Source organism: Sciurus vulgaris (assembly GCF_902686455.1).
Source record: "Sciurus vulgaris genome assembly, chromosome: 6".
In the NCBI taxonomy this organism is placed as follows: Eukaryota; Metazoa; Chordata; class Mammalia; order Rodentia; family Sciuridae; genus Sciurus; species Sciurus vulgaris.
In genome coordinates, this window is record NC_136466.1 from 63,877,664 (window position 1) to 64,021,842 (window position 144,179).

The 144,179-nt window shown below is 36.5% G+C and overlaps 1 protein-coding gene across 4 annotated transcripts; it reads right to left on the reverse strand.

The window, feature by feature from the left end:
- Positions 1-11,267: 11,267 nt before the first annotated feature.
- Positions 11,268-81,499, reverse strand: SPINK5 (serine peptidase inhibitor Kazal type 5). 4 transcript variants are annotated; one of them, XM_079145929.1, is made up of 34 exons: positions 81,355-81,499; positions 80,127-80,152; positions 75,271-75,398; positions 73,225-73,297; positions 59,564-59,691; positions 57,705-57,768; positions 56,718-56,845; positions 55,210-55,276; positions 52,353-52,480; positions 50,994-51,078; positions 49,238-49,365; positions 47,932-48,013; positions 46,719-46,846; positions 45,887-45,968; positions 45,430-45,557; positions 42,618-42,666; positions 40,360-40,487; positions 38,557-38,647; positions 37,092-37,216; positions 36,419-36,482; positions 35,052-35,179; positions 33,296-33,389; positions 31,810-31,937; positions 28,259-28,331; positions 25,960-26,087; positions 25,723-25,801; positions 23,284-23,411; positions 22,154-22,223; positions 21,452-21,541; positions 21,211-21,338; positions 20,028-20,124; positions 17,399-17,529; positions 14,742-14,829; positions 11,268-11,687 (listed from the first exon to the last, which is right to left on the reverse strand). In XM_079145929.1, the coding sequence occupies exons 1-34, from the start codon at positions 81,407-81,409 to the stop codon at positions 11,679-11,681; spliced, it is 3,258 nt and encodes a 1,085-aa protein (XP_079002055.1). In that variant the 5' UTR covers positions 81,410-81,499; the 3' UTR covers positions 11,268-11,678. The 4 variants fall into 4 exon arrangements, with proteins under 4 accessions (XP_079002055.1, XP_079002056.1, XP_079002054.1 ...); XM_079145930.1 differs by having other exon boundaries at positions 14,750-14,829; positions 37,092-37,219; positions 38,560-38,647; positions 81,355-81,498; XM_079145928.1 differs by having other exon boundaries at positions 37,092-37,219; positions 38,560-38,647; positions 81,355-81,498.
- Between the last annotated feature and the right edge of the window lie 62,680 nt (positions 81,500-144,179).

Below are 144,179 nucleotides of genomic sequence, written 5' to 3' on the forward strand. Positions count from 1 at the left end.
CAGACAGCTGGGAGCATTGGAGAGGTGGCTGTTCACCACAGCGCTTGGACTCGGCGCAACCCACCCGCGCTCTGGGAGGCTGCCCAAAGGAGAAGGTGCTTGGTGAGCTGTTTGGACTGAACGTGACCACCCCTGAACACAGGGGGCTGCCCAGAGGAGAAGGAGAAATACCGGCTCGGCACGTCGCTTGGAATTGGAGCAGCTGCGCCAGGGCTCTGGGCGGCTATCCGGTGGAACAGCGTGGTGAGTGGTTTGGTCCCAGAGCATCCGCTCCTGAACATAGGGGGGTTGTCTGGAGAAGGAGGAGGAGCGCGGCGGGGTGCTTGGGCTCGAAGTGACTGCACCAGGGCTACGGGAGGCAGTCGGGACAAGAAGGTGCACAGTGAGTTCTTGGGACGCACCAGATCTCTGGGTAACTGCCTGGTGGAGAAAGTGGTGCGTGGTGGGTCACTTGGTCTTAGAGCGACCGCACGGAACAACAGGTGGCTGCCGGAGGAAAAGGCGTGTGGCGGGTCACTGGGACTCGGAGCAATTGTAAGGGGCTCCAGGTGGCTGCTCAGAGGAGGGGCCGCATAGCCAGGCGAAAAGTGCAGAGCAGGGTCCTAGACGGCTTCTTGGTGGAAGGGCCCCACAGACAAACTGAGGGGCGGAGCGAAGGCTCCAGGACTGCAGGCAGCTTCTCTGAGGAGAGGCAGCTGAAGGAGATTCGTTTGTGAAGGGTGAGGCTTCCAGGCCCAGGAGGTAGGTCCGGGTCCCTGGGATCATTGCAGAAGAAGGCTGCCCAGCCCAGGCGGTAGTTGTGAATTGAACGGAACCTCTGGGAGGAAAACCGACCAGCGAGACCTCCCCACCGGGTGACTCCTCCCTGTTGGGTGAGGTTCTCCCAAAAGGACCGTAAAATCAGAGACACAGGCCCAAACTGGTCTTGCATCAGCCCACAACCTACTTCCCTTCTGGATGACCATTCATCAGCAAGTGAAGGTACCTCTGCTCACTAGCAGGGAATATACCCCACCAGAAGGCCACCACCCCTAGGGAATCAGCTCCCTTGTGGAGCACTGCATTATCAACTTCCTCCAAGATTTCAGGCTACTGAAGACTAAGAGGGGATATAATAGAAATCTTCAGGGATATTATAAGACAATAGAGGAAATCTGCAATATCACAGCGGTCAACTGATACCTGAACAATATGAGAAAACAAGGAAAGAAAATGCTGCAAACAAATCTAGATATTACATCAATGAAACCCAACGACAGCATGGCAGAAGAAATGACAGAAAGGGAGTTCAGAATGTACATAATTAAAATGCTCAGGGAAGCAAATGACGAGATGCAAGAGCAAATGCAGGCACTGAATGATCGCACCAATCGACAGTTAAAAGAGCAAATACAGGAAGCAAAAGATCACTTCAATAAAGAGTTAGAGATATTGAAAAAAAACCAAACAGAAATCCTTGAAATGAAGGAAACAATAAACCAAATTAAGAACTCCATAGAAAGCATAACCAATAGAATAGAACACCTGGAAGACAGAACATCAGACATTGAAGATAAAATATTTAACCTTGAAAACAAAGTTGAACAAACAGAGAAGATGGTAAGAAATCATGAACAGAATCTACAAGAACTATGGGATATCATGAAGAGGCCAAATTTGAGAATAATTGGAATTGAGGAAGGCTTAGAGAAACAGACCAAAGGAATGAACAATCTATTCAATGAAATACTATCAGAAAATTTCCCAAATCTGAAGAATGAAATGGAAGATCAAGTACAAGAGGCTTATAGGACTCCAAATATACAAAATTACAACAGACCCACAACAAGGCACATTATGATGAAAATGCCCAACATACAAAATAAAGACAGAATTTTAAAGGCCGCAAGAGAGAGGAATCAAATTACATTCAGGGGGAAACCAATACGGATATCAGCAGATTTTTCAATCCAGACCCTAAAAGCTAGAAGGGCCTGGAACAACATTTTTCAAGCCCTGAAAGAAAATGGATGCCAACCAAGAATCTTATACCCAGCAAAACTTACCTTCAAATTTGATGATGAAATAAAATCCTTCCATGATAAACAAAAGCTAAAAGAATTTACAAAAAGAAAGCCAGCATTACAGAACATTCTCAGCAAAATATTCCATGAGGAAGAGATGAAAAACAAAGAAACAAATCAGCAATGGGAGGAAACATCCTAAAGGAATTGTCAAATAAAGGAAGAACCAAGTCGTCTCAAAATAAATAAATAAATAAATAAATAAATAAATAAATAAATAAAATGAACCAAATGACCGGGAATACTAATCATATCTCAATAATAACCCTGAATATTAATGGCCTGAACTCATCAATCAAAAGACATAGACTGGCAGATTGGATCAAAAAGAAAGATCCAACAATATGTTGCCTGCGAGAGACTCACCTCGTAGAAAGAGATACACATAGACTAAAGGTGAAAGGATGGGGGAAAACATATCATGCACATGGACTCAGCAAAAAAGCTGGGGTATCCATCCTCATTTCAGATAAGGTGGACTTCAAGTCAAAACTAGTCAAAAGGGATAAAGAAGGACATTACATACTGCTTAAGGGAACCATAAATCAGCAAGACATAACAATCATAAACATCTATGCCCCAAACAGTGGCTCATCCATGTATGTCAAACAAATCCTTCTCAATTTCAGAAACCAAATAGACCATAACACAATAATACTAGGTGATTTTAACACGCCTCTCTCACCACTGGACAGATCTTCCAAACAAAAATTGAACAAAGAAACCATACATCTCAATAACACAATCAATAATTTAGACTTAACGTACATTTATAGAATATACCATCCAACCAAGAGCGAATACACTTTCTTCTCAGCAGCACATGGATCCTTCTCTAAAATAGACCATATATTATGCCACAAAGCTAATGTAAGCAAATACAAGAAGATAGAGACACTACCTTGTATTCTATCAGATCATAATGGTTTGAAGTTAGAAATAAATGAAAGAGTAAAAAACAGAAGCTACTCCAACACCTGGAGATTAAACAATATGCTATTACATGATGAATGGATAACAGAAGATATTAGGAAGGAAATTAAAAAATTCCTAGAGGTAAATGAGAACAAAGAAACATCATATCAAAATCTTTGGGACACTATGAAAGCAGTACTTAGAGGAAAATTTATTTCATGGAGCGCATTCAATAAAAAAAGTAAAAATCAACAAATAAACAACCTAACACTTCAGCTCAAAGCCCTAGAAAAAGAAGAACAGACCAACACCAAAAGTAGTAGAAGACAGGAAATAGTTAAACTCAGAGCTGAAATCAACGAAATTGAAACAAAAGAAACTATACAAAAAATTGACAAAATAAATAGTTGGTTCTTTGAAAAAATAAACAAAATTGATAAACCCTTAGCCACTCTAACAAAGAGAAGACGAGAGAAAACCCAAATCACCAAAATTCGGAATGAACAAGGAAATATCACAATAGACACGATTGAAATACAAAACATAATTAGAAGCTATTTTGAAAATCTATATTCTAACCAAATAGAAAATTTCGAAGACATCAACAGGTTTCTAGAGACATATGAATTGCCTAAATTGAACGAGGAGGACATACAAAATTTAAATAGATCAATTTCAAGTAATGAAGTAGAAGAGGTCATCAAAATCCTACCAACAAAGAAAAGTCCAGGACCAGATGGGTTCTCAGCCGAGTTCTACAAAATCTTTAAAGAAGAGCTCATTCCAATACTTCTCAAAGTATTCCATGAAATAGAAGAGGAGGGTACCCTCCCAAACTCATTCTATGAAACCAATATTACCCTGATACCCAAGCCAAACAGAGATAAATCGAGGAAAGAAAATTTCAGACCGATATCATTAATGAACATTGACGCAAAAATTCTCAATAAAATTTTAGCAAATCGCATACAAAAATATATTAAAAAGATAGTGTACCACGATCAAGTGGGTTTTATCCCAGGGATGCAAGGTTGGTTCAACATCCGGAAATCAATAAATGTAATTCACCATATCAATAGACTTAAAGTCAAGAACCACATGATTATTTCAATAGATGCAGAAAAAGCATTTGATAAAATACAACACCCCTTCATGCTCAAAACACTAGAAAAATAGGGATAGTGGGAACATTCCTTAACATTGTAAAGGCCATCTATGCTAAGCCCATGGCTAATATCATTCTAAACGGCGAAAAACTGAAAGCATTCCCCCTAAAAACTGGAACAAGACAGGGATGCCCTCTTTCACCACTCCTATTCAATATCGTTCTTGAGACTCTAGCCAGAGCAATTAGACAGACCAAGGAAATTAAAGGAATACGAATAGGAAAAGAAGAACTCAAACTATCCCTATTTGCGGATGATATGATTATATACTTAGAGGAACCAGGAAATTCCACCAGAAAACTGTTAGAACTCATAAGTGAATTCAGTAAAGTGGCAGGTTACAAGATCAATGCTCATAAATCCAATGCATTTTTATACATAAAGTGAGGAATCCTCAGAAAGAGAAATTATGAAAACTACCCCATTCACCATAGCATCGAAAAAAATAAAATACTTGGGAATCAATCTCACAAAAGAGGTAAAAGACCTCTACAATGAGAACTACAGAACACTAAAGAAAGAAATCGAAGAAAACCTTAGAAGATGGAAAGATCTCCCATGTTCTTGGATAGGCCGAATTAATATTGTCAAAATGGCCATACTACCAAAAGTGCTATACAGATTCAATGCAATCCCAATTAAAATCCCAATGACGTACCTTACAGAAAAAGAGCAAGCAATCATGAAATTCATCTGGAAGAATAAGAAACCCAGAATAGCTAAAGCAATCCTTCGCAGGAAAAATGAAGCAGGGGGTATCGCAATACCCGAACTTCAACTTTATTACAAAGCAATAGTAACAAAGACGGCATGGTACTGGTACCAAAATAGACAGGTAGATCAATGGTACAGAATAGAGGACACGGACACAAACCCAAATAAATACAACTTTCTAATACTAGACAAAGGCGCCAAAAATATGCAATGGAGAAAAGATAGCCTCTTCAACAAATGGTACTGGGAGAATTGGAAATCCATATGCAACAGAATGAAACTAAACCCATATCTCTCACCCTGCACAAAACTCAACTCAAAATGGATTAAGGACCTTGGAATCAGACCAGAGACTCTGCAGATTATAGAAGAAAAAGTAGGTCCCGATCTTCAACATGTCGGCCTAGGACCAGACTTCCTCAACAGAACTCCCATAGCACAAGAAATAAAAGCAAGAATCAATAACTGGGATAGATTCAAACTAAAAAGCTTTCTCTCAGCAAAGGAAACTATCAGTAATGTGAAGAAAGAGCCTACAGAGTGGGAGAATATCTTTGCCAATCATACTTCAGATAGAGCACTAATCTCCAGAATCTATAAAGAACTCAAAAAACTCTACACCAAGAATACAAATAATCCAATCGACAAATGGGCTAAGGAAATGAACAGACACTTCACAGAAGAAGATGTACAAGCAATCAATAAACATATGAAAAAATGTTCAACATCTCTAGTAAAAAGAGAAATGCAAATCAAAACCACCCTAAGATTCCATCTCACCCCAATTAGAATGGCGATTATCAAAAATACAAGCAACAGGTGTTGGCGAGGATGTGGGGAGAAAGGTACACTCATACATTGCTGGTGGGGCTGCAAATTAGTGCAACCACTCTGGAAAGCAGTGTGGAGATTCCTTAGAAAACTTGGAATGGACCCTCCATTTGACCCAGCTATCCCACTCCTTGGCCTATACCCAAAGAATCTAAAATCAGCATACTACAGAGATACAGCCACATCAATGTTCATAGCTGCTCAATTCACAATAGCCAGACTGTGGAACCAACCTAGATGCCCTTCAATTGATGAGTGGATAAAGAAACTGTGGTATATATACACAATGGAATATTACTCAGCCATAAAGAATGACAAAATTATGGCATTTGCAGGCAAATGGATGAAATTGGAGAATATCATGCTAAGTGAGATAAGCCAATCTCAAAAAGACAAGGGACGAATGATATCGCTAATAAGTGGAGGATGACACATAATGGGGGGGAGGGAAAGGTTAGTGTTAGGGTTAGAGTTAGGGTTAGGGAGGGGGGCAAGTATGGAGGAAGAAAGTACTGTATAGAGGGTAAAGAGGGGTGGGAGGGGTGGGGGGAAGGGGAAAAAATAACAGAATGAATCAAACAACATTACTGTATGTGGATTTATGATTACACAAATGGTATGCCTTTGCGCCATGTACAAACAGAGAGGCAACATGTATCCCATTTGTTTACAATAAAATAAAAAAAAAAAAAAGAAAAATTAGTCTAGAGTTTGGAGGGGTGGAACTTGCAGGGTGGAAGGAATAATGGAAGGAAGAGGACCAGGGTGAATAAAGAAGGTGGTGTTGGTCACACACACACACACACACACACACACACACACACACACAAATGGGTAGGAGATGTTGTGTGGGAACAAGTTCAAGAAATTATTACACTGCAGAAGGGAAGGAGGACAACACAGAGTTGAAGCTTGAGGTGAACAGAGGCCTTGCTTGTCAGGAAGAGTTTGAAGTCCATCTTGGGAATTGCAGAAGCTACTTAAAGCTTTTAAGAACAATACCTGGCACTTATCTGTATCTGAATCTTTCTCTGATCATCTTTCATGCTTGAAAAATTATTTATAGTCATGTTGTTTAGATAGCACTTTAATTTCAATAGGAATCCCTCAAAACGGGTCTGTGTGCCAGGAAGGTGTCAGGGAAGGAATAAGGCATTCTGTTTTGCTTCTTTTCTACAAGTTTAGGATATTATGCTCACTGGTAAAGTCCGTAGGGAATGTTATTTGAGGGCACATTTAGAATCTAACTGGGTAAGATATGAGAGCTTCCTTGGACAGAGTCAACCAATAATATCACAAAGCACAGCAGAAAGTGGATAATGTATTATTTGGCTTGGGCTGCAATAACAAAACACCTCATTTGGGTGGCTTAAACCACAGTTACTTTCCTATACGTCTGGACACAAGAAGTCCAAGATCATGGAGAAAGCAAATTCAGATTTTGGCAAGAGCATTTCCTGACTGGTAGATAGTTTTTGGGTACTCTGTGCACAAGCACACAAAGATTCCTGGTGCCTCTCATACTTTCTTTGAAGAACACCAATGCTGTCACAGCAGGGTCTCAGTCTTTAAACTCATTTAGCCTGAATTACTTCTCTAATTGCCTCTTCTAATTACAATCACATTGGGGGTTCCAGTTTCAATCTATAAACTTTGCAGGAACATAATTCAGTCCGTAGCATAACACATCAGATTGGGGAACACATGCAAGCCTTGCCCTGTGCTTCTCTCAGTTTTGACCATACATATAAATGTCAACTTTTATTATTTTCTACTAAAACTATCCTAGAATAAGAAGAGTTCTTAGTGTTTAAGGGACTGGAGAGGGGCAAAGAGAAAATGATTTACCAAAACAAAGGACAAAAGACAGACGTTTGTTCATTACTGACTTGGTCTATACCCCAGAAACTAGAGTCCCACAAACCAAATCTAACCCATCACTTTCTTCTGTAAATATAGCCATATATCCCTTTTCTAACATGATCAGGACCAGGAGGATTTTTAGATTTTGGATGTTTTTGGATTTGAGAATATTTTCATATATAGGTGTGTATATATATATATATACACACACACACACACATATGTATGTGCATATATACACAAATATTCCCAAACACATAAATTTGAGATTTTTGTGTATATTATACAAAGCAATATATAAATGTCTATATATATAAGTATATGCAAATATTCTCTATATATCATGTGTATATACATGATATACACATACATATATATGCAGCTGAGCACATATATAAATATATATACATGTGTGTGTGTGTGTGTGTATTTTAGTGAGAGAGAAAGAGTCTTAGGGATAAGACTTAAGCCTTAACACTAAATTCATTTTTGTTTCATTTATAGCTTGTACACATAAACCAAAGGCAATTTTTTTTATTGTAAACAAATGGGATGCATGTTGTTTCTCTGTTTGTACATGGCGTAAAGGCATACCATTTGTGTAATCATAAATTTACATAGGGTAATGTTGTTTGATTCATTCTGTTATTTTTTCCCTTCCCCCCACCCCTCCCACCCATCTTTTCCCTCTATACAGACCTTCCTTCCTCCATTCTTGCCCCCTCCCTAACCCTAACTCTAACCCTAACACTAACCCCTCCCTCCCCCCATTATGTGTCATCATCCACTTATTACCGATATCATTCGTCCTTAACCAAAGGCAATTTAATGCAATGTTTTAAATGATTTTGTGCATGAAAAAAGTTTCATAGTGTGGACTTTTCCACTTATTGCATCATGTCAGTGCTCCAAGATTTTGGGATTTTGCAGCATTTAGGATTTCAGATTTTTGCACTAGTGATGCTCAATTTTTATAGTTTTATTAAAACAGTTGGATTTATTTACATAACAAAAATCCATTTATTTGCATTTATGTATACAATACCAGCATTTGTTGCTGCATCTTCTCTGGAGGGGAGGAATCTTCTATTCTCATGTGGTGAAAGAGAGACAGGTAAGCAAGTTAAATACTATGTGAAGCCTCTTTCACAAGGGCTTTAATCCCATTCACAAATGGAGGAGCCCTTGGGAACTAATAGTTATGATTGCTATGGTTTAGATATGGTGTTCCCCAAAAGCTGATATGTAAGATAACCCAAGAAAGGTTAGTGATGAAATGATTGGGTTATGAGAACTTTAACCTAATCAGTGCATTAATCCACTGATATGGATTAACTGGGTGGTAACTATAGGCAGATAGGGAAGTGGGTCACTAGAAGCATGCTTTGGGGGCTTATATTTTGTCCTTGGTGAGCAGAGCTCTCTTTGTTTCCTGATTGCTATATCCTGAGCTGCTTTACTCCACCGTACCCTTCTGCCCTGCTATTCTGCCTCACCTTGAGCCCAGAGGAATGGAGTTGGCTATCTATGGACTGAGACCTCCTCTGAAACTGTGAGCACCAAATAAACTTTTCCTCCCCTTAAAAAAAAAAGCATTGAATAGTCATGACAAAGACTATCTATATCTTCCATAAAGAATCAAAATATTTTCTGACTCCTTACAGAAAAATTTGTCAATCTATAGTCTACATAGGTGCTCTCCTTGGGTATTTCTGAAGCTTTGAGAGAGAAAGGAAGACTCCAAGAGAGTTCATAATATGAGAAAATAGATTGAAAGGACTAGGTCTCTGAAAATACATATTCTGAAACAGAGTCTAAAATATCAACTATGGACAGATGCCGAAGTCTGTGCGAACAGACAGGAGGAGTGAGTAGAAAGTTTTGTTTTCTTTGGTTCCATCTCAGGATCCTTTGTCATATCTCAGAATTAGAATTTTGAATCTAGTTTGTGAAGCTTTATGGAGATGAGTCTGCTTTCCATTTGCCTCCGAATCAGGATGTAACTCAAGAGGTAACTCCAAGAGTTGTTTTATTGACATTTAATGCAGCTAATTTTTGTTGTGACCATTTTGACATAGATGGCATTTTCATGCACCTCTAGCTAGTGTACTCAAAAAGAAATCAACTTGAGACATTTTTTAAATCCCAAATTATGTGTTCAGCGCCTTTACACTATTAACCCTGATCCTAAGCCTCACTCTGCACTCAACTTTATCTTTCTTTGTTCCTGCCCTATTCCTCACCTATTCATCTCCATCTTGCTCCTGTCACCCTGAGGTCCCTGGGCCTCCCTGTCTCTCATTCTATTCCAGACCCCATTACCTCCAACCCACTCTGTCTCTAAGCCATACCCTTTCCCTGGGACCCAGGATGATTGCCAGGGGTTGGTTAATTCTTGAGGGTGGAATAAAAAAGTTTTGTACATATTACTTAAGAAAAATGAAAGAAATGTAAAGGGTTTCTTGTTTAGCTATCAGTAACATATTCAAAGTGACATAACAAAATATCCAGTTCTTAAAAAACTTTCTTAGTCATGAAAAGAGTTTCTAGATTGCCTATATATGAACAGAAAGGGGCTGCAGCTTCATGTGCCATAGAATCTTTAAAACAAATCCTGGAATTGCCAAAGAAAACACTTTCAATATTGTTTTCTCATTTTTTTCTGAAATAAAACCATATTTTTCATACCTGAAAAATGATTAATAGTCCTTTCTTTTTTCTTAATAACAACATAGAACAAAACAACATAGGTATTGATGAATTTTCATTCTGTTACAAAGGATAAAGATCATAAAATCCTATTATAATTGACCTACTGGAGACTTAACTTAGAAAACAAAAAAGAGGAAAATATATAAAATGAACTCTTCAAATCCAATTAGGTCTGCAACTCCAGGCAGAGTTTGGTGACTAAGAATGCTTTCATCCATGAAGGGTTGTCCAAGTTTCCTTCCTCTGGAATATGTTCACCACCAGCCCAGAATCTTCAGGTGAACCAGGCTACTAGGTAGACCATTAACCAGATTCGTAGAATGAGAGAGTTTCAGCATGGAGGCAGGAGTCCACAAGTCATTTCATTCCACCAATAGCTAATGCTTGGTTCCTCCTTTCCTCATTTCCTATGCGTGTTAGCTCACAGTAGAGTAGAATTATGTAATGTGGTGACCTCTATCCATATGTAGCTATGGAGCCCTTGGACTGTGGTTGGTCCAAAGAGAGATGTACTTAAAGTATCAAATACACACTGATACCAAAGACAGTAAATTGAAGAATTTATATTAGTTACATTAATAGCTTTGATATGTGGGACTACATAAAATACATTATTAAAATTAAATATACCCATTTCTTTGGTGGCTATTAGAAAATTTTAAATCATGACTGTAGCTTTTATTGTTTTATTGGAGAGTGCTACTCTGGAGATTTGCACATATTGGTAATCATTTCCCTAGTCTTTCCCAGATTATGGGTACAAAGCCCCCATGTATGGAATTTTCAAGAGGTAACATAACTGGGTATAAGAAATTGTTAGTCTGTTCATTGGATAGGCTTACATAACTGAGAGACAGTTATGTTATCCATGAAAATACAGGAGGGCTGGTATTGTAATAGGTAGCTTTATATACTGCTGGATGTCTGGATGTCCACACTGCCTTATCTCCTACCTAGGCACTCCTGACCAACTATGATAGCAACTTGAACATAAAGAAAATGAGTATTCTGTCCACCAATGAGTTTATTTGCAAGATAAAAGAATAGAATTTATCCAGTTTCTATAAAAAAAAAAAAAAGGTCCTTTTATCTAGGCAGTGATAAAGAAATCCCAAAAGGGGTGTTCTGCTGAGTCTACTTTTATTAAACAGGCAGTTGGACAGACAACATTGTGATCCGGGCATTTTCAGAGCACGGAATGAGTGGGGATTTCTGTGTGCTCTAAGACCACAGTGTCTAGGAGGAAAGAGATGGAAAAGACTGAAAATCAGTGAGTCCAATCCCAACAGCTCTGTATTGTTTTCCACAGTAAATAAGAAGAACTCTGAAGCATTCTTTGTATATACAGATGACGAAGGTAGGAGGTTCAGAATTAGGGCATCCTTTTCCCTTGTTGCATTCATCAATCCTTAAATCATTTGTCCTGAAAGAGACGATGGGAGGTCAGATGATAGAACTCAGGGACACTGCAGAGAACTGGGATGTATACTCAGCTGTACTTTCATAAAAGATTCATACACTCTGCTAAGAATTAGCAATTGAAAGTTACTTTCACATTTTACTCAGTGTTTTTCTATGAGCATTGTTTGAGCACCTAGCATGTGTGAGCGCCTGTTGAGGTAGACACAGAAATGAACATGGCTTGCCTCTGCTCTTTATTACATATGACCTTCATCATAATAAAAAAGGTAGAAGTCATTAATACTATTTCATAGATGAGGAAATTGGGCTTCAGATCCTAGTGACTTACTAAATTCTCAAATTCGGTAATGATGAATCCATTGCCTGTGACATTAATGCTTTTCTGTTATAGTTTGTTTTAAACCTTTAGAGTATAATCAGCTGTACTATTTTCCTGGCTTACCTATGTTTTCAAACATTGCTCAAGTCAATATTTAAAACATTAATCAAAATTTAAAAATCTTTTAAAAGGGGATGAAGGCCTGAAAATTTCCTTCCAGGTAACTGCACATCATCAGTTACTACCATCATGGCAAGAGCAGTTGAGTCATTCCGAACTCAACCATAAGTTTCAGTGCCTACATCTACTCAACAAGCTTTCCTTTGGTTTGAAAGGGACAAGCTATGGTCGTGTCAAAGCCTTGACAATATGTCACAAGGCTGAGAATAGTTATTTATTCATCTCACAAAATTATATTTGTATTTTCCTTAATGCGGTTACCAGTTGGGTCTAGGTGCCATAGATGGGTCAAGGTCCAACACTGCTCTGATGACTATCATGGCTGTACATCCCCTGGAGGTTGGAACCTATTGCCTGATATAGAAAATCTGAAATAATATCTTTTCTAGACCCACTATATTTTAGAATCTCCTGCTGACTAAGCATCATGGCAGGGAGCAAATTATGAGGTTAGAAGACATACACTGAATTCCAGATTTGCACTGAGTAACTTGGATAAATGATTGAATTTCTCCCAGGCTGGTTTTCTATAAGATGGGGAAGGTGACAATCCCTGCCCCAATCACAAGACCAGTATGAAAATGCAAAAAGAAAATGTACATATAACTCTAAAGATCTACATAAATCTTAGTAGTCACTGTATAATAGAAAATACTACTTAGATAGTAAGCAACTGTACGGGTTTCAGGATCCTCAACCTACTTTTTGAGAAGTTGTCACTGCCTGCCATCATTCCATTGTGGGATGCCTGACTCTCTTAAAGGATCTTCCACCCAGCAATAAAACTCAGGCAATAGGTTCTAACCTCCAGGATATACCACTATAATAATCATAGGTGCAATACTGAACCAAGCCCATCCGTACCACCTGTACCCAAGATCACACTCAATCACACAGAGGGAAATGACACTGCATCCGTGTCCAGGACACCTTCTGGTATAACCATTTGTTTCACCAACTAACCCCATAAAATGTTTTTTCCTGTCATTAATAATGCTTGCTGTAGAATTCTAGTGGAAAGGAAAAACCCAGAAACGAGAGGAAGCAACTCCCTTCCAAGGCCCTGTGTGCCGACCCCTGGCAAGATTCTTCATTATTTGAAGAACTATATTTTACCAGTGTGACCTTAAGGCAAGTTCCTCCTGAAGTAGTTTTTGTCAAATCACCTACAGAGTTTGCCTGTTACAAAGAGGTGTGGTCTATTTGACTGGAATAAAGATTATTTCTACCTCTTCATTTTGAGATATATGCAAGGAGATATGTTTGTGTGGAAGGAGAACAGTATATTCTGTCAATAAAGTAGAATTCAAACCACCAAGAATTTATATATGGAATATACTAGCAAATAACATAGGAACTAGAGCAAAAGTTTAAGTCTTCTCTTTTATAGGTATCTAAAGATCCGACATAGGTAAGTAATTTCCTGTCAAGTTACATGAGAAATAGATGTCCTGGTCTACTCTATTCTGCCTTCCCACTGCTATTGTGAGACCAGAAAGTCTTATATTATACCCCAAGTATTCCCAGTTTCCCACATCAGGGCAATAGGGTTTCATTTAGTGTTGCTTTCAAATCTAGCAGAATATTTTCAATTCCATTATTGCTAAAGTTTTTTGTGGCAGTGGCATGAAGTAAAACCCATTAGAAATAATAAGTAAATTTGTGAGATTTTTAAAAATTTTGTTTGATACAAATATTAAGCATAATCCTATTAAAATTTAATTAGTTAAAATAATTTATTTACATTAAATAATCACTATGCCAGGATCTTTTTCCAAATTCGTACTCCAGACTCTAAGTTCATACTCTGGTCTTAGGTATAAATAGTGATCATAATAATAAAAGTTGCCATTAGTTTTTTAGATGCTGTGCCAAGAGTTTTAAAGTCAGTGCTTAGTGACTGTTTTCAACAGTTCATTGAGATCTTTGGCTTAGAGTATTTATATGAGTCAACAAAGGTCTCATGCATGAAAAATATTAAAAACTGTCATTTGAACCCATATTTATCTTATAAGAAAATATTTTCTCTTATTTGAAAATTTATTTTTCCAGGTTACAAATCATTTTGCTTGGGGGAGAAACTTCTCAAAGTTACCAGGGAGATTAACAAAGACAACCGTGTGTTAAAATATCATTGTAGAAATTTAAATGAAATAGGTCAACTCTCAATGTTTGGAAGTAATATGTGAGGATATGAGTATTACATAGGAATGGTTTTAATCCATTTCTGACTCTACACCTGGCCTCTGCTTCATCTTTTTATTGTGGATTACAGAGAATAAAAACTATCCCGCAAAACGTAATGTTAGAATGGGGACATTGCTCACAAAAATCTATTAAGGAGTCAAGTAATGAGTCTAAAATGTAAACTGCTTTTGTTTTCCCCACATATTTCAGTAATTACTTAATTATCTTTACAGTAAAAATGTGACCAATTCTGGGGTCACCTGACCTAGTGCTGCTTCTCAGGCCTGAGAAATTTCCATCAGCCAGAGCAAGAGGACAAAGGCAGACCAGCTGCTTCAAACACCATGAGCAGGAAGGCTTGGTACTTACAGATTTACCTGTCTTCACAGGTGTTTCTGGGTCGCTGCTTTCCTTACACCTCCCTTTACTGCGTATGTGTGTGTTAGTCTGATGCATCCTAAAACAGAACAGAGGAAGATTGAAGAATGTTACAATGACCTATAAATAAGGATCAATGTGGGTAAAACTGAATATCACAAGCTGAAATTAGGAGGAAGGCCTGGGGTCAAAATGCTGCCATCCTCCAGGGTTCTCCATCCAGGTTCAGTCTCTCATGCTCCAGATTTATCCTCTAGCCCTGAACACAACCTGTCACATTTCAGCCCCTAATACTCATAGAATTTCAGAATGTTGGACGTCATGTACTCCACAAATCATCATTTTGTCGATGGGAAAATCAGATCCCAGAGAGAAGGCTGACTATATTAAATTTATGTAATATGACTTGGGGTACAGAAAATCTAACAAGACACAATCAAACGGTCTGTATCTCATCATTTGAAATGATCTTAAAAGAGTAGGAATTTTAATGCCTTTCCCTCAAGAAATATTATGAATATGATGGACTGGTTTGCCTCTGGTGTCGAAAACTGGTTGTCTGACAAGGCAGTACAATTTGTCTTAGGATATTGTTCATGTTGAAATTTCTCCCCTACAACTTCTCTAACACCACTGAAACAAAAATTGGCCCCTCTTGCCTAGGATAACCTGAGTCTTCTTTTCTCTACAATATATATTCCCAGCTTGCTTTGCCAAATAATACATACTGAGGCATGCTTTATTAATATTTTCATTATATAAGTTTCCAACTCTAAGTCTCCCTTTAGTAGAGAATCACTTTTTATGGGCCTATACAGGTAATGCAAAGCTTGATGAAATTATACTGATAATTCAAGTTCTGACACTTGTAATAAAAAAGGAATTGAAGGACTTCTGGGTTGGATGTGCCATATATACAACAATGGAATTCCTAGATGATTGGAATTCCTTAAACACTCCTTAAACAAGACTTTAATTCCTTCACATTCTGTAAGGTTCATGGATGGATTCTAAGTCACTCATAAGCCCATAGATGTTATGCATACAAATTTCTCATGTCATAACAATATTTCTGTATTCTTAAAAGCAGTCACTTTTTTTATATTATCAAAGTAATCCTTGCTTCTACAAAGTTTTATTGAGCTACTGCTTTGGATACAACAGTAGTACAGTGGTTAAATTATTTAAAAAACCATTTAGACACAAATCAACAAGGCTAAGATGTTGTCTAACGTACATCCTAGCCTTTTGATCTTTAATAAATTACCTGAACTCTCAGAACCTTTCTGTACAAAGATGGCAATGCCATTTCATAGCAGGTTACAGGGACTCATTGACTGAATGTGAAGGTATCTTATCTTTCCATGCCTTATATAGTTCCAAGAACACATAAGTACTTACATTCATGATTTGTAATTTTGCGTATATGACCTGAGGAATGACTTTTTATGAGTTATTTCATTCAAAAGAAAATAAATGAAAATTCAAGTATTTTCTAGGATTGAAAATGAGGATATCAAGGAGTTTCTTCCTCATATCCTGGACCTTGTTTACAGTGTTCAAAGAAGGCCAGAGTAGTACTTGGACTGCAGTGTAAGCTCAGGGTGGCATGGGATGGAAAAACCAAAGTCTGTCACCATGCTTTCACTGAAAACTGATCAAATGGAACAAAGCTGAAACCAATAATGAAAGCAATAAAATAGATCCCTTGTATTCAGCCTAAAATAAAAATATTTTCATATCTGATAGTTACTCTCAATAACCTGTGAAGTCAGTTGCTCAGACAACTGTCTCCACTTTTTCAATGAAGAAATCAAGGGAACAATGAGGTAATTTGGACACGTGAACAGTGATAAATTAGAATAGACATAGACATCAGTGTGCCATTGTTCTGTTTTTGTTTGGTTTTGTTTTGTTTTGGGTTCTGGGGATTGAACCCAGGGGCATTTAACCACATCCCAGCCCTTATATCTATCTATCTATCTATCTATCTATCTATCTATCTATCTATCTATCTATCTATCTATTTATATTTTGAGACAGGGTCTCACTAAGTTTCTTTGGGCCTCACTAGGTTGTTGAGGCTGGTTTTGAACTTGAGATCCTCCTGCCTCATCCTCCTGAGTTGCTGGGATTACAGGTTAGCACCCTGACACCTGGCAGGTTTGCACTTCCTTTTGCATGGTAGCACTTCCTTCAAGAAAAAGGTTCAAGGAAGATGGGAAGTCAGTGACTGTCTTGCAGTCATAGGACTGTTTAGACATCATAGGTGAGGCTGAATCTGTACAGCAGTGATCTCCACTGCTTTTCTTAGACATGTGCAGGATGGATGATGTTCGTGCTCCCGTGAGCATACATGGGCTTATAGAGAGGCTCCATAATGGCTCTAGCCAAACCCCTTTTTCTTTTTTTTCTCTTCTACTCAGTAAAGTATGTAACAATATAGAGAAGCACTTATACTAAAGAAATAACAGTGGAATCCTTTCTATTTTACATATAAGAAAGATGTGAAATTCTGAATTTTTAACTGCTGTGATTTATAAATGACTACAATAAACCCCAACATGACTTCAGTACCCTAGTGTAGGTCAACAATACAGTTAGGCTCTTCTACCCTGGGAGCTTTGAGGCGCACCCTGCATACTTACAGGTTTTCATGACAGAGCATACAAGGATTGCTGTATGTTTGGCCATCATCACCACAGACAGGCTGCAAATCCTGTGGGCAAATATAACCCATCCTTGGCAGCACTCGGTAGTGTTTGCACATCTCGGAATTCTGAACAAGCAAAGCATAAAGCAGACTTGCTTAACAGCATTCAGAAAGAAAGGATGGGTTTGGGGCACCTCCTGGTTTCCTTAATCACATCTGTGTAAGTGATTAGGAACAGAAAAGTGATAAAGTTTATACAGCCTACGTGTTTATTTCACACCAAATTAGATGGACTTAACCTCCTGGATTGAGCTTCTTTTAACTATAGAAGATAACTTTCTAAACAAAGACACCAAAGAGAACAAAACAGTAAGAGCAGAAATCCTACAAAGTACCAGGCACGATAAGTTGCACACGCCCATAGGGAGAAAATTAAGATTTTAATTACACTACAAATAACATTCATTTTTTAAAGGAAGGTACTGGTCATGTACAACCTAGAAGGGAAAGACTCATAGCTAAGTACTAGTTAACTGCATGGGTTTTTGAGTCCTAGCTCTGCCACTAAGTAGAGAAGCAATTTATCTAGATCTTTTGAGCCTTAATTTTCTCACCTAAAAAAGAGTAAGAGTAGTTCTTACATTATGGTTTTTGGAAATTAAATCAAATAATGAATGAAATGCATGCATAATATAGAGTATATTGCATACCAAAAGCTCAGTAAATGTTAGTTGTCAGCATGTTTTCCATGGTGATCAATATATTTTCAATATAAAAAAAACATGTTTTCATAGTCTTTTGGAAGTATGAATTGAACCGTACTTAATACTGAGAAAAAAAGCAAAACAATTAAGACCAAAAGAGAAAGAATTCGAGAGAGAGAATAGATTTGAAAACAAGTAGGATGGCGGCAGGCTTGAATACAATGTAATTATAATAAATATTAATAAATGGATACTCTAGTTAACTGAAGACAGAAATGTCAAACTTGAAGAATATAAAGATCTTACTATCATTTATAAGAAATGTACTTTAAATATGAGGAAGTTGGCAGGTTGAAAGTAGAAGAATGAATCTTTTATCACTGGTGATACAATGTAATCATGATACAATTTAGAAATGGTAGAGTAAAAGACATAAAAAATGAAAACTATCAAATATCAGCAATTCAAGCAGTGATTTGAGAGAAAGTTATATTTTTTTTTTTTTTTTTTTTTTTTTTTTTTTTTTTTTTTTGCGGTGCTGGGGATTGAACCCAGGGCCTTTTGTGCTTGTGAGGCAAGCACTCTACCAACTGAGCTATCTCCCAGCCCCTAGAAAGTTATTATTTTATACGGATTGGAAAAGAAGGAAGTTCTAAAATCAATGATGCAAACTATTAACTCAAGAAGCTAGTACATGATGAGTAAATTAAGTCAAAGAAACCAAAAAAAAAAAAAAAGAGGAGAAACTGATAAAAGTAAAGAGAACAAAACCAAAAGTTAGCTTCTAGAAAAGATTAATAGAGTGATAATCTATTTGTGAAATTAACTAAAAGTGTAGAAAAATACATATCACCATTATTAAAACTAAAGATATTAACTATTGATATTAAAAGGATAATGTGGAAATATTGTGAATATACCAATGAAATTGACAACTTAGAAGAAATTAGTAAATTCATTGAAAACTACATTCTGAAACAAACAAAGAAGAAATAAAAAATGTAATAGTATTGTATCATTATATACTTAAGAAGATCTGGGCAGTAATTGTTCTTGTTTTGAGAAATAATTCAAACATCTAAATAAACTTTGTTAGATTGTGTTGAGTTCCATATTGATATAACTATTCAGGGAGAATTTAGACAGGAACTTCTATGAATCTTGGCAAATTGGGACTGAACTAGTTAAGTCCAACATATTTTCGGGTTACTGCTACTGCAACATTCAGTATTAGGATAAAGCCCCACAAAGAAGCAGAAGACAGAGGCAACAAAGACAGGATGCTTCTTTTCTTCTTATGCAGTACCTCAACTCTGAACAAAGTCTCTTGACTTCACTTTCAAAGTGGAGCCATTATCTAGCCACCTCTCATGAGCTCTGCCTTCCATGGTGGTAAAAGCCAGAACCACCTCTTTGATGAACCACTGCAATTGCTCATGGGCTGTCTGGCTTCTGCCCTTGCCGCCCACTAATGTATTCCCAGAATGTCTCATCACCCAGCTTCTACTCTGCTGTGTTTTCTTGGCTATTAGGAAGAAACTGGGCTGGAAGAGACACATGAGTAGCTTTGTGATGGACCTTCTGATCTGCAGAAACATGAGAAAATAAAGACTTCTGACTACATATTTAACCACACATTGGATTAGTCACATCCATGACACACCCACTTCTTAAAATTTCAGAATGTTCCCAATGGAATCAGGGCTACCAATCTCAGAGCAGAATGTTGTACCAATGGTAATCCTAGAACTCTAGCCAAGAATAAACTCCATCTAGTCCTCAAAGCAAAGCTCTCAGGGTTGTACTCAATCAGTCTCCCCAGATCCCACTAGCAACTGGGAATTATGCAAAAGGAGCAGCTGTCCTGAAAACACAAGTGAATTAAATTCATGAATAGATTTACAAACTAGTCATTCTTACCAGAGAATTGAGCGAAGCTGGGTTGTTTTCCTCTTCAGAAGCTCTAATGTGGGATGGCTTTTTTTGAAGTTTTGCTCTTTCCAAAGCTTCTTTTTGACTGAACAAGGAAACAAAATATTGTACATAATAATAATAATTTAAAGTAATATTTACAAGGGGAATGTGAATGGGATGTCCAATGGGAAGTTAGATAATCTTGTTAAGAACCCCAGAACATTAAAGCAGAGAGCAATCTGGAAAAATGTCTAGTAAAGTATGCAACAGGGGGCTGGTATAGGACTCTTATCACTTGATAGATGTGTGACCTTAAATGAGTGGCTTAGAGTTCCTAAGTTTCAATTTCCTAGAATATAGAGTGCAGTGTTGGTAGCTCCTACCTCAAAGAACATACAATGTGAACACTGAAAAGTTAAATAAATATTACTATTGTTGTATTAGCAGTGTTTTTCACGACTGTCATCACCATCATCAACTTGTACATTGGTCCTGAAGTTTGGTTGCTCATTAAAACAACATAAAACCCTTTCTAAAACACAAATTCTTCCCAGGTGAGGTAGCACAAGCCTGTAATCCCAGCAGCTGGGGGCGGGGCTGAGACAGGAGGATCTTGAGTTCAAAGCCAGTCTCAGCAAAGGGGAGACCCTGAGCAATGCAGTGAAACCCTGTCTCTAAATAAAAATACAAAATAGAGTGGGGATGTGGCTCATTGCTCATGAGTACCTCTGAGTTTAATCCCTGGTATGCCAAAATAAAAACAATAAACAAAAACAAAACAAAAATCCCACAAATTCTTTAGCTCTATAAATTTTGATTTAAAATATTCTGAAGTATAAAAATCTGCATTAAAAAAAAAAAGATTTCTCTGCTGAGTCTGATAGAGTTGTAGAACAAAGATTTGGAAGGATTCCTTTTTCCTATGATGTTAAAAGCTGGAAAAAAATAATGTAAGCGACACATTGAGTGTCATGGCAAGAACTTACACCTGGATTTCCCGTCTCCAAGTCCAAGCACTCTTTCTACTCTTTCTACCAGGCCGGGTGTTCTCAACTTAAGGGCCATAATTCTAAAGACTTATTTTGACAACTCCGTGGCTTCACCGGCACTCATATTTATTCAATGGATTGTTTCTAAAAATGCAGCCCCCCTCCCCCGCTTAGAGTCAGAGCAGAATCTTCTTACTCACAAGACAGCTCTGCACTTGTGGCACTTGTTCCTGTAGAACTTTCCGTCATCGCCACGCACAGGGTCGAGCTCTCGGGTACAGATGAGCTCTCCATTCCTCAAATGCTTTCGAAAGTCACTGCACTCATCCTGGAAGATGAGAGAGGGGAAGTGAACATGGCCTTCTCCTTTTTCTGCTGGGCGGCTTTAGGAAGTAAATGTGGCTCTATGAAGTCCTCCATTGGCTCTCGGCTCAGACTCACTGCTCTGATCCTGGCAATGGAGGCCAAGGTACTCCCAGACTGTCTAAACTTTGCATCCTCTGCTTCATTCTGAACCTCTCTGCACTGGTCCTGAAATATAGGGAAACATAAAATAACACTTGACACACCCTCCTTGTCACCCTTTCCCTTTCATCCATTGTTCCCCCATTTCCACATTGTGTGTGCTGTTAGCTCCGGGAGAATCCCATGGGAATGTAACTCTATAAATGTGATTATTATCACTGTTAAAGGACTGAAGGGAGGTTCTTCTTTGCAGTCTTGAAAAGCAAATAGAAAAAGCAGCATGAAGTATGCACACTATTGATTCGTTGATGCTGTGAAAATCATCTGGAGAAAACAGAAAAAAAGACATCAAGGAGAGAAGCTAAACAGAAGGCTCAAGATTATTTCAACTTGCCTGCATCTTTAAAATCAATGACTATAAACTACTGGAAGCCTCATTTCTCCTAAAGCAGAAAGACTAAAGCAATAATTGGCACATGCTCTAAGAGAATTATCCACAAAAATCAAGAAAAGCATCAGACCCCCAAAGCCTTATTATGACCCAAAGTGACAACACTGGCAAAATCAATTTTCTTAAAAGTAAAACATTAGTATCTTTATTATCCCAAGACTGGAGAAGAAGGCAAGATTCTGAAGGTGGAAAGTGAAACATTATTTGAGCATCTTTTAAGAAACAACCTTTGCATTGTTTGAAGGCTTGGAAATGAACTTTTCTTCGTCATTATTTCTTTCACTGGCTTCTCGTTCACTGCAGAAGGAAACAAAAAAGGGGTTTTTTTTGTTTGTTTGTTTGTTTGTTTTTGTTTTTAGGTTTGTTAATGAATTTTCTTTAGGCAAGTAATCTTGACAATTCCTTTTTTTTTTTTTTTTTGGTTTTAGATTTGAACCCAAAGGCGCTCAATGACTGAGCCAAGTCTCCCACCCTTTTTCATTTTGAGACAGGGTCTCATTAAGTTGCTTAGTGCCTCACTGAGTTGCTGAGGCTAACCTTGAACTTGCAATCATCCTTCCTCAACCTTCCGAGTCATTGGGATTATAAGAGTGTGCCACCAGGTTGGCTAATCTTGCCAATTCTAAACATTAGCAACTCTAACACTATTTTCTCATACATATAAAATACTTTTTTTTTTTTTTTTTTTTTTTTACTAGTCTGTTCTTGGGATTGAAGTTTCCATATCATATCTGGGCAATCCATGCTCTCAAGTTTCATTGTATCTCTTATGATACTGTCATCTAGAACGACAGGATCCTAAAAGGCCATTACTTTATTTTTTTCCTTAATAGAATACATTTACTATCTCACCTAGAAAGGTGCTTCCTTTCTCACTTTTACTTTTCCAGGAATATTATGACTAAACTCTCAATTTTGATTGTTCATTTTATAGTGATAGTGATTTGAAGTTTAGAAACATTTTTAAAAGGTTCTCACTTTGAATTCCTACAACTGTGTTGGGTATTTGTTGTACTTCATTCACAGATAGGAGAGACTGAGGCTCTGCAAAATGAATTGTTCTGTCCCAGGTTAATTTCTAAGCTCTCTCTTGAAAAGGTCATTGATTTTGTCACTAGGCAGTAGCTGTTTTCCCACCCCAGAGACTCCACATATGATTATGCTCCTCATCATTGAAATAAAAAAAAAAATTCTTTTTAAAGTGTTTTAGAAAGTGACCGTCCTCTTCAAAATTGAAGAGCTGTTTATCTTTAATGTGTGAAGCCAAGAGCTCTCAGGTTTTAAAGGAACAGGAACTATTTTCTGGCAAACAGGCACAATATAACAAATGCACGGATAAATAAGCCTCTTCACATACAAGATGCTCAGACACATGGCACACTTGTTGACATGCATCTTGCCATCTGGGCCTCGAACAGGGTTATTTTCTCTGGTGCAGACAAGTTTTCCATCTCTCTGCTTGCTCCGGAACTCACGACACACATCCTGTCAACAGGAGGTGGTGGAGGAAGAAAGATGTTACTATAATAGTTTAATCTTTAAAGCCTGAAAACATGATTGGTTGGTTAGATATGAATTCATAACACTTGAGGGGAAAAAAAAAGAGAAAATGAGATTTCTGAGATGAAATGTATTTTAAAGGCATTTTATCCAATCTCTGCCTAAATAGTTTGAATCCTGTCCGTAGACTCCCAATAACTATCTTGCCCTGTGGAATTTCACTACTGCCTAGAGAACACTTTCCACTTTTATATAGTCTTCTAAGAGACCAGCCCCAAATCTGTCTCTGCAACTGTAGTCATTACTATACACATTAAAAAGTCTAATTCAAGAGCCCTGGAATGAACTGAAAATACTCTTCTGGCAAGACACACAAACATGTAAATGTTCAGGTTTGTTCCTCAATACATTTATTTAAAAAAAAAAAAAAAAAAAAAACAACATTATATCAAATGTGGACTACATTCCAGGCATTTGTTGCATGTTCTAATAGGTTTACTATAGTGGTCATACAAATCCAGAAGATAAATGCTCATTTTCACTATTTTACAAATGAGAAAAATATGACTCAGAAATATTAAGTAATTAAAATTAGTTTTGACCAGAAACCTGATAACAACCAGGGTATTCTTTTTATTGCTTAATTTTACATGGTAGAAAATAAAGATCCTGTCTATTTGTTTAAAAAAAATGCTAAGCATTGTTTAGATTTGTTTTTTTTTTTTTTTTTTTTTTTTCAGTTTTTGGAACCTAGGACTTCATTCATGCATACTAGGAAAGTGCTCTATCACTGAACCACATTCAAGCTAACTATTTTTTCATTAGTTGGGAAAAAAAAAGACCTCAAAAAGAAACCAATAGAACTGAGTCCACAGGACCTGGCATCTTTTGAAAGCTTTGGTGAGGTATAGAAGTCTCTTGAATTTCCTTTAACTTCAAAGAGGCAAAGTAGATAAGTGAAAACATTATAAGAAAAAATACTGCTAGAAGCCTAGATTGTAGTTACCCTTCTTTCTTTAAATTGTGATACTCATAAAAAATTCCAGACCACCTTTTTAAAATTATTGTTATAGTTGTTATTTTAAGGTGTGGGATCAAACCCAAGGCCTCACACATGTCAGGTAAGCACTCTACCACTGAGCCATATCCCCTACCCTGAAGGCCTGCTTTTATTAACTGCATTAAAATAATGAGGGGGGGGGGTTGGGGGGAGAGATCTGGAATTTTTAGTTGAATATGCGATGAATACATTAAATGTCTCACACCCATCATTTTTAGAGATAACTAAAATCATTTTCTTTTCTAGGTGCCCACAATACCACAAACATACATGTTTATGTTAGCACCCTACTGCCTGTATTACAACTCTTGCTTTAAGGGTTTAGTCCCATCTGTTTATTTTTTGTATGTAGGCATGGTCTCTTAAATTTTTCTAAGTTGTCAAATTTGAACAATCCACATCATACATATTAGGCATGTCTAAATATGGTAATTTCTATCTATAGATAAAGCCACAGGTCTCATCACATACACAAAATCTCAATATTTTAAATATACACACAAACACACATAGTTGTTTTTCAGTGTGAAATTTTTAAAATATCACAAACTTGAACACTGACCAAAACTTTAAATGAACATCCAGTAGAGATCATCTGGAGTTGTACCATAAATTATATTCTCAAAGTCATTCAACTACTGAAATGCACAACAGATATTGCCAAACTATTTTAGAATGATTATGACTACTAGTAATGTTTCATTTTGCTTAGTCAGCATAGAGGACTGATGAAATGTTGTCTCACTAGTGGGAAAATCTTCCAAGGAAAATTTTACTATTTTGCTTTTCTACTTGGAAACCCTGGATGGAAAGGATGGCACCCTGTAATACTCTATGGGGTGAACACTATTTATAGAGCCAAAATCGAACACTAGGTGGCGCTGAAATGCCAGCTGAAGAATTTATTATGTGGAACTCTGAATTTTTGATACTTGGTTTCTTATTTGTAATTTTTGGCATCTGTTTATTTGTTTGTTTTACAACTTCAGAACTGAAGTTCACTGAATGTATGATCACAGTAATTTGACAAGTGTCGCTTGCCCTCCAAATGTATGGTAACTGCATCAGAGCTGCTGCTGGGGCTCTCCATAGCAGGCTGTTTCTTTGTAAGGAGCCTTGACTTTCCTGTTTACCACCCTTGACCGGGACAGTCTGTCTTCCACAAACGCTCTTCTGATGAATTCATCAACAGCAAAGCAGCCAAGTGTAGGTGTTACAATGTTTAACATGCATTACCTCCTTGTCATTGCTCTTTTCTCCTGTATTTTTCTTTTCTTCATCTTCTTTCTTTTTGTGTTCAGCTGCTTCCCTTTCCCTGAAGGACAGGATGGAAACAAACATTTTCAACCAAGGTGAATAAACACCTCCTCAATGACAAGGTCTGCTTCTAAAATAATTCCCACTTTCTCACACTGATGAGTAATTGTACCTTCGTGACTCACGGTCTAATCCCCATTTTTGGTTTGTACTCACAGCCTCTCCTTACACATGGCACATTTGTTGCCATGTGTCTTGCCATCAGGACCCCGGACAGGGTCACTCTCTCGAGTGCAGATGAGTTTTCCATTTTTCATTTGGCTTCTAAACTCATCACATACATCCTGAGAAGAAGGAAATATTAGATCAGAAGTGCTGTTTTCACATAGCATTTAACTGCTTGAAAATCAGATTTCATCCAAGAGTAAGACAGCTTCTTTTTTTTTTAATTGTAAACAAATGGGATACATGTTGTTTCTCTGTTTGTACATGGCGTAAAGGCATACCATTTGTGTAATCATAAATTTACATACAGTAATGTTGTTTGATTCATTCTGTTATTTTTTCCCCTTCCCCCCACCCCTCCCACCCCTCTTTACCCTCTATACAGTACTTTCTTCCTCCATACTTGCCCCCCTCCCTAACCCTAACTCTAACCCTAACACTAACCCTTCCCTCCCCCCCATTATGTGTCATCCTCCACTTATTAGCGATATCATTCGTCCTTTGGCTTTTTGAGATTGGCTTATCTCACTTAGCATGATATTCTCCAATTTCATCCATTTGCCTGCAAATGCCATAATTTTGTCATTCTTTATGGCTGAGTAATATTCCATTGTATATATATATATACCACAGCTTCTTTATCCACTCATCAATTGAAGGGCATCTAGGTTGGTTCCATAGTCTGGCTATTGTGAATTGAGCAGCTATGAACATTGATGTGGCTGTATCTCTGTAGTATGCTGATTTTAAGTCCTTTGGGTATAGGCCAAGGAGTGGGATAGCTGGGTCAAATGGAGGGTCCATTCCAATTTTTCTAAGGAATCTCCACACTGCTTTCCAGAGTGGCTGCACTAATTTGCAGCCCCACCAGCAATGTATGAGTGTACCTTTCTCCCCACATCCTCGCCAACACCTGTTGCTTGTATTTTTGATAATCGCCATTCTAATTGGGGTGAGATGGAATCTTAGGGTGGTTTTGATTTGCATTTCTCTTATTAATACAACGTTCTAATACTAGACAAAGGCGCCAAAAATATGCAATGGAGAAAAGATAGCCTCTTCAACAAATGGTGCTGGGAGAATTGGAAATCCATATGCAACAGAATGAAACTAAACCCATATCTCTCACCCTGCACAAAACTCAACTCAAAATGGATTAAGGACCTTGGAATCAGTCCAGAGACTCTGCAGATTATAGAAGAAAAAGTAGGTCCCGATCTTCAACATGTAGGGCTAGGACCAGACTTCCTCAACAGGACTCCCATAGCACAAGAAATAAAAGCAAGAATCAATAACTGGGATAGATTCAAACTAAAAAGCTTTCTCTCAGCAAAGGAAACTATCAGTAATGTGAAGAAAGAGCCTACAGAGTGGGAGAATATCTTTGCCAATCATACTTCAGATAGAGCACTAATCTCCAGAATCTATAAAGAACTCAAAAAACTCTACACCAACAAGACAGCCTCTTAATTTTGCTTTGGTGGATACAAGTATGGCCATATAAATATCCGTGTCCAAATTTCTGAAGTCTGCAAATATGTTGCTTTACATTTAGAGGGGGGATTACATTGCATATAGAATTAGATTTGGCAATTAGCTGTATTTGAAATGGGAAAGTTATCCAGAGTTATCTGCCAGGATTCAATGTAATTTCATGGATAAGTTTCTTATCCATGAGACAGGGAAGCAATGAAGTCGGTGTCACAGTGAGAGAGCATAAGAAAGACTTGACAGGCCCTGGCTCACTTTGAAGACAAGCAGGTCACCTCCAAAGTTAAAGAAGGCGAAGAAACAGACTATCCTCTGGAGCTTCCACAAAGGAACAAAATTTTACTGTCACTTTGGTTTTAGTAAGACAATTTAGAATTTCTGAACCCCAGAAATGTAAGATAATAACACTGTGTTGTTGTAAGCTACTGTTTCTAGTAATTTGTCATAATAGCAATTCTAAAAAAAACAAACTATACTTTGTTGAACCTCATTTTCTCTAAAATAAAGTTTAAAAGTTTTATAAGCTGCTGAGAGAATTAAATAAACTATGATTTATTAATCATAATGAAGCTATGATTATGATTAACATAATCCTTACAATTAATAAATCATTGGACTGGAAGATTTCCACTTGGCATTAAAGTTATACACCAAACAAATTGCCAATGACATTCTCATTTTAAAATTGGTTCCTGACCTTCAAAGGACAAGATCTTAGTTGACCATATCCACAACCTCTTTCCATGTCTATGAGGACTTAGAGAAAGACAGTTCTGTCAAAACCTAGTTAATGACTCACCTTTCCTGACTCTGATCCAGTCTCATTTGATCTAAAGCCAGAATTCTTATCTTTTTCCTCAATTTCTCTTTGTCTGGAAGAAAAAATACATCAATAGCCACCTTAGCAGCACGTACACAAGGGTGACGGTTTATATATCCTGAACCTCCTCCAGAGCAACACCCTCTGCCCCTCCTTGAGGAGGACAATCCACTGCATTACTGACCCGAGTGCAGTTGACCTTCATCACAAGGCACATCAGTTCCCATAATTACAAAGTCTTTTTTGTTTGTGTCCAGATTTATCTCCCTATAATGTCCATTTTGATGTTCATATTCTCAGAAAAACACAGAGCACACCACTCAATCTATTGCTTCTTCACGTTAGTCTTCAGATTTAAAGGCAAGCTTCAAGTCTCATGTCCAGTCTCCTCAGATCCTTGGCTTTTCATCATGAGCTATGGTTTCTAAGGTTCCATCAACTCCCTGTCCTGCTTCCTTGATTTTGAGGTCAAGGAATAATTAAAACATAATTTCTTAAAGTGTAGAACCCAAAATAGAAAGAAGAGTAATATGGAAAGCATCTGAGGAACACATTCTTTTTTTTATATCTTACCTGTCTCACAGTTATGGTTTGGATATGAGGTGACCCTAATAGCTCATGTGTGAGGCAATACAAGAAGGCTTAGAGGTGAAATGCTTAGGTTATGACTGCCTTAACCCAATCAGTGAGTTAATCCCCTGATAGGAATTCACTGGATGGTAACTAAAGGCAGACAGGGTGTAGCTGGAAAAGGTGGGTCATTGGGGGCATTCCTTTGGGGTATATATTTTGTACCTGGTAAGTAGAGGCTCTTTCTCTCTGCTTCATGGTGGCCATGTCTGAAGCTGCTTTCCTCTGCCCTACTGTTCCACCATGATGTTCAACCTCGCCTCCAGCCCAGAGGAATGGAGTTAGCCATCTATGGACTGAGACCTCTGTAACCACCATGAGCTGCCCCTGCCCGCAAGCTCCCACTTTTCCTCCTCTAATTGCTCTTGTCGGTCTTCTGGTCAAAGCAGCAAAAAAGCTGACTAAAACGCTCACGTGATTTATGCCAGTGGTCTCTTAAGTTTTCACATACATTTAGAGATTGTTCAAAATTTGGATTCACTGAACATTCCAACAGTTTTATTCATCTGAATTTAGGTTCAGTAATCTGATTTTAAAAAAGCAAGTCTGGTGATTCTGGTGCAGTTAGTCCAAGATCCAAATAATGTAAAACTTTAATTCGTGTTATTTCTCTTTCAGAATTTCACTCGGGTTTTCACAGAAAACAAAGGATTGGTATGAATATAATTATATACCTAGATATACATATATCATTTCAATAAAAAATATTTATTTTAGGGAGTTCCCTTTGAGTGTACAGGGAATAGAGATCTGGCCATAAAATACATATGTAAGATTCAAATTTAAAGTCATGAAATTTTAACCAAGTAAATTATTGGAAAAAAGAGGATTCCTATAATTATTCAGCTTGTTAGAATTCTAATTCTAATCATAGCTCTGCTCAAAAACCTCTAGTATCATCTGATCACATATAAAATAAAATTCAACATCTTTCTCTATTTAGGGTCCTAAACAGCCCTTATAATCTTTTCAAATTCATTTCCTGTATTTGTCCCTCTTCCTCAATGATCTTTGAGACTAGAGGCCTCCTTTTGGTCACATGGGTTTGCTAATTCTCATACATATCTTTAGACTTGCGTTGTCTCTTGCTCTGCCAGAAACTTTCTTCTTCCAGATTTCCAAATGTCTTACTTAGTCCACATTTTACAGGTCTCCCTAAACTGTCAGGTCTCTCTGAATACCATAAAGAAAACAGGAGCTACATTTTCTTTCTGTTGCTTTATTATCCTTACTGTCTTGTCTTAAATAGTTATTTGCTTGTCTATTATCTATACTATTTTATAGTTCCATCAGTGCAGGAACTTTGTCTAGTTCACTTGAAGAATACCTGTCCATGAAGAGTGCCTGTTAAATAGCAAGCATTTAATGCCTTTAAAAGATTGTCAAAAATGATCAATTTATGTTTTTTTCCCTGTTAACTATTCCAGGTAAAGATCTTATAATAACAGATTTTTATCTTAAAAATCTTACCCATTTGAAAATCTGTGGTTGTTCTTTTACAAAATGTTTTGCTCTTAAAGAATGATTCAGCAAGTCATAAATGAAGAGCTATCTCATTTAAATTCATCATATCTATGAAGTATTAGTTGTGGAAAAAGAGAATATGAGATCATGTAAGAAACCATAATGTTAGTGATTATTTATTACTGTAAATAGTGATACCAGATATTTACTGAACATTAGGGCAACACTACCACTACTGTGATTATTGCTGCCTTGTCTGAATTAAAAATATGAGAATATTGAAGCCTATGGAAGTGATGCGACCTGTTCAAGAACATGGAATTAAAATACCTATCCAATGGTAACCCCTCACACTACCCTGTTCTGTTCTCCTGCTCCTACTGAAAGTGTAGAATAGATAATAGGCTGTTATTCAGAAGAACTGGATTCCGGCTTGAGCCCTGAAGTTCACTCCTAAGGAAACTGAACAAATCAATCTGTTTTCATAATGGTAAATTGTACCATTTATTTGTTTTTTAATTATTATTTTTTTTTATTTTTACAGACTGTATTTTGATTCATTGTACACATGGGGTACATCTTTTAATTTCTATGGTTGTGCATGATGTAGATTGATACCATTCATGTAATCATACATGTACATAGGGTAATGATGTCTGTCTCACTCCACCATCTTTCATACCCCCCTCTTCCCTCTCATTTCCCTCTACATATAACATTTAGATAAGATTTTCTCACATGGCCTATATGACCACTTTTTTTTCAAGTAGGAAGGTGAATAACATATGTGTGTGTGTGTGTGTGTGTGTGTGTGTGTATGTTTTAAGGGGGCATTAAATAAATTGTTAAACACTATCAATTAAATGCCATAATTAAAAACATTGTGTTAAGTTTCAAAACTTAAAACGTTCTTCAAAAAGTCACCTACTTCTATTTACAGATGGGACTAAAAAAATTACATTATTTGCCCTAAAAGCACAAAAACTGTGACTGAACTGGGTCATAAGGCATGCTAATTCAGTTTCAGTACCATGCACCAAGGGAAAATAAACAAAAGAAACAGCAATAAGTGTGTCCATGTATATGACAAGAAACAAACTCTGGTGAACTGCATCAATCAGATATTCCAAATGACCATCACAAAGTCCTCCTAGGGTTCAGGCACAACTGAAGAACAATTCTCTATCGTAAGAGCACTTGGAGGTCACATGGAATTATAAAAGAAACAGGGTGGGCACCAGCCACTTGATTAGCTGCCTTCTTGGATTCATATTTATTAGGAAATGCAAGAGAAAGAGATAATATTTAGGAAATGTCAAAAAATGATGACTTTCATGAAGGAAGCCAAAGAACATTTGAACATTTGAACAAAGAACATTATTTCAGGAGGAATACGTGGCTATCATTTAGAAACGACTATTGCAATAAGCACTCACAGTAGCTCTTTACACATGGCACATTTGTTGTTGTACGATTTCCCATCAGCACCTCGTACAGGATCACTCTCCCGAGTACAGCTGAGTTTTCCATTTTTCATATGTTCCCGATACTCAGCACATGGGTCCTAATAAGAGAAATGAAAGCAGGCCTCCTGAATTACTTAGACTATTGCATTAACATTACATTTGTTAAACAACCTGAGAAAAGTTCTTGTCTATCTCCCCTCATAAGAATTACAACAGCTAGCATTGCTGTAAACACAGAGAGGCTAGAATCACCTGTTCTTCTAAGTATAAAGTGTCAGTTGTCATAGCTTCTAATGTTGCTTTTAAGGAACTACATAGGGAAATTATAAAATTGATTGGGATTTAAATGCACAGATTAAAGGTGGGCAGACTATAGTCCCCAGACAAAATAGGTCCTGCTGCCTGCTCTGACATGTAAGGTTTCATCAAAACACATCCTTGATCATTTTTTTAGGTTTCATTTGTGGTTCCTTTCCCACAATAATGACAGAGTTGCAGAATTGCAATAGACACAATATGACCCACAATCCTAAAGTATTTACTAACTGGTCTTTTCCAGAAAACATGTGCTAACTTCTGGTGTGAGCACAAGGGAGAGAAAAATGCTGGGGATAAGCACAAAGTTACACAAATTGTCAAAAAAGATAGCTTGACTGAATTACAGAGAATAAAACATCTGAACAGGCTTACCTGAGAGAAAATTCAGCCTCCTAAAGCAGATGAGATAGAAAAAGCAGAAAGGACAGATTTCATCAAAGGTAAAAATATGAACATGTGTTGGATTTAGAAGCGAAGAAATGATCTCAACATTCTAAGGTCATAGAGAAGATAAATAAGGTGTCCGTAGTCTTAGGAAGTTGTGCTCACAGGCCCAAGGGGTTGCCTTATACACACTATTGACACGCTGACACTTAAAAATGTTACAGAAAATGTGCTAAATGCTTGCCTAAATCATTTTACTCGATAAGAGTACTGCTAGACAAGGGAGACAAGTGATTCACTCAGTGCTTCACAGGTGCAAGTGGAAGGGAGAAGGTCTGTACCCCAAACTCTCAGACTCCAAGGCCTGTACTCTTTCACCTATAATGCTGCCTTGGGCCAATAGAAAAGATGCCTCAGGAATTGGATCCACCCAGTGTAAGAAAAAATAATGAAAGAAGGTGCAGAGCATGTGGTGCTGGCGAGAAGAAAAACTGGCAGGAGCACTGGGTCACTAGCACAACAGGCAGGAGACCAGGATAAGGCCTTCAAGGGGCTGTTTACTTCTAGGTTTAGAGAAGTCAAAAGGAGCGCTAGAGAAGCTTTGATTGCTGACATCTTATGCTGTGTCCTTCAGGAGACCTGCTCTGTTCCTCCAAGCACCCGCCCAGACTCATTACTCCCTACATTCTCCTTTGCTTCAGGCCCCACTGCCCATAGTCCATCCCCTGGCTATGACATTAGAGGTGGCTCTCACCTGAGCTTTCCCTCCTTCACCATTAGAACCCTGTCCTGCAGAATTTCTCTGATTGTCCTCTTCTTTCTTTTTTCTCTCTTCATTTTCCTTCTGGCTGGAAATTAGAAAATGGAAGATACCGAGGAACAGTTTCCAAAAAGCAGAGCATATTTTTATGAGTTTCTCATCACATGACCAAGTTAGATTTGTACAGCATCTACCTGCATTTGCTGAACAGCTACTACATTACAGGGCCTCTTGCCCCAAAATAAAACAGATGAATTGGGTGGAGTCCTTTGCCTGAAAAGTTTTCATGACAGTAAAAGAAAACCAACATATGCATAATCACAAAGCAAGGTGATTCATTAATTAACATTTCCTAAGTGTTAACTAGGAATCTCCAGCTGTATTTCTCATAAATACCTCATGTTCAAGAGGCCTTCCTTCCCCCACACAAAATAATTAGCTTCTCTACCAAGCATTATCATCCTCTTGGATTCTCTGTTTTCATGGAAGAACAAAGTATTGGAATCACCTCTGAGGGCTCCTCTATCAGCTGGCATAGCTGTGGCACATAACCTTGAATTCACCTTCATAGGTCTCCACCTTGATCCATCACCTTCTATCCTGCTTCCTTGACTATTATCTCTCCCTGAATTACTGCAACCTTACACCACCAGTAGCATTCTGAATTTTGGTGCCTTCCTTCTCTTTCTGCATTTTACTCTGGCATATGGATCTTCCTAAAGGAACCACATTTCGGCCACCTCCTCTCCTACCTGAAACCATTTCAGCAGCTTCCTATATGTAGAATTGACCTCAGAATCCTTAGTTTGACATTCAAATGTGGCAAAGTTGGTAAATTCTAATTAAACTAAAAGGCTTGCTCTTGACATGCTATAAGTTTCTTAAACTTAGGTCCTCACCTCTGTTATTTCCCTCTTTTCTCATTCCTTCCTATCATGTCTTTACCTGATCCAAATTGCAAGATCCAGTTCTAATCCAACTTAAAACTTTCTATTAGTTGTCCCTTCCCTGAAGTACCATACCATATTACATACAACATTTTTCATTTAACAATTCCTTTCATATTATATTAGTTTATGTCTATGTCTATCACCAAGTGGACTATATGATTTCTGAGAAGAGAATTTGTTCCATTCATCTTCATATAATCATTAGATATGCCATATATTGCACATGCTCAGCAAGTTGTTATGGAATAAATTGAATATTTTAGATGTACTTCTAAACTTTTTATTTCCTGAAATGTGATATTTCCAAAATTGCAAATAAAGGACTCAAATTGACAGCAAAATCTGCATGTTTTCTCCCTAGTGGGAATTCCAGTATAATCGAGAAAAGAAATCTATTTGTTAAAAGCTTTAAAATATTATCAAGAAAGATGTTCTGATCTAGTGGTGATCTAGGGTCTACCCCAGAACTAGAGAATGACCTAATAATATATTATCTATTCATAGAACTATGAATCTTGGTCATTATAAAAAAGTCACCTTAAAATGCTTTACGGATAATCAAGATAATCATTTCTTTCTTGTATATGTAAGGAAGGAAAAAACCCAACACACATACACACACACACACACACACACACACACACAAACACACACATACACACACACACACACACACAGACACACACACACACACACACACACATATATATATATGTCTTCCATATACATATAAATGGAAGTACTTAGTACTCCTTCTAAGCAGTACTCCTACTAAGCAGGAGCTCTATCTGTGCACTCACAAGACTGCCTTGCACATGGCACACTTATTGCCATGGGTCTTGCCATCTGGGCCACGCACGGGATCATTTTCTCTTGTGCAGAAAAGATTTCCATTTTGCAAAAGACCCCGAAATTCACTGCAGTTATCCTAAGAGGAGGAGAAAAGACAAGATCTTGGTTATTTTCTTGAAAAAAAATTTTTTGGGTTCCTACTAAGTACTTCCGAAAAGGGGTCTGGATGGGAGGAAAGAAATGACTTAAGGATTTTTTTTTTTTCTGACAATTCTATCACTGAATTCCTACTAAGCACATAGAACTCGTAAAGAGATTTGTGTTTCTTTTTCCTTGCAAGGTAGCCCCTAAATCCAGACTGAACCAGCAATCACACACAAGTAAGACTCTCTTAATAAACTGGGTTCTCTGAGGACTGGTATCAGTCATTCAAGGGTTTGCTGTCCACCTCTATTACATTGTAATGCAAAAAAAAATTTAAAAAACACTGCACATGTCATAGAATAAAAAAAATAGAGCTGGATAAAATCTCAAATTTCTTGTGGTCTGATCCATACTGACCCTCAATCCCTTTTAGCTCATTACTGCCATTTTCTGTTTGAAGACATGCAGTGATAAGGACTCCATTACCTACCAGAGAGTTTATTCCAAAACTTCTACTGGATAATTCCCACAAGATAGCCACAGTACTATTTTGGGGAGAGCTTGGAAAACAGGTTTTTTTTCCTAAGTTAATAAAATAGGATGAGTATGTTCCTTCAGACCAGTAAGCAAAGATGAAACATTTTACATCCTTCAGAAAAATCAAAGGTAGTTTTCCTCTTCCACAGGAGTTCTTCAGATATTTGGAGAGAGTTTTCTTGATCTTCTCTCCTGCTTCTCAATATTTTCTTCCAAGAGCTAAACGTATCCAAATGCTTCAGTTGTTCTGTTTATGACGTGGTTTCAGCACCATTTCCTATTCTGAATTCTTCCCCTTTCCTAACAAATTCAGCAGAATATCCTAAGGATGGCCTGGTAAGTACTACCATGCTGACAACTGAATTGCTAGTTAGAATTCCACCTTGGGCGAAGGGTATTGCCTCTCTGTACTTTAGTTATCTCATCTACAAAAGGAAATATTAGCATCTGTTCTACATGGTTAAAATAATAAGGGCCAATATGTTTCAAGTACTCAATAAATATCCCATATTATTATGAGAATATGTGGCATACGTACAAATATGTACAGTTACTAACATTTAGGCACTACTCAATGAATGTTAACCTCAGAGATATCTGAGAAATTGACAGAACAAACGAATCACTTAAGATCCTAGAGCTAACTACTGGCAATAATCAGGACTGATTTTGTGTTTTTTTCCAAGACAACTACCTTTTCAGATTCTCTTCTAACTTTTGTTCTGGCTGCAGCTTCTTTTTCTTTTGCTTCTTGCAGGCTGTAAGAGAGGGGTAGAAAAGAATCATTCATAGCATTCAACATATAGCATATTAAAGGGAAAATCCCTCTAGGTAAGAATATTCCATTACTTCTATACCTCTGCTTACTTAGTTCAGGACTAGAAAAGTACATGCATCCTCCTCCATATCATTGTTCTTGGTTTTTAATATTGCTTAAGAAATAAGACACACATGCCATAACAAACCAGTAAACGATTTTTCACTATGACATTTCTTTTATAAAATATAGATATTGTCCTCTCAAAAAGAAATTAGGATATTGATGATATGTTAACACATTTTTTAACTTGTTAGTACCCAGTGATTACACCTTTGGATTATATGAGAGTTACCTGTACACAGAGAAGACCCAACCCTTTTATGGCATTAACTCCAGGGGAATTTGCCCTTAGCACATGGGCCTCCCTTGATGGGGATTCAAGTACCTTTCAGAGCACTAGAATTAAGTGTGCTCAGTGTGTGGCCTCGTAATTGTCAGTCTCCAAACACAATGCCTACGCAGGCTCAGGAGAGACCGGCAGCATCAGTCTCACCCACTGAGCCTTTCCTTCTAGAGTAGGTGCAGCAGTGACTGTAGCCGTACTCACAAGAAGGCCTCGCACATGGAGCAGGTGTTGCCGTGAACCTTCCCATCCAGACCCTCAATTGGGTCATTCTCTCTGGTGCAGGGGAGCCTCCCGTCCTTCACATACTGACGGTACTCATGACACAGCTCCTGCCAGAAGGAGGATTTGAGAATCAGGTTATTAAGCACTGGAAAACTTCTTCCACATTACCCATTTGAAAACTACAACGCAATGCCCTAAAGTATAATGAATGCATAGAAAATGTGATACAGAAGGGGATGTCAGCCAAGATTCTTCTCAATGGCCTAAATCATATACTGATTGGAATTTAAGGTGGTTGTATTCATCTCTTTAGAGTATCTCTAATTCGAACATGATCCTGAGGCAAGCACTGTGATACTTTGTTGGAATAAACATAGAAAACTAATACAAAGTGTTTACTTTTTTAGAAAAAAACACATAAAAGAAATTATAAAAATTAAGCAAATTATGTAACAAAAATAAAGAAACTTTCTGGCATAATAAATGAAAGAGTTATGGACTATATTGTTCAAGTGGGGAAAACCTTTAGGGAGAAGCTAATGCATATTCTAAGCCTGAATTTTGATTTAGTGAAGGAAACTTCCTAAGAGCAAAGTCATGTAGAAGGCAAAGTTGTTGAATAATTATTGAATTGTGTAATGTGACATGTCCCATTGAATCGATGAGATTAGATAGATAAATACAATAAATACAGCAGCAACAGATACTATGTATTGAGTACGTAAGATATGGGAGACACTGTGCTGTTATACATAAATAAGTTTCTTATAGGTGATAATAATATCCTCATTTTATAAATGAGGAAATTATGACAGAAATCTGGACTGTCTGATCTTACTAGTAAGAAGATGGAGCAAGGATGTGAAACCTGAGGGCACAAGATTTGATTCAGATTTTCAACCACGATATCATTAAGACAGAAAGCCCTGAATTGATTCTTGGACATCCAAAAAGCAACAAAATGGTCAGTATAAGCTGGTACAATAGCAGTATGTAGAACAATAGGAAAGTGAGGTGACAGGGATCAGACCAAGCCTGGCCCTGGAAGCTACTCGTGGGACCTCGGTTCTTACTCTGAGTTGAGATAGAGGCCTCTGAGTGACAGGGCCTGCCTTATGTCTTTAAATGATTTTCACTCAGAATTAAACATAGACACTAGGGAGAAAAGATAAGAGGTAAGAGAACAGTAGAGATGAGATCTTGCACATTAAAAAAGGATAAAAGGAAGAAAGGAAGAAAACCTAGGCACAGTCCTGCAGGCATATTAGCCCTCTTGGGCTTAATGTAAAAGAAGAAGGAGTCTGCTTATACACTGGATCCAATATATTTCCCCAACTTGCAGACACTAAGATGCTGGGACAAGTTGGGTAGGAGACAGGTCAGGCAGGAGATGGGTTGAGGGAGGACATTAAATAAGTATGTGGCTGTGATGATCTGAAATAACTACCTCCACTGCTTCTCTCTTAACTTTTTCAGCCTCCACTTTCTCCTTTTCTTCTTCATTAGAATTTTTCTTCTCTTCTTCTTCAAGTCGACTGCAATGGAAGATCACAGGCTGAGTACAATTCTCCACTGACTTTGGTAGCATGTTTCAGGAAGAAATGAGGAGCTTTCAGACTGAGAGTCAGCAGTGTTCAAGATGCTGGTACCCATCCCATGGAGTGCTATTGTTTTAGCCAATATGCAGATAAATTCAGTAATCTACATCCCCCCTCTAAAAAATAGCAATAATGGAATAAGCATGAATTTTATCAGCATTTGGCCCTCAATTGATCTTATATTCTATAGATCTGTGACTTTAATTAGTGAAACCTTTCCTATCCAAATAACTACCACATCAAGGATGAGAGCAAAGGGTAATGCCAAGTAAGATGATGGACCCATCATCATACAAACCATGTTGTATTATAAAATAAAAATTTTAAATATTATTTTAGAAAACCTAATGTTCACAGAGAAATTCTGCTTTGGGATTGTAACAGTGATTCAAGTCCAGTAAGATTAAGAAGCTCCTTTTTTGTTTTATACCAGAGATTGAACACTGGAGAGCTTAACAATGAAGCCACATCTCCAGCCTTTTCATTTTTTATGTTGAGACAGGGTCTCACTAAGTTGCTTAAGGTCTCACTAAGTTGCTGAGGCTGGCTTTGAATTTGTGATCTTCCTACCTCAGCCTCCCCAGCCACTGGGATTATAGGTATGCACCACAGTGCCCAGTAGCAGCTCCTTTATTGAGGTCAATCACAAGCTCCTCTGACATGTACCATGTCACAGCTGGACATTGTGAGCATTTACCACATCTGGTTATTACTACAGCACCAGCAAATGGAACAGATCAGAGAGAAATCTTGATTTCTTTATTCCGGGTCACTATTTAATCTAATGTCCTACTCTGTCAATATCTCCTTTTAAGAAATTACCTGCATACCCTTAAGGTAAGACCTGTGTAAGTTGAGACAATTATATTTTTTTAGTTCTTTAAACAGATATTTAAATATTTTTTTCAACACATATTTTAGAAGGTTCAGGAGGGCATTGGAAGCCTATGTAACAAGGAAGGAATTAGAAGTGATAAAACTCAACTTCTATATCGTCCTACACAGTGGAGCTGTAGTCCCCGGTTTATCCATAGCACTAAGCAAAAGAAAGGTCTAGTAATCCCTGACCTGGCTTAACATTTCAGTACAAATCTGGCACATGAACTTGCCTCTCAGGGGTTTCCCTCCACACTAAAGCCACTTATCAAAGTACGCATTTCACCTGCTGGCACTGTCCCTGAAAGGGTAGACACAATCCTATTCCACTTCTTCTTCTTCAGGTTATTATAGCAATCTTTATATCTCAGCCCCACAGACTTCCATTCAACTGGATTACCTTTAACCCACATCTGAATGTACTCACAGAATCCAGAATCATAAAATACCAGAGGAAGAGAGACCAAAGGGAGCAAGCACTCCAGATCATGAAACTTCTGTCCCCTTTTTGTCATAAATAAAGTGTCTAGTGTTAAAAACACATGAACACTAAAGTGAATCTTTCTCTTTGACTTAATTAGAAGATAGAAGGAAACTTGGTTAGAGAATAACACTGTCACTGTGTGGTTCAATAGTAATTAATGTCTTTTCCATGTGTTTGTAAGATTTCTATTTGACAACCCATAGTACATAGACTATACGTGGAGGAGTAATACAAAACTCAGAATTAACAGTGATGAGAAAACTCAGGGAGAGCTGGAGTGGACACCTACAACACACTAGCACACATGGAACACTTGTTTCCATGCATTTTGCCATCAGGGCCAAGAACAGGGTCATGCTCCCTGGTGCATATGAGTATTCCATCCTTCACTTGGTCCCGGAATTCGCTGCAGTCTTCCTGGAAAATGAAGAAAACATTTTCTCAGATCAGTTTTCTCACCTTTCTACCCATGAATAACAAATCATGCATAGTAGTGTAGGAAAAGTAAAAAGAAAAGAGAATGATAACATGTAGCAATAAATCAGTAAAGAAGTACAAAACTCCAATCATACTCAGAATTGCCTTGATGTTACAGCAGATCTGTAACCATCACTACCATTCTCCTGAGGATGCTTATAATTATAATTATGGAGCAGAATAAGGCTGATGAGATGGGCAGAGTCCAACAGAAAACATGCATGTCTGCATCATGTTGCATACTGCAATCTCTCTGTAAGAGCTAGGAAAAAACATGGTGAGGAGATTCAATAGGCCTACAGGGAAAGCCTTCCTGGAGGGGCAGAGAGAACTGCTGAGCTAAGGTTTGACTTTAGGAAGCCAAGAAAGAAGAGGAAAAACAAGCATGCCAATCTTTGTAGAAGTGAGCAAAGTATGATCCCTGAAGAAACTGACATCTTTCCTAGAGCAAATCCCTGTGCAGGGATGGGGATGAGGAGTTAAACCAGGAGAGTACAATAGGAGAGGAGAGAAGGAGAAAATGGGTGAGCACCATTGGGAATATCAAAAAGGACTTGGCAAATGGTCAAATATAATAGATGAAAGAGATTTTTAGTTCTGAATTACTGATAAGTTCTGAATAACTGGTAGTTATTGAAAAAGAGTTGATATCAACCTTTCCCAACTAATGGTTAGGTTCAGACTTTTACAGTTATTGTTAAAAAAATACAATTAAAGGTAATCTTGTATAAGACTACTGTGAAACTAACAAGCTTGTTTATTTTGAGTTCTAAGTGCTTCCCATGTCTAAATGTCCACCTCATTCCCAAGATTCAGAAAAGTTTTCTGCTATTATTTCACTGGAAAGGTTATTAATGCCATTAGTCTAAATTTCCACTCCTTCCTGAATGTCAAATTATTCTTAAGTTCAGGTTTCTTAATGTTGTCCCAGAGTTTTTGTGTATTTAATCATAGTTTCTTAAATGTTGCTTTAATTCTATCTGGTATATTCAAAGTCAGCCATCTTGACTTCAGACTGAGATTCTGTGTTCTATTTGGTCTAATCTGTTGAAGAGACTTTCCTAAACCTGAATTTTCTATTTGATTTATTGTGCATTTCATTTGCAAGATTTGTTTGGTTCTTTTTCACTATTTCTATCTCTTAAGTGAATTTCTCATTTATATCCTATACTGGTTTCCTTAATTTTTTTCACATTTTGCTGTGTTCTTCTGTGCATTGATCATTTTTACAATCATTCTTTTGAATTTTTTACCGTCTGTTTTATCCACTCAATCTTTGGAATCAGTTGCTAGTGAATTATGAGCTTTTTGATGACATGTTCCTTTGTTTTTTTTTTTTTCTTCCATATTTCTTATATTCCCAGGTTGATATCTGTGCATCTGTAGGAATGAATTTATCCTCCACTATTATGTGAAGGCCCTTTTAGGCTCTTTTAGCTTTCTCTTGATGAAATGTTCCAGAGCATAGATTCCCTGTTGTTTCTTTGGTGATGCTTAGCGTATTGTGACACTATATTGTGTTAGTGCTTGAGGATTCCACTTTCTCTGTAGGTCTCACAAGACTGGGGTCCATCCAGGGGGTCAGACAGCTGTGTTGTATATAGCAGTGTACATGGGGTACACCCTCTGTAAGTGCTCTTCCAGAACTTCACCATTCTAAGTTGTAAAAGGGTACGGGTATGATCTATCCTTTGGTCCTGTATAGGCATGGTGTCTACAGTCTCTGTGTTACTTCTCTCTGCTGCTGCTACAGGAGTAGATGTCCATGAGTGGTTCTGAGGCCCCTTCACCATCATTAGTTGGGACATAGTTGTCAGTTTGGGGTTTAGGTCTCCCCTATGCTTTGAATACTCTACTAAAAAAATGAACCTCAAAATTTGAATAATCATGAAGTAAAATTGGCATTCTAGAAAATTCTCATCAAGACTTCCCCTTCTTTTATAGGATAAGAGTTTTCTTTATTTCAGGCATAAAACAAATAGAAAAAAATTTATGATAATGAGATAACTAGAATACCATTGTAAAGAAAAAAATGCCAGGGCACAGAATCAGTATTTCTGAGAAAATTACCTTTGCTGCTTCCCTTTTAGCTTTTGCTCTTGCTCTTTCTTCTTGTTTACTGTAAGGAACAGGAAAAGAGAGAGAGAGAAAGAGAAGAAATGGATCTTAATCCAGGACAGCAAATCTTGCACATTCGGAGATTGATCATCCATTGCTTTGACTTTTCTCAGGATCTACTGTAGTACTTTGTCACTTTATTTATAATAAACTAGAAAGGTCCACCTCACCTCAACACCATGGTATGCGAGAGGAAGTCCCTTCATCACTGAGACACCCTGTTTAACTTCCCAGCATGTGTACTACAATAACACAGAGATTTGCTTCTGTGGTCCCTTTTATAAAGTGGGAATATTTGGTTTGGGAGGCAATAGAGGAAACACTTTGGAGTGGCATCATCTAAGGAAAATAAGGCACAACTTAGCCTCTCTGGATTTTAAATGAAGAAGTGGTAGAGGTATAGGATAGGTAGTAGGAATACCTTTCTCATAGGAATTTTGGAGTATTAAATGAGTCGCTACATATAAAGTCATTAGAATATATCTCTTGCATCATAAAGTGATTAGCATAAGTGATATAAGGGACTGATACCATCATCATTGTCATCATTGTAAGTAAACCTTCCAAAAATAGGCATATGATAGAAATTAAGCAAGAGCAATAGCTCTAATCATTTTAGACAAAATATTACAAACTGAATTTAGTGTTGGAACTATATGATAGCTGGTATATGACACAAACAAATCATGTTGTATAGATAAAAAATTGAATAATTTGTTAAAATATTTTAATGTAGTCTAATAAATACAAGACTTGATCATCCATTAATTAAGATATTTTTGAAAGTTGAAAAGATTATGTTCACATGATATGGAAATGTGCAAAAAATGACAATGGAGGAAGAAAGATTATCAAGAGACTCAATAACCTTTGTTAGCATATCCACAAAATATGAGGTAATAAAAGTATTTTGATAAGAGATTTTTGTATTTATTTAAAAAGCTTATTAAAATAGGTTGAAATGTGAGTTTTTCATACTTCTTTATGTGAAAACTGATCTAAAATCCAAGTTGACTATTTTAATGAGGAATGATCAGAAAAGGCAGCAGAACTGACAACTAGGTGGAAGAATTATTTCCTTGTCTTTGAAAGATGACTGTAGAAGAGAAGCAAAATAGATTGAAAGAAGTCTGCATATAGGTAAATATATTACCAGAAGTTGATAGCCCTTGATAAGAGATTACATCCTATCTACACCACAGTGAGAAGCATATTATAATTTTCTTCACTGACATGACACATAACCTTAGCTGACTTTCTGCCATTCTCAATTTTGCTGGGTCTTAGGTTTTTCATCTATTAACTTGTGACAATATAGAACCTATTTCATATGATTGTGATGAATATTAAATGAGATTAAGTGGAAAATATTATCACATACCAGTCAACTATATCTACTCAATAAATGTTCCTTATGATATGTAAGTCATCATCATTTTGACTTTCTAAATTGAAAAGATTTTTAGTGCTCAATGACTCAAACATTATGGGAGAAATCTGATGGATTCCCCAACAGAGAAGACTGAATAACCAAATATCTTTCGAGATCATTAGGACATAGAAAATAAATTGGGGAATACTTTTGCTCAAAAATTGAGTTCAGAAAAATTGTAGATTCTTGTTTAAGGGTTCATGTCATTTCACTAACTCCAAAGTCAAACATCAGGTTCCCTGAAATAGGCAACTCACTCCTACACATTGAAATCATCATCCTTAAGTCTTTATCTTCATGTTATTCTTCACATTAAATGAAAGTCTGCCTCTTGATTGCTCTTATCCAATTTAGTTCAATTCCCTAAATTCACACAGAATGGGTGGGAAGAAAAGTAGTAAGCAAAACAAAATATCTCATAAAATTTTTATGTACTACAATGATAATTTACCTGTAATCTCCTATATTTTCTTATTTTGACTAATAATATTTCAGAGAGCTGAAAGCAATTAGTATGATTACCAGAGAGTATTCTCTAATTGGGGCTGGGTTGTAGCTCAGTGGTAGAGAACTTGCTAGCATGTGTGAGGCACTGGGTTTGATTCTCAGCACCACATATAAATAAGTGAATAAAATAAAGGTCCATCAACATGTAAAAAATTATTTAAAAAAAGAACATTTTCTAATCTGGATAAAAGGTATAGGTTACTTTGGAAATGCCATATAAGATATTATTCTGAATCTCTCCTATAACAATTATTTTAATTGACAAATAATTTCTATTTATGGGGTACAATGTAATGTTTTCATATAGGTATACATGTGAAATGATTAAATCAGCTTAACAAATGTAATCACCTCATATATTTATTGTTCTGTGATTAGAACATTTGAAATGTACTCTTTTAGCTCTTTTGAAATACCTGGTATATTCTTAACCACAGTCTCCATATTGTACAATAGATCTCAAAAAAAAGTATGCTTCCTCATTGAAACTACACCCTTTAGTTGACATCTCATTCTCAACACCCACCCCTTCCCAACTCCAGTCTGTGGTAACCACCTCTCTATTGTCTATTTCTATGAGTTGGACATTTAAGACATCATATATTAATCAGATCACTCACTATTTTCATTTTTATATCTTGCTTATTTTATATCTCTTATGTACTTATAGCCTGAATGCTTTCCATTTGCTCTGATGTTTTCATACTTTTAAATATGACATGCAAAACTGAATTCTACATAGAAGAAGAAAGTGCATTGTTTCCAATTTAAAAAAAAAAAAATTCCCAGAGCAGTTCCCATGCTCCCTGCTGCTGCTGTACTCACAAGTAGGCCTCACACATGGAGCAGGTGTTTCCATGCATTTTCCCATCTGGGCCCTGGATAGGGTCATTCTCCCTGGTGCAAATAAGTTGTCCATTCTTCCAGGATTTGCGGTACTCACTACATAACTTCTAAAAAAATAAGGAGGAAAGTTGGAGGTGTTGAACAAAGGTTGGATCAGATTGCAAAATGACTGAAATTGAGCCTACTTTAAAACTGAAGATCAACTCTTGGCCTACTTTAAGATAGTTCCTAACTTTAAGGCATAGATATTTTTAAGTGATAATATCAATGAATCCTCAAGAAGAAAATCACATATGTACCTGCACACATGCAAACACACAAAAACATCATCTGTACAAATGTTTTGCAGAGTTTCAGGGAATTCATGTGTTCCCTGAATGCCACATGTTCATCCCCAGGTTCCTATGCCTCTGACTTAATGGAGAGGGTACCTCACCTCAAAGGAAGTTGTGTTTGCAGATTGTCTTTTATTTCTTGAATTACTTTCCTTCTTTTTCTTTTCCTCTTCTTCTGCTTGGCTAAATGAGAGTGGTTGAAGAAAAGATATGAGAAAGAATCATAGAATTTTCAGATTGGATGTGATCTCAGATAAAAATTAATCATGACAACTAATTAACATTTATTAAATTCTTACTGTGTGCTAAAGTCTGCTTATACTATGAAACACATGTGACTTCATGTAGTAAAACTATTATTATAACCCAAATTTTCTAATAAGAAAACAGATAAAATGACTAATTTGTCCAAGGACGCAGAAATGTAAGTGCAAACCAAGAATTTAAATCCTGGTCCAGAGGTGGTTTTCTAAACTTCCAGGGCTCAGTATTGAATCTCTGATGACTGTCTAGCCTTTGCCTTAATCTGTCAGTAAGGCCTTTACCTACATCATCCTTGATACTCAATGGTAAGTCATTCCATCTTTGAAATCATCAAACTGTTAGGAAGTTCTTCCTGGCATTGAGTTGGAGCCTGTCTTCCAGAGCTTTCACCCACAGGCCCACTGGCCTCACTTGCATCCATGGAGACAACCTAGAAATAGTCCTGTTTCACTTGGACATTTCAAAACTGTGACTCTCCCCTGACCTAAGTGTATGCTCATCTTAATGATCAAAGGACATGGATTTTATGTCTTTCTCCAATGAGGCATTTTCTGCAAATATGCTTTAATTTCTATATTTCCCTGTTAAAGTGGTCCCCTCATAATTGAACATACAATAAAGCAGAAAGAACACCCCGCTCCCTTGTTTCCCTGCTGCTGCTCTACTCACAAGTAGGCCTGACACATGGAGCAGGTGTTTCCATGCATTTTGCCATCTGGGCCCTGAATGGGGTCATTCTCTCTGGTGCAAGGGAGCTTCCCATTTCTTACCAACTGTCGATATTCACTGCAAAGCTCCTGTGAAGGTATGGAAATGAAGTTACTTCCTAACAGAAGATTCAAACATCCATATTGGCCTAAATAAGTGTTATATCTTGAAAAGCATAGGAGTTTAAGTACATTTCTCTTAAATGTCAAATTCAGTTCAACAACAATAACAATATATCATTTTCTAAGAAATGGCCACAGATAAGAAATAATAAAATGTCACGGTATGTTAGAAGGGGTACACAAGCAAACCCTACCATAATCCAAACAGAATAAAATAAATGAAAATATAAGGGTACAAGAATATCTGATGACTCAAAGTTTAGGATCATGAAATTTGATTGTGGAAACTAGGGAAGATATCAAGAATAATTTAACTGAGTCTGTCAAAAGTAAGTAGCATTTTCCTAGGTTCAAAAAATGGATTTGGGAATATGTGCACTGCATTGTGAAAATAAAATAAGCCAAGAGACATAGGTGAGAAATGACATAGCAGATAGTGGAACATGAATTCCTGAATGGAGGTAAGGAATCAAATTAGGAGAGAGGCATGGAGATTAGTTGATGACTACAGTCTGTGGGTTTAAGCAGAGCAGTATTATGATCTGATTTTGAATTATTACTTTGACTTTATTAGGGTAATATCTGGATTATCTTAATAGGTGGATAAGGGAAAGAATAGAATTCAGAGGAGAATTAAGTGACATTCATCCTCACAACAGTGCTGATCATTCATCTAAGGTTTGGAAATGAATATTGTAATATTTCAGAGGTAAAATTCATGCCTCTTGTGGAATCAGGATATTTTTATTTCAACTCAGATATGAAATCTCAGTTATTCATTTGGAGAAATTACACACATACAGTTTTTCTGGATAGCAGTTAGCAATAGCTAACAGCATCTATCTGAAAATGTTGAAACTAGAACTGGAACTCAATTATTGACTCCAATAAGTTCTTTTTAGTTTACAGAGTTAGACTCTGAAGCAGCAAGTACAGAACAATAGCCCATGGTATGCAACTCAATGCCATCTGGGATTGAAGGGTTGAGATTTTCTGATAGTCTCTTGGAGGTGTTCAGTTAGAGTAGGATTTGTTGGATGGATCCCACTCACTTCATATGAAGGTGCTTTTTCAGATCCCCTTCTGTTTCTTGCTTGGGCTTCTGCCTTTTTCTTTTCTTCAGCTTCTTGTTGGCTGAATGAAAATAAAAATAGAAGAGATCCATTAAGAGTCAACACATGCTGATTTCTTCACTTGCTGCACCACTGATCTTTCCTCCCTGCTTGGGGAGAAACATCCTTGGCCCTCTCTTACTACATATCAACGGGAAGTAACAAAGCAGCCTCCAGTCTGGTATGATACTGTGACTTCTTTGCAGCTGCTGCTTAATATCAAAAGAAAGATGGTAATAGTGGATCTGGAAAACTTGTGTTCTGTAAATTATCCTTTTCACCTAACGTGAGAAAAAAGATCATCAATGTCTACAAAGAAGGTATCAAATTTAGACTCATGGTGACATAACACCTGGAGGTGGAAAACAGCTTTAACCAAGTTCACTGACTCATTCTCTTGTTTCTCAGAAAGGATGAGAGGCAGAAAAGCCTTGGCTATCGATACTTTCAGCATGTGGCTACAACCAAGGTATCCTCTCTCAAGTCCATTTTCCGTCTACACATTATGCACACCATGGCTTTCAGTTAAACTTAAAATGCAGTGTTTATTCAGAACTGCTTTATCTAAAAGTCAAAAGGTGAGACCAATGGATATAAAACAATGATTTCCACACACTGATAAACCAAATGAGCTTAAATTTGCTTTGTACAATGCAATTGTATGTCATGCACAGTTAACTGATGGTATTTCAACTGTACATGGTTATCAACCAAAACAAAAAGTTAAATATAGCTCTTTTATTATCTAAATATAGTCAAATACTTAATATGAGCGTAATCAAATAAATTGAGAACTATTTTAAATAGTGAAATGAAACTGGTAGTTCTTACTAAAAATGTCACTGTATATAAAGTAACATTTAAGGCAATTTTATAAAAGTTTATGGCTGTTTCCTGGGCAATTTCATTGGATTTCTATCAGTGCTGACTTTGAATTCCAACCCCCATGGAAGCTGAGATGCCTATGTTGCCAAAATAGGTTCACCTACGAAGCTCCAGTAATGAAGCAGCAACTCATATTTGTATATGTTCATGTTCATCAGGAGGGTCCAATGCTAACCGAGTGAGCACCAGAGAAAACAAGGCAACTTGAAACAGATGACTCCGGGGACTTACTCTCAAGTCTACTGCAGCATTCTCCTTATTCCCTGTTCAACTCTCTAATTTTGCACCACCAATTTCCCCATCAATGGAACAAGTTGGCTCGACTAGGGCCCTGGGTGACATTCTAAAACTCTATACTCACAAGAAGGCTTGGCACATGGAGCACAGGTTGCCATGCATTTTTCCATCTGGACCACGGACAGGGTCGCTTTCTCTGGTACAGACAAGTGTTCCCTTCTTTGCATTATCTTGATATTCACTGCATTGTTTCTGAATAATGAAAATGAGACACCTTAGACATAGGTCTCTATTTGCAAATTTTGCATGTTGTTTAATTAAAGAAATTGGAAAAGAGAAATTTTGGATGAAAAAATAAAACTTAGGATTTGTAATACTTCTCTCCTTCAATATTCATCCACTTAAGGATTCAACAAATATATTAAATTAAGGGGATATAAATATGAATGTGATTCAGGTTCTTCATTAGCCATATAGAATAAGTATTTTCAAAGTACAGGGCTAAGAGATATAACTCAGGTCTAAATTAATTGTGCAATAGAAGTTCCAAGAACTTTTGACTCAGTTCTGTCGTGAGGATGTACACAGGAACACAATGGAACAAAAAGTCCTCCAAGAGGGATTATGATATACAAAATTCTAGTGGCATTATACGACATGTTCTCTTGAGATAATTTGACATTTCCATGAGCATAGTAGCTAAACAATTAGTTGGGTAAAGAAAGAAAGATTTGGGAAGTGATCAAAAAGAAGACCTTGGAACATGATCAAAACCAGACGACTACACTTCTAAAGGAATTTGGATTTTATTCTTAAGCAATGAAAACATGATGAATATTTATAGCAGAGAATGAAGGAATCAAACTTTTGTTTTAGAAAGACTGTTAGTCAGATCTGTGAAGGAATTGTGTGAATAGATATTGAAATTAAAGAAGTTAACCACATTATAGAAATAAGAAGGAAGATAGGAAGGAAGAGATGGGGGAGAGAAGAAATGGAAGTGGAAGATAAGAGGATAGTTGAGGCATATTTGAGCACTAAAATTAGAAGAACTTGGTAAGCTAGGATTAAGAGGAAGAAAGAAGTTAAAAATGAGGCCTAGGCAACAAGATTGAGTAACATAGGCAGAAGGCAGCTTAATGGGGCAGGTCACTCTGCAAAACTGAGCTTTGCCTTGTAGAAGGCTGGTAACGGTGACAATGAATCTAAGTAGGATTTCTGCACAGAGATATCTACCATTTTGATAAATGACTCAAATATACTCTAACATACTTTCAAACATTGGAATTTCATAATGCCAATGACTCATGAAAACATATTCTGTTCTAGGAAGACAACAGGGAGGGTGAATTGATCTGAGGACTGAGGAAAATGAAGACTAAATGTATATAAAAGTGAATAGACCAGTAATGCATCAATGCAAAGGGTAACTAGGAGGTGTCTGAACTCAGATAATAACAATAGAAAAGCAGGCAGATGGTAAGTTAAGAAACATTTAAAAAGTGAAAGCAGCATGATTTTAAAGGAAGTGTATTGAATTTCTATTTGGTTTTAAAATGAATAGCTTCACAACAGCTACCACACTATGGAAGAGACACAACACACTTTGAGTTCAGACGATGTTTTGAAATACCACTTTCATTTGAAATGTGAATTATTTTACTAATGAGCCTTGGTTACTTTCCTCCAAACAGAACAAGAAACGGTAATGGCATAATCATTTTTCTAAGTTTAAAATAATGACCATAAATTAATTTCCAGAAAACTTGTTAGTAGTAGGGAAAATATTAAACAAATTTGAAAGTGCATACTAGAGTAATATGCCCGCACATCCACACCTCTCACACAAATGTTATTAGATTGATCAGACTCATCCCCACCTCGATTTCTCTTTTAACTTTAACTTCTTCAGTCTTTCCTGGATTTTGATCTGATTTCCTTTTTTCTTCTGAAAAGTTCCTCAAGCTGAAAAAATAAATAAATAAATGAGTACAGATGCTACAAAACTTCATGCTGCACAATAGGTATTAGGCACAGATGAAAAGTAGTTAAGTTTTCCCGGGTTCTGCCATAAGCACATTCCAATCACCGTAAGCTCCACTATAAAGATCTTCTTTCTCATCTCTCCTTTTAAATATTCCCAGCTTGAATTTTTAAAGAGGTCATTCCGGACCCTAAATAAAAATGAGCTCTACAGCTATCACTTTGTTTCCATACTTCACAATTCTTCTCTTATGGCATAGTTTTCATCCTGTCTTACAACATGTAAACACGTATGTGCATGTGTGTTCATGTCCATGGCTTACTTCTGCTATGAACCATAAGCTTCTTCACAGACGGGATCATCAGTTATATATTCATTCATTCACTCACTCACCTATCACATTTGGTGAGTAACTACTTTTTGGTAATCCTTGGCCTGGGCCTGGGTATAAAATGTGTATTATATAAACCTATCCTTTATTCTCTTGGCATTTATAGTCTACTAGGGTGATGATAAACAAATAGTCATAGAAACAGTTACACAATTACCAACTGTAATGATTGTTATTAAAGATAGTTTCCAAAGATTTGAGGATTGATTTTTGATTAGGGACTTCAAGAGGTCTTAGCCAAATAAAAGAATCTTAAAATGCTATCTACAAGAGGAGAGACATTAGCTGGCCAAGACCAAGAGGCAGTGGCAGTCCACTGCAGGCAGGGAAGAGCTTATGGAACTCAAGGATCTGAGGGAAAGTGTAATGAGACCTGTCCGGGACATCTTCATAAGTGCCGTAATTTATACATAGTAGGATTTGCCCTTTTCCTAAGGCCACACATCCCAGATAAAAATATGTGGAAATAATTTTTTCCTGAGGATGTTCATCAACTCTGTCACAATTATGTAATTACTGAAGAAAAACAAGGTCTTGGTATCTGCTTTATCCCATTCTGTGCTATGACTGGGTACTGAAGAGGCTCACAAAGGTCCCAGGGGAAAGAAATGTGAAGAAGTGTTTTCTAAATCAGTCTTCTAACTGGAAATTGGAATGGTACTCAGAAAATAAACCAAACATTAGTGTCCACTTACTGATGGTATGGTGATTTGTGGAGGACATAAACTGCTCAAATCATTCTCACCAACAAACGTTTCCACTCAATATTATTCTGAATACTATTGAATCGAAGTGTGATCAGTCCTGGTCAGTCTCCACTTCTACCCTTTCAGAGATTCGGAAACATTCCCCTTCTGTACTCACAAAATTTCAGCACACAGTGAGCATTTGTTGCCATGCATCCTGCCATCAGGGCCACGGATAGGGTCACTCTCTCGGGTACAAAAGAGTCTCCCATTCCTCACTTGGTTCTCAAATTCCTTGCAGAGGTCCTTCAAAAATCAAGTCATTGTACTCATTATTTTTTACTATTTAGTTTTGTAACTTTATGTGATAGATTTATAACCACACGATGTCAGGTCTGGAAGTATTGGTAAACACAAACAACTTATTAATGAGAATTAATAAGGAATAATAATTATGTTGTCAAATTATTTAGCACTTGTATTTGTTGTGTGATATATTTATTAAAAGGCAAAAAGAGCTTAGGAAGAAGAAAAGAGGGTATTTCCTAAAACTAAAACTAGATTGTTCTTGCTAACTTCCTAACCCATAGGAATAACAAAAACAACAAAACAAGATAAAAAGATTTTTCCCAACATAAACCCAACAAGAGTATCCAAGGCCCAAAACAGAAAATGTCACAGAAAATAGAATTCAAGAAATTGGTGGTTAAAATTTACTAAATAAGGATGAAGTCAAGAATAATCCAGTTCCCATTTGCAAAGGAAAGGGAACAAGATGGGGGTCCAGCAGAGTTATGTATAGCATACTGTGCTTCCTTTACCATTGTTTATTGCATTTCTGACAGTATAGGTGAAAATCTCTGAAAGAGTGAATCAAAATTTTTTTCTCTCCCACCTTACAGAGATATATAGACCATCAAGACTAATATCCACCTAGATAACCTAAAAAGGCTGTGAATTATCAAAACAAAGAGAGATTCATTCTCAGATTTCCTGAAGCTTTGGAAAGAATTTTCAGATTTCCTGCTGTGTTTTGAAAATTCTATTTACTGAGAGCTATACCTAACAAAAAACATACCCCAAATTACTCTAGGTTGGAGAAATCCACATCATATATTGTGATGACATATATTATTACTAAACTATAAAAAATTTGCTGTATAACCTTTGCAACTTGTGACCCTCATCTTTCCATTTCAACCAAGGAAACGGGAGCATAAACAGGATGACTGGAAATCAGGGGATTTGGCAGTTGGACGGTGGTTTGACTAGAGAAGAGACCTTAACAAAGTCCCATTATACCTTTTGGAACTCAGCATTGCCCCCACACAGTGAGATTTTTGGAACAGATGGTTTTGGTGACCTTTTCTAAATCAAGCATTTTCTGATTTTTCTTTATGATTCAAATTTCAATAGGATGCTTTAAAGGAGAATCCTAATTGCCTCCTTATAATAAGATATTTATTTATGGAGGAGTAAAGGGTATTGTGCCAACCTTCCTCGTTGTAACAATCTAGGAACACAGATGCTGATAATCATGGCACAGTAATAAAATTAACGCTTAATGATTCCCATAAGAGAGACAATGATAATTTCAGTTTATAAGTTGTGATTCATCCAAGGAGATTCTGAAGAAACTCTTTTGTGAGCAACCCACTGACAGGTTAATTACAGAGTAGTATTGAGCCATCAGTGTAAAGCAGTCCTATTCAAGGCAGTTACGCCTAGTGACCCCAGCCACACAGAGGAAGAGGTCCGGGTAGCCCAGACCTGACAAAAAATGGGGTGAAGCAACTTTCTGTATTAGGGGGCAAACATTCTACCTATCACAGAATGACATAGACCTTTAGTCAGAAATTTACCAGCCACCATGGAAGGACTACTTTCAATCCTTGGGTACTGTTGAACAAACCATGGAAAGTTCTTAGTACTCCTTTTTCCAAAATTTAAACTCAGAATGCCCAACTAAGCTAGGGAACTTTGTTTCATTAACTAAAACTGTGATGTGGAAGGTCAGCACTTGATTCCCAAACACTTGCCTGTTTTTTCCATAGGAAAACTCAAGCCCTACAATCCACAAAAATAGTGTTTGTATTAGTAATAAGAATGCAGGATGCAGAATCACAAACAGGAAGGCAAAACTGAGGTCATTTACCTAACCTCCTTATTTTGCTGACAAGAAAATTGAGGCCCAGAGAAGAGAAGATTTGCTCTCTCACACACCCAGAGCATGACAAAACAAAGCTAAAACCCAGATGTCCTAACTTCACAAAGGCCTGTCACTTAGCAAAGCAATTGCTGTCCCTCTAGTTGAAAGTAGGGTTTGATGTGACTTAAAATCTAGGCTGCATTAACTATACTACTTCTTCAATTAACAAAAGGAATAACTTTTTGTACTAGACTGAAAAACTAAATTATCAAATAATTTGGGGGAAAACCACTTCATTTTAAGGGTATTTTTTGAACCATCACCTCAATATTAGAAATTTTCATTTAAACAAAAGCAAGACCTTTATAAATGCAGGTCTCAATAAGGTAATAACCATATGGAAAAGTGAATAGCTCCAACTTGATTGTCAGTGGAATTTGTTATAAAATGTATCAGTGAGTATACTGTTTGAAGACTTTATTTTAAAGCCATTCCTCACATTGTAATTTTTTTTAAAATTATTCAAGGCAAAATGGTTTAAACCATGCCAAAGAGAAGTCTGATGGAAATTATCAAGATTTAGTGTACACAAACGTTATGCTTTAGGGGAATGAGGTAGCAAGGGTGGAAATTCATGATTTGAGGCTTGGGTGGAAAATGTTGATTTAAATCTCAACCTAATGATGATACAGAAGGAATAGACAATTTGGGGATTTTTAACATTAAAATCGAGCCATCTAATAGTCAATTTGAGGAATTCTAACATTTAGAAAAAACCATGTGGTAATAAAAGATAATGACATTATTGCATTATTTTAAAGATTCAAGCATAATTTGGTTAATGTTCATTGTCACAAGAACAAAACGCTATTGGTGAGACATTTACCTTTTCAGCATTTCTTCGAATTCTATTTTCACCTTCTCGCTTGGCATTTTCTGCAGCTTCTTTTAAACTGTTACAGAAAGCAAACAGCTGGTTAGTTTATGGCTCGATCCTATTTTCAGAAGCCAGCCTTACTCTACACACTTTCATGTCCTCTGCCATAACCTGTTGAAACTGATCCATTTGCAAGAGACAAACATTTCCCTGTCTTGAATGCCTGAGCCAGAGAAATTGCCAAAGATAAGGAAGGGTGTGAAACTGACTCACTGCCAGTCAATTAGAAGCTTTGTTCTGTAAGACTGGATGGGTGTGCCACCTTGATTGACAAACAGAAGGTTGTCAGGAAAATTCCCTGTAACAGGCAGAACCAAGGGCTTTAGAACAATGCTGTGACAGGGATGAAACCAAACTGCACATCTGAGGTATTGCCTTCCACACCCTTTTGTTTAACTTCTTAAACCTTAAAGTATTTGTTTGCTGTAAAGTCATGGTTGTTAGTAAAAGCTAAATTTGAATTGAGCTTCTAAACCCTTTCACATCTATTACCTAATTATAGTCTCATCCTGGAGACAGGTGTTGCAATATCACTACAGTGGAAGAACCAGCTTACAAAACTCAAAATACTCTTTTTCAGTAGGTGCATGAAAAGAAACAGAAAACCACAGAATATGGGCAGGTTTGAGCTTTGCAAGCACATGCCTCCTAGGTAAGAAAGTGGAAATTCACTTTCCTGTCTGGAAACCAGTAATAATCACCGTCTCCAGAACCTGATGGGACATGCACTTCAAATCTATAACGGATGAGGGTCATTTTTCAAAGGCAAGTGTGAAGTTTATTAATCTGTTAAATCTTCTTCTGCCCTAATTTTACAGATTCAATGAGGTAAATATAGCACCTTAAGGCTTGCTGATGCAAGGGTTAGAGTCTACACCTTGTTTAACAGCCAGAATACAAAAAGACTAATTGCCTCATATTCATGTCTGGGTCTCCAGTGCCCAAAACAGTGCCAGGCACTCAGAGAAAGTTTCACCCAATTGTTCTTTCCCTTTTATAACATTCACCTTCTACATGAACAATGAATTCAGACACATGACATTATTATTGTTATTATTATTATTATGATTGCTTAAAGTTAAACTGTCATTATTTAATAAGGGTCTCTACACATACCCAAATGAAGCAATGCTGCCAAATGACTGACCTAGATCATTCTATATAACATTGTTTCCAAATTTTAAAACACTAAGCTTTATAAAACATGGGGTATTTTGAGAATGAAGGGTCTCAAATTAAATAACTAGCATAACCACTTTATTCTTTCCTTTTTAGAAACTTCAGTGGATGATATGAAGAAAAAGAAAAGAAGCCATTCTAAAAGCAAGAGCTGTTTCACATTATAAAGACAAACAATTGCATGCTTCCTAAAAAGGACTCTTGCTCCATGGAGGGGCTTCTGGGGAGGAACCCAGTGCATGCTCAGTGCATGGTCCCCTGGGGAGGAGGATACTTACAAGAGCTCAGCACACATTGCACACTTGTTGCCATGTGTCCGCCCATCAGGACCAAGAACCGGATCATTTTCTCTTGTGCATCCAAGTCTCCCATCTTTCACGTAGGCCCGAAAAGCACTGCATAAATCCTGAAGAATGGGGAAAGGAACGTGGCATTCTCCAGAATGATTGTAGTGCTTACAACACTGCTTTCATCAATTTTATAGAAGTCAGTCCCTTTTGCATCATGATGGGCCCTAGCTACCTAGAACAGTGCCAGCTGTGTAGAGGCAGCTCTGTGGGTAGTTATAATTCATATTCTTAAGTATAGAACTCATTTACTTATTCATTCATTAATGCAGTAAGCACTGATAATTGTGCTAGAATTCAGGTAGCTCACTATCTCCTAAGATGCAGAAAAAGAAACATTTAAAATAGCATGTGCCAAAATCCTTCAAGGAGGTAATCTCAGGTACCTCAGGGGCCTAAAGCAAGGGCACTGAACCCTGAAGAGCAGGAATGTTCTTCACCTAGAAAATGTCAAGCTCCACATGTACATGACACTTTCTTTTCCCCTACCATCACAGACTCACAGAATCAGCATTGGAAGGAGCTATTTAGTCTAAATCTCATTTTAGTGAAGTAATTGGCAAGTTCTTCCAACAACAAGTGACAACTCTGAGTTTCAACTCAAGTTAAAAGACTGAACTTTAGGGCCCTTTCCACTACACATGCAGTTTCCTTTAGATTGATTGACTGATTTCTTTTATTTATTTATTTATAAAAGAAAAGCAGAAATAGAGTTGGACGGTCTAACCACCTAAGTAAAGTGATTCTTTTCAGGAACTATCAATTACTTTTCCATTAGCTGATGTATTCACAAATCCATTTCAAGCAAAGCAAAAGTGACTCCCTTGCAGGCAGACACCAGAGAAAAAGGAGAGCACCCACTTTCTCTATGAGATCACACCCCCCACACCTTGCCCCCACTCTGACACCTGTCCTCACCTGCTCTGGATTACTGTTCTCACATTTGCCTTCACTTTTTATGCCAACTTGGGAGCTGGTCTTCCTGGAATCACAAGTAGACAGACACAGCAGTTAATTTCACAGAACTCCCCACCATTCCAACCTTACTTCTCTTTATTGTATTTTGATTGTTTTTTGCTCCTGAGAACGGTGTCACATTCCATCCTTTATTTTTGTTGTCACATGAGAGTCTGCTCATTTAGAACTCAAGGTCAAAAAAGTGGTCATGTTGGAGGACTGATGAAATGTACTTTCCAGAAACCTTTTTTCCTCTGTGTCTGTGGTGCAAATTCACATCAGAAGTTAGCCAGAGGAAGACTTGGAAGTAGATATTAGATGCCCCTGAAGTCATCTAACTTTGCTGTTGTTTCTCATTATTTTAAGTAAAGAATTTCAAGTTTGTATTACCCAGCATCCCACTCAATGACTGTGATCTTCATTTGGGTTACACTGACTAGTATTCTATTTTCAAAGAAAAGTACATAAAGTCCTAATAATTCACTCTGTTCAGTCTAGTAGAACTTTAAAGAATATCTGATAATATAGAACCATAAAGGTAAGATACTTTCTACTTTCTAAAAAGGCAGCTTTCTATTTAGGATCTATATAACAATAAAAATATGATAAAAATAATACAAAGAATAATTAAGTATATAAGATTGAGAAGAAAAAATTTGGATTTCCAATTATATTGGCTGAGGAAAACTATTAAAATTAAATTCCTATAATATTGTGGCAACTCCTAGAAACCAGAGCTAAGAAAGAAACATAATGGACAGTATATTTCTCACTGTAAAGTGAAAAAGTTATTCCAGAAATTTAGGGAAAGGAATTTTCACCTAGACTAGAGATTTAAAGATTTTAGACAGGATTCCTCACTCAAGACAGTAAAAAATAAATGTTTGTTGTATTTGTAGTTGTATTACAAAATAAATATAACAACTTGCATGTTCTTCACAGGTCTATTTTCCTTTCTGTTTCTTTATGTTGGCCCTTTGTGGGAGTTCAGAGCATAATTTTAGAATGTTTTCTGAAAATTCGAACATGTGAAGGAGCAGAGTGATTTATTTTGGTGGAAGATTCTCATCATAACAAGAGATACAACTTAAAGAATCTCAAAGAATGAACATGACCTGACTAGTCTTCTTGTACGTCACTTATTATATTTGCAAAAACACAAGAGCAGACAACTCAAGATCGAGGTCACAAGCTAGGACCTGCAGAGCAAGTCCGCATCTTGTTGGTGGAAAACAATCAATAACCAAGCCTTGCCTCGAGGGTGGAGAAGGAACAAAACGGGGGCAAAATTTAGGGCAGCAAGATGCTTTATCTGTTTGGCAAAGGTTGAATAGATGGGAACAAGTACATTATTTACAGTTCCAATTGCCTACTCTAATATTTTTAATTAATGAACACATATATCATTCAATGATGAAATCATTCTGTTTAAAATGGCATGTTAGATTAATAGATTGATAGAGAAGTATGCAAGTACACACAGGCATACATATAGCATCCACGTGTGCATATATGTATGTGTCTATATGTATGTACAAACACATGTACACAGATATTACACAGGTTTTATATATATATATATATATAAACTCCCTATCCTGTTTACTTCATAAAGACAGTGATGACAGTGCACACAAAAATAAGATATAAAATTATGCTATGTACATAACTGTACACATTTCTCTCTTAAGAGTAGTAAAAGAAGTGGTACTAATAGCTTATGGATGGCTAACTTCTACAAAATGAATTCTCTTCAAGACGGGAAAATTTCCTTGTGACTATGCAGAGAACAGGCTTTCTCTTTTTAGGGGACCACTCACTGATTCTCAGCACACAGCTCACATCTGTTGCGGTAAGTTTTCCCATCTGTGCCACAAACAGCAGCTTCATCAGCAGTACAGATAAAATCCCCATCTTTTTCTCCTTTCCTGAAATCATTGCAATTCAGCTGAAAGAGACATGATCAAGGAGCATTAAGATACAAGAAATAAAATATTCACTAGATGCATATATAGGTTAGCAGTTTTAGCCCAGAATAATGTAACTCACTAACAGAAGAAAAACAAAAACAAAAAAACAACAAACTTATTAAGATCAGTGAGCTAATAAAATCACAGGTAATGAAACATATCTAAGAACAGAGATAAAATTAGCTTTCAAAAGAAAATCTCAGTATGATTTCAACCACATGCTCTCTGGGTGGAGTAGGTCAAATCACTTCTCTGAAACTTAGCACACTGTCAAATCCTGCCTGCCTTCTCCATAGAGTCTTGGTGAGGCCCCACAGGTAATGGATATGAAAACTCCATAAGCTATAAGCTACAATGAAGTTTCTGCTATTATAGATTGAAATGATTATTAAAAGTCAGATTTCTGTGTTCATAAATCTAGCTCTACCACTTACTAGCTGTGTGAATTGGGCAAGTAGCTTAACCTCTCTGTGCTTATGTGTCCTTAATTGCAAATAGGACTACAAGGATATTAACCATGTTACTACATGTACAGCAGTTGAAATAGCCCTAACACATTCTAATCATCTGTTGTTATTTTAAATGTTTTATCCACTGACAAGCCAAGAAAGCTAAATGTATTTAGGGATAATGAGAGAAATACCCAAATCTCTGCTCTAAAAATCTGTCGTAAACTTAGAGACAAACCTGTATGGTGAGACAACAGTTGCACCTGGCAGTAACTGAAGGCCAACATTCATATCTCAGACGTGACACCTACTCACCTCACCTCTTTAAACCTTACTTTCCCCACCTGAAAAATGGGAATTCATACCCTACCCACATTCCAGATCTGTGGTAAAGATCATATAAATACTCATGAAATATTATTTGGCAACCGTTATTGTGACATATGCTAACTAAAGAAGAGAGTTATCTTAAATTTAACTTCAAATAAAATGGAAAGCACTCCATGCTTAGGACCTCACACTGAAAAATATTTTTGGATATCATCATTGTCCAAATATTTTAATGGTATATATGATACACAGAATATATTCCTGTGATGATCTAGTATGCCACAACGATAGCAAGTAAAAGTAGGATAGATATAAATACATAGTGAATTTATCAACCAGAAGATGTGCTTATAAAAGTCTCCTGGAAGGCAATAAAAAAAGGAAGATTTTAAAATAGAGAGGAAAACCTACCACGCTATTGCACTATCCACATCAGATGTTCAAGAAGTCACAAATAGAGTGAAAATAAGATAAGTAATGGACATATATCTTATTTCATTATTTGTTTGCTCATTTATTTCACAACATTTATTACATTTATATAAGACTTTAGGCATTCTATTAGTCTGTGAGTCTGACCCAGCAAGAAAATAAAATAAAACAAAATACTGTTAAAAGGAGCTTGCCTTCTGATAGAAAATAAAAAATAAAAAAAAAACAGTACATATGACAATTTTAGATGGCAGTGAGTTCTACAAAAAAGCAAACTAAACAACATGATAGCCTAGAAGGGTGACGATTTTAACTTTCAATACATAAGAAAGGTTTTCTTCAAAGGTGACATTTGAGCGGAAATGAGATTAATGAGAAGTCATCCATCAGGGGCCAGAGGGAGGAACATCCTAGGTACAGAGGACTACCAAGACCAAGAATTCATAGAGGTGACTGGATTGTTGTGCTTAAGGGGCAGAAAGAACTGTGACTTGAGCATAAAAGACAGAGAAAGAGAGAGAGAGAGAGAGAGAGAGAGAGAGAGAGAGAGAGAGAGAGAGAGAGAGAGGGTGCACAGGAGCTGCTAGCTTTCTCTCAAAAGTCATTTCTGGAATCTACAGAGCATGAAGAAATTATAGATCAAAGTAATTAACATGGGACAAACACTGCTCTTTCCCTTCACCAGAAAATCAACAGCAATACTAAATCACAGGTGTTGGCAGGTGGTGACCATAGGCAAATCAAAAGTCCAGCTGGGAGACCATGAGAACAGGTGCAAGCATTTAATACTCCACCTCCTTGCTCTCTGGACTCCATGGGATGGTGAATCACAGACTATAGAAAACACCACTTCCTAATGGGAGCTCACACATGCATCCTGACCTGGAGGAGTGGCAGCAAACTTCAGTCCTGGCCTTATCCCTTGTCTTATCCTTACACTCACCAGAAACTTGACCTTGAACATTGTCTAACTCACTTTAGCAGGAAAATAGCTAAAGTTATTATGGAAACTTAAGAGTATAAATGTATTCCAAGAGTATAAATGTATTCCAAGACTGAATTGTAGATTATGACCCCATGCACTCATGATTACCTGACCGGTGTAATCTTACATCATATACAACCAGAAGAATGAGAAGTTATACTTCATTTATGTATGATGTGTGCAAATCATTCTACTGTCATGTATAACTAATTAGAACAAATTAAAAAAGGTATGTCCATCTCAGGAGTAAAACAACATAAAAGAAATTTAATACATTAAACAGCACATATCAACTGAAGCAGAATTATTGGAATGGATGGAAAAATAATACATCAAAAGCATAACTATGATTTAGAGAAATAAGAAAATACAGCAGCAATATGAAACAAGAAAATAGAAGTTATAAAGGAAGAAAAAAGTGGAAAATTTTTGATTGGAAAATATTTTTAAGTGTTTTAAACCCACAAAATAAAAGACAGGGACCTGGGAATGTGGCAGTGGTAGGATGCTTACCTGCCTAGCATGTACGAGGCCCTGGGTTTGATCCCAAGTTCCACAAAAATAAATAAATAATATAAAATTAAATAAAAGACAATTAGCATGTGGATATTTAAAAATAGGATCAAACCATGTTTTGATCACAAAATTTAAAAAGCTCACAAATATTAAAACATTAAGAAAAATAAAGATAGATACAGCAATATTAACACTGAAAAATAGACTTCAGTCAAAATGTATCCTAAGTGATAAAGAAGAACAGTATATGCAGTAAAGTGAGAACAAAAGGTATATCACAATCATAAATCAACATTCATCTAGCTTGAAATGCATCAAACAATAAATACAGTCAGAGCATTGGAGAAATAACCAATTAGAGATTTTAACATTTACTTCTCAGATGCTGATGCATTAAAGAAAAAATTAAAGTTTGTTCTATTACATTTTTATAGAAAATAATACTCAAGAAGCAGAAATAATAAACATTTTTCTGAAGCACTTATAAAAGAATAGTTGTTAAGCAACAAAGAAAATGTTAAGAAACCCCAAATGATCAATATCAGAGTCTCTATTCTCTTACCAAATTTCATTTATATTAAAAGTTCATGTAAAATTTAAAAAGTGGTACCCATGTGAAAATCAAATAATGTATTACTAAATAAGTTCGAGGGAGAGGGGATTAAGAAATATTTGGCAAAAAGTGATAAATGGAAGTACTCTAAGTAAAAATCCTGAGACTGATGGAAAAATCTAAATATTCTCATCATAAACATAAAAAATCAAAGAACTAAGTATTTCTCAACCCATCCCAAAAGGAGCAAAGTAAACTTAAAAAACAGAAATGAGTGATTTGGAAAACAAAAATAACAGAAAAGATTTTTTTTTAAAAAGGTGACAGAACAGGTTTCTAGTAAGAAAAAGGAGCCAGGTGTGGGGTCCCCCAAATATAATAAAGGAGACAGGTGTGGAGGCTGGGGCAGGAAGATCCCAAGTCTGAGGCCAGCCTCAAGCAACAGCAAGACCCTGTCTCCAAAGAAACACTAAAAAGGGCTGAGGATGTAGCTCAGTTTTAAAGCACTCTAGATTCAGTATCCAGTACCCAGCATACACATGCAGGCATGCCCATGCACATACACATGCACATACACACACACACACACACACACACACACACACACACACACCCAGATGGAAAGAAAGAAAATATGAAATGATAACTGAAAATAACTGTATAAAATTGAAGTATAAATACAATGACAGCATGTTAGAGCTATTATGTTAATACGTTTGAAAACCAAAATGAACATGTGACCACAAAAATGTCCAAAATTCTGATGGCGTAATAAGGAAGAGAAAATTTCAATAGATCAATAAGTATTAATTCAACTGATATACTGATCTGAGATATTCCCTCTGTAATATGACCAAGTCTGGAACACTCCCTAATCTATTTTTCTGAAGTTTTAAAAAAATATATATCTAATAATGACAATTTACAAGTTATTCCAAAATCAAAGTATAAATAAAATTTTAAATTGCTTTATCCATGTATTATGCACAAACCATAAAGTTCACACATTTTAAGTATACAATTCAATAATTTTAAGTATACTTACAGAGTTGTACATCCACCACCAGAACCCAGTTTTAGACTATTTCCATTACCCCAAGAAATCCCCCTGTGCCATCTATAAATACTCCCAGCTCCCGCCTCCTGCCTTTAGGCAACCATAGAAATTCTTTCTGACTCTGTAAATTTGCATTTTCTAGACATTTTATATAAATTAAATCAGAAAATGTAATTATTTAATTTTAGATTATTTCACTTTGCAAGATGTTTCTAAAAGTCATTTCTATTCTACAAAGGTCAGAAGTGCATTCCTTTTTATTGCAGAATCATATTACGTTGCATAACTATACTTCATTTTATCCATTCTCTAGTGGACATTTGAATTGATTTCAGTTTTAAACTATACTTGAGAACATGTTAAGGTAAATAAGCCAAACTCAGAAATTCAAGGGTTGTATATTTTCTCTCATACGTTGAAGTTAAAAGGAGAAAAAAAAAATGGTATGGGGGAATCTCACAAAAATAGAAGGAAGACCGATAGAGTAGAGGAAGGGGACAAAGGAAGGGAGGAGAGAGGGAAAGGGAAGGTACTAGGAAATGAAACTGACCAAATTATATTGTTACACTCTGTGCTTACACACATATGTGCCAATGAATTCCATTGTTAGATATAATGATAATTTATCAATAATTTTTTTAAAAAATCTTGCTATAGTAGCCACATGTCTATGGGTGGACTTATATTTTCAGAAACTTCACTGGGTTCCTAGGACTGAATTTGATGGGTGACATGGTAAATTCATGTTTAAAATGAAACATAAGGTAGGGATCTAAGCCTTTTATTATGTACATTCAATTTTCCTAGCATTTAGTTATGTTGACATGTTGCACACATATTAATTGATCATTAAGAGAAGGAATCTCAATTGTGTTCCATTGATCTTAATGGCTTTCCTTTTAACAATAACACATCATTGGGCACAATTGCTTTACAGTAAGTTTTGAATTCATTTACTAAGTGTCCTAACATTTTTATACAAGTACTAGGATTAATCTATCAGTTTCTATTTTTTAAAAAAACCTACCTGGATTTTCATAAATATATATTGAATTTTTAGGTTTTGGAAAAATTAAAATCCCAACAATATTACTTTTCCATCTCTAAAGATGGAGTACCTCACCATTTACAGTCATGTATCACTTAATGACAGGATGTTCTGAGAAATGCACCATTAGGTGATTTCATCATTGTGAGAACGCCAGCATATAATTACACAAACCTAGAGAGTACAATCTATTACCCACCTAATCTGTGCTACACACATTTTATAGCACAGCCTATTGCTCCTGGGGCCATGATGAACAAAACAACAGAAGCTTAAATCAAGCACAGAGAAAATGAAGCAATCAGAAGCCATGGTCAAAATGAAATGTGTGAGTTTGCTGCCTGTGTAGCAGGGCATACTGTTTTATACTAACCTCTTTTTATAAGTAGGTTTACACTCTAAAATAATGGTAAAAAAATCAGGTATATTAAATTTATAAAGCAGTAACATACTTGTCAATTAAACATTGTAAACTGCATAATTATATATGCATAATTTATATGACTTTTCTACGACTGCAGGTTTGTTTACACCATACCACCACAAACATGAATGATGTATTGTGCTATGATGTTATTAATCACTATAATCATGTTAGTGATATGATATCACTAAAGATAAAAGTGATAGAAACTTTTCAGCTTCATTATGATCTTAAGGGATCACTGTGATATATACAGCCGATCAATGATCCAAACATTATAATGTGGTGCATGACGATACTGAAATAATTCACATCTCTTATAATATAAGCCTTGCACTTACTTTGTTAAATTTACTTCTATGTATTTTAGTCTATTAGAAGTGGAATTAATAATTTAATCTTGGAATTTTTCCTTGCTAGGATATAGAAATACAACTGACTTTGTAATTTTGATTTTATACACAAAAGCCTTCATTTATTAGTTCTAGTGACTTTCTTTTTTAGGGATTCATAGAACTCTATATAATATCACTTTTCTGCAATTAAAAATATTTATTTCCAAGTACTATTTAATTAAGTAATTTTTCCTTATACTGGCTAGAATCTCAATTCAATGTTGAATAGAAGTGCTAAAAGTAAACTACTCTACTCTCTTCTCAATCTTAAGGGCAAAAGCATTCATTGTCTGACCATTAAGTATGATGTCAGTTATAGATTTTCACAGATGATCTTTATCATAGAAAGTTTACTTCTACAAATATGTGAATTTTTAATCTTGTGTGAGTCTTAGGTTTTGTCAAATCATATTTCAACATTTATTATCATGATCATATGGTTTTGCCCTTTATTCTATCAATATGGTGTATTAAACTAACATTTTTTGTTAAAACAAATTTCCACTTGATTTTGGTTTTATTCTTCTCACATTGGATTTAACTTGCTAAATTTCCCTGTCTATGTTTATGAGGGATATTTTCAGGAGGTTTCTGTTCTCATGATATCTTCATCTGAATTTTGTCTTAGAATAAAGTTGACCTCATGGAATGAGCTGGGAAGGATCTTCTTCTCTGTTTCCTGAATGTGTCTCTGAAGAACTGGTATTGTTTCTTGTCAGTGTTTGATGGAAATCACCAATTAAATCCTCTGGGCTTGGGCTTTCCTTTGATTTATTACCAATTCAAGTTCTTTACTTGCTTTGGTCTATTCTGATTTTCTATTTCTTCTTGATCAGTTTTTAAGAACTTATTTCTTTTAAAATTTTTTCCATGTTATCCAAGCAACTAATTTGATGGCATAATATTGTTTATCATACTCCATTTTCAATCTTGATAATTTCTCCAGGGCATTTCTTGATGCCTACTATTTAATTACTGATTGGCAATTTTTGTCTTCTCTCTTTTTGCCTTGGTCAACTTAGCTAAAGAGTTTTGTGTGTATGTGTGTGTGTGACTTTGTTCATCTTTTTAAAGAACCAGCTTCTTTTTACTAATAATTTCTAATATTTCTTTGTACTTTATTAATTTTGTCTTTAATTTTATATGCCCTTTTTTCTGCATACGTTGAATTAGTTCACTCTCTTTTTCTTAGTTTTTTAAAGTGGATATTTAAATTATGACTTTGAGTCCTTCCTTCTTTTCTGGCTTAGACATTTAAAACTGTAGATACTGCTTTAGATAAATCCTGTCTCCTGAATTATTGCTCTTATTTTGTTTTTGTTTTTCATTCAGTACAAATTATTATCTCATTTTTCTCATTTCTGTTTCTTTGGTCCATTAATTATTTAGAAAAACACTGCATAATATCCAAATATTTGGGGATATTTTTGTAATTTATTTTACATGCTGGTTTTTAATTCAATTATGTTGTTACAAAAGAACATATTTGTATTAATTTAAATCTTTCAAATTTGAGATATGTTTGTATCATAGACATGTATATGTGATAGTTAACAAAAATATGTGGAGAACAAAAATATGTGGAGATGTATATAAAATATCTTGAATTTTCCTCTGCAACTTGAAAGAAATGCCCATTTTTCAATCATTGGAGGAATATTTTCTAAATTTCAGTTTAGGTTGACTTAGCTGATAGTATTGTTAAAATATTCTACATCTTTGACCATATTTTTTCTAATAGGTCCAGCAATTTTTGAGAATAGAGAATTGAAATTTCCAACTACTTTTGTTAAATTCTCTATTTCTTGTTTGACAGCATTTTTTTTCTTCTAAATTGTGAGCCACTATTATTAGATGTATTTATATAAATATATATATATGTGTGTAACATGTATTTCTAAAATTATGAAATGTTCCTATTTGACTCTAATAACATTATGTGTTTTAATGTCTCTTTCATCTGGTATTTTTATAGCATATTCTGCCTTCTGACACTTGCATTTGGCATATTATTATTTTACCCTTCTGACTTTTTGTGTCTTTTCAACGTTTTGTGTCTATTGGGACAGCTTGTATACTTTTATATCAATTACCAATCTTTGCCTTTTAATTGGTAGGCTTCAAGCATTTACATTTGATACATTCATTTATATGGATGCATTTACATTTTATATTTGCCTTAAAACTACTCTTGTTGTTTCTGCTTCTCTATCTTCTACAGCATTCTTTTAGGTTAAACATTTTTAGTGTGTCTTGTTATCGTTTCTGCTAACCTTATATATTTATTAGATATGTTTATATTTTTGGTAGTTATTCTACTAATTGCAATATAAATACTAACTTATCACAATCTATTTCAGATTGATATTTAATTCAAAATTGGTAAAATATATAAATTTATTCCTAATATGGCTCTACTTCCTCCATTTTCATTTGTATATTGTTGTGTATATCTATATACCCAACGAAACAGCATTATAGTTGTTCCTCTTAGCAATATAAAACCTTTAAAAGAAATCAAGAAAAATAAGAAAAATATTATACAGAGTACATTGTACTAACCCATATTTTCATCATTTTTGTTGCTTTTCATTTCCTTCTGTAGGTCCAAGATGCCATCTGGTAGAGGTTGGCTGTAAGCTAAATGATCTCATTTATTATTGTTTGTAAGGCAGTTATGTTAGCAACATAATATCTCATTTCACTGATATGGGAATACCTTTATTTTGCCCTAATGTTTGTAGTAGAGTTTTGAAAGATAGGGAATCTTGGTTAATTTTCTTTACTTTGAGCACTTTGAGCACATCATTACATTGTCTTGTTGTCCTTGTTATTTTGCATGAGAATTCAGCTTTTATTTGAAATCTGTATATAGAATGTGTTATTTTTATTTCTCCATTCAAATTTTTCTCTTTGTCTTTGTAATTCAGACAGTGCAATCAATGGGAATAGTGTGGGTCTCTATATTTACTGAGTCTGGGACTTGTTGAACTTCTTGAATGTTCAAGTTAATTTTTTTTCAACAAATTTGGGATAATTTTGGTCACTCTTCTTTCAGATAATATTTCTATCCCTTTTTATCTCTCCTTGTTTCTGGTACTGCTATCAGGCATCTGTTAGCCTGTCTGCTATTGTCTGAATCTGGGTAATACAGTCTTATTACTTTGAATTATTAATAATTTTTATTGAAACTGGACATATTAGATAATGTAGGAACTCAAGATTAGGATTTCTCCTTCTAAAGTTTATTTTGAATAATTAATTAAGTTGTTAGGTTTTAGTTTCTTTCACTACACTAAATCTTCTGAAACCCTGTTTTCCTGTAATCTGTAGCTGCTGATGTGTCTGCTAAGAAAATACTCAATTTTATTTTGTAAGCCTGGCTTCTAGGTTTTTCACCTTATGTCTTCATAGTTTAGTGGTCAGTCAATGATTTGACAGTTTGTGCTCAACTACCTCAACCTAAGAAGAACTTCATCCTCTGTAGAAAGACCTTTGTACATGAAGAGGACATGTAAAGTTCAGGCCATTCATTACACCTATTCCAGCATTTGCTTTCTATGGGGATAGTTTGTGTCTTTTGAGGGCATGTGCACAGGCTTATGGTTGGCCAGGAATTTGTGATTTTCTTGGGCCCTTTGAGTCTCTGACACCTGTGTGTGAAGACTCCATCTCAACCATACCTGCAGACTTGGGCCACCCTCCCTGCTCTTGGTGAGATCATCACTACTACCATGGCAATCTCTGGGTATGGTAGCTGCCCATTACTCTAGACTGGGTAAGCTTCCTTCAGAACTTCAGTTCACTTGCTGATGCTCATGGCTTGCCCTGCACAGAACCTTAAAACCAACTGAGGAAGGTGAGATGCAGATATTCCTAAGCAAGAACATCTTGGACTCCCATCCTTCTTATCTAAAGTTCAGCAGTATTTCAAACATAAATGCTTCTCAGATTGGCATAGTCTGCTTGTTAATTCTCAGAGTGCTGACATGGTTGTTTTGGCCAGTTTTGTTTAGACATATGGTTGTATTTGCTAGCCTCCTCCTTCAGCCATCACTTGAAGTGCTGTACCTCAAGGGTATTTTATAGCTATTTATAAGCCAATAAGAATAATTAAAATAGAAAGTTATAGACTCACTTTAATTATAAACATAACTATCAAATTTCTAACTATAATATCAAAATCCAACAGTATATCGAAAATATGTTATGACTAATTATGATTTACCCTAAGAGAACAATTATAGTTTAATATCAGGAAATCTATCCAGAAATTTATTATATTGACAGGATAAATATCAGATTATTTTAATAGTTGCAGAAAAGGCATTTGGTTTGGTAATGACCAGCACATATTTAGCAAAACTAAGAACACAACGGGCTTCTGAAACTTTCTAAAATGTATATATAATATTTTCACTATAAATATTATAATTAATGGAGAAACTTTAGAGATGCTTCCTTCAATATGAGGAGAAGAGAGAGCAGTTTGATTTTCATTATCATCACTACTGTTTAACCTTTCAGACATAGATCCTTGCCAATGATATAAGGAAAAAGGGAAATACAGGAGCAGTAATATTGAAAAAAAAATGATAAAACACCTATTTTATACTGATGTTGTTATCAACTACCAAAATATAATCAATAAGCCACTGTAATCAATAAGCCATCCAAATTAACAAAAGATACCACATAGTTGTCTAAGATCAACCTCCTAAATCAATAGAATTTGTCTATATAAGTAGTAACCATATAGAAATATGATGAAAAGAAAAATACTTATCAAAATTATAAATTTTCTATACATTAACAAAAATTATAAAAATCTCTGTGGAGACTATTTTGTAAATTTCCTAAAATACATAGAAATAATACAAATTAATGACAAACTATTCTATATTCTTGAGTTGGACAAGTTAATATTATAAAAAGTCAATTTTATCTAAATTAATTTACAAATTCTTTTTATCTCTAATCATATTGAGTTCCCAAATTCAAATGGAATTTTTTTTATGAACTTAGTAATTTTTTATTTCTTATCCACTTGGAAACAACATATCTATGTATATGTGAGTCAAGTTTTAATTACAAGAACAAAGAAACGGAACTTTCCTTACTAGTTACTAAAGCAATGAACCAACATGAAAAGAACAAAGAAGTTAAAAATACTCCTACACTCATATAAACTTAATATCCCATAACATTGTCAACCTGAATCATATGAAACATTAAATAAACAAACACATCAGTTAAAAACAGAAAATCTCCACAGGGATTAGACACTGGAGTTCAGAAATCATGGATTCTGAACGGGTGTGGCAGAAATAGAAATTGTGAAAAGGAGTCCAGTTTCGAATATACTTTGAAGGCAGCACCAAGAAAACTTATTGATGGAGTGACTATTAGAGTTGGGAGGTGAATAGATGACATATTGATGAAGAACAAATCAAGGATGAAGATGGAGAGAGGATGTCTGTAAGTGGAACATTCTTGAAAAGGTAAAGCACCTCATTCTCAGAGTGAAGGGCAGGTTGATTTTTGATGGGAGAAACTGAAGCAGAGAAAGTGAGTAGGTTGTTCTCTTTTATAGTGGAGAGAAAAACACCAACAAAACCAGTGCAATTGCGCAAAATCATTTAATATCTAGGCAAATTATTAGAAAGGCACCTAGCCAAATATTAACCACTTTGGCTTATAAGTAAGTAGTTTCCCTAAGTAGAGAACCAAATAGTTGTAAGTAATTTATCTGGAGTTAAAAATCAAAACTCAGGCAAAAAAAAAAATTATGAGAGAGAATTCTGTCATTTTATTTCTTAATACTTCTATTTGATTAAAATTCAAAAATCATTTGTACAGATATAAACATCTTACTAGTGATATTTTAAAAATAGATTTGTTAAGACTGGAGTATGTGTGTGTGTGTGTCTATGTGTGTATGTTTGTTTGGTTTTTGTCCTTTGTGTTTTATGATTTTTAAACACCATATGTTCATCAGATATATAAATATATAGATATATGACAGGAAGAAGAGACTGGATCTTACAGAGTGACCTCTCTCGGGATATGAAAAAGTCAGATTTAAAAGTTGTTACTAACCACTTCTGGCCCCAACAGATTTTTGTACCATAAGTCATATCTCTTTTGTCACAGATAAAGGATTTGCAGATGTTGACCAGTTGTGTGGTGGTGGTGTTATGGTTTTAAAAGTGAGACTGATTAAACCTAGGACAAGAACTTCATGGACCATGTTTATTGTGAAGGTTGAGATTCTCAGACATCGCTGAGTAATACAGCCAAGGAGGATGGTAACTTGGTTGACCATAGATGTTATAAGTAATTAAGGTGTGCCTGCACAGACTGTTTATTTTAATTATGTGTCAGGGCCAGGAGAGGATAAAGAGAAAGAAAAAAAATTGAAGAAGAAGCCACACCGGATATGTGATGTGTATAGTTAGGATAGTTGGTGACAGCCCCAGTTTTGCCAACTAATTGTGAGATGTAGACCAAAATTCCCACTGATATATGGTCCCATCTCTTTTATTTTTTAATTTTATTTTTGAGTTTTCTAAAAGTAAAATGTTTGTATATATAAAAATATACTTATCACATGACATGACTGTGTAGTAGCCTAAATCTATGCAGTTTCTTTCCTCTAACTACTCAATTTATTTTTTATCACTGAACATTTTTCTAAATCAAAATATTAATCTGAGTCTCAATTGACAAAATAGACACAAATAAGCAATCTTAAGTGTAATTAGGAAAATCCTCAAGGTATTAGAAAAGATTAATAGGATACAAAAGAAGAAAAGAGACAGGAAATAGAATGAGCCAAGGGCCTGCCAACACGGGTTAAACACCGTACAACTTTTAAAACTCAAATTTCTCATTTATAACATGACTCATTTCACAGATTAAAAGGAAATGAATGAGAACCAAAGATACATAAAGTACCCAAGTTACATAGTAAGAATTCTGTGGATCTTAGTTCCACAGGACCACAAAGGCTCTCTCTGGAGGTAGGCAGGACAGGAGGTATGAGAAATGATCCCGGAAGACACACACCACCCTGGCTTACTCCAACTCAGCACCTGTCAGTGCTCAAAATGCTTCTAGGGAGTTGGGTCATGGGTTGGGCCTGTAGACAAGATGTACCAGATATTTAGCCCACCCTTGGACTAAGCCAGGTTCCCTCCCTTCCAAGTATTTGGCTTCACAACAGGTATAACCCAGTAATTAGGAAGTAAACAGAAAGCTCTAATTAGGGTCAAACATCATCCCCAAAGTACCTATGACAGGTTGACTCCTGATAGTCTCACCTCTGATGAAGCAGTGGCTCTAGTGGCTTTTGCTAAACGCTCAGCTCTTTTCTGGGATTTTGCTTCTTTTTCTCTAGAAGAAAACAAGGAATAGCATCATTTAGACATTGCTTACCCAAATTTGAAGAGTAAAAACTTACATGGTAAACTTAATTTTGATTGCTCTTCTCAGCTCAATCCTACATGTCAGAAGTGGGGCTATATCCAGAAATAAGTAGAAAAGCACAAATGTACCCCAAATGCTGAAAAAATATCTCAGATATGGACTATTATAGGCAAGGACCTCTGCCTTTAAATATAGCTGACTGTCTCCCTTGAATACTTAAAACAGCCAGAAGTTCACCAACCATAAAAAGTTATCTATGTCATTATTTGAATGAAACATTTGTAAGTTGATATTTACATTGAATCAAAAATCTAATTATCTATATCGGTCCCAATTCTATTTCCTAGACCCTACAGAGAAATCAACCTGGTCCAGGAGTTATCTGAAGATAATTTTCATATGTTGCACCATTTCCTTCTTTCCAGTTAAGACAACAAGTTTATTCCAACACAATCATAAGGTGATAAAAATAATAATTTAATGAGTGACTCCAAAGTGATCAACTGTCTTGCAAGTCTTAAGGTATTTTATCTTTGTTTTATATTATTTTTAAGTAAGTTTATTATGTTCATAGTTTTGATCTCCTACTAAAATTCATATTTTTGGTCCTCCTATCTTGGCACACCTAATCCCAGTGGCTTGGGAGGCAGGAGGATCACAAGTTCAAAGCCAGCCTCAGCAATTTAGTGAGTCCCTAAGCAACAGAGTGAGACCCTGTCTCTAAGTAAAATATAAAAAAGTGTTGGAGATGTAACTCAGTGGTTAAACTACTAGGTTCAATCTCTGGTAGCAAAAAAAATTAAAGATAACAAACAAGAAACTTCATAGTAAATAATATACCTGCTGGTTTATATTCAGTTTTCAAGGGCGAAAGAAAAAATTATTTCACCTGCCTTAGATTTCTGATGCCCCCAACTCCTACTACTAAATCTCCTCCTGCCTTAAGAATAGCACATATTATCAAAGCTTCATTATCCCAATATTATTGGATACGTCAAATTAAAGCCCCTGACACATACCAACCTGGCATTTTTAAAGCTAATTATAACATAATTATCTTAAATGGATAGGCTTAGTATTGGCTTAATAACAGTATTGAAATTCTGATGGCAGTCAGAAATTGAAGATAGCCTCCCTATTAAAAAACAATTAGGGGGCTGTGCTTGTAGCACACGGGTAACACAAGGCCCTGGATTCAAATCCCAGCACTGAAAAAAAATTTCAAAGAGCATCTTATAAAACGAAAATTAGAACACTTTGGTCTGAGGGTTTACAGTTGATAAAGCTGCTCCACCTGTGGGGAGTCGCTGGAGAGAAGGGAATCGAGTTCAGCAGAACTGGGCAGGCACTGAAACATTGCATAGCATCCTGGTAAGCTTCCAGGATACTAGTTCTTTGTGAGCTGTAGGGAGCTGTAAACCGCAATCAGCTCTTTAGTCCAACTCATTCCAGCATGATCCAAAAGGTCTGAAGACACTGGTAGCTCACAGAATTGGGATGTATTCTGCTTAGATCCTTCCCTGCTTGGCAGTTGCAAGGAAAAGGAAAGACTGGTATTTTACTCAAAGGAAGCTTCAAGGTCACCCCCTACAACAACATTAGGTCTTCGTAGGTCAAAGGAATCTGATTTTGTTTCTTAAATTCTGTTTTGTTTTGTTTTTTTAAATCAAAACTCAACTACTTCATCAGAAGACGACTATAGTGTACTATATAAGATATTAATAACCGGGTCTTCTGAAATCCCTTTGGGATCCCATTTGAGTGATTATTGAAGTCATTCTAGGTGTATGTCAATTATCCAAGGGTTTGCTAAGCATTTTTATTTAGCCATTAAGGTTTAGGGAAAAAAATGCATTTGAAAGAAAAAAAAAAAACACATTCACTAATTCGGAGAATAGCACGTACCACAAAAACTTGAAAGAAAGAGGAACTTTACTCACAGTATCATTTTGCATGTGACACATTTGTTGATGAACATTTTTCCATCAGGGCTTTGAAGAAGTATTTTATCCTGAGGACAGAACAATTTCCCATTTTTCATCAAGGTTTGAAATCCACTACATGTTTCCTAAAAAAAAGAAAGTAGGGGTTGAATTCACTGAAACCTTGTCAAAACAAAACTTTCTTTAAGAAAAACTTCTTTGGACAGTAGAGTTTAATGATACTAGCCCCTGAACAGAAACCATTCAATCAGTTGATTCAAATAGCACAAACAAAAATAATGACTTTGGCTTGCCTGTGGAAGATAGAAAGTTCACCTAATAAGCATTTATTTGATACAGTTAGTGAAATAGGTAGAATAAGTGTCTTGGAGTTAAAACAAAAGCGAGCTAATATTTCATGACTGTCATTTATGACCTCAATAGCCTTAGTAAATTAACTTTCAAAGATTTAGTTATCCTATCTAAAATAAGCATGCTGCGTGCAATGGCACATGCCTGTAATCCCAGCATCTGGGGAGGCTGAGGCAGGAGGATCGTGAGTTCAAAGCCAGCCCCAGCAACTTAGCAAGGCCCTCAGCAACTTAGAAAGACTCTGTCTCAAGATAAAAATAAAATAAAATAGGAGATAAAAATATACACATTTTATAAATTGTGGGAAGATTAAATTTTGTGAGTTTGTAAAGTCTTTGAAGAATATGATACAAAATATTCAATAAGAAAGCTTTCATTCATTATTATTAGTAGTATTAGTATTAGTATTAGTATGGTTCTGGTAATTATACTTATTAGAACATGCAAAGATTACTTTAAAGTTAATAAAGTTGATGACTGGATATGGTGGCGCATGCCTATAATCCCAGCTGCTCTTGAGAGTAAGGCAGGAGGATCACCAGTTCAAAGCCAGCCTCAGCAACTTAGCAACACTCTAAGCAACTCAGGGAGACCCTGAGACCCTGTCTCTAAATAAAATATTAAAAAGGGCTAGGGATGAGTCTCAGTAGTTAAGTGCCCCTGGATTCCATATCTGGTACCAAAAAAAAGTTAATAAAGTCGAAAGTGCAGAATTCTCTTCCCAAGGTTGTGAAAGAGGCTTAGTGATTCTTTAGTTTCAAATTAATATTCTTTTCTTAAAATTACCTCCACTCCCACCCCATAACCCCACAACTGATATCATCAATATCATCAATTCTGTCACCACCACAAGAATAAAAGCTTGTGAGTCTATGGAAGTAATGTGCCAGTCTCAAAACCTACCCCTGCTGTCTGTTTGTCTATCTGTCTCACTCAGAACATTTTCCGTTACCACTCTTTGATTCTTCTGTGCAACCTCCTTGAAGACCTATATTGTGCTATGAGCTGTTCTTCTTTAAATACCAATGCTCACACTATCCCAAATTTAGAGAGGAAAGTGAAAAACATTTTGCATGTTAGAGTTGGTGGGAAAATGACAGTAGAATCATTTTTAAAAGTGATGGTTCTTTCTTCTCACTTTTTAGTTCAAAATGTCTTGTTAAAGGCCTGCTTTATATGTCACTCAATCTTTTTAGGAGCTTAAAAATCATTGGTTCCCCAGGGGCTCTGGAAGCTGAGGCAGGAGGACCATGAGTGCAAAGTCAGCCTCAGCAATTTAGGGAGGCCCTGAGCAATTCATAAAATACGAAAAAGGGCTGGAAATGTGACTCAGTGGTTAAGTGCCCCTGGGTTCAATCCCTGGTACAAAAAAAAAAAAAAAAAAATCAGTGGTGCATTAGTGCTATCATAAAGTACTGACTTAAAATGTTAATATTCCCTATTGGCTTAGAAAGCTTACTAGGTCTTCAGATCAGGCCTTTGGTATATAAAATTTTATTTTATTTTTATTTTGTCAAAGAAAATTTACTTCACAATGCTTGTTTCAGAAAATAAAATCTTTGCTCCTACTTTGACAACTTTATCCAAAGTACTAACTATAGAATTCTGTTGAACCTCCCATATCTTTATAATACTTCAGTCAATAATCACTTATTATGAAATTATTTGTATTTTTCCAGGTGCCAAATACAGTAACAAATTACATAGAAATATCCTTTCTAGAATTGTGCCTAAGGTCTAATGGACAATAATGTACCTAATCTAGCCTCTGAAGCATGATAGGCAGTTGGAAGCATTTACAGAATGATTAGTGGTAAAGAACAATAAAAAATATCAGAGTACAGATGTGGGAAATTTACTAAGGGTGACCTGTTAAAATAACTCCTAAAATTATCATCACCACCCGGTGATATTGTCAGAGTAGCACAGTGGTAATTTCTGACTATAGATTAATGTTCAGGCATCTTGTGATCTGTGTCTGGTTTCTGATTGTGTAGTATTTTATGCCAACTTTGCAAGTTACTGCCTCATTTGCCAGATATAAGTGGTTCTGAAACATCCTAAACACATGGCAACAGGATGAGAGAAGATCCTTTTGTCTTTATAATAGAAATATATCCCTTATGAGCTTGATTGTAGAGAAAATGTATACAGCAAGGACATAATAATACCGGAATTAAACTCTAAGTAATTGTTAGTGGTCAATCATAAATGTTCAGCGTCAATCCAGATAAATTCTGAATTGAACGTCTACAATGTCACAATTAGATGACAGCTAAGTTCCTAGAAAGACTCACTTTTATTTTATTTTATTTTTTTTACAAATGGGCATCAAAGGTTTAGAGAGTAGATTAAAGAACTTGCTCAAAGTTTTAATTACTTAAGATGATGCTCAATATTATTTTTCTGAGTCATGGAATTAATCCATTATTCTCCATTGTCATAGGGAAAGATCATGTAAATTGAATGCATAAATTGTATTGTCCTGGATTGTCATGATACAGAGGGTTGAAACAGGAGAAGATCTAGACCAAGAAGTCCTCTTGAGGTAAGGATATGACTTTCTAGTCACTAAGTCACTACTGGCTTGCAGTATGACTGCCTGTCTCAGCTCACTTTTCTTTTGTTACCATTGCTGTCCTTGATTTCTCCATGTCTGCAGCCATCTTGGGTCAACTGCTCTTTGCCTCTTTTTCTGTGGCCTAACTCTTGTCTTGCATTGTCCATCACAGCCCTCCAAGAGCTGGCATCGCCCTCTCTGGGTATCAGAGCACTAACACATTTGCTTTGACTTCACAGAAACCCTTCCATGTTGACAAATTTAAGCATATGCTTAAGATCCTTTCAGAGTGCTAGTGTGCTTTTCCATGCTGCTTTGACTCATGTTTTTGACATTCAGCATGCTTTTATGATGCTAGAAAGATCTCTAGCAACTGAACTTGGAAAACAACATTTATAGAATCATCCATAGTATTCTTTCTGTGACCATATCCGAAGAAATGATTACCTCTTTGTGTTCTTGTCTTTTATGCTGATAAGAAGGGGCTAAACCTATATTTTTAAAACAATATTCAATGAAATGGAATGTAACAATATGAAAAATATTCAGTGCAAAATTCTCAATCATCACCTATTCTCACGGATTCTAGCAAAGAAAATGCTGACTTGGTGCTCAGAGAGATTTATACTACATTCTTATTTTTTCCAATGTAAGATATCCAACTGAGCATGCGCTCTGGTTCTGCCAAATCAAGCCTTTTCCCCTACTCTACTGTGTTTTCTGGACCTCTCCTTAATCAGCAAACTTAGATCAAACAGTAGAGACTATGATGAAATTCCCTGGGATATTCCTATGAGAAGACTCTTTAAAATAATTTTTTTTCAATAAAATGCAGCAAGAAAGTAATTTAATTATAGTTCAAAGAATTTCAATGTACAGTAGAATCATTTCACTTTTTTATTATTTTAATATTTATGGCCTTTGAGCAATTTGGTAAATTTTGTTATGTACATAACACCATTTTTAATGTTCAATTAATGGCATGCATAACAATGTGTGTGTGTGGAGGGATGTTGACCCTTGTGTCTTTCCAAGAGTTAAAAAAAAATTATTTCTATAGAAAATGGTTATTTTATTTCTCAAAGAAAAGACCCTCCCTGGTTGGTTCAGCATCCTCTTCCTGTATCAGGGCCTCTGCCATCATGGGTGCTTCTGCCTATTCTGTTAGAAGTTGCAAAAATCTTCACAGCTCACCTCCTCAAAAGGACCTTCAGATTCTTGTTCCAGTCTTTCTCTCCAGTGAGAAGGTCCCTGACTATTCCAGTGAGAAGTGATACCACCACCATTCCCTGGAATTCTTATCCTGCATCCTGCTTTATTTTTTTTTCCTAGCAATAATCGTTATTTAATGTACTATTATATTTTACTAATTTAGTTACGAAATCATCTTTTTGCTAAAATACAAGTCAGAAGGGCAGGGTTTTCAACTATTTTGTTTACTTTAGAATATTCCCAGCATTTCAAACAGGGTCTGACACATAATAGATGCTCAATAAATATTTATTGGATAGAATATATACACTGACTATAAACAAGATACAGACAACCTGTTTTGCACAATGATTATGGAAACATTTTAGCTTTTCATGTGTTGTATTATGGCTTGTTCAGCTGCTAAGTGGAACAACAGGAAGGTGTCTTGGTTGATTTATTTTGTATTTGTTCATGGGATTTTTAAAGCACTTCTTTAGCATAGTAGATTGTCTCTTATGGACATTGATCATCGTTGATATATTGGTTGTGTGAGTAGGTGAGCAAGAATGAGAAGGACAGGCAGAAGAATTTATGTCTTGATTCCTAAAAACCTGTTAACTGTGTTTTTAACCAAAGTTCTCACTACCTATCTGCATAATGTTGGTGTTACTAACATGAAGGTTTTGGCCACAAACCATATTTCTTTAGGCATCTTGGAATGGATTCAATGAGAAAAAGCAAGACTAACCTGATTTGCATCTTCACTGGCAGCATCTGGGGTGAAAATGCAGAAATTAAAGTTAAGGGAATGTCAAACAGTAAATAAAACAAATGATTCACTCCATACAGTGTTTTGATTGCTTTAAAAACACTATGTTGTAAAATCACAAATTATTTTTGAACATGTTAAGATTTATCATGGCAAATAAAATGAGTGTAGTGGCACCAGGAATTTAGCATGTATACCCATGAAGGTCTAGTCACTCAGAAAGCTGCAATTCTCTGGGAAATAATACTCATATGCTTTCTGACCCGCTCAAAATATCTAATTTCCAAAAGATCATTTCAGAATAAAATATGGCAGTCTCTGATTATAAATTGTAATATAATATACTACCAAGGATGTCATATCCCTCTTAATATAATTTAGAAACATAATACATCATGAAGTTCATCACATATACACATAAAATTCCATTTTCTAAATTCTGGCAACTCTGCCTACTTACTACTGATGCAACCATTAAAGATATGATAAAAGGAAGATTAATTAAAGTGATAGACTATTACATCCCTCATTAATTATCTTGTACCTATACATTCATTTTAGGAAAGTGGGCATAATTTGTGTATAATGATCTCACTTTATTTCTGAAGTTCTATTTCCAAAAATGTAATGATTCAGAACAAGCTGAATCTAGGAAATCGGTAACCCCTTCACAATAAAATAGCAAATTCAAAAATCCACCTTTTAGCTCACACAAAAAATCCTTCCCATTTTAGGAGCAATACTTTGAATCCATTTAGAATTTGAAAACACAGAAATAAAATAAGCTACAATGCACTTTGCTTTAATATGAGAATAGATCATTGAATTTTGCTTTTTTAATATTTTTTATAAGTATAGAATTAATATATACTACTTGCAAAAAGTTTTAAATATCTAACATAGATACGTAGAATGAATTGATAAGTTTGGTGAGGGAAAGCTGCAGTAGAATCTACTCTCTTTTCAGAACTAGTAGAGTAGAATTTCTCATGGATAAAAATTAAGATGTTTTTAAACTACTTGCTAGTTCTAAAGATGACAACATAGTTATAAATCCATGTATTTAAATTTTTAAAACTCTGTATCTGGCAAGATACTTCAGAATTATGTATATAAGTATTTTCTTGGCAAGTGGGGGGAGAAAAGTCCCTTCCCCAGGGCTTTGAGACGTGTGGCAAGAGGCTTAGATTGCATGCAAATTACTCACCTTGAATGAGGCAAAGAGCCAGGGTCAGAAGCACTGGCACCGTGACTATCTTCATGTTGGAGATGATGTAAGGCGGCTACAGGTCTGCTCCGGGCATCGCTCAGCTGGTGCTGTAAGACAGAACTCGTGAGCCACAGCTCATTTATATACTGGCAGGTTCTGGTGACACATAAAACCAGTTGTTCAGGCTCACGCTAGACTTCATATACCACACCAATCTAGCTTCCATCCTTCAGGATCCTGTCAAGGTAGCAGATTTGAGCAGATAATGTCTATTTCTAAATTAGTAAAGTGTTTCATGATACCTTCCTCAGAAACAAGAGCCTGAGTCCAAGGACCGTACCCAAAACTGAGCACTCTGTAATCCTGGATAAGAGTCGAGTCCCTCATTAGGACAGGACATATGACCTCGGAGGCAACATGTTTCCAACTGAACTCCTTTCAGAGTGAGAGGGGAGGAGAAAAGAAGACAGATTGGTTGTCCTACCAGTCAATTAAAGAGATAAAGATTTCTACATCTGGAGAAAACTGCTTATACTGAGAGAACCTAGGGGACTTGTTAACTCCATCCACACATGTTCTGAAGTATCTGAATTAATTGTCATTAGGATAAATGAACCTAAGAGAGAACCTAGTCAAATTCTAATATTGAATACTAGGGAAACCAAACTCAGAGGAGGATCAATCATTTTCCCAGGAGCACATGGTTGAGGGGTAAGGGACAGGTGACACCCACAGCAGACCACAGTTCAAGTACGTACCTTTCACTCCACATACTGCTTCACTCCTATTCATTACTAAAGGCAGACACTTAGGGAAAGCAAAGCTTGTATAGAATTACTTTAACGTTTTCTCATTCTGAATGATACTTCCTATTTTAGCCTAATTTTATAATCAAACATGTTCATAAATATGTTCATGTAACTCAGTAATGAGTTCATGTTCATAAATATGTTCATGTTCAGTAACTCAGAGTTAACTTCCCATAACTCATAACTATACAAATTATTGTTCAAAGAAATGAGGTCTAATTAGTTCTTACCAAAAGTAAGTTTATTCTTGTATTGTCCTATTATTTAGACTCCCAAGAAAAAATTAAGAAAAAAAACTCTTAAAGATAATAAATGTGTGACATTTTTATAGATAAAGTTTCTCCTTGGTTCTTTACCCCATCCAGCAGGTAATGTCTTTTATCTCCCAGCTTGTTTTATTCTACCAGTTCAACGCTACCACTCCAAGAACATGCAAAAACTATATAGTTTGATTTTGGTCATTTTCATGAGCCCCACTTCCACAAAAGCAAAGTTCTGGACTTTATGAAGTCAAAGAACTTTTTATAATTATTCCAAGAAATTTATCAAGGCTGGCCAACTTTGAAGACATGACAGTATTCTGAGAACCATCCAACGAAGAGCATGTCCTGTCTTTTGGTTTCCCATGAAATAATTTGTTTCCTATAATCATTGGTATCAGGATCTGTATTTTTGGAGTAGCTTGTTCTGTTCTAATGGTTCAATAAAAGAAGTGACCATAGGAAGCAAGTTCAAATTGTGCTACTATTACTAGTTAGAAAACCTCAGTCCAGTATGGTTTAATGGAAAGAGAATGGGAGAGGGAGCCAGAAAGTCTGTTTCTATTCCTGTCTTTATAACTACACAGCACAATGGAAACTAACCAGGCTTTAGAGCAAGGTGAACTCTGAGTCCAAAACTTGACTCACCCATTGCTATGCTGCCTTGGGCAAGTCACTTATTTTCTCTGAGCCTCAGTTTCCTAATAGGTAAAACAGAGATAATAATACCTACATTGTACAACTGTTATAAGGCTTAAAGGTAATTCATATATTGTGGTTATATGTGTTTACTGTTTAGAACAATACCAAGTATATGTTACAAGCTTTAGAGTTAATAATAGCTGGTCTTCTCATTATAATGATATGGTTGCACTAGATAATTTCTGAGATTCAAGAAAAAGTCAACCTCTCTTGCACATGAATCTCAATGGATTTAAGTTTAGTCAGTGTAGAATAACTCCCTAAACACATTTTAAGGTGAAATTAAAACAAAAATATTCATGTTCTCTTTCTCATTTCTTAATGTTATCATTATTCCTGATTGCTATAAAAACCTCTTCTAGTTATTGACATACCAAACTAATTTTTATCTTTCATCTGCCCTGTGAGACCTCATGAAATGTGTCCTAACCATACACTCTGAATCTGGGGATAGGAAAGTTGAATGCCTTACAAGAGAATCAGTGGCTGTGCAGCATGCTCCCGTGGCCCCAAATATAGCCCAAGTGGGTGGTATTCCCAGGAATGGAAGTGGTACTGGGGAGGAACACAAGAACCAACAGGTGAGTTCCTTCCTGAAGAATCTCTGCTATGAGGAAATATGGAAGGAGTTGGTTTCCTTCCTACTGGCAGAACACTCATTGACATCCATAGCCTTCTTGAAGAATGAGTAAGAGGTTTGAAACTGATAACCATTTACAGGAGGAGAGCATCCTAAAAAAGCATCCCAAGACCCCCAACAGTACTAGAAGTACCCATCAGCTGGCTCATATTACCAAAACTTTTCCTGCAGTTCATTTCAGGAATGTTGTAAATCTGAAAGTGATTTGCCACACACTGTCAATCACTCCTTATTGCTGAAAACCTCCAGTGTTTAAATTCAAGTGAATAGGGCTGAGTTTTGAATAATTTGGATTTGGGTCAGAAACCTACTTTGTTTTCAGTTCTATTAGTTATTCATCAAACATGTTAGACCCTTTCCCCTCTCATTAGAAAGGACAATAATGAGGCTTTACAATCCTACATGTTTATCAGAGGACTCACAATCTGAATTCACAGGAAGGATATTGAGAAGGAAGAAAAAGTATAAAGTAAACAAGATTTTTGGAGAACAGTAATGTTACCAAAAACAAAGGTTATTTCCAAAATCCAGTTAGTCTTCTCTATTTTTTTTATGTAGAGAGATTTTTTATGATGATAATAATTAATAAATGACTATAGTCCCTAATGATTAAATCAATGTCCAGTTTTCAAAGCAATGTGCCCTTCATTAGCTCTCTTGATTATTTTATGTAATTTGTGAGGTAGAAAAACAGGTATTATCATCCTTTCCTTACCTACCCAAAACAGGACCCTTAGAGAACACTAGTTTGGAGGCCCAGCGCTGCCTTGATGCTTGTCTTTTATACTCTTAACTTCTCTGAGTTCCTATGGACTCACAAACTTTCCAGTTTAGAGAATCCAGACATTAGTGTTTTTTGAACCAGTTACAGAGTTATCACTGATGTGGTTCTTTCCTCTGATCCCCAGTTTTCATGTTCTCTCTCTCTCTCTCTCTCTCTCTCTCTCTCTCTCTCTCTCTCTCTCTCTGTCTCTCTCTCTCTCTCTCTCTCTCTCTCTCTCTCACACACACACACACACACACACACACATAATGAAGAGGGCAAAAAGAGGTGCATTGTGACCCTGAACAAAACATATACAGACAGCCCTCAACTTAGGAGGTCCAACCTGTAACTTTTGAACTTTACAGTGGTAGGAAAAGACACCCATAGAACCACTCCATTTTTCACTCAGTACAGTATTCAATAACTTACATGACAGACTCAGCATTTAGGTTTAGGATTAGATGATTTTGCCTTACCGTTGGTTGATGTAAATATACTCAACACATTGAAGACAGGCTAGGCTATGTATGCATGGTGCTTGGTAGGTCAGGTGCATTAAACATATTCTGAACTTCACTTTCGTCTTATGGTGGGTTTGTCAGGACACAACCCATCATCTGTTGAGTATCTGTATTATCTGCTTTTCCTAATGTATCTTAGAAGATAAAATAATTATTTTATTTTCTTAATTTTAATTCCATTTCTTAGAATCCCAATATTTTTCTCAGCACTGCAATAGCTGTACTCTTTTTTGTGAAAGACACTAATCGAAAAACAATCTTTACTGACCTTCTTATCTCAAAATGATTCATTAGCAACTAACTTCACTCCCTCTGTGAGAATTCCTTTTTGTTTGTCTAGAAAGACTAAGAATACTTAGAGATAAGAATCTCATTTTTATCTAAGAATAGAATGGGATGAGTATCATTTGTTTACTGAGCACATAGGCTTTGCTATTTATAGATATAATTGTTGCTTTCAATAGATTAAGAAAACAGGAAAGTTTCAGTGTTCTTTTTTAACTTTGGCAAGTTTAAATGTGGAGGTAGGGTTATAATATTTGGTTTCCAAATACAATATCCATCTTGTCTCTACAGTTTATATTACTTGAACAGTTCTGTTTCAGGGTCCGACCCTGTCCATCACCTGAAAATTAAGGGTGTTGTAAAGTCTCGTAGGATTCAGCCTGGCATTTAGAAAACAAAGGGGAACCCTTTTATCCTCTCATTAGAGAGGACAATAGTGAGGCCTTACAATCCTACATGTGTATCATGAACCTGCTCAGAACCTGAATGGCTCAGAATCCCGAATTCACACAAAAGATATTGACAAGGAAGAAAAAAATATAGAATGAGGCTACAGTCATTCAAAAAGCAATACATTAATTCTGAAGTCCCTGAGAGTGTATTGCATTTTAGTGAAAGAGCATTGTGTGTTTTATATGTGTAATATATGTGTGTATGGTAGGCAGGAACAGAATTGCTATTTATAAACGATGTTAGGAATAGGACGATCACTCCATCATTATAAAAGTGTTTTCATAGAAACATAAAATTATTAATGTTTATTGTGAAATTAGTCATGGTACAACAAGAAATATAAAGGGAAAGACTTAAAAATTGAGGGTATAATATTTTCTTACAGGTAAAGCAATTAAGGTTTGGTGACATTCTCTATCTTTCTCAAGGTCATACAGCAGGTAAGTAGTGACCTTTGTAAATGACAAGGATCAACTCAATAAAGGCAGTTAAACTGCAGAGTCCAAGCTCTTCGACATTGCATGATGCAATAAACGCATTACTTACATCTACATCTAACTTTTCTTGGGCATTTTTGATGCCTTTCAGGAAAGAATACAACAGAGCCAGGCAGATTCCCAGACTTCCCCTGATGTAACCCAAAATAATATCCACTCGCATATTTTCCTCAGTGTGCTTCCTTACATCTAAAGCTAATTAGGTAAATAATATTTTTTTTTTAGTTATTTGAATACAGTTTAATGTTAATTAAATCTTTTTTTTATTATAAACAAATGGGATACATGTTGTTTCTCTGTTTGTACATGGTATATAATATTTTAAATAATATTTTAAAATGAATGAATATAAAATATATTATCTGAAAATTTAACTCAGCAGTATAATTTATAATAAACTTCCATAATTATTATTTTATTTGATCTCTATTACCTTAAGAAAGAAGACTATCCTAAAAGAAAAGTAACCAAGGGAGGGTCAGTGATTCATTCCAGGCCATATGGCTTCTAAGTGATCAGGCTGAGACTCATATCTAGGGCTTAAGACTTAAATATTGAGAAGACACCAAATTAAATAACACTAACCATTGTGTCATGTGACAATCATGACTCATTAGGAAGGCAAAATAAGAAGAAGGGAATGAATAATAAGTATGAAAGCAGGGAATTTCTCAGGCATGGAACCCAATTACTAAAATGTGATTCAAAAAGTTAAAGGTACAAGCCTAAAGTTTGGAAAATGTTATGGTATTCCAGATGAGGTCCTGAGTTCTGCCACTGAATATCATATTCACTTCCTCATGAATATCATAGATATTTAGTAAATGCCTGTATTTGCTTGACACTGGCTGTCACCCAATACCAAACCTGTCACCAAGACAGAATCTCGGACCTCTAACAGAAAATAGTGTAATAGAGGAAATGGGGCAATAATCAAAAAAACCATTATTCATCTGAATCTGCCAAAGAACTTTAAAGATGATGTCAATAGAGAAAAAAATAGCACATAATGTAAAGATTTTACCTATGTAAAAGGAGTTGCCCAAATTAAATTACGTTCACTTATTTAAATATGAACTGCTGAAGCTGGGTGCAGAGGCACACACCTATAATTCCAACAACTCTGGAGGCTGAGGAAGGAGGATCAGCCTCAGCAAATCAGTGAGACCCTAAGACCCTGTCTCAAAATAAATAAATAAATAAATAAATAAATAAATAAAGGACTAGGGATATATCTCAGTGGTAAAGTGTTCCTAGATTCAATCCCCTATACCAAATAAATAATAAATATGTAAATAAAAATGAACTGTTATTAGTTGGTAAAAGCTAGTTGAAAGAGAAATAATCACACCCAATGCATGTACAAGGAAGAAATTGTTATTCCACAAGAAGCTGAAGTAAGTGTAATGCAGCTGGAAGGAGAATGAGAGAGGGTCTTATGAGTCATTGTAGGTCAGGTAGATAGGGGGATGTACCACCTAGGATAGAAACAATTTTGCATTCATCCACAAAATAATGTGGAGCCAGCCACAGATAGACAATTCTTTTAATTATGGGGTAGAATATCAATACTACTGGCAATTTCCCAGGAACCTTGTGTAAGCCCTTCTGTAACTTTGTCATCTAAAAATAGATTTTCTTTTCTTGCTGACAGGTGACCTTCAATTCAATAATCAGACAGAGAAATGATTTATGTAAGGCAGCATATGTGAGGGGATGGGCAACGGATGACACATGTAAAAGTCAGCTGGGATGCTTCAAAAGGTACCTCGTTTACCTGAAAAACTCAGCTAATGGAGACAAATCACTTCTCAAATAATTACGAGCAACAAAGTTTTGCTCTGATAATTTCTTCTGACACTTCTAGTTTGCCCACTATATCATCTACCATACATACAACCTAACCCACTATATCACTAGCTAGTTATCTAACTATCACTACTTGAGGGGCAGAGGTTGAAATTAAAATTAAATCTGGAAGTTATTTTGTATGTGGTAGTCTTCTTGTTTATTTGAAGTGATACCTCCTTTGTGATATTAATGTGTTGTATTATTAAATCCTTACTGTAAAGCTGCTTAAGTTGCTTCTAGAAAGTTATTTACATATTTCTGGTCAATAAAATATACACAGTGTAAATGTATTTAACCACCACGTAAAGAACCTTGGAAAATTCAATCACCAACTTGAGTCTAAAGTAAAAAATAGGAATTTTTTCTTTGCCTCCCATACAGAAAATGCCAGCTATGGAACAAGGGAAAGTATTTTAAGAGTATATAGGAAATTCTTTATATACTTCTTATAGTTACTAACATTAATAAAGATATTCAGGGCTGGGGTTGTAGCTTAGTGATAAGAGTGCTTGCCTAGCACATGTGAGGCCCTGGGTTAATCCTCAGCACCACATAAAGACAAATGCAATAAAGGTACTGTGTCTATCTACAACTAAAAACACAACATAAATATATTTAAAAATATACCTATTATACTTAGAGTATATTTTATTTTATAAAAATACATATTCAAAAATTGCACAATGCTAATTTGTAGGAAATAGGTATGTACAGAAACTTTCATATTTTATACAGAATTTCCTCAACTTATAATGGAATTACATTCTGATAAGTCCATTATAAATTTAAAATAAACTGTATCAAAAATGTATTTTTTTACACTTAACCTGCTGGAAATCACAGCTCAGCCACACAGTGCACTATAAAGTACCAGCATTCCCCCGCCGTGATCACAGGCTGACTAGGAGTTATGGCTTGCCGCTGTCCAGGATTGTGCCACATATCACTAGCCCAGGGAAGGATCAAAATTCAAATTCAAAAGTATAGTTTCTACTGGATGTGTTTGTTTCATATCAGTGGAACACTGAAGATCATGAGTTAAAACATTCTAAGTCAGGACTGTTTATGTATTTGATCTTCACGGTAATTTTAATTTAAGCAAAGAATATTTATTTCCACTTTGTGGTCAGAGAGATTAAAGATTAATGTGAAGGGGTGACGTGCCTCACATTTTAGCCATGAGAAGAAGCGCTAACACGGGAACTCAGGCTGCCTGAACTTTTTTTCTTTTTCAATACCTGGGCTTGAATCTTGGGGGCATTTGACCACTGAGCCACATCCCCAGAACGTCTGCATATTTTATTTAGACGTAGGGTCTCACTAGGTTGGATGTGTACTATTGCTATCTTATCTAATTTACTGAAACTTAGAGACATATAGGAATAGTCCAAAAGACACAAATGGTAAGTACTGAAAATTGGAATCAGACAAAAGTCTATTGAATCAAGATACTTTTTCTAATACCTTTCAACTTTCCTATAGATGTAAATGATGCTTGAAGACATGGGTTTCAAACTTTCATTAGAAAGCAAGTGAGAAGGTTAAAAACAATTTAAGTACCTTCTTTATAGCATGAAAAGAAAACTAGAAATTGGTGTATGGGATAAGGGATGCAACTATTTAGTTTGTTTTTTGTTTGGGGTTTTTTTGTTTGTTTGTTTGTTTAAGATAGCCTTTATTTTGTAAAAGTTTATATGTGCATTACGGGAAAAATAAAAACACAAGCAAAGAACAAAGTTGTCCAGTCACAAGCAGCTTAGTTAAATGTGTCCCTCCAGGTCCTGTGTATACATACACAATATCCCATTTTGTGTGCTTGAGATCATAGTGTGTATCATGCTTTTCCACAGATCATGAATATTCATCAATGCAAAACCCCAAAGCTACATGAGTATTTTTGAAAACCAAGAATACACTATGCCAACTCAATCTGTTATCCTTCTTGGGGACAAAAATTTCACTGATGATAGAAATGGCAACAGGCCTCTAGATAGACTTATTGGCAGAGTCACAGCTAAAATTCCCAAATGCTCAATTTAAAGTGAGAAAAAGCAACAGAATACAACAAACTTGTCTCATTATCACATCTCTACTACTAAAATATTAGCAAGAATGCATGTTCCCAGTGAGTTAAAGTATTCCTATAGTATAGCCAGACCTGTGCACACACCAGTGGCTCACATCAAAATGTAAATCCTTGAGCACTTGCTCCTCTCTTTCCCTGTGTGCTTCCCTGTGCCTCTCTGCTGTCAGTCTAATGAATAAGTCCTGATAAACACTGCCCAGAGATAAAGCAATTCCAGGTCCAAGGTGCATCTTTTCTATCAAGTATAACAAAAAAAAAATATTTACAAATTGGCTAATTCACTAGCTCTACTTTTTGTGATTCACTGTCACCTTAGGTCATCTAGAAAGCTATGTTGTGAGACAAAGTATGAACTTTGTGCACAATAAACACGAGTACTTTACCAAAAATGCACATATAGCTTTATGGGTATAATCTAAACCTGTCTTCCAGATATGGAGATACTAGCAAAGAAGATTTCCCTTCACCCTTCCTCTTTGTCCTCTTCACCATTCCAGTGACTAAATTCAGGACTACCCTAAACTCCAAGAGGTGGGTTAACAAGGGTCATTCCCAGAAGACGGTACTTCCTAAAAACTAACAAAAGGATATTTATACAGGGATTATTTTGCTACTTCTAACAAACTTTGGGTATTAGAACTTATCCTTGAATACCCAACAATATTAACTAAAATGCACATGTAACAAACAATGATATGTTTTTAAATGACAAATAAGATTTCAGCTTCTGGTCAAGATATCTCCTAGCTGTGATAACAAGAAAAAAACAGTAAGACACAAACACTAGTTTTATGACATTGTACCTCACATAGTGTAGAGCAGTGATCTTTGGGAGAGGGAAAATAAACTAAGTTACTCCAGCATTGTCACGGCTACATTGCCACAACCTCCTGCTTGGAGAGAATTTCCAGACTGCAGTACAGAGGAGAACACAGGTAGAGCCCAAAAGTTTACCTGAGATGAGGATATAAAGCTGAGAATCTGGGAGATCCAGGGAGGTAAAATTCACATGGCAGAAAAAGGAGAAACCTTCAAAAGGAGATCTTCAGAAATGTGCAGCAAATAGTCCATCTAGAGTCTTCAACTAAGTTTTAAGGAGTAAAGCATATGAGAAAACTAGTCAAAGCGACAGTAAGAATCACTCTTAAGGATTATTAGAGTTTACACAGGAGAGGAGATAGCCTGTGTCCTCACCAGTCAGAGGGGAAAACCTTGCCACTCATTTAGATATCAAAAAAGGTATTGCCCAGCTCAGCACTGGGGCAAAATTCACCCCAAAGGCTGCTTTGGTTCTACCTAACAAAGCTCAAAATTGAGGATTGAAAGAATCAAAGTATTTCCAAGTAATTTAAACTGTTTCCTAGAACAAAGCTCAAGGATATTTATAGTAATACAAAAATATCCATTACTGAACAAAGCAAATGCACAATGCCTAGCATACAAAAAAGAAATTATCAAACATACAAAATTAGAAGTTAGGACTCATGATAAGAAGAAAGATCAACCATAAGAAATTGGCTAAAATGAAGTAACAGGGCCTGGAATTGCTCTCCTGCCTGCAGTAAACAAACAATAATATTTTTTTAAAAAATCAGACAAAATATATTAAATGATGTTTTTTAAGATTGCAGACAGTGGTCTTACAAAATGGAGACAAGCGCTCTATGAGAGATAAGAAGCAAATAAACCAGATGCTAAATTTGCTTCAGCTTCCTGGCTTGAGGCAATTCGCTAGCCATAGAGTATGGAACAAAAACCCAAACATAAGCATGCAGACTGGCTGTGTTGAGGTGACAGCTTGGCTTCCAGGAAGGTAGCTGGTGTTCACAGAGCAGAGAACTGGAGAGGAGAGAGCTAAGCCTAGTGGGAATTCCAGAGATGTAATGTTCCTTAAGTGTTTAGTGGATTACTGATCATCAAATGCACAGGGGAAGCAATTTGAAACCAAGAAAAGATGTCTCATCTAAAATCATTAGAGAAAATCATGCCAAATGTTCATGAAAGGTCAAGAATATGTCCATTCCTGCCACCCAGAATGAACAACTTGAGGGCTTGGGGTAGACTACTCAAAGGGGTCTTGCCTCAGTAGTAGGGGATACTTAGCCATTGATTGATTAAATATTTCTGTGGTTCTACCTAACAAAACTTTATAACAAGTCCCAAATGATTTCATGATTTCTAAATTACTTAAGTGTGTCTCAGAACAAAACTCCAAGGTATTTATAGAAATACAAACACATTCACTACCCAATAATGTAAAATTAACAAAATTAACAAGGTCTGACATTCCATCTAAGGTGCAGGGCATGCTAAGAAGTAATATGGGCCATGAGGAAAGGAAAAATTAGCCAATCAGAACTGATTCAAAACTGTTGTGGATGTCAAATAAAATGTGTTTGATATTTTCTAAATGTAAATGAGAAGATACAAAAACAGAATACAAATCAAACTTTCACTCTGAGATGAATGTACAATAAATGTGATTAATAATAAATTTGACCTTGTGAAAGAAAAGAATTAATGAACTTGTAGAAATACAAAAGAAAGTATGCAAAATAAAACACAAAGAAAAAGATTTTAAGGCTAAGAAGGACAATGAGCCCTGGGACAGCTCTTATCAGACTCATAGAAATGTAACTACAGTCCCTGAAGTTGGACCTTTTATAGCAGAAAAATATGTGAAATTAACATCTGAAAATGTTTCCAAAGTATAAACTGACAGGCCCAAGAATTTCCATGGAACCCACACTCAAAAAAAAGTGAGGAAATTTTACCTACACACCCCTGTCAAATTCTTCAAAAACAATAAGACAAAAAATTTTAAGAGTAGCCAGTAGTGATGTGGAAACCTCATTATATACAGAGTAATAAGGATTAGAAAAATATCATACTTATTTTGGAAACAATGTAAGTGAAGAAGTGGTGAAGCTTTCAAAGACTGAAAGAAAAAAAAATATCAACCTAGAATCCTTTGTCCAGCAAAATTATCTTTTGAATATTAAGGTGTAATAAAGTCTATAGACATATAGATGTAGGAAAGTTAAAAGCATTCATCAGTTATAAAAACCTGCACTAGAATAAATTTTACTTTAAAAAATTTTATCTTATTTTATTTTTATTATGTTTTAATGGACACATAATTATATATAATACTGGGGCTCATTGTGGTGTATGCATATATGCACATAACATAATGTGTTTCATTTCATTCCTAGTGCTTCCACTTTCCCTCCTTCCCTTCCTCCATCTCCCATCTCTTTCTTCTACCCTACTCATCTCCTACTTATTTATTTTTAAATTGATGCATTTTTACTATATATAAAAGTGGGAGTCACTCTGATAAATTAATACATGCACATAGCATAATTTGGTTAGGTGTTTTTAAACTGATGAATGGATAAATAAAATGTTGTCTATATACCCAATGGAGTTTTACTCAGTCATGAAGAAGAATGAAATTTTTTCATTGGCTGAATAATGGATAGAACTAGAGAATATCTTGCTAAGTGAAATAAGTCAGACTTGGAGAGTCAAGAGTTGAATATTTTCTCTCCTATAAAGGAGTTAGAGAGAGAGAAAAAAATAAATGCTGAAAAGGGGAAATCATGAAAATAGAACAGTCGAGGAAATGGATAGATGGAAAGGGAGGAGGGGAAGGAAAGGGGAGGTATGGAGGAATGAAATTATACAATGTGCATTCATGAATATATCACAAAAAAGAAATGTTAAAGGGACATTTTCAGACAGAAGAAAAATATGGCAGAGAGAAACACGTATCTATATAGAATAAAAATAAGACATTAGAAAGGGTAACTGCATGGATAAATATATGAGAATAATTCTTATTTAAATTTATTTTTTTAAATATTGGATCATTTCAATAAAACCAACCAAAGATGCATAGCTAGTGGACTAAAAAAGAGTTACAATGATATCATAAAAATACTTGAACCTCTAAAAGAAAATGGAAGAGAGGTAAAGGAGATTAACCACAATAATAACAAAAACAGATGGCACATATAGAAAACAGGTGGCACAAATAAAAAGATGGTAGACTCAGATCTGACCATATCAATAAATCATGTATTGTATGCCTATGATTTATATAAATTATACATTTATTAAGTATAAATATATTCTATGTAAATATATTGTACATAAATGTGTTGTATATATAAATTAAAGATTGTCGAATTAGATTTTTAAAAAAGGAAGACCTATCTATTTGCTGCCTATAGGAAGTACACTTCAAATATAAAGATAAAAGTTGATTAAAAATAAAATGACTGGAATATATAGAAGATGCTAACATTAATCAAAAGAAAACTTAAGTGGCTATGTTTATATTAGACAAAATAAATTTTAGAGCAAAATATATCACCAGGAATAAGAAGAACTTGTCATGATGACACAAAATCTATTCATCAAGATGATAGGCCAGTTCTAAACAGTTTGTAATTAATAAGTGAGAAATAGCCAAGTTATGGAAATTAAGACTATTTTTTATTGTTTTATTACAATTTATTTATAAGGCATTCAAATAAATATAGAAAATTCATGGTATTTGTTTATAACTCACTTTCACCCAGAATTTTACCCATTGTCATAAGAAATATTTGAAATCCTTTATTGTCAAGTCGAGAAAAAATGATAGTTTTACTCCATGTAACCCCAAAACCCAACTAATATTAGAGGCAGAGATGACTCCACTCCAAACAACAGCTCTCTTGTAATGAAATTTCACCAGAAAGAAATACAAGTGTCTGTCTGAAGAAGAGCTTGTTTTATATCTTTGGAGATGCCAGAAAAACTGTATCTCAGTCTTATGGATCCTGTAAATGGCAGCTACTATCTGGGCCAATGATAGAATAAATGGATTTTAATCTATAAAATTTGAATGTTTTATAGAAATTAACCAGTAGAGGTAAAGATGATGACAGTATAGGATTAAGAATATGATCAGCACAGAGGTTTGAAATTAAATGCTTTTCTCTCATGCTCTAATCAATAACGGTTAATGAAAAATCAAAAACTTAAATCACTATCAATTTGTAGGAATCATGTTGAATTTTATTAATTGGAAACTTGAAAACCCTGGGCAATGGAGAGACGGAGAGGAAAAAAATGAAATAAAAAGATTCTTCTGTCCTGAATAATCTAGCAATCTAGTAAGAATGATAATACTTGCTTAGAAATGATTCAATAGAATATAATGAATGTCATAAAATAAACGTGGGGGAGTACCATGGAGATATATATATATATACATATATATAAAATCTAGGAGATGAGCAATGAACTTTTTTGAAAGATGTGATCTTTGAATGCACCACCCCCCCCCCGCCTCTTTGCCATACAAAGGATTGAACCCAGGGCCTTGACATGTGTGGCAAACACTCTTCAACTGTACAAATGAATACACCCTGCCCTTTTTTTTTTTTTTTTTTTCATTTTGAGAGGAGGCCTCATTAAGTACCAAGATGGCTTGGAACTTGTGATCCTTTTACCTCAGCCTCCTGAATATCAGGATTGCAGGTGTATACCACTGCACCTGGATTGAATTGGGCCTTGAGACTGTGGGATATTTGAACAAGAGGAGATAAGAATGTCTGGTCTATGCTTTTATAATTATGTCAAAAGAAATCCCATTGTTATGTATAACTAAGAAGAACCAATAAAAAAAAAGAATGAGTCTGATATTTCACCTGGAGAATGGCATAAGCAAAGATCTAGGAACAAAATATCGTAGCACCTTCATGAAAAATATGCAGTGCCTTTCAACTGTAGTGAATAAATAAGAAGAGAAAGAGGGAGACATAAATTTAGAAAAGTAGATGTGAGAATGATTAACATTAAAAAAAAATAGTGACTATACCAAATCCTGGCAAGGATTTGAAGTAATCAAATCTGTCATCTGTTGTTAGTGGGAATGTAAGGCCACTCTAAAAAATAGGTTGGCAGTTGCTTAAAAAACTAAATATACATTTATGTACCCCAAAATTATACTTCTGGATATTTATCTCAGAGAAATGAAAACTTACATCCACACAAAAACCTAGACACTGTTCATGATAGCTTTATTTCTAAAGGCCAAAAGTTAGAAGCAACCGAAATGTTCCAGTGTATCATGGATCTTATTCAGCACTATAAAGCAATAAAATTATGCCCACATGTTAACAACTTGGATGAATCTTGAGGGTATTAAAATGAATGAAAAAAAAGCCCATCACTGAAAGTCACACAGAATATTTCAATTTATATAACACTCCCAAAATTATAAAACTATAGATGTGGAAAACATTAGTGGTTGTCAGGGGTGAAGGATGAAGGTGGAGAAAGGAGCAGGTTCTGACTATACAGAGTTAGCATGATTTTAACGGTGATGGGAAATTTCATGACTTGAGTACAAGGTAATTATGCAAATCTATTCATGTAACAAAATGAATATATGCATTGTATTCAAGTCAAATTCCTGATTTTTGTAATGTATTTTAATTATATACAATTAACTATAGGGAAATGATGGATAGAGTACACAGGAACCTTTTCCATAATTTTGCAAATTCTTGTGAATCTATCATTATTTTGTTAAAAAAGTAGGTCATGATATCTTATATATACTTACCATAGAACCTGATAATTTAAGTCCTTGGTATTTAAGTTAAAACATTCCCATGTTACCTACAATAAAATATGGCAACATTATTCACAATCACTATAAACTGGAAACAAATGTACTTGAAATAATGAATGGGTAAGCAAACTGTATTTTTTTAATGAATTGCTACTCAAGAACAAAAATGAACCACTATACTTACTATAACAAGGATGAATTCGAAAGCATTATTCTATAAAAAGTCAGACTCAGAATGCTTTCTTTCTTTTTTTTTATTTAAACTTCGGATTTTTTTAAAATTGTAAACAAATGGGATACATGTTGTTTCTCTGGTTGTACATGAAGTAGACACATACCATTTGTGTAATCATACGTTTACATAGGGTAATAGTTTTTGATTCATTCTGTTATTTTTTTCTTCCTCTCCACCCCTCCCACCTCTCTTTTCCCTCTATATAGTCCCTCCTTCCTCCATTCTTGCCCCCCTCCCACCCCTCCCATTATGTGTCATCATCCACTTATCAGTGAGATCATTCGTCCTTTGGTTTTTCGAAATTGGCTTATCTCACTTAGCATGATATTCTCCAATTTCATCCATTTGCCTACAAATGACATAATTTCATTATTCTTTATGACTAAGTAATATTCCATTGTATATATATACCACAGTTTCTTTATCCATGCATCAATTGAAGGGCATCTAGGTTGGTTCCACAATCTGGCTATTGTGACTTGAGCAGCTATGAACATTGATGTGGTTGCATCTCTGTAGTATGCTGACTTTAAGTCCTTTGGGTATAGGCCAAGGAGTGGGATAGCTGGGTCAAATGGTGCTTCCATTCCAAGTTTTATGAGGAATCTCCATACTGCTTTCCACAGTGGCTGCACTAATTTGCAGCCCCACCAGCAATGTATGAGTGTACCTTTTTCCCCACATCCGCGCCAACACCTATTGTTGCTTATATTCTTGATAATCACCATTCTAATTGGGGTGAGATGGAATCTTGGGGTAGTTTTGATTTACATTTCTCTTATTACTAGAGATGTTGAACATTTTTTCATATATCTGTTGATTGCTTGTAGATCTTCTTCTGGGAAGTGTCTGTTCATTTCCTTAGCCCATTTGCTGATTGAGTTATTTGTATTCTAACAGCCAAAAGTCAGAAGCAACCAAAATGTTCCACTGTACCATGGAATTTTATTCAGCAATATAAAACAATAAAATTATGACACTTTCAAAATGGCAGAATGTTAGATGCAGAATCAGAGAAGTGATGGGCTGGGGAAGGAGGTACCTGAGAACCTACGGGGCTAAGGGAACAGTGCTGGTGGTTACACAAGTAATTATGTCTGTCAAAATTCTGTAACCGCACCCAAATTGCATTTTTTAATAAAAATTATCTTAAGAAACTATTTTAAAATCATATTCAATATCAGTCCATTTAAAAAATATTTATGCATTATGTATGGAGAGGACTGAAACAGATGTTTTTAAAAAACCCTAAAGTGTTGACTCTGGTGGAATTGCTTATGACAGTTTGGGTTTCTCTTTCTACTTTTCTTCTCTGATAAAATTTCTTTATGAAGTACATATTATTTTTAAGAACAAGAATATTATTTTTAACATAATAGTTAGATATCTTTAGGACTGAACAGGACATTGAAATTCATCAGGCACCCCCCTATATTAATCAGGGTTCTTCAGAGAAACAAAGTTGATAGAATGTGTGTACATATATTAAAAGGGATTTCTCTGGGAACTGGTTGGCATAATCACAGAGGCTGAAAGTTCCATAACAGGCCATCTGCATGCTGGAGACTAGAGAAGTTAGCAGCAGCATGGCTCAGTCCAAGAAGCAGAAGACTCAGAACCAGGGATGCCAATGGTATAGGCCCTAATCCTAGACTAAAGGCCCAGGAGCCCCATCAAGAGCCAGTGATGCCAGTCCCAGAGTCCAAAGGTCAAAAATCTAGAGTCTGGGGTCTAAGAACAGAAAAGAAACCTACCCCTGTCAGGAAGGAAAAGCCAAAGAGAGGGTTCTTCTTTCCTGTTCCACCTGACCCCCACAGTCCATCAGATGGTACTTGCCCGCATCTGAAAATAGGTCTTCTCCCCTTAGTTCACAGACCTACAATATTCCCTAGAAACACCTTCACAGACACACCTACCAGTCCTCTGATCATCTGTCAATCTTGTCAATATCCCAAAATAACCATCACAGTCCCTTTAGTTTATAGGTGACAATATAAGGGCTAAAGAAAAGAGAGTGAACTTTCCTAATGATTTCAAATTTTAAAATAAGTTGCATATGCCCTCAGTTTTGCATTTTCCCGAGCTATATGATTCACTTACAGATGTCATAATTCATTTTAACCGGGAGTAGGGGTAGTTTTCATCCTTCTAAAACTTCCACTCCATTATAGCAAAGTAAAGTGTTTCAAGATTTTCCTGGACCAGTACCTGAAGGTGGATCCAGACAGTACCTGGACAAAGAAGTTAAGTTTTCCTGTCTGTGCTGTTGTTGTTGTGACACAATACTTAAGGAAGGGGCTGAGGAGATAGTTTCCTTGTAGGGCACTTGCTGGGTTTGATGCCTAGCACCATGAACAAAATACTTGAACAACTTAAAGGAGGATTGATTTTTGGACTCAGTGTTTCAGAAGTTTCAGTCCATGGTTGTCTGGTCCTGAGCATCATGGTGGGGAGGGCAGAGCGAAGCAGAGTTTCTCATTCCATGGTGGCCAGAAGGCAGAGAGAGTGAGGAAGGGACAAGATATAGCTACCCATTCCTTTCAACTCAATCCCACCTCCTACAGTTTCTACCACTTCCCAACAGTCCATTCAGCTGTGCATCCCTCAGTGTATCAATCCAGTGATGAGCCCTCATGATCCAACCACTTCTGAAAGCCCCACTTCTGAATATTGCTGCACTGGGGACGAAGCCTTCAACACTTAAGCCTTTGGTGGACATTCCTAATCCAAACTATAACCTGTCCCATAGAAGATCAAAGACTTTTTGAAAATGATTGTCCTGCTGGCTTTTTTAACTGAGGCAGATCATAAGAGTACCATCCACTGACAGGATGGCTGATGAGATTCAGAAGATGGTGTGAGGAAGCTGCAGCAACTATTATTACTGGTGACAATTCATGTCATACATAGTGAAGACTACTTGAGAACCAGAAGGAAGTATAATCTAGAAGTTAAGTGCTATGTAGGGTATAGGGCACATGCCTGTAATCCCAACAACTTGGGAGGCTGAGGCAGGAGGATTGCAAGTTCAATGTCAGACTCAGCAACTTAGTGAGGCCCTAAGCAATTTAGCAAGACCCTGTCTCAAAATAAAATTAAAAATAAAAAGGACTGGAAATGTGGCTAAGTAGTTAAGCACTAAGCACCCCTGGGTTCTATCCCTTGTACCAAGAAAAAGGGAAAAAAGAAGTTCAGTGTTAACATTTGGAGCAATGATATCTTTTGTTTAAATTCTGAATTCTTTGTTATGTGACCATGGACGATTTACCCAAAGTCTTTTTCTCAATTTTTCACCACGACGCTGAGAATTATAATAGTGATTGTCCCAGTGTTAAAAGAGTTAATATGTAAGGTCTTTTGATGATATCTGGCGCATGGGAAGTTCTCCATGTTAACTGTTATTGCAAGTCTGTTGTTAGTCTATTGATAATGCTGAATTGGATAGCACAATGGGAAAGTCCGCCTCAGGTCTCTTTATGTACTGAATATTTTGCAGAAGTGCCCCAAAACAATGCCTAATCTTAGAAACACAAACTAATAGCTTCCAGAGTAGAGAAGTCATTTAATCATTAGTGACCCTTACTTTGGATAGCTTATAGTAGTTAGGGGGTGAGGATTTTTCAGAGAATTGGGTCACCTTGTAATGAATGATTGCCACACACAGCTGGATGGATTGACAAGTCATCTGAGCAATGAAAAAGTGACACTTTTCAAATAGGTCTGAAAATCAAACAACTCTTTCTAACTTCTTAAGTGTTCAAACATTTTCCCTTCTTAAAAAGAGGGGAAAGGTCTTATGGTGCAGTTGGAGGGCAAAACTGCTCTACATATTGTTACCAGTCCCTCTCTACCTCTATGTCACTAGCGAGGTAATAAATGTGATCCAAATGATATTTGATGTTGAGATTGAGAAGCCTGAGTTTTAATTCCAGCCTGCAGGTTTAGCAGAGGTGAGACTGAAGATACTCAAGAAGTGAGGCTCATCAGAGATGGGAAAAGGAAACCAAGAGAAGGGCAGATAGATTAAACTGCACTCATCAAGTGTATCTGCCAATGTAATAAAGCCATGTCTTCAGAGACAGCAGTACCTGGGCATAGTGGTACTCAATATATACTGAATTAATTGGTGATCTCTTTAACGAGAACGTTCCACTTAAGTTACATAGGGAACAGCTATAAAAAGAGTGAGAAAAGCATGAGATTTGAAGTCAAAAGGGTTGTCTCCTCAACTTATTTATGTGACTTTAGACATGTTTATTTACATCTCTGAGCCCATTTTCTTTCTTTTGAAATATTTTACCCTCTACATATCACTTTTATCATGAAGATGTAGTTAATGTACGTGGAAACACTCCACGAGTTGCCAGCTGTTCCTTCTGTGTGAAGGCCTGGCCTTCTGCACATTGGTATCTTGTGTGTCAGGCCACCTGCACTCCTACCATGACCCAGTGCACTCACAGGCTGGCTTGTTGTGTGTCCAAATCTTAGAAAAGATGTCGTGGGGATTAGAGGAGGGAAGAAAAAACTAGCACTTTTCTTCATTTGCACCTGGATTAACTAATATATGTCATTTTAGATTAAAATGAGCCCTTTAAATAAAAAATTTGTTGTCGTCTGGGTGTGGTTGCTTAAGATGCCACTGCTCTGAGGGTGGTTTGCAGCGGCACCAGGCCAAATCCACTGTGGGTGTGGAGACTTCTAGAATACAAGTATCACTCCACCCTGCTGTCATGTTGCCTAATTAACTGGTGTGTGGAAAACAACCCTTGGGAGCCAGAGTGATCTTTCATTGCAGTCTGAGGCAGGGGAGAAATAGCAGCCTACTTATGGTGGAAATGGTGGATCTCCTCTGGAGTCTGTTTCCTGGGAAGAGGGGCAAGTGCAGAGGACGGGAAAATACAGTTCCCGTAGAAGCTCCCCCTTGATTCCTTGCCCACTTGCTTATGTTTTTGAGCTAAAAACAAACAAAAACAAACAGAAAAACAATTGCTTTCATAACCAAAACTGCTTATCTCTGAATTCCCTCTCAAGGGAAAAAAGTCAATATCATGTTAGGGTAAAATAGCTTGCCTTTGCCAGATCATACTTTCTCCCTGCGATTTTGATTAAGCAGTGAAGATGCAGGAATGAGCCCTGAGAGACTGGGGACTGGGAGGGGGACTTAGGTTAGGCTTTGGCAAGAAACTATACTCTGCCCTCTTGAGTTCTTGAGTGTATAATATCTGAGAAAGTTCAGGACTTTAAGAATTAGGTATAGATTTATGAACAGTACTTTGAGCTGGTATGAGTCTTAGTATATTCCAGTATATTCTACTCCCTTCATTTTATTACTCAGCCCTGACAAGAGGGAGTCAGTGATTCAGGGATCAATAGCTAGAAAATGGCAGAGCGGAATCTTATTCCCGTTCTCCTGACTCCCAGTCCTGGGTGCTTTTCCTAGACCACAGATTCCTTTTTGATCATGATTCCTGTTGACTTAGGGATTGATCCTTCCTTTATCACGTACAGCATTCTGTGTTGTGGGGCCAACCTCTAGCTTGCATTTGCATTAGCGCACTCTACTCTAGTGGTTCTCAGTTGGAGGCTCTTCTGAGTCTCAGGGGACATCTGGTAATGTTACAAACAGGGTGCTCTAGCATTTGGTGAATGTGTGTCAGGGATGTTTGCTAAACACCCTATGATGCACAAGATGCCCCTGCCAACAAACAATAACTAAGTTCAAAATGCCCATAAAATGGTTTGGCAACCCAGCTCAATACTTTTTAACCAGATATGTTTTAAAAGTTCATTAATTATCTTGGTAAGGAGACAGTCAATTTTCCAACAATGAATTTTGCTAAGCTACTTAAAAGAAGATATGGGTATTTACAAGACAAGTTAGCAACACTGATTTTTAAGTGATCTTCTAGACTGGTCAGTTTCTTACCTCTGATTTGAAAAATCAGATTCTTACTCTACTGAGAGCAGAATACACACACACACACACACACACACACACACACACACACAAATTTGATCCCATCAATAACCATTTTGACCCAAGATAAGACCCTTTTCAAGAGAAGGTATCGAGTACTGGACTTTTTTTCTTTTTTTTCTCTTTTAGTTGTAGATAGATGGACACAATACCTTTATTTTATTTATTTTATTTTTATGTGGTACTGAGGATGGAACCCAGTGCCTCTCACATGCTAGGCAAGACCTCTAACTCTGAGCTACAGTTCCAGACTATGTACTGGACTTTTTATCCTGGTCTTTCTATGCCTCTCCTCTGTTTACCAGTCATTCCTATGTCATCAGAGTCTCCAAGATTGTATTCCTCTAGATCAGACTTCTAGACCATTTCTTTTCAAGTATCTTCTTTAAATGACTTCTCACCTATGCTAGAACTTCAAAGACTACACTGACATTCACAGTGTATCACACTGCAAAGCTTTATTGTTGTTGTTTTGCATTTCTGACTCTACTCTCCTAAGCTTGGTTCATCTCAAATTAGCATTACAAAGCATACATTCTTAATTTCCTCCCTCCTTGCTCTTTGAAAACTTGCTATATGTCTTCTGGTCCTTCTCTGAGACTTACAATGCTTCTGTCTTTATTATATCTAATTTAATATTTGAATGATAAAATTTATTTAAACAAAATCTTGAATATAATCATAATGTACATAATAGAAGTGTTTTGTTTACAAGTAGAGGTGGGAGGAATGGCCTCCTTCTTTATCACAAGGGCAGGGAACATAACTTTTAAGTCAGGTGTACATGTCCAACATCTAGTACAGTGGATGCATGCCAAGAAGTATATACATACTTATTGGTATATTGATTTATTGATGAAAAGGAAAAATTTAAAAACCAAAATAGTTTGAAAATCATAATCATAAAAAAAGGTGGATACTTCCTTTCCACCCCCTCCCCCAATATCTCAGATGCTTTGAGATAAGTTACAGATCGTGTCACATACATTCCTCATGTGGTGAAGGATTGTTTTCCCCATTGACTATATTATTCAGACTTGATACTCCCTTTCTTCATTTTTAAAATTCACTTCTCATTGTTTTTCTTTATCTCTATCAAAACTATTTATTCATCATTGGTTCAGTCATAATTGAGCATCAGTTTCAAAGTTCTACAGAGGTGAGTGGAGATGATCAGATATAAACATTGCCCTTAAGCACCTTGTAGCCTAATGAGATAGTTAAAGCCATCCACAATGAACTATACTTGAAATAAAAGGTTAAAACTTCCAAAAGATAAGGGTTCATGGGAACCTGGACTAACTTCCAAAAGATAAGGGTTCATGGGAACCTGGACTGGAAAAATTCACAATCAGTTGAAAAATCAAGAAAAGATTTATAATAAAAGTGAAATTTGATAATCTTGTAAAAAGATCTAGACACACAGATATGAAGTGAAGCTAAGGAAGAGAATATGTGGGGGAAAAGTGATATTGCGGAGTTTACTTTTAAGTGTAACAGAGGTGAATGAAGATAAATTTAGATACAACTAGAAAAGGAAATTGGGTCCAAAATGTGAAGGACACAATACCTGGATCTTAGATCTGATCCTGATTTATTTCTTATGACTTTTTCTGCCTGGATTTTTCTCATATCAAATCTCCTCTTTACAAGAAATTAGTATATGATGCTATTGTTATATGAAAATAAACATATTTGATGAAATTTTCTACTTTGAATATTTGCTGGGTGTGGTAGAAGTTTGGTATGTCAAATTGAAGAGTAACCAGATGTACCTTCATAGTTAGAGAACATAATTACTACAAATATCAGTTATATGTAACCAATAAAGATATATTATTATTAAAAGCATGGCCAAAGATGACACAAATGACATTTAAAGTGCAAATTCATAAACAATTTTACAGGAAATGGTCCAAGCTCACTGAATAATGTTTTGAAGAAAATAAATGAGAAACTATCAAAGTTGTTTAAATACACTGGATGTGAAGTTCAATGGTAGAGTACATACTTAACTTCTGCAATAAACTGGGTTTAACCTCCATCATAAAAAATGAAATAAAGAAGGAGAATGAGAAGAAGAGGAAGAGTGCCAAGAAGGAAAAACAAAAGAAAAATATTGCAAACTAATGACTTTTAAATATATTCTTTCTATCTATCTTTCTATCTATCTATCTATCTATCTATCTATCTATCTATCTATCTATCATCTATCATCTCTTTACCATCTACCCAAACATGTAGTAATAGTAACAGTTACTATGACAAAGGCAATAACAAATTGGTACTGCTCAAAGTGTTTGACACAGGCTCGCTTTTTTTTTTTTTTTTTTTTAACAAGACTGATTACCAAGCTGATAAGAATACATGATAGAGGAGAAATACTGGAAGTAGAAAACCAGAGACATAGACTGTAAGCTTGGCCACCAGTTTCATGTCATCTGACTAAATCAGGTGGTTTAGGACAGAGGTTCATTATTCATGCCATATAGACACTAAACCAGATGGCTTCTAATTTCAAGTCATGACAATAATAATAATTTGTCTCCCATGGTGCCTGACATGTCTACATGAATTTTTCCTACCTGATTTCTTTGAGGAAGAAGCTCTAGGCAGTTCTTTGGGTGTGAGGAGATATGGATGATAACTGGGGGGAGGTTAGACACATAGCCACAGACAGCCTATCCACAGGTTGAGGATACTGGGCAGACTTGCTTCATAAGGGCAGTGAATGTCTTAAGTAAAAAAAATCCCTACTGCTAGAATTTGAGTAGTGTAATATAAAGAAATCACCAAACTGTCAATGGAAGGAAAAAATAAATAAATAAAACAAGACCCACAAAGTTTTCTGAGATCAGGAGAGTATGGAGTCAGAAGAACTAGTGCTATGTTATGAGCATATATGAATATGTCACAATAAGTCCCACTATTGTATATAATTATAAGACACAATAAATTTTTTTTTAAAGAACTAGTGAGGGGCTGGGGTTGTGACTCAGTGGTTCAGTGGTAATGCATTCACCTAGCACATGCGAGGCTTTGAGTTTGATCCTCAGCACCACATAAAAATTTTAAAAAAAAGGCATTGTGTCCATCTACAACTTAAAAAAAAAAAAAAACACAAAAAAAGAACTAGTGAAAGGGGCAGCAAGGAAATCTGTTACTCCCAGAGTGAAGACAGGGCTGAAAATGTGTGTACACTGACACACCCCTCTACAAAACATAGAATTCAAAATTGTAAATCATGTGTACTGCAGCCCAAGACACTTGAGTCTTCCTTTTATTACTAGACCCTAATTGTAATAAAATATCAGAACACTGAAAAATATTCTGGTAAATTCTGCTAAATTCTGTGTAGGTCCTGAAGCACATTTCAGTCAGTTTATTGAACCATTTATTTGGGCTGCTTTTGGTTTTGAACCAAAACCTTTTAAGACTTCCTTTAGCATCCCTCTTTCCCTTTAGCATCCCTCTTTCCTTTTATTCTTCCTTTTAAATTGTGATACAAAACACATAAAATGAGATCTGCTCTCTCAGAAAAATTTTAACAGTACAGTACAGTATTGTAAACTACAAGCCCTCTATTGTATACCAAATTTCTAGAATTTTTTCACCTCCTGTGACTGACACTTTAAACCCAGTGAACAGCAGCTTTCCATCTCCCCTTCTGGAGACCAGGACAAACATCGTTCTACTTTCTGATTCTATAAGTTTGACTACTTCTAATACCTGGTGTAAGTGGGATCATACAGTGTTTGATTTTCTGTTACCAGCTTATTTCATTTAGCATAATGTTCTCAAAATTCACTTTTGCTTTTTACAACTGAATAATTCCATTGTCTGTATATATCCCATTTCCCTCCTGGGGTTCTTCCTTCTTTTTGCAGCAATCTTACAAAAATTTGTTAATTATCTTCTCATTACTAGAGGTAGCTTGAGTATGACCTAGAAAACTACTAATACAATGTTCTGCACCTGTGATATAGTTTAATGTTAACAATTGACTATGAGGTACTAGTCATTCCCATTTTAAAGTTAGAAACCAAGACTCAGAGAGGTGAGTTTCTTTGCACCAAATCATAAAAGTAGAGAATGGTACAGACTGAATTCCAACCTGGAAGGGTATGTCCACAAGGTCATGCCATTGGGTATTCTTCCAGGTTTAAAGTTCCAAAAATTTATGATCCCACATTTCCAACTTAAAGCAATAGGACACTATTTTTCAAAATATTACCATACCTTTAACCCCTCTTTAAAAAGTAAAGGCAGCATTGTTTGTTCCTATATGGGAGATAGATGAGAAATATAATGTTTTCCCCATTTAAAAAAATTATTTTTTAGTTGTCAATGAACCTTTATTTTATTTGTTTATACATGTTGCTGAGAATTGAACCCAGTGCCTCACACATGCTAAGCAGGTGCTCTACCATGGAGCCACAAACCCCAGACCCTATTTTCCCCATTATATAGATGAGGAAACCTAAGATCCTGCCCAATCTGGGGACTGTACAAAGCAAACCAGTGCTAAGAAAAGAGCACATGCTTTAGATACTTCCTTCTCCATCTTCCAGGTGTCTAAACTTTGGCATAAAGAAACATAATGGCAATGTTCTCATGAAATAATGTAAGTATAATAATGAAATGGAATTTGGCCCAGTAATTGGCAAATAAAAAATGTTCAATAAGCCATAAAAGAATAAAATTATGACATTTGCAGCTAAATGGATGGAGTTGGAGAATATTATGCTAAGTGAGATACATTAATCCCAAAACACCAAAGGTCGAATGTTTTCTCTGATAAGTAGATGATGATATATAATGAGGAGGGAGAGGGGGTAAGGGAAGAATGGAGGAAGGATGGATTATGTAGAGGGAAATGGGGGGAGAGGAAAGATAATGGAATGGAACAAACATCATTACCCTATGTATATGTATGATTACACAAACTATGTGACTCTACTTTGTGTACAAGCAGAGATATGAAAAGTTGTACCCCATTTGTGTACAATGAATCAAAAAAAATTTTAAATGGGTAAAAAAAAGTGTTCAATAATCAATTGTTCTCTTTTCTTTTCATCCAAGCTCCTGCTCATCCTCTTTTAAAAAATTAAATAAAACCATTCTTAAAATCTATCAAAATATCAAATTTAAGTTATAATGTGAATTTCATGAAGTATGATTCATCCTACAGAGGAATTCCTTAGATTTAAGAATATTATCTTATCCAGGACTACTCATGTCCATTATGATAAGCATTTGAAGCCGACAATTCAACTCTTAAATCAAAGTAATTGGTTATAAAGAGTAATATAAACATGATAGAGTTCACTCAGAGGTCTTCCAAGGTGACAGTTACCTGTAGAAAAGGAAAGACTGAGATACAATGACCTGAAAGCCAAGTAATTTCAAATTGATTATTGATTTTAACATTTAAGAAAAGTTAGATGATAAGAAAATTGCCTTATCTGGGCCCTGGTTTCCATATTGGTGAAATGAGGAAGTAGGAATAGTTGATTGCATCATTTTATGATGTAATGTTATTACGGGATCTCAGTATCAAAGAATCTGCCCACTACCTTAAAATCCAAGTGGAGCAGAGTTCCATCTGCCACAAAGAACTGTCCACCTGTGTCCAGGGACCATTCCCTTCTCTGAACTCTTCTAGCATATACATACCAATCAATCACCCATTCAATACATTGTAGTAATGATTAAATTATTCATTTCTTTTTTTTCCCTCTAGCTGTGACTCTAACAGGGAAATGTCTTATACATTTCTGTGAATATATACCTGAGAGATTGTCTAAATCTTTGTTTCTAAGGAAATTTTCTCATTTTTTGTCCTTCCAACATTTTTAAATTAAAAATTTAATTTATATAATGGATTGTATTTTTAAATTGTGGATGTTACCTGACCCAGGCAGAAAAGTCTCTATCTCTAATGTTGGTCCCTGACATTTCAAAACACTTCAATCTTAATGATTCGTAGCTCCAAAAGCTTTGTGGAGTAAATGTTTGTGTTTACATTTCACAGCTGAGGAGAGTTCTGAAATTTTCAGTTTAAAAAAAAAAAAAAATCTAGTAAATAACAGTCAAGGCTAAGACACACATATTCCAATTCTATGCTCCAATTTCTTTCCCCTTCTAAGTATCAGTATGACCAAGTTAATTACTTTTAATTCAGTATTTATTTCTCATCACATTGTATTTAGATCTTGTATCACTCTCAAGATCAAATTGAAGTCTTAACCAATCTCAATTTCAATGTAATTCCTCCCCAAACCACTTAACCAACACATTTCTTGATCATGTAACTCTCTCTCTCTCTTTCTCTCTCTCTCTCTCTCTCTCTCTCTCTCTCTCTCTCTCTCTCTCTCTCTCTCTCTCTCTCTCACACACACACACACACACACACACAGAAAGAAGGGTTTAAGCATCTCAACCTATGCTAAAAAATTCAGAAAATTTAAGTATGGATCGCCTGTGACCTTTCCAAGGAATAAATAAGAAAAGGTCAGCCAGTTAAACTATGTGTTCCCCTTGTTCCCTGTTGTGAAACGGGGTTGTATTAGCTACTTCTACCAGCTGCTGTTCCATTGCCCAGCTTCCACACACTCTCAAATATAAAAGTGTCATCTAATCCACATTCCCATACCATTCACAAAAAGTGAAGTAAAGAACACTGGCTTTAAAATTTTACAGATGAGGGTCTGAGTCAAGGATCCACTATTTGCTAGTCAAGAAGTATCAGCAAATTACTTAAGATTTCTGAGCACTGACTGAGATTAAACTATTTCAGTTATTCTATTAATTAGAAATTCTTAGGATTTTGCATTATTCAATAAATGGTACCTATTATGAATTCCTTTAACAAGGGTTTTTATCCACAAAATTCCTTCAGTGACTCCTCCCAGTTAAGATCTTCCCACCTCTCTTTGTTTTGCAAAGTCCACACGTTTTAGCCAGGCACAGCAGAGCATGCCTGTAATCCCAGCAACCAAGGAGGCTGAGATAGGAGGATGACAAGTTTCAAGACCAGCCTGAGCAACTTAAGGAGACCCTGTATCAAAATAAAATAAAAAGAACTAGAGATTTAACTTAGTGGTAGAGCACCTCTGGGTTCAACACACACATTTATACACACACAAGTCCACACATTTTGACCTTTGCTTTTCTATTGGGATACATGCAAAGCTCTATGAATCCCCTGTCCTTAATACCATCCTGGCTTATGAATATTTATTCTTATTCCTTCACTTGCCACTATTGGAACAGTAAGGATTTTGAAGCTGCACAAAGACAGATTATTGGTAGTGACGATGATAATGAGGATGATGTTTTGCCTGGCGGGCCACCTGATCAGACACGGAGAAGGGAACAGAGAGCATTTCTCCCTTTCAATACCTCGAGTGTAGACATGTCTTCAACATATTGACTTCATTTCCTTTGGATGCATACCAAGTACTGCTTGGTAATTCTATTTCTAGTTTTTTGAGGACATTTTCTATTGTTTTCCATAATGGTTGTACAAATTTCCATCCCCACCAAAAGTGTATGAGAATTCTCTTTTCTCTGAATTGCCAGCTTTTTTTTTTTTTTTTTTTTTTTGGTCTTTTTGGTGATAACTATTCTAACTGAAGTGAGATGCTATCTTGTTACAGTTTTGATCTGCATTTCCCTGATGATTAGTGACGTTTATAATTTTTTTAGATACTTGTTAGCCATTTGCATTTCCTCTTTGGAGAAATGCTTGTTCAGATCATTTGCCCTCAATAAATATTTTAAATGAGCAGATTTTCAATTCCATAATTTTATTTCCTTGCACTAATGAAATAATAGAACCAGTGTACTCTCCTGATTGTATGGATCATCACAGCCTTTCTTTAAGAGATAAAAAAACAACTTAAATGTACAACAAATGAAAAATGGTAAATGTGCCATTGGTGGATAGGATATCTCAGTGCAGCATGAGTCTTGAACTCATCGACTCTCCAATCCTAATCTCCCATTGCTAAAGCCTAGTTTAGGAAATGTCTCCAGCTTTCATTCAACTTCCCACACCCATAACCTAGAATTCCTACCTGATTCCATTTGGTCTGTGCTCTTGGTAAGACCTATCTGTTCTTCCTCTGCAATTCTGTGAATCTCTCTACTGCTCCCAACTGAACCAAGCTGCTGCCATCTCTCCTGTGGACTGCTGCTCTGCCTCCTCATTAGACTCTTTGCTACCAGGTGCACAATTTTTTAAATATATAATAGCCTGAGATTTCTTATGAAAATATAAAATAGAGTGATTAACCCAACATTCTTCGAAACTTCTAATTCCACATGTGGAAGTAGATCCAAACTCCCAGCTGTGGACCATAAGGTACTAATGAATCTTTCTGGCATCACCTGGTATTGTTTCACCTCCTCACTATTTTTTCTAATACCACCTGTCCTCTTCCCAATCCTCCAACATGCTGAGTTCATTTCCACATCAGCATCTTATACCAGGTGCTTCTTCTGATTGGAAAGCCTCCCCTAGATTTGTGAAGGTCTGTTTCCTTTTCATTATATATGCTCCATTTAAACATTTTTTCCAGAGACTTTTCTTTGCAACAAAATCTAAATCAGACCCTCTACTACATCACCAAGACCAGTCACTTTTTATTATACAACTTATTTCCTTTATCAAATAATCCTCATCCAGAATCCTCTTTTTATTAACCTGTTTACATTTTTACTATTTGTCTTTCTGCCTGGAATAGAAACTCCTTGAAGCAAGGACCTTACTGCAGAAGGAACCATATGTCCATGAAAATATGTTTTGTTGTTATTGTTTCTATTGTTACTGTCATTGTTGCTATTTTATTATCTGTTTTGAGAATTTTCATTTGGTTTTCCCTATTTCAAAGCAAAAATAAGATTGTTCCTTTGCATGTATTTTATAACTTCTCCCATGTTCTCTCCTATTCTTCCATTTTTAAAAATAGTAAATGCATTAATTTGCTACTGATGATTTTGAATTTTCCCAAAATATTTATCATGTCACATCCACAGCCATCTTTTAGTAAATTGTAATTTTTAATTATAATGTTTATAAGGAACAGAACTTGAGATATCTTTAGAATCTGTGCCAGTCACTTAACCTGTCTTATCTCATTTAAATACCCTCAACGACCTAAAGAGCTAAGATCACAATGCCTTTTTTGCGAATAACACTTATGGACTGATTATTCTGTGCCAGGCACTGCTGAAACTGTTCTTATGTTAGCCAGTCTCTACAACCCATTTCACAGGTCAGGAAGCCAAGGAACAGAGAAAGAAATTAACTTGTCTGAGATTTTATGCATATGGTAAATAGCAACCTGGGGACTCAACCCCGGTTCATCTGAATCCATACATATTTTCTGAACTTCTATACTATGTTGCTGTCCCACAGGAGGAAACTTTTTTGGAGATAGTCAGGAATTTGAGAGTAAGTGGCAGAATATGGTTTGAATGAAAAACATATACTCTGAATTAGGAAATTAACTCATTCATTCCAAAGATATTTAGTGCTACATTCAAACTCATGAAACCTTTCATGACTAGAGAACTTGTGAGAACCCAAGGCTCCCATCCCTCAGTCCCTGCTCATTCTTCTCAGTGAACTACCCACTCCATTCTCCATCAAAAGCAGTTTCCTTGTCTGTAGGATTGATTAGAAATCATGTGGCCGTTCACTACTCCACGCTTACACCCACATCTTTCCAGCAAATGTGAACAACCAGGACTGACATAGAATTGAAATTTTGATCATACGCTGGAGTCTCAGGAGCACAGGATGACAAACTTTGCTGAAAGAAGCAACAGCTCTACCAACGGCCATTGGCTGAGCACTACCCGAGTTCCAAGAACTCCGAGCACTTTGCATCTATCATCTCATTTGGTCCTTCAGAACAATTCTGTGAGGTGGCTGTCATTATCTCCATTTCCAGATGAGGAAACACGGATTAAGTGTATTTAAGAAACTTGCCCAAGGTCTTACACAGATAAAGGACCAAAATTTGAATGCCAATCTGCCTGCCCCAAAGACTACTCCTAAACACTATACATATAAATTGCCAAAATTAGACAGGGTTTTTGCATAGAGTTTTATTTTACTCCTGATTATCGATGATTTTTAAAATGTTAATGTGGGTGGTTCAACTTGGCAAGTCATGCAGGAAGAATGCGGGATGTGGGAGAGCTCAGAAGTCAGTGAGGGCATCCTGGACCAGAAAGTCATTTCTAACCTTACGTCACACAGTTGCATAAAATGTTCCCTGACCAGACATGCAGCATTTCCGCTCTCACTGGATCACATAAGCCAAGCTGTCATTCCCAGTGTTGTTATGGTATCTTGGCAACCAATGCAGGTCAGAATTCTTGCATTTTAATTCTTGTAAAACAGTGGAAAGATCTTTTTTGTGACTTTCAAAACTCAAATCTCAAAACAAAAACAAAAACAAAACACAAAAAAAGAAAAAAAAAAAATCCTTAGCGTTCATCTAGCCCAATCTTTTTAATGGTCTATCTGGAGCTCAAAAAGTCTTTGGGGCATTAAAACTCTAGATAGCAACTTAAATGAATCTCAAAGAAATATTCTTCAGTGAAAGAATCCAAACACATATTAATCTTAGTAAAGAAAATCCTCTTTAGAGTTCCAGAAAAATGAAACATGGGGGAAGTAGAAGCTCAAACGGTGGTAATCCAAGAGACATCCTGTTACCCAAGGATTCCACTTATTATATTCCCCACATAAACATACACATAAACTCACTAAATGTATGAAATATACATTATTAAGAGCATCTGAAAGCTAGAAACTACCCAAATGCCCATTAGCTATGGAAAGGATGTGGTCACGTCACACACTGAAGAGCTATGTGGCAATGAGAGTGAATGACCTACAGGCATAAGCACCATCTGGATGTCAGGACACAAAAGCTTAATAATGGTATAAATCCATTTATATAAAACTCATCACAAGGAAAACTATGCTATAATATTATATTTCAAGAGAATGGTCATCCTTGAGAAATGATGTGACTGGAGGGAACATCAGGAAATACTGGCTAAACAAGTATGTTTAGGTTTTAGAACCTGATTTAAAATGTGTTATATGCCCATATTTTATATATATTATAAGCTGATTACAAACTTGTAAAAGTCAATGATAGATTGTGATTTGGGGGCAGGGAGAGGAATGGTGCAATGCAAGGATAACTGTGATGGTGGATGACTGAATCAAAAGCTTGGTTTTTCTTTCAGACCATAATAATTTTGTTTTAATTCAACATTTACTTTGTTAAAAATGAAAATGAAAGCTGGAGAAATATAAAACGTTGTTAGCAAATCATACTTAATCAAATTAACAAAGTGAAATTGAACCAGTAATAATGTGTAGCACCTGGAATTACTGTGGTTTATGTGAAGGAATCATAACTTTCCAACTTAGAGTCCCTAGAAGTCACCCTCCAGATTCAGTAGCCCCCATGACAAAGGTCTTCATGGATCTTTATCAGATGTATGGGTTTAGAGGCACAAATACCATAGAATTAGCACAATAAATTAAATCATTAACATTTCTAATCGACTCTATGCTCACTTTGGGTCTTCAGTGGCTGCCTCCAGAAGTCAGTATCACTATAGTACATCTCTGGAGTAAAGGAAGTGAAAGTTACATTGTGCTGTAATCCACCGAGAGGACCACATTTAAAATACTGTACTTAATTGTAGATTCCATGTTTGGGGATATAGTTAATGAAATAAGATAGTTCCAGAAGAAGGAGCCTGCTACTAGAGACTGGAAACTATGGCCTATATAATAGTAGAAAAAACATAGTGATATCACACCCAAAAAAGAATAATCGAAAATACTGGGACATGGTCTAGAGGCAGTGATGCTGATTACTTTAATCTATGTGGCTGCAGGTACTAGATTGAGACCCAGAGTACAAGTTATACAGAGATCAATTCCATCAAATAAAAAAAAAAGTAAATAATTCAAGATGAATGGACTGGACTAAAGAAGTAATGTATTGCCTACTTACTTCTGTAAAGGTATTGAAGATGGGATTTTATCAATAAATGGAAAGTTGAAACTGATGATGCCTAAAATCATTCTCTTCTAACTTGAAGGCTCCTATTTCTATAAGGGTGATGCTTCTAGGAGTGGGATTTGACTTTGTGAGACCTAGTTTCTCACACTGGTCACCTTTACTTACAAAGAGAAAAAACCTTGGGCAGGTCTTTTGACTTTTTTCATTGTTAAGTGAACTGATAATACTCTTGCTTTCTCCCATTATTACTGGTATGAGGATGAAAAATGTGTATGTGGCAGCCATTTTAAAAGGGCAGCATGCATGTATTTGTTATTGTTCTTACTTGAGGGATTTCACATATTTCAGGAAGACAGAAAGGCTAAGGGGAAGGAGGGATTTATGGAACTATCAAAAATATCTGAGTAGGAAGGGAGCAGCTGGGACACAGGTGGAACGTGGGTGGGGATTTCCTGAGTTGCCACTGGAGGAGGGAAAAGCTTCTCAGACATAGTGGACAGGAAGCTCAATTAGATATGGATAAAGAGTAAAGGAGGTCCCTGGGAATCTGAGTCCTCTGGCAACTAGTGGCACCAACCTGAACAACAGACAGCCAAGTTGGCCACCTGTAAGAGAAGATTCAGTTAAACAATAGGTGTGAGCACATTTAGTGAATATAAAGATAATAGAAATAATAGCAAAGAAGTGATTATCAGTGATCCAATATCTTAGAGAATGTTATTTAATATGGTCAAAGTTTTAAAGTAATTGAATAAGAATTTCTACATAATATCAGTTTAACCCTGGCTTATCAATGTCCAAGTGGAAATACTCCAAAAATCTATACACATAGAGTTTGCTTTTCTAAAAAAAAAAAAAAAAAAAAAAAAAAAATCTGTATAATTTAGTCTACCTTGGACAGCTGTATAAAATACAATTATTCCCTCTGGATTTTGTTGAGGCATTTGGGATAGCTTGCCCTGTTTTATCCCCAGTTTGGTGTGTTCTTTGAATTCTCCTTCCTTGTTGAATTTTCTATCTCAGCAACCTATACAGATAAGCACATCCTAGCCCTCATTACACAGAATTTTCTACCTCCAAGAGGCAAAATGGTAAGTCCCCTTTCTCATCATATCACCTTCCTTTTATCTTTCCCACTCTATAGCTCTCACATTTATGACACCAAAGCCCTCCTTTTCTTCCCCCTATTATGTCAGCTAAATATCCCTTTTTAGCTTTGCTGTCTATTTATTCTAACATAAAAGCAATGTTCAATGTTTTAGGTATTATATCACCTTCCTTACTGTATTATCTTGAATGTCAATCATTTATCCTTGCCAAGTTCCAACCCTAGTCAATAAAGGTCACCAACTTTCATATTTGTGCATAAATTATACTGAAGAAAATTGGGGTCTAGATTCAAGAATATTGAATTTTGAAATCCTGTTCTGCCACTCACTGTCTCTACGCCTGAGATCATTAACACAACTGCTCTGTGCCTCATGCCTGTGCACATTGTATATTCTCTGCTGTGTGCCCAGAGTATACTGCCTAACAAAATTGGATACACAGTGAACTTGCTGAGTGAAAATTAGCATTAATCTCCTAAATTTCATGGAAAGGGTCATTAATTTCATACAATGTGCTTTTCTTTTTTCACTTCAAAACAAATTCAGCCAACTTTCCTTTTTGCCTCAGAAAGAAAAAGACTACTCTTCAACCAGGCTGACCTTCCCCTTGTCCTCTGTATTTCCTCTCTTCCTACATCTTGATGAGGATTTGATAAGAATTGCATTGTGGAATTCCCTTATAGTATTCTCAGCACCACAAGGCGTTTTTTAAAAAATTCATAAACATGATAGATCTTTCTCATAATTTATGACCTCTGCGGTCTCTTGCCTTTTGACTTGCCAGACCAGTGTCTACTTGTGGCTTTTAATTCCCTGCCTCTCCTTCCTTCACTTGCCATTCAGTAAATATGGTTGCTTCCATCTGAAGGTTCTACCCAAGATCATTGAGAATAGCTATTAAAAGATAAGTGGAGGATATATAAGAGGGTGGGGGTGGGGAATGAGAGAATAATGGGGGAACTTTAGAATATGTAGAAGAAAATGAGAGGGAGGGGGGTATGAAAAATGGTAGAATGAGACAGATATCATTGCCTTATGTACATGTATCATTACATGAATGGTATGAATCTGCATTGTGTACAACCATAGAAACGAAATAATGTACCTCATTTGTGTACAATGAATCAAAATGCAGCTGTAAAAAATTAAAAGTTTTTTTTTTGGGTGGGGGTGCTGGGGATTGAACCCAGGGCCTTGTGCTTGCAAGCAAGCACTCTACCAACTGAGCTATCTCCCCAGCTCACTTCATAGAAGATGATGTACAAGCAATCAACAGATATATGAAAAAATGTTCAACATCTCTAGTAATAAGAGAAATGCAAATCAAAACTACCCTAAGATTTCATCTCGCCCCAATTAGAATGGCAATTTCAAGAACACAAGCAACAATAGGTGTTGGCGAGGATGTGGGGAAAAATGTACACTCATACATTGCTGGTGGGGTTGCAAATTAGTGCAGTCACTCTGAAAAGCAGTATGGAGATTCCTCAGAAAGCTACAAATGGAACCACCATTTGACCCAGCTATCCCACTCCTTGGCCTACACCCAAAGGACTTAAAATCAGCATACTACAGAGATACAGCCACATCAATGTTCATAGCTGCTCAATTCACCATAGCCAGATTGTGGAACCAACCTAGATGCCTTTCAGTTGATGGATGGATAAAGAAACTATGGCATATATATACAATGGAATATTACTTAGCCATGAAGAATGATGAAATTATGGTATTTGCAGGCAAATGGATGAAATTGGAGAATATCATGCTAAGTGAGATAAGCCAATCTCAAAAAACTAAAGGATGAATGATCTCGCTGATAAGCAGATGAGGACATATAATGGGGGGTAGGAGGGGGTAGCTTTAGGGTTAGGGTTAGGTTTAGGGTTAGGGATTAGGAGGGTGGTAAAAATGGAGGAAGAAAGGACTGTATAGAGGGAAAAGTGGGAGGGGTGGGAGGGGTGGGGGGGAAGGGAAAAAAATAACAGAATGAATCAAACAACATTGCCCTATGTAAATTTATGATTACAGAAATGGTATGCCTTGACTCCATGTACAAATAGAGAAACAACATGTATCCCATTTGTTTAAATAAAAAATTAAAAAAAATAAAAATAAAAATAAAAAAATTAAAAGCTAAATAAAAATAACAATAAAAAATTTTTAAAAATTCTTTTTTCATCTTCTTTAGTTTCTTATCTGAATTTTCCATAATCTCTGCACTTTCCTCTGAACTCTGCCTTTCATGCACTAGTACTGCTCTATTCAGCCATCCACAGGGAATAGTCTCTTCTCCTACATGGGTCATTCTTTCTTAATCTCATTCACTTGTTTTCCTTTCTTTCCTTGCCTGCCTTTTTTTTTTTTTTTTTGGACTAAGAATTGAACTCAAGGGTTTTCTACCACTGAACTACGTCCCCAGCCTTTTGTATTTTTTATTTTAAGACAGGATCTCACTAGGTTGCTGCAGTTTGTCTTGAGCTTGTGCTCCTCCTGCTTCAGCCTCTGAAGTCTTGGGATTACAGACATGCACCACCACACTGGCCATTGCCTTCATTTTAAATGTGAAATGTCTGGCAATTTATTTTCTACTCCATTGTGTCAGCTACATGCAGTTAGCTCCAAATCTTTATCACAAGCTGGACTTCCCTTTTGACATTAACCTCTAATTTTCTATCACTTATTAGTAATCACATATCCAAACTCAAATTCCACCATTTCATCCTCACCCTAAGCTGCCTCCAGAGGCTCCTGTGTCCCTGTGTTCTGAGCTTTTCCACTTGAGCCAGAAACATTGAAATCACTTTGAACATCTTTTTATCTAGCCACATCTAACTGGCCCCAACTTCCTGCCCATTCTATACTCCCAAATCTATGCCTGTGTTTTATCTTTACTCAAAAAGTCCACATACTTACTTGCTTTAGCTTATTTAAAGTGAGGTTCTTGCCTGACTTGGTGATGCATGCCTGAAATCCCAGTGACTCAGGAGTCTAAGGCAGAAGGACTGCAAGTTCAAAGCCAGCCTCAGCAACTTAGTGAGGCCCTAAGCAACTTAACAAGACCATGTCTCAAAATGAAATATAAAAGGGGCCAGGGATGTGGTGAAGTGGTGACTGCCTCGGGGTCCAAAAAAAAAAAAGTAAGGTTCCTGACTTTCTCACCAAAACCTGACACCCAGCCTCAGTTTGTTCTACTACAACTAATCACACCACAATTCTCCCAGCTGATCCTGCCAAAACCTAGGTGTTGTTCTTGATTTTTCACTTTTATCAACTGCCATGTGGAATCCATCACCTGTTCCTGAATCTCCATCTCTAATCAGCATGAATCAACGTGTTCTCTCTTCTCTATAATCACCTTAGGTCAGGGCACTGAGTTCTCTCACTTAGGTTGTGAAATTCTAAATAGTTGAAATCCTAACACCTATCCCTTTTCCAATTTAAGCTATGTACACAGCCAGACTGTCTTAATCATAAGGATTTATTTTTTGTAAACATTTTTTTTAAATCACACTATTAACAGTAGCAGTATTGTCACAAAAAATAGAATATATCCAATTTGCCAGCACTGTTCTACTGCTTTACACATATTAATTAATTTCATCTTAAAACATTCCAATGTCCAAAGCTTAGAAGGTAAGTAGGTCACTTAAAGCCACAGATGTAAATGAAAGCAGATCATGTGTCTCCCCTTTAGCAACTGTCCAACAAATTTCCCACCCCATTTATAATTACACACAAATCCTTACTGTATCCTACAATGCCCTGCATAACTTCATCCTTGCCTAGTTCTCCACCTGATCATGACCCACTGTTGCCTGTGTTCACTTGGCTATGATGGTACTAATTTTCTGTCTTTTTATTCACTCAGGAAAGTTACTCCTTTTGGTTGTTTAGCATCATCCCAGGAATTTACCCACCTAATGCCAACAGCAACTCTCCTCCCCGGACCCAGGTATGACTAAAGTATCTTCAGACTTGACCTAGGGGGCAAAATCATAATGGCTTTAGTTCTTGTGCCTGAAAGCTCTCCTTCTACCTGATTCTTCCCATAATTCACTTCTTAGCTCAACCTTTATATCTCAGATTGCTTGTCACTATTTTCCCTGAAAAACACCTAAAATAAAGGATATCATTTGTTTTCTAACACAGCACCATGTGAATTTCCTTTATGACATTTGTCATATCTGTAAGTGTTTTGTTGATTTTTGGTTTATTATATTGTTTAATACATAATAGTATAAATTCTACAAGGTCAGAGACATGACTTCTTGCTCACCATTGTAACTTCAGCACTTGATACAGTCAAGAGGTAGGCTTAAAAATTTTTGAATCATATTTGACAATTCATACTTTAAAACCCTCATTACTTACTACTATGTTCTAAATTTTTGATATTAAAAAAAATTGCTGTTCTAAGAACTTACCACCTTATGAAAAAAGTCAATAACCAAAAAATATGTGGGAGACGCCATTGTGAGAAGAGAATAATTCAGTTTTTCTAAAGGAGAAGGAAGACTTCACAAAGAAGTAGATGCTGGAATTAGATCAAAGGCTCTCAAACCATTGTGTCTTTGCTCCTTAGGTAAGGTCTGAAGATATTTAATTGTCACACCTGGGTGGGGCAGGGGACTTATTATTGGCATTAAGTGAATAGAGACACGCTATGATGCTAAGCTTTCTACAATGCATGAATGGAACCCCCTAAAAGGGTCTACTCAGGACGGTTTCAAGATGGCGGAATAGAAGGTGGCTGCATTTCATGTTGCTCCAGGACTCAGGATTCAAAAGAGGAGATATTGAGAGACTTGGGACCAACTCAAATCAGCCGGGTGGGTCTCCACCGTAGGGGAGGCGTCCCGGATGGGGCGGTAGTTCCGGAACGCAGGGAACTTTGTGAAGTAGAGCTGCCGGTGAGACACCCCTCTCTCCGCTGGAGCAGTGAACTCGGACAACTGGGAGCGCCGTAGAGGAGGCCGCTCAGCACAGCGCTGGGACTTGGAGCAACCACTGGGGCTCCGGTGGCTGCCCAGGGGAGGAGCGGCAAGGAGAGCTGTGTGGACTCAGGACACCGGGGCCTGCCCTGAGGAGGAGGAGGAGGAGCGCAGCCGCTTGGATTCGGAGTGACTGCACCAGAGCTACAGGCGGCTGCCAGAGGAGGAGCTGTGTGGCGAGCTGTTTGGACTCAGACCACTTCTGAACACTGGGGCCTGCCCCGAGGAGTTGGAGGAGGAGGAGGAGCGTGGCGGGTCGTTTGGACTCTCAGTGACTGCATTAGAGCTCCAGGCGGCTGCTCAGAGGAGGAGGCGATTGGTGAGTGGTTTGGACTTAAAGCGACCGCTCCTGAACACAGAGGGGCTGCCTGGAGGAGGAGTACGGTGGGTCGCTTGGTCTCGAGTGGCCGCACCAGAGCTCCAGGGGGCTGCCCAGAGGAGGTGTGCAGAGGGTCATGTGGATTCAAGGCACTCAGAGTGACCACTCCTGTACACCCGGGGGGTTACCTGGAGGAGGAAGAGAAACGGGGTGGGTCACTTGGACTCGGAGTGATTGCCCAGGGCTACGGGCGGTCGGTGGGAGGAGGAGGCACGCACTGAGCTGCTTGGACTCCTAGTGACCGCACCGGAATACTGGGCGGCTGTCTGGAGGAAGAGGCATGCGGCGGGTCTCTGGGACTCAGAGCAGTTGTACAGGGCCCCAGGTGGCTGCTCAGAGGAGGGGCCGTATAGCCAGGCGATTAGGTGCAGAGCAGGATCCCAGGATCTAGGAGGCTTCTTGGTGGAAGAGGCCCACAGAGACACACTTAGGGGCGGAGCGAAGGTTCCAGGACTGCGGGCAGATTCTCTGAGGAGGGGCAGCCTAAGGAGATTCATCTGCGAAGGGTGAGGCTCCCAGGCCCAGGAGGTAGGGCTGGGCCCCTGGGAACTTTGCAGAGAAAGGCAGTCCAGCCCAGGCGGTAGCTGTAAATTGAGGGGAACCTCTAGGAGGGGAACTGACCAGCGAGACCTCCCCACCGGGTGAGTCTTCCCTGCCGGGTGAGTTTTCCCCAAAAGGACGGTAAAACCAGAGACACAGGCCCAAACAGGCCTTGCCTCAGCCCACAGCCTAGTTCCCCTTTGGATGACCATTGGTCAACAAGTGGAGGCACCTCTGCCCACTAGCAGGGAATATACCCCACCTGAAGGCCACCGCTCCTAGAGAGGCAGCTTCCATGTGGAGCACCGCATTATCAACTTCCTCCAAGACTTCAGCCTACTGAAGGATAAGAGGGATATATATAGAAATCTTCAAGGACATTGTAAGTCAATAGAGGAAATCTGCAATATCTCAGCGGTCCACTGATACCTGAACAATATGAGAAAACAAAGAAAGAAAATGCCACAAACAAATCTAGATGTTACATCAATAAAACCCAATGACAGGATGGCAGAAGAAAAGACAGAAAAGGAGTTCAGAATGTACATAATTAAAATGATCAGCGAAGCAAATGATGAGATGAAAGAGCAAATGCAGGCATTGAATGATCGCACCAATCGACGGTTTGAAGAGCAAATACAGGAAGCAAAAGATCATTTCAATAAAGAGTTAGAGATATTGAAAAAAAAAAAACAAACAGAAATCCTTGAAATGAAGGAAACAATAAACCAAATTAAAAACTCCATAGAAAGCATATCCAGTAGGATAGAACACCTGGAAGACAGAACCTCAGATATTGAAGACAAAATATTTAAACTTGAAAACAAAATTGAACAAACAGAGAAGATGGTAAGAAATAATGAACAGAATCTCCAAGAACTATGGATATCATGAAACGGCCAAATTTAAGAATTATTGGAATTGAGGAAGGCCTAGAGAAACAAACCAAAGGAATGAACAATCTATTCAATGAAATAATATCAGAAAATTTTCCAAATCTGAAGAATGAAATGGAAAATCAGTTCAAGAGGCTTATAGGACTCCAAATACACAAAATTACAACAGACCCACACCAAGGCACATTATTATGAAAATACCTAACATACAAAATAAAGACAGAATTTTAAAGGCCGCAAGAGAGAGGAATCAAATTACATTCAGGGGGAAACCAATACGGATATCAGCAGATTTTTCAATCCAGACCCTAAAAGCTAGAAGGGCCTGGAACAACATTTTTCAAGCCCTGAAAGAAAATGGATGCCAACCAAGAATCTTATACCCAGCAAAACTTACCTTCAAATTTGACGATGAAATAAAATCCTTCCATGATAAACAAAAGCTAAAAGAATTTACAAAAAGGAAGCCAGCATTACAGAACATTCTCAGCAAAATATTCCATGAGGAAGAGATGAAAAACAAAGAAGCCAATCAGAAAAGAGAGGAATTATCCTAAAGGAATTGTCAAATAAAGGAGGAACCAAGTAGAGTCAAATAAATAAATAAATAACATTTAAAAAATGAACCATATGACCGGGAAACCAAATCATATCTCAGTAATAACCCTGAATGTTAATGATCTGAATTCATAAATCAAAAGACATAGACTGGCAGATTGGATTAAAAAGAAGGATTCAACAATATGTTGCCTACAAGACTCTCATGTCATAGAAAAAGATACCCATAGACTAAAGGTGAAAGGATGGGGAAAAACATACCATGCACATGGACTCAGCAAAAAAACTGGAGTATCCATCCTCATTTCAGATAATGTGGACTTCAAGTCAAAGTTAGTCAGAAGGGATAAAGAAGGTCATTTCATACTGCTTAAGGGAAGCATAAACCAGCAAGATATAACAATCATAAACACCTATGCCCCAAACAGTGGCTCATCCATGTATGTCAAACAAATCCTTCTCAATTTCAGAAACCAAATAAACCATAACACAATAATACTAAGTGATTTTAACATGCCTCTCTCACCACTGGACAGATCTTCCAGGCAAAAATTGAACAAAGAAACCATAGATCTCAAAAACACAATCAATAATTTAGACTTAACGGACATTTATAGAATATACCATCCAACCAAGAGCGAATACACTTTCTTCTCAGCAGCACATGGATCCTTCTCTAAAATAGACCATATATTATGCCACAAAGGTAATGTTAGCAAATAAAAGAAGATAGAGACACTACCTTGTATTCTATCAGATCATAATGGATTGAAGTTAGAAATAAATTAAAGAGTAAAACACAGAAAATATTCCAACATCAGGAGATTAAACAATATGCTATTATATGTTGAATGGATAACAGAAGATATTAGGAAGGAAATTAAAAAATTCTTAGAGGTAAATGAGAACAAAGAAACATCATATCAAAATCTCTGGGACACTATGAAAGCAGTACTTAGAGGGAAATTTATTTCATGGAGCGCATTTAATAAAAGAAGTAAAACTCAACAAATAAACGACCTAACACTGCAGCTCAAAGCCCTAGAAAAAGAAGAACAGACCAGCACCAAAAGTAGTAGAAGACAGGAAATAGTTAAACTCACAGCTGAAATCAACGAAATTGAAACAAAAGAAACAATACAAAAAATTGACAAAATAAATAGTTGGTTCTTTGAAAAAATAAACAAAATTGATAAACCTTATAAAACTTTAGCCACACTAACAAAGAGAAGACGAGAGAAAACCCAAATCACTAAAATTTGGAATGAACTAGGAAATATCACAACAGACAGGATTGAAATACAAAACATAATTAGAAGCTATTTTGAAAATCTATACTCCAACAAAATAGAAAATTTCGAAGACATGAACAGGTTTCTAGAGACATATGAATTGCCTAAACTGAACGAGGAGGACATACACAATTTAAATAGACCACTTTCAAGTAGTGAAATAGAAGAAATCATCAATAGCCTACCAACAAAGAAAAGTCTGGGACCAGATGGGTTCTCAGCCGAATTCTACAAAACCTTTAAAGAAGAGCTCATTCCAATACTTCTCAAAGTATTCCATAAAATAGAAGAGGAGGGAACCCTCCCAAACTCATTCTATGAAGCCAATATCACACTGATACCTAAACCAGACAGAGACTCATCAAGGAAAGAAAATTTCAGACCAATATCCTTAATGAACATCGACGCAAAAATTCTCAACAAAATTTTAGCAAGTCACATACAAAAACATATTAAAAAGATAGTGCACCATGATCAAGTGGGTTTCATCCCAGGGATGCAAGGTTGGTTCAACATCAGGAAATCAATAAATGTAATTCACCATATCAATAGACTTAAAGTCAAGAATCACATGATTATTTCAAAAGATTAAGAAAAAGCATTTGATAAAATACAGCACCCCTTCATGCTCAAAACACTAGAAAAAATAGGGATAGTGGGAACATTCCTTAACATTGTAAAGGCCATTTATGCTAAGCCCATGGCTAATATCATTCTAAATGGTGAAAAACTGAAAGCATTCCCCCTAAAAACTGGAACAAGGCAGGGATGCCCTCTTTCACCACTTCTATTCAACATCATTCTTGAGACTCTAGCCAGAGCAATTAGACAAACCAAAGAAATTAAAGGGATACGAATTGGAAAAGAAGAACTCAAACTATCCCTGTTCGCTGATGACATGATTATATATTTAGAGGAACCTGGAAATTCCACCAGAAAACTCTTAGAACTCATAAGTGAATTCAGTAAAGTAGCAGGTTACAAGATCAATGCTCATAAATCCAACACATTTTTACACATAAGTGATGAATCTTCAGAAAGAGAAATTAGGAAAACTACCCCATTCACAATAGCCATGAAAAAAATAAAATACTTGGGAATCAATCTCACAAAAGAGGTGAAAGACCTCTACAATGAGAACTACAGAACACTAAAGAAAGAAATTAAAGAACACCTTAGAAGATGGAAAGATCTTCCATGTTCTTGGATAGGAAGAATTAATATTGTCAAAATGGCCATACTACCTAAAGTGCTATACAAATTCGATGCAATTCCAATTAAAATCCCAATGATGTACCTTACAGAAATAGAGCAAGCAATTATGAAATTCATCTGGAAGAATAAGAAACCCAGAATAGCTAAAGCAATCCTTAGCAGGAAGAGTGAAACAGGGGGTATTGCAATACCAGATCTTCAACTCTACTACAAAGCAATAGTAACAAAAATGGCATGGTATTGGTACCAAAATAGAAAGGTAGATCCATGGTACAGAATAGAGGACATGGACACAAACACAAATAAAAACAATTTTCTTATACTAGACAAAGGTGCCAAAAATATGCAATGGAGAAAAGATAGCCTCTTCAACAAATGGTGCTGGGAGAATTGGAAATCCATATGCAACAGAATGAAACTAAACCCATATCTCTCAGCCTGCATGAAACTAAACTCAAAATGGATTAAGGACCTCGGAATCAGATCAGAGACCCTGCAGATTATAGAAGAAAAAGTAGGTCCAGATCTTCAACATGTCGGCTTAGGACCAGACTTCCTTAACAGGACTCCCATAGCACAAGAAATAAAAGCAAGAATCAATAACTGGGATAGATTCAAACTAAAAAGCTTTCTCTCAGCAAAGGAAACTATCAGCAATGCGAAGAAAGAGCCTACAGAGTGGGAGAATATCTTTGCCAATCATACTTCAGATAGAGCACTAATCTCCAGAATCTATAAAGAACTGAAAAAACTCTACTCCAAGAATACAAATAATCCAGTTGACAAATGAGCTAAGGAAATGAATAGACACTTTACAGAAGAAGATCTACAAGCAATCAACAAACATATGGAAAAATGTTCAACATCTCTAGTAATAAGAGAAATGCAAATCAAAACCACCCCAAGATTCCATCTCACCCCAATTAGAATGGCGACTATCAAGAATACAAGCAACAACAGTTGTTGGCGAGGATGTGGGGAGAAAGGTACACTCATACATTGCTGGTGGGGCTGCAAATTAGTGCAGCCACTCTGGAAAGCAGTGTGGAGATTCCTTAGAAATCTTGGAATGGAACCACCATTTGACCCAGCTATCCCACTCCTTGGCCTATACCCAAAGGACTTAAAATCAGCATACTACAGAGATACAGCCACATCAATGTTCATAGCTGCTCAATTCACAATAGCCAGACTGTGGAACCAACCTAGATGCCCTTCAATTGATGAATGGATAAAGAAACTGTGGTATATATATACAATGGAATATTACTCAGCCATAAAGAATGATGAAATTATGGCATTTGCAGGCAAATGGATGAAATTGGAGAATATCATGCTAAGTGAGATAAGCCAGTCTCAAAAAGCCAAAGGACGAATGATATCGCTAATAAGTGGATGATGACACATAGTCGGGGGAGGGAAGGGTTAGTGTTAGGTTTAGAGTTAGGTTTAGGGAGGGGGGTAAGTATGGAGGAAGGAAGGACTGCATAGAGGGAAAAGAGGGGTGGGAGGGGTGGGGGGAAGGGAAAAATAACAGAATGAATCAAACAACATTACTCTATGTAAATTTATGATTACACAAATGGTATGCATTTACGCCATGTACAAACAGAGAAACATCATGTATCCCATTTGTTTACAATAAAAAAAAATACATTATAAGAAAAAAAAAAAGGTCTACTCAGGTCAAAATGTCAATAGTCCAAGGTTGAGAAAGCCTAAACAGAATCTTAAAAGTTTAATGAGCATTTCCTAACAGATAGATGACCACAATAGCTTCCTATCTTTCTGCACTCATCATATACTCCATTGCTATTAGTTTTCTAAAATATGAATCCATTTCTATCACATGTAGTTCACTTTTTTTCCTGATGCTATTATTTAAAAAGTTATTGAACAATTATTACATTGTGAGTGATACTACTGTCCCCATTTTACTGAAGAGGAAACTAAGGTTCAGGGAAGTTAAGCAGCCTAAAGGGTCTCAAAACTGATAGCTTTATTTTACCTATAGAATAAATCCAAGTGCCTGGAATGTCAACTGACCTCACAGTCTTATTTCAATCTTCTTTCCCGGTTTTATTGTCCTCCTAAATACAAAAGTTTAAGCATGGTAGAATGCTTATTCCAAAAAGTCTTCAGGGAAAAAATTGATTCTATTCAGAGAAATTGAAGGTTTACCTGCCATATTAGCAAGCAATGCAGATCCTGCATGTCCATCTCATATATCTTTACACCTCTGCCTCAGACGACATGGACAAGAACATACAGATGAGGTTTTTTCCAAGCAGAATAAAAAGCAGAAAAACAAGAAAACGAAGAATCCCACAAATATCCATAAGCAAAAGATGTAGATAAGTTCAGTGTGTCTGATCATACAGAGGAGTAGTAAAGAGCAATAAAATGAGATAGATATAGAAACAGTCACATCAATAATTCATTGGACCTAAGATGACACAAAGATTTGGGCTTACTTTTTCTTCTGTTTGGTGCTGGGCATCTGGTCTAATTCCCAGGACCTTGATCCACTTTGAGTTGAGTTTTGTGCAGGGTGAGAGATAGGGGTTTAATTTCATTTTACTGCATATGGATTTCCAGTTTTCCCAGCACCATTTGTTGTTGAAGAGGCTATCTTTTCTCCAACGTATGCTTTTGATATCTAGTATGAGAAAACTGTATTTATATGGGTTTGTCTCTGTGTCCTTTATTCTGTACCATTGGTCTACCTGTCGTTTGGTGCTAGTACTATGCCATTTTTGTTATTTTTGCTTTGTAATAAGTTGAAGGTACAGTGTTGTGATACCTCCTGCTTCGCTCTTCCTGCTAAAGATTGCTTTGGCTCTTCTGGGTCTCTTATTCCTCCAAATGAATTTCATGATTGCTTTCACATGAATCACAAAGCACAATAGGTGTTGGCAAGGATGTGAGGAAAAAGGTACACTCATACATTGCTGGTGGGGTTGCAATTGGTGCAGCTACTCTGGAAAGCAGTGTGGAGATTCCTTGGAAAGCTTGGAATGGAACCACTATTTGGCCAAGCTATTCTACTCCGTGGCCTATGCCCAAAAGACTTAAAATCAGCATACTACTGTGATGCAGCCACATCAATGTTTATTGCAGCTCAATTTACAATAGCCAGATTGTGGAACCAACCTAGATGCCCTTCAGTAGATGAATAGATAAAGAAACTGTGGTATATATACACATTGGAATATTACTCCATCATAAAGAAGAATAAATTTATGGCATTTGCAGGTAAATGGAGGGAGTTGGAGAATATCATGCTAAGTAAAATAAACCAATCCCATAAAACCAAAAGCCAAATGATTTCTCTGATAAGTGGATGATGATACATAATGGGGGGGAGGGAATGGGTAAAGGAAGAATGGAGGAAGGATGGATTGTGTAGAGGGAAATGAGGGGTAGGGAAGGGGAGGGGAAAGGAAAGATATAAAGCGAGACAAACATCATTGCCCTATGTACATATATGATTACACGAATGGTGTGATTCTACTTTGTGTACAACCAGAGAAATGAAATTTGTACCCCTTTGTGTACAATGAATCAAAATAATAATAATAAAAAAATTCACTGGAGAGTCAAAGTCCATTGTTCCCTTTAATATGGAGGAGAGATGAAGGACAAACTTCCCTCACCCACATGGAGACACCAAAACTAGCTTAGAGAGGCATATCACATGACATTCCAACATTTAGTGCCCTGAGAACATACTCCCACGACTACTCTCTGCTCATGTGGGTCTTTCCTTCAACAGATGCATGATGTCACAGGTCAATATTGCAATTCTTTTCTGGGATGAAATCAACTCTGCATTTCTTCTGCAAATACCAATACTCTCTTACTTTTTGTTTAGCATTTTGGCCCAGCATGGTAGGGCACATCTCTAAACCCAGCCACTCAGGAGGCTGAGGCAGGAGCATTGCAAGTTCAAAGCCAGTCTCAGCAGATTAGCAAGGCATTTAGCAACTCAGTGAGACCCTGTCTGTACGTATAATATAAAAAAGGTTGGCAATGTGGCTCAGCAGTTCAGCACCCCTGGGTTCAATTCCTGGTACAAAAAAAAAAATACAACAAAAACAAACAAACGAATAAACCCAAGTTTAGCACTTTGTAGTTCTTAAAGTGTATTCAAAGATGATTCTTCAGATCTCAGCCTGCTATTGGTGGTTGTGTTCTTTTACCCGCTGGTGAGGCTCCAGGTTTAAATCTACCTCAGCCACGTGCACCAAGACTCCCCAAGAGCCACTCTTCCTATGTGTTGCTTTACCCACTGGGGCCTGTGTAGCTAATCTGACTTCTGCTTGGACTTCTGTGAAATTCACCTGAATACAGCCCCAGCGCGTTTAACCCTCAGATTTAGCATTGTTTCTCCTCATGTCCCCACTACCCAGAGTTCAGCCCCACAACAATAGATGGAGCCCAATTCCTTGCAGGAAGAATTCTGTGAGGCTGTATATTTGACTGAATGCTTAAAGAATGTTCCCTAAACTTCCCACCATAATGCTCAACCTCCTACATGAGAAACCATTCTTCTCAAATTTAATGCTGAGTTCCCCCTAATGCTAACAGACTCAAGACGACAGTAATATGATTTACTCTGTCCAGGAGTTTGCTAAGAACTTGTTATGTGTTATCTCATAGCAATACCATAAGAAAAACATTACTTTTATTTTACAGAGAAGTGAACTGGGGCTTGAGGAGATTAAGTACTTATTAAGTTTACAAAGCTAATAAGTGGAAGGTTTGAACTCAGGTCTGCTAAATTTTAAAATCTGTATTTTTAACTAATCAACTAAACATGTTAACTATTCCCTGTCTTTCACCATATCCTTCCTATAAATATTAAATGGTGTTAAAGGGCCTAAAATAACTGTAACATCTGTGATAGAATCCCTACTTGCCACTGTCCCATCCCAGTGGGTGGATGGAAGTCTATGTTCCAGCCTCTCCCAGTCATTAAATCCCGCTGCAGTGAACCAGGACATGCCTAAAATTATCCCAAGATATGATATGCCATCTATTTGATCCACCCAAATCTCTGAGGAATTAAGAACATGTAGATTCCATGTCCCACTCTCTGAATGAGGGTGACTGAAACATGGATAACTACTCTGACTAAACTGGGTTCAACAGATCTAGCCAGTTGCACAACCATGACCAGACCCAGTTCTCCTGACTCAGACATGAAAACATTGTACATTAAACTCTCCTCAAATGCATCTTAGCTGGACAAGGAATACAGAAAAAACACATACTGAGTGTGAGCCTTCTCTATGCTGAAGTGAATGGAAATTCAGTTCTGTGTGATTGCTAGCGGCCAGGATGCTATCCCCCTCTTCACTTTTAGTCTACAAACCCCAAATGCTAGGACAATAATCAGTATAGGAAGTTGTCACATTCAATGATCTACAGCCTGTGACACAACAGATTTGAATGACATTATATAATTAATGGAAGGAGGGAAACAAAGGAATGAATTAACAGTGAGGTAAGATCCCCAGATAGCTATGAACAGAAATTGGGAAAGGAAAATTCTGTTAATGGGATTGAACGCTTTGCTTGGTAAAGTAGATTTTCTTTCAAGGTTAACCTAGGTTTCCCAAACTAGTTTTGACTGAGCCATGTCAACATTTGACACACCTTAGAGTTGCTGAAACAATTCATAGCATTGAAGAGAACCAAGTAAACATGGAGGTGTCTACCCAACCCTTACCATTTTTCAGTGATAAATCTGAAGGGGAAAAGAAACTTCCTGAGACTACACATTGTACTCTTCTTGACCCCCACTAGGCCCCTCAGGGTGGTATGGAGTCTTTGAGTAGAAAGAACCTCAAGGGTTCTTTCATTTTGCAGATAATACAACTGATGTACAGAAAGAACAAATGAGTTGCCCAAGTCACATAGTGAGTCACTGTCAAAGTAAAGGCATACCACCACGTGTACTTTCCCTAGGAGTTATTGCTATTTTATATTTTATTAGCAGGTATAAAACTTGATTATTTATGATCTAGAACAAATGAAAGCAAGATACTATGATGATTATTGTGTTTTCAGCATTAGGAACATCTTCTTGGTGAAAGTGGTTGATGAAAAATTGAAAGATCCCATTAGTTATCATTTTCTAATTTCTTCTTATTTAGAGTATGATGAACTGATGAACTAATTCATCGAATGTAGAGTTCACCCTTAAATTAAAAATGGGTTATACATTGAAACTCTGGATAGATAATGCAATAGCTCTGGAATTTGAGTCCAGAGATAGCAGTTAAAATCCCAACTCAAACCTGATCAGCTCTACTATGTTAGGTGAATCAGTCTTCTGAGCTTCAGTTTGTTTATTCATGCTGAATATGCCAACAGTTATAATCTAAGTCTCAGACTTATGAGGAACACATGAGATAATGTATTTAGCAATAATTTATATTCTATATTTTAGCATTATTAATATTTCTCTAATTATAGCAATTCTAGGTACCATATATGTGTTTAAGTGTGTGTGTGTCTCTGTGTGTGTGCATTACCTATATATTGATTCATGTATGTAGGTATGTATATTTATTCACATAAATTTTTCAATGTTGTCATAGTTACACATACTAGTGGGGTTCATTTTGACAAAACCATACATTCATGGAATACAATTTGCTCAATTTCAGTCTCCAGTACTTCCTCCTTCCCTTTCCTCTCCCTGTTCCTGTCCCCCTTCCTCTACTCCACTGGTTCTCCTTCTATTTATTTATTGTTTTGTTTATTGGTGCTTTTTAGATATACATAAAAGTGAAATTCACTGTGGTATATTCATATATGTACATAGCATAACTTCATTAATTTTTATTCCATGGTCCCCCCCTTTTCTCACTTCTTCTCCCTCTCTATCCACTTCATCTACTCCACTGATCTCCCTTCTGGTTTCAAAGGATCCACTTTTTTCTTATTTGTGTTATATATAACATATATACTATATTAGCATATAATATATATTAGTATATATATTTTTGCCTGAACCCATATTGATTCGGATCTACTGTCTTAATATAAATCTATTCCTGTAGGGTCATCATATCTGGTCTAATTTTACTTTCTGTGAACTGTGATCTGTTTCCCCTTCTTCTTGCACGCATCTGCTAAGGTCACACATCTCACATGCACAGAGTTGAAATGACTCACCTCCCAGGCCTGTGGTCTTTAAGACTTAGTATTATATTTCCAGCATTCTGGTTAGTGACTTAAGCTTTAGGTGGTTTTTTCAAAGGAATAAAATTTTGTATTTGATGTCATTTTTTTTAGACCTGCCCAAAGTTTTCTTAGAAAATACATGTGTATCTTTTCCTATGGAATTCAAGTACCAACCCTGGATATAAAACCTGTGATTTAAAAGGCCTTAATCTGGGGATGTGGTCATTTTACTGAGCCTTTAATTTATGATGAGACAGGTATAATCATCTATAATCCTCTGGGTGTATACAATATACAGCTAAATTAGGGGTTCAAGACTTGAGGAAGTGACATTTTTGTGCTGAAGTACTATGAACATTGAAAGTAAATGGAAAAACTGGCAAATGTAGCAAAGGAGAAAGTTTCTCAAGTTACTACATGGAAAGAGCCATTTCAACTGAATGCAATGTATGGACCTCACTTGGATCTTGATTTGAATAAAACAAGAATAAACAGAAATTGTGAGATAATTATCAATTTGAGGACTAACTGAATATTTCACAATATTAACAAATTATTATTTTTAGATGTGACGATGCTATTATGATTGTGTTTTCTAAAGAGAGATATTTCTTAGAAACACTATGAATTGGGTTGGGTATGGCTCTGTGGCAGAGCACTTACTTAGTATGGATAAAGCCCTGAAAAATTGTGGCTAAGGACCAGTATGGGGTGGGAAAACATAGTGAGTCAATAAATTATCAAATGACATTTTCTGTGTGGAATATGCCTTTTATTGTCAGAGCCCTTTTATTTATTTACCATCTCTAATTTCATCCTTACAGCATGCTAGGGAGGAAGTCAATGAGGGATTTTCTCTTTGTGCAAACAGGTCTCTAAAACTCGGTGAGGTTCAGTATTTTGTCTGAGTTCCTCTGTGTCAGAACTGGAGAAGTTTAGACTACTAGCTCAGATCTCTTTCTGAAACATACATTTTATTTCCCAAAACTGACTATCAGTTGCTTCATTATTTTTTGTGTTCTCAGAACATCTTATTTTAAAATTATCAAATAATTTTGTAGGATTCGACAAGTGAAAAGTTATATCAACATTTATGCAGTCTACTAATAGTACCTAATGTGCATACAGACTCTTCAGCAACTTGCAAAACCTCAGGGATCTCTCCTCACCACAGGAACTTGATCCCCTTTATTGGGAACCACTATGTTAATATGGGTTGCAAAACTGCCTGTTTGAAAGGAGCCTGTCTCGATTGCAAGATTTTCCTCAGCAAAGGATTTATTACCTCACATAACAGGAAGTCCAGAGGTGGAGCAAGCCTCAGGCCTGGGAGACTCTGAGGCCCAGTTTGCATCATCCTCAGGCAGGGGCCAACTGGCTGCAGCAGCTCCAGACATCAAGTCATAAGAGAAAAGACCACCTCTTCTCCAGGCATCATTGTAAGAATGAAGAACATTTTCCAGAAGCCCTTGGCAGATATACTAGTGACTTGTGTGGAGTTTAGATACTTCCTGAACTAGTTACTGGAAAGGGAAATAGGATTCCCTTCACATCAATCAGGCCCAGCCTGGAGCTATGGGCAAGGTCATCTTCTCTAGAGGGACAGTGTATGAAACAGATGAATGGAGAAAAAAATCCTCCTTGTGTTAGGAGGAGGGTAGAATACATGCTAAGAAGGGAAACAAGCAACAGTGCTGGCTACAAGTCAATATATGAGCAGATTGGTGGTACAAATACAGGACCCACATGAAAGAATGCTCACGTGGAAGTCCTAATATTAGATGATGGAATTTCCTTTATTGCAACACTGTTCACAAGAGTCAAGAAGTGGAAATAACCTAAGTGTGTGTCAACCAGTGAGTAGATAAAGAAAATGTGAAACATATACACACCGGAATGCCATTCAGTCACACACACACACACACACACACTTGATTAAATGCTGTCATTTGTAACTGCTTGGATAAAACTGAAGATCATGATGATAAGTAAAATAGCCCAGGCAAAAAACACAAGTATGGTTATGATCTCACACATATAAGAAATCTAAACTGTTGATCTCACAGAAGGTGAGAGTAGAACTGTGATTACTAGAGACCAGAAGTAGTGTGGAGGGAAGGACAGGAAGATGTTGATTGATGGGTGCAAAGCTATAGTAGATAGGAGAAATAAATCTATAAATAAATACCTTTAAAATGGAAGCCAATAACTGACATTTTAGAGTGACAAAGAAATGAATATGTTTTTGTGGTTTGTTAACTTGAGTGGCAGAAAATCATTATTTTTATAGGATGCAAAAGTTGCAGTTATAGCATATTATTTCTAGCAATTCATTCATAAAGTCCATTAATCAATTTGACATTCACTGAGCAAGTGCTATATGCTGGGAAGTGTTCTAGGACATTGGGTATAAATAAATGAATGTGTATTGTACACTTAGAGGAAGACAGACATGTGAATTATAATATCACCTGTCTTTGCCTATATTGTACAAACTAGTATGAGAGGATGGACCAGTACACTGGGATAAGGCTGTGAATGACTACATATGTATATGATCAGAAATCGTGAATAAATATAATAAATAAATGTGTACAAATTTTCATCTTAACAACAGGAGAATAGAGAATATTGTTGACTGTTGTGTACAAATGACTTCAACACTTTTAAGTATGATGGACAGTATTCTCTAGGAGGGGGTGGGGGAAGGGAAGATAGTAAAATGAGACAGACAGTATTCCCCTATGTACATGTACGATTACATGAATGGCATGAATCTGTATTGTGTACAACTGTAGAAATGAAAAGTTGTATCCCATTTGTGTACAATGAATCAAAATGCAGTCTATAAAAATAAAAATTTAAAAAAATTAAAAATAAGTCTTAAAAAAATGGAATTGTAGAAAGACTGAGATTGCTAACATGTCTACTTTCCCAAGGGCAGCTCTAATAAGACCAGTGACATTAACAAATAGCAAACTACAAGTCATATTTGCTAAAGACATGAAAGACAGCTCTCCATAAAAAATACTCTAATGGTTAAAAATTGAACCCAAAACTTAGTTAAAATTAATAATAATAAATTAGATCTCTTGGATGCAGTACTTAGATACTTTATGAATAAAATTTTATTTGATTATCAGAAAGCCCCTGAGATAGGTATTATTTTTATTAGTAGCATATTACTATTGCTATTTTTAGAAATGAGGAAACTGAAATTCAGAGGATTTTAGGTAATTTGCTCCCATCTTTAGCATTTCGTTCCTTCTGCCTAAGCTGTATAAGTAATGGCAGATGAAAGACTAAACTCATTCTTTTGTCTCCAAACCCATACTTTTAGTCATTCAAGCAGTTCCAAAATGTGGTCTCTGGACTATCTCCATCAAAATCACCTGGAATACTCATTAACGATATAAACTCTTCACCCCATCCAGGCCTCTGAATCAGAATCTCTGAGGTGTACCCAAGGATAGTATATTTCACTGTTTTTTGTTTTTTGCCTATTACATACTAGCACACTGCTAAGTTACTATCTTTTGACATTTAAGACATTATGGGAAAAATTTAAAATATTAATAGTGAACACACATGAACAAAGACCTCAAATTTATCCTGTAAAATCTTTCAAAATAGAAATAGGAAAACCCACAAACTGGAAAGTTTAGAACTCAAGTTTTATGTTAAAAACCCAAAATTAAACCATGGATAGAAGTACCCAGCTGGACCCAAGACACTTGAATCATTTCTTCTCCATTCTAACTCTATCTGGATCTATGTCTTTGGAACATCCCTGAGCATCAGTTTCTTTACTCCTAGGGTCTATCCTTAATAAGGAGTATCCTGAGATCCACTCAGGAAGAGAAGTTTCCCAGAAGACATGGAGAGTGAAATGATTAAAATATGGAAAAAACTGAGGCAGTTTTGTGTCATTTGTGTCAGTTTATGTTGTGTCACTGAAGCAATTTACCATTCACCAAATGGCAGTAATAGAAGTGTCTTTCCAGGTTTTGCTGTGAACATTAATAAACCAATAAAAAAAAAGTCAAGCATTTTTAGCCCTCACTGCTGTTTTATCATCATTGGCAACACCAGCATAACATGGCTGAGGAAATGTTCCCCTAGCTCATCTCCTAGGATCACCGATCATAAAATATGGGAAATATTTTAGAAATCTCTAATATTGATGCAATGTAACCTTTCCCAGTTCCCACTACCGAAGGTTAAAATTTCCTGGAAGATTTTTAACTTGTCTGCAACCTTGAATATTTTTTTAAAGATTTTAAAAAATGCTTTCACAAATCTCAAACTGAACTTTAGAATATACTATAATGATGACACGGACAGTAACTACTTACATAGGATATGCAGTATTTTTAATTTGAAACCAATAGACAACACACCACAGATCTTTTCTCTTCTTTTTTTTTTTTTTTTTTTTTTTTTTTTTTTTGAGGTACTGGGGATTGAACCCAAGGGCACTGTATCCCCAGTGTTTATTTTCTTATTTTACTTGGTATTTGAAGGTAAGGTCTCATTAACATTGACCAGGTAGGCTCAAACTTGCAATCCTCCTACCTCAGTATCTCAAGCCACTGGAATTACAGACTTCCATCAACACACTTAGCTGATATTTTATTATTTAAGGTATTGTTTATATTTTTCACAATTTAGAAATCATAGTAGTTATGTAAGGCCTGTTAACAAATTAAAGAACAAGCAAATGCATGACTAGATCACAAACCTGTAGTTTATTGATTTCAGCATTTCAATATGATTGATTTCCTTGAATTCCAAGGCATTTTATGTTATGTGTTTACAAGCAGTTTGAGAAAGAAGGTGAATGTGCCACCACACTGCTAGCCACAACACTGTAGGTATTCTGGAGCATACACAGGAAGCTGAAGTACCCCTGCTTGATAGCCTTGTCAGAATGTGGCCCAGCAATCTGCTACTGTAACTCAGGGAGCTTCCCATCTCCAGAGGAAATCATTCCACAACTATCCACGTGGAGTTTTAAAACCACAGTCAACCACATCCATTTGGTTGCAGAAGAAGGCATTACTGTGTGAAACACCCACCCCTCAAAATGTAAATTAGTGAAACATTCCTAGGAAAAATATCTGAGCTGCTAGCCATGAAAAAGACTAACAGGACCAAAGATAAGGGAGTTGAATTGGTGGTTAAGCAATGTGCAGATCCAAGGCATTCCGGCTTCCAATTTAATGCTATCAGGGTTAGAGAAGAGAATTGTGGGAATGGGGGGATTCAGAGAAAGGGAAAGATGGGACTTGGGACAGTAGAGGAAGGAAGAATGAACCATTTCCCACTTAACAAAGCAATTTCATATAGTCTCTTCTCATTCTACCACCTGACCCCCAACACAAACACCTATGTAATATCATCAATATTTTCTTGCAAAGAAAACACAAAAAACAAATTTAAGTGATATGTCTTGATTCATATGGCTGCAAAGAGGAAGGGCCAGGATTTGAGCTCAGGAAGGCAAGTGAAGAGGCAGCAAGGGGCATGACCTTCCCTGATGGAAAGCAAAACCACCATACTTCAGGATTCCTGTATTTCAAAGTTTTGGGGGAATGTCCAGTTTCGTCAAGGTCCATCTGGGTCTGGCTACCACTTACCTCAGATATACTAGACCTGGTAACTTTGGGAAACAACTGCTAATTATGCAGGAATTTTGCAAGTAAGTTGATAAACCATTGGTAGCTTGAACTTGACCATAGTGGAAATACTCACACCACCAAAAGTGGCAAAAGTTATAAATGAAGTGTTTCTTTATTTATTGAGAACAGGTTGCTAACACAACGCTGATCCATACACACCTGGCTCTTCTCAACCATGCAGAACTACTTGATGTACCTCAATAAGTCCCACTGTCCTTTGCCTAAACACTGTTTTCTTTCTCCTCTTTCCTGGCCCTGCTCCTTGCCATCTTCCAAGTGGTAGTTTCTGTGGTACTTTCTTTCTGATGCTCATGGTCCCCTAAGATGGTCTTTCTGATGTTCATGGTCCCTGCAAGGCAGTTACTGTCACAGAGCATACACAGGGAGGGGAGCAGTGTCCTTCCCCTCCTTACTAGCAGGTCTGCCTCTGACTGCATGCCACTCGAGTGCAGGACACTGTCCTATTCTCCACCATGCATACAACACCTCACCTAGCAAATGCTCAGTACATGGTAAATCAGTAAGATATGATTAAAGTTAAGAAAGTCTCTAAGGGCTAAATCTCTGAAAAATAGGCTTTTAATTTATTTGTATTCGGAGGTGGGATACAAGGAATTAGGAAAATCATTATCTAACCAGAAGAGAACTTAGAGGAAGAAAAGAAGAAAGCCAACAGCTTAAAAGACAATGGCCATACTACCAAAAGTATTGTACAGATTTAATGCAATTCCTATTAAAATCCCAATGACTTTCTTCATAGAACTAGAAACAAAAAATCAGGAAATTCATTGGGAAAGATAAGAGACCCAGAACAGCCAAAGCTATCTTTAGCAGGAAAAGTGAAGAAGGGGGCATCACAGTACCAGAACTTAAATTATACTACAGAGCTATAGTAACAAAAACAATGTGGTATTGGCACCAAAACAAACATATAGACCAAAAGTATAGCATAGAAAACACAGAGACAAACCCATATAAATACAGTTATCTCATACTAGATGAAGGCACCAAAAACATTCACTGGAGAAAAGAGAGCCTCTTCAACAAATGGAGCTGGGAAAACTGGAAACCCACATATAGCAAGAAAAAATTAAACTACTATCTCTCACCCTACACAAAACTCAGCTCAAAGTGGATCAAGGACTTAGGCATTAAACCAAAGACCCTACACCCCATAGAAAAAAAAGTAGGCCTAAATCTTCACCATGTCAGTTTAGGAACTGACTTCCTTAATAAGACCCTAAAACACAAGAAGGAAAATCAAGAATCAATAAATGGGATGGATTCAAAACAAAAAACTTCTTCTCAGCAGAGAAAACGATCAATAACATGAAGAAAGAGTCTACAGAATGGGAGAAAATCTTTGCCATCTGCACCTCAGATAGAACATTAATCTCCAGGGTGTGTGTGTATATATATGGAACTCAAAAAACTTATCACAAAAAAAAACAACCCAACGGGCAAAGGAACTAAACAGGCACTTCACAAAAGAAGAAATGCAATCAGTCATCAATGAAAAAAATGTTCAACATCTTTAGCAATTAGAGAAATGCAAATTTAAACAACACTGAGATTTCATCTCAATCCAGACAGAATAGCAATTATCAAGAATACAAGCAACAAGAATGTGGGGAAAAAGGTACACTCAGACATTGTTGGTGGGACTGCAAATTGGTGCAAGTACTGTGGAAAGCAGTATGGAGATTCCTCAGAAAACTTGGACTGGAACCACCATTTGATTCAATTATCCCACGACTCAGTTTATACCCAAAGGATTTAAAATCAGTATATTACAGTGATGCAGCTACATCAATGTTTATAGCAGCTCAATTCACAACAGCTAAACTGTGAAACCAACCTAGGTGACCTTCAAAAAACGAATGGATAATGGATATATATATATACATATATGTCCATATATGTGTGTGTATATATATATATATATATATATATATATATGATGGAATATTACTCAGCCTTAAAGAAGAATGAAATTATGACATTTGACACTAAATGAATGAAACTTGAAAATATCATTCTAAGGAAAATAAGGTCAATCCCAAAAAACCAAAGGCTGAATGTTTTCTCTGATATACTGGTGCTAAATCACATTAAGCGGGTGGGGCTAGGGAAGAACAGAGTTACTTTAGATTAGGTAGAGGGGAATGAAGGGAGAGGAAGGGGTCTGGCAATAGAAAGGAGAGTAGAATGAATCAGACATTACTACCCTATGTACGTACATAACTATATGACCTGTGGGATTTTACATCATTTACGGAATGAGAAATTATAGTCCATCTGTATATGCTGTATCAAAGTGCATTCTACTGTCATGTATAACTAATTAGAAAAAAATTAAAAATTATTTTTAAAAAATGTCTTCATTATATCTTTGGTTCTAGATCAAGATTGGAAAATACTTGTCCAGACCTCTCCACTACCCTTTGCCAAAGACAGGAGAAGTGGCCCCTTGCTCCTCGGGTCTCAGGAGAGTCCTCCATGCCAGGTCACCGCTGTCTACCATAGCAGCGTCTAGCACAGAGGAGATCAGGGCAGCTGCTGTTGCTTCCTCCAGAAGCTCTCTGCCCTGTGCCCTGTGTCACCAGCTTGCCTCCTTCTGCTGTCAGCTTTAAAACTGAGGTGGTGTGAAGACAAGAAGGAAGAGGAAGTGAGGAAGCTGTATGGGAGGAGAGATTTCACAGAGAGGAAGCTAGGGAGGGTGAGGGAAATCGGTTCACTTCCACCTCCTACCTTTCTCCTGGAGTTGCTCCTTTCTCCTTTCCACTTAACTATTGCTGAGATTCATTTCACCTGTCAATCTCACCTCAGCTCTGACTGACTCCCTTCACTTTGCTGGAGCTACTCAGATCTTCTCTAGTCCTTTCCTGCCGCTTATGTCACCCTTCATCCTCACCATCCTCTTTGTTAATTTCTCCTTCTTTATTCTTGTCTTAATAGATTCCATGTTCCACTATTTTCCTCCTCCCCATTCCTTGATTCTATTTCCATTTTTCTTTTAAGTTTCATCTTCTGTATCACTTTCTTCCTGACATCCATCCCCTTCTCATACACAGGTTCTCAAAGAGTACCCATCTATTAGAAGGGGATTGATGTCAGGGAGGGAAGAAAGTGTTTTAGAGAACTTTTTTTTTTTTTTTTTGGTATCTAATAGATACCAACTTAATATCAAAGTATTTTATTTAATCTAAAGACAATAGATATTTTAAACACATAAGGCAACATAACTTTGCCAGTTGTTTTCTATGTAGTTTTGTGAATCTTGTATTCCTTCTAAATGGACAATCTCATCACACATAGCTCTCTAAATTAAATCCAAACGACAGGGGCTGGGGGCATGGCTCAGTGGTGGAGCGCATACTTAGCCAGCATTACACCCCAGGTTCAATCCCCAGCAGCATCAAAAGAAAACGATGGTCAAACATTTTTTTAATCTTGTAATTTCTTGAGTATCAACTATGTATGTATTGCTCAACGTATTACTCACATTCCAAAGTCCTACACTTAATCTGATTTCCAAAGATGCTTTGTGAGAAGCTTTTTTTTTTTTAAATGGGCACAAGTTGATTAGATTTTACAGTTTTACTGCCATGCTAATGAACACATAATACTTGTGGAGCTTGGACAGAAAAATCATGTTCTTCTGAAGCCTTTTCATGACCTTCACAATGGGCATCTGTGCTTGATCTCTCATTAGCTTAGATATATAAAAATGCAATGCTGTCTTTAGAAAAGTGAAAATCAAGACTTCTGAGTTGAAGTACAAGAAAGTATCACTAGGAAGAGGCAGCTAATCAGTCAAGGCAAGGTGCTCCACAGAGGGTAGGGAAGTTGGGTGAACCTTGTATTTAGCAGGGAGGCATTAGTGTTAAAGTCTGTCAATCCTGGGACTGATCAAGCTAAAAACAAGTTTAGAAATAACGAATAGGACAAGGGAAACTCAGCAAATCTCTGAAGAGAAGCCCTAAGTACCAGACCAGAAATAGACTGAGACATCCTACAGAGAACACTCATCTCCCAAAACTTACTTATTGTCAGCTACAAAAGAGCAATGAGGGAATGTTAAATTCAAATCTCCACTTGACTGGCACAGTTTGGTTGTAATTTAAAATATGAGCTTTTAAAGTAAATGGGCCTGAATGTATGTTATCACTCTAAAACTCACTAACTTTGCTCTGAGCTAATAATAGTAGTTTTATACCTGGGTTGCTATGAACAGTAAATAGATGAGGATTATAATAATAAAGGCAACAGATATTGAATATGAGTTCCAGAGAAGAACAGGGGATTTCCTGAGGACATACTTGGCATAGGGCAGAATTAAAACCTGGCCATCATTAACTTGATTTTTTTTATTTGTACATTTCAATTGTTCAGAATAGTGGATTACACTTTGGCATATTTGCCCATATTTAAAAACACAATTGAACAATTGCATTCCTAATACAGTCCCCATAATCCTCCTCCCTTCACCATCCCTTTTCTTTTCTGTAAGGTCCTTCTTCTCTTTATGATATCCCTTTTTCATCCACTCTGTCTTCTACATATAAAGGAAAACATACAATACTCTTCTCTCTCAGTCTAGTTTATGTCACTCAAAACTGTGGTCTCCAGTTCCATCAATGTTCCTGCAAATGATATAATTTCATTCTTCTTTATTGCTGAATAAGACCACATCATATGTATGTATTTGTGTGCATATAATATATATTATATATATATATTATATATTATGTATCACCTTTTCTTTATCCATTCATCTGTTGTCAGTCAACTAGGCTGGTTCCATAACTTGGTTATCATGAATTGTACTGCAATAAACTTGGATATGCTGTTTCTCTAAAGTATGTTGACTTTAGTTCATTTGAATAAATACCAAAGAGTCTTACAGCTGGATAATATGATAATTTTAGAAGACTCTTCATACTTATTTCTATAGTGGTTGTAATAATTTACTTTCCCACCAATAGTACATAAGAATTCTTTCTTCCACCACATCCTCCCCAGCATTTATTGCTGTGTGTATTATTGATGATTCCCATTCTGATTGGAGTTTGATAGACTACCAATGTAATTTTTTTAATTTTTAGAAATTTTTTAGATGGACACAATACCTTTATTTAATTATTTTTTATGTGGCACTGAGGATCAAACATAGA

Coding starts and splice junctions, on each gene's coding strand:
- SPINK5 (XM_079145929.1), bottom strand. CDS start 81,409: ATGAAGATAGTCACGGTGCCAGTGCTTCTGACCCTGGCTCTTTGCCTC. Junction 56,846..57,704: donor AGAACAGTAATCCAGAGCAG/GTGAGGACAGGT, acceptor CCCATTCTTCAG/GATTTATGCAGTGCTTTTCG. Junction 42,667..45,429: donor TCCATGTGTGAGGCCTACTT/GTGAGTACAGCA, acceptor TGTTCCTTACAG/TAAACAAGAAGAAAGAGCAA.